Genomic DNA, 144,179 nt, shown 5'->3' on the forward strand with positions numbered 1-144,179 from the left:
CAGCTCCCGAATCCAAAAGTGCGTGACAGTCGTGAGAATGAGTGGACCACCGTAGTTTCACCGGGAGGAGCGTAGATGTCGATGAGGTCTTCATGGAGGAGATCCCGCCCGATAGTAGCCTCAGATTTACTATCGGGCTTGGTCTTTTACCGGGCACTGATGGATCTGGTGCCCGGCTTTACCGCAGTATAAGCACAATCCAAGGGACCTCCGCCGGAGCTTCTCCTCCCGGGAAAACCGAGCTCGACCCACCTGCATGGGCTCGAGATCGTTGGAGGGGCTGACCGCACCGCTCTGGCTGGTCTGGAGATGATCCAGTCTTACGGGTAACGGCGTGGTAGCTCTCCGGCGTGCTGCTTGGCTGAGTCGGGCGTCGACCCTTATGGCCAGGTCGATGAGAGCATTCAGGGACGTGGGTAGATCCACCACATGGATCTCTTGTTGGATGCGGTCAGCCAGCCCATGCAGGAAATGATCCCACTGCGCTTCTTCGTTCCACCTACACTCCGCCGCCAGGGTGCGAAACTCGATCGCGTAGTCAGAGACGGTCTTGTCCTCCTGACGGAGCTCTGAGAGGCGTCTCGCGGCTTCCTTCCCGGCGACGGAGCGATCAAAAACCCTCTTCATTTCATCAGATAGGGCGGAGAACGAAGAACAGCAGTCGTCACGGTTCTCCCACACCGCCGTCCCCCAGAGGGCAACCTTCCCAGTCAGGAGAGAGAGCACGAACGCCACCTTGGTTTGTTCGTTGGAAAAAGTCCTGGGTTGTAAAGCAAAATGGAGAGAGCAGTGAGACAAAAATGTGCGGCAAAAACTCGGCTCACCCGCGTATTTGTCCGGAATGGGAAGTTTGGGCTCCGACTGAGAGGCGCCCTCTGGTGAAGAAGATGTAGCTGGGGGTGTGGGAGGCGCAGTGGGAGGTAGTTGTTGTTGTTGTTGTTGTAGGGTCAGCTCGGACACCTTCGTCACCATTACTTGGACTGCTCGACCCATCTCCTCTATAACTTTATCCTGACGGTCCATCCTCTGAACCGCCCGCTGGAGAAACTCCTCGAGAGGAGATGGGGAGTGATTTCCCGCTGCTTCCATTTCTGGTCAGATCCTTCTGTAACGATAGAACAAGCTGGAAGCAGATGCAGGAAAATAACACAGGTTTATTTCAAGATGTAGACAAACACAGGGACATAAACAAACACAATGTCCGGATGATGGTAATGGTGCTCGAAGGACTACGGTGGTAAAGCGGGTGATGGTGGTTGTGAAGGTCGTTGGTGGTGTAGGTCTGAAGTGGAGTAAAACCCAGGAACAGAGACCGGAACATCCAACACGAAGACGACACGATACAATCCACCTACGCAGTACAAACAATCCAGAGAGACACGGAGGCCAAACAAAGAGTGAGGATCTGACGAGGAACAGAGAGCAGAGTGAGTTTATATGGAGAGTCTGTAATGATGAGCAGCTGGAGTGAGACAATCAACACAGGTGAAGGGAATCGGGATAACGAGCACATGACATCACAGGTGAGTAAACACCATACACGAGACACAGAGAGAGCAGTGTATTTACCCACCGTGACACTTTTATCTGGAGAAAAAATATAAACTGCTTACCTGGCAGCCATCTTGAGTGTCACAGTCAATTATGTCCCTTACAACAATTTAAAAAAAAATGCTAGTTCCTTGAGGGCTTAAACAATGATTTAAATTGTTGCGAAGGATGAGAAAATTGGTATTGGTCTGGGATTATATATTTATCAACCCTGGCAACCACCGAGCCCCACTTTCAAAAATGTAAAAACAAAGTTGCTGTAATCATGCTGATCTCTCTACACGTGACATTTGGAGAAGATGCATTGTGCAAGTGATCATTGATTTTTGTTTACGGTAGATAAATCATCTGTCCTTCCTTTTGTGGAGTCCAGATGGTGCTATGGGTCTATTTCATTGTGGCTAGGTGAGCCTCTTAGGGGCTCGGGGAGTTAAAATGTAATCTAGATGTAATTTGGAGTATGAGAAATGAAATTGTTCAATGCTCTAGGGACCTTTTGGAGCCAGTTAGACTTGATTCACACAGAGAGAGAGAGAGAGAGAGAGAGACATGTAGCCTGTTTAAAATGGGAAACATCTTCTCTACATAGCAAAAGCATCCCCTGAAACGTCAATGGTGGGGGTATAACACCAGAGAGGACTGTATAATTGCACTTCAGTGCATTATCAAATATTAATCAAATCTTGGCATCTCGTTCACGATTGTTATCTACATTCAAATCAGATGAACTTACTTGAGGAACGTCGGACCGCGGATGATAATCTGTTCATCATTTGCGGCACACTTGGGACGAGGAGTCGCTGATTGCTGCTTTCGGAGACAATGTCACAATGTCCCCTGTCTTATTCATAACATTAAAAACTTTTGAAGTGTAGAAAGAGGAGGGTTAGTGTCGAAGAAAAGGACACAAATTAGTAAGCAGTCAGAAGCCAGTTAATCAAACTGTCATTGGAGAGATTAAATTCAAATGTATGAAACTGTACAGAGACATTCAATACAGGGCGGTTTAAGGTTATCATTGGGATTAATTGAGACAGTCAGTAGCGAGAATTCATTGACATTGTGATCTGATAGATGTCAAAAATACATTGTTATAATTCTATAGCTCAACCTTTCTCTTTATCTGAAGTCTAATTGTAGAGATGTCAAACCAAAGCTTTTGAACTGCCCTTCAAGGAATGAACAAAGTGTTTGCATGAAGCTGTTGTGGTCCGAGTTAAAACATGAATTTCCAAGACATTATTTTAACCAACACTTGCATTTGGTTTAATCTTTAAGGATTACACATACTGATAAAATGGATACTTTGAATTCACTGTAAGTCACTTTGGATAAAAGCATTTGCCAAATGTATAAATTTAAGTGTGTGTGGCTCATTGTGTGGAAAAATGCATTTGTTGCGTTGTGTGCGTGGCTCATCGTGTGGAAAAATGCATTTGTAGTGTCGTGTGTGTGGCTCGTTGTGTGGAAAAATTAATTTGTCGCGTCGTGTGCGTGGCTTGTCGTGTGGAAAAATGCATTTGTCGCGTCGTGTGTGTGGCTCATTGTGTGGAAAAATGCATTTGTCTCGTCGTGTGCGTGGCTTGTCGTGTGGAAAAATGCATTTGTCACGTGCTGTGCATGGCGCGTCGTGTGGAAATATGCGTTTATCGCGTCGTGTGCATGGCTCGTCATGTGGAAAAATGCTTTTTTGCATCGTGTCAAAATATGCGTTTGCCCCGTTGTGTGCAAGGCTCGTTGTGTCGAAATATGCATTTGTCGCGTCGTGTGCGTGGCTTGTCGTGTGGAAAAATGCATTTGTTGTGTCGTGTGTGTGTGGCTCGTCGTGTGGAAAAATGCATTTGTCGCGTGCTGTGCGTGGCGCGTCGTGTGGAAAAATGCATTTGTAGTGTCGTTTGTGTGGCTCGTTGTGTGGAAAAATTAATTTGTCGCGTCGTGTGCGTGGCTTGTCGTGTGGAAAAATGCATTTGTCGCGTCGTGTGTGTGGCTCATTGTGTGGAAAAATTTATTTGTCGTGTCGTGTGCGTGGCGCGTCGTGTGGAAAAATGCGTTTCTGCATCGTGTGCATGGCTCGTCATGTGGAAAAATGCTTTTTTGCATCTTGTCAAAATATGCGTTTGCCCCGTTGTGTGCAAGGCTCGTTGTGTCGAAATATGCATTTGTCGCGTCGTGTGCGTGGCTCGTCATGTGGAAAAATGCATTTGTCGTGTCGTGTGTGTGGCTCGTCGTGTGGAAAAATGCATTTGTCTCGTCGTGTGCGTGGCTTGTCGTGTGGAAAAATGCATTTGTCACGTGCTGTGCATGGCGCGTCGTGTGGAAATATGCGTTTATCGCGTCGTGTGCATGGCTCGTCATGTGGAAAAATGCTTTTTTGCATCGTGTCAAAATATGCGTTTGCCCCGTTGTGTGCAAGGCTCGTTGTGTCGAAATATGCATTTGTCGCGTCGTGTGCGTGGCTTGTCGTGTGGAAAAATGCATTTGTTGTGTCGTGTGTGTGTGGCTCGTCGTGTGGAAAAATGCATTTGTCGCGTGCTGTGCGTGGCGCGTCGTGTGGAAATATGCGTTTATCGCGTCGTGTGCATGGCTCGTCATGTGGAAAAATGCTTTTTTTGCATCGTGTCGAAATATACGTTTGTCGCGTCGTGTGCGTGGCTTGTCTTGTGGAAAAATGCATTTGTCACGTGCTGTGCGTGGCGCGTCGTGTGGAAATATGCGTTTATCGCGTTGTGTGCATGGCTCGTCATGTGGAAAAATGCTTTTTTTTGCATCTTGTCGAAATATACGTTTGTCGCGTCGTGTGCGTGGCTTGTCTTGTGGAAAAATGCATTTGTCGTGTCGTGTGTGTGGCTCGTTGTGTGGAAAAATGCATTTGTCGCGTCGTGTGTGTGGCTCGTCGTGTGGAAAAATGCATTTGTTGTGTCGTGTGTGTGGCTCGTCGTGTGGAAAAATGCATTTGTCGCGTCGTTTGCGTGGCTCATCGTGTGAAAAAATGCATTTGTCGTGTCGTGTGTGTGGCTTGTCGTGTGGAAAAATGCGTTTATCGCGTCGTGTGCATGGCTTGTCATGTGGAAAAATGCTTTTTTTGCATCGTGTCGAAATATACATTTGCCCTGTCGTGTGCAAAGCTCGTTGTGTCGAAATATGCATTTGTCACGTCGTGTGTGTGGCTCGTTGTGTGGAAAAATGAATTTTTCGTGTCGTGTGTGTGGCTCATCGTGTGGAAAAATGCGTTTATCGCGTCGTGTCCATGGCTTATATCATATATTTAAAATTTTTTTTTTGCTGTATGGGACACATGACACGCCAAACACATAAATTTGCACCTCTCGGAAAAGAAGTCACCAGCCGCCACTGCTTCAGGCATAGCCTCGGTAAAGACGTGAACCTAAAAGCGTAGCTTGATGCGCACCTCTCCAAAAACGTAACAATGTGTCAAGTTTTATTGGTTTGTTAAACCCCTCCGTCAGGTCCAAAAAAATCGATCTAGGAGCTATATTTAAAAACTCAAGCTGCATCTGTGAAAAATGCCTCAGCTTTAGATGTGAAAGCAAAACAATGAACAGGATTCCTTTTGTCATGAAATTATCATCACACAAGCGGTGTGCATAAAATATGATCCTTTCCGTGCCTCAGGATGAGACGTCTCAGATGTACTGTATATAGCTCACACAAAGAGTACACGAAAATAAAGTCTTTTATTGCATGAGAGATCAGATGTTAACCCCAGATGATTCTCTTCACCCATGTTAGTAAGAGCAAATAACCATTTACAGACACCAGTGAACCAGTTAAGTCCTGAGCATCAGGCCCTTAAACCTAAAGGCAAGAAGAGCTCATGTTCATCTTGACATGAGCAACACAGCCAACAACTCTTCATCCAAGCGTTAGGAACTGCATGAATGAGTATTCTGAAATCCTCTGAAGGGTTTTTATTTCAGCTTCAAATATGGGACAAAAGCACATAATGTGACATTTAATTTTTCACCTGTTTTAACAAACATAATTTATCAACTCAGTGGATTAACATGTTTATATTTTAGGGCTTTTAAATGATTAATCGCGACTAATCGAATACAAAATAAAAGTTTGCAATGTTTGCATAATATGTGCACATGTGTGCTGTATGTAATTATTATGTATAAATACACACACATTCATGTATGTATTTAAGAAATGTTTATACAGTGAAAAAAAATGATTCATTCAATTTACTCAATTTTTTAGGGTAAGTGGTTGCAATCAATTTATTTAAGCTACATTTAAACAAAAGTTTTTTATTTTATTTTACTTTACTAATGTTTTTTGTAAATGTAGTTTAAATAAATTGATTGCAACCACTTACCTTAAAAAATTTGAGAAAATTGAATGAATCATTTTTTGCATTGTATGTGTATATACATTTATTTGTTAATAAAAATGAACACTCTGCACTTTTGCCTCATAGTCATTTTACAATTTTTTTTGTTTTCTCAGCAAACTGAGCAATTTTGTCTCAATACTTATGAAAGGCACTGCATGTGTATTTTGGGATTTTTTCCTAATTATGCCCAATGAGGCTTGTTAGTTCATTGATGAACATATGCCGTTCATTAAATCCATGCTGTTTGGATTTTTTGATTTTATTTCCACAAAGACCTCTGGGTCACATTTGCCAACATGTTTTTGTTACAATTTAAGTATACTGTAATATTCAACGATGAATTTTATTTTTTTTAAAGTCACCCCATTGCAGATCTCCTCTTTTAGGATTTTTTTTCTTCTCCATGAGGTATTTAGCCAATTCATAAAACTCAATGGAGCATCATGCACAGCCAATAAACTGTGGACACTGCACGCTATTGTCAATGATGTTCTGTAATGATTTGTTGATTGTGCTCATAAATTTTCATTCATTGCAAGCTTGAAATCTGATGATGGATGGCGTGCAGGGCTTGTATGCCCTTAAAGGTACAATTTGTAAGATATTTTCAGTAGAATATCCAAAAATCACTAGGCCAGTGTTATATATTTTGTCCAGCTGATTACTAACAAAATCCTTGTCGCACATTCGTCGTTTGAACCATGTTGGTTTAACAACATAGTTGATGATGTCACGTGGGAGGTGAAGTACTAATTAATCTGTGCAAATCGATTTAATGTCAGATTATTGCTGTTAATAACATATATTGCTTCGGAAGACTTTGTTATCGTGATTTAGTTATCTATTGTTTATTTTCAAGATATTTAATTCACGTGCAAGTTCCCTCTTACGTCACTCCTTCAATGGATACCCCAGGGTCTTAAAGCTCGTAGGCTGCACACATGTGCAGTTTTCAAATGCAGCGCTTTCATTCTGTTTACAAATTTAAAGACAAAATAAAATTGTAATATATTTAGAATGATGGATATAGATTGGACTACATGTTTTGTGCTTATTTTGTTCAAAAGCATGATCAACGTAAGTCTACATATGATAATAACAAGGAACGATGCTTCTAGCGACAGGTCAAGAGCTGTCGTTCCAACGACACAAGTTAGCGATGCAGTTTGCGAATGTTCGTTTGAACAATGGTTTCGCGAAACACCAAATCGTTGAACGATGTTAGTAACGATGGAACTTACGATGTTCGTTGGTTAACGATGCTTTTGGGAAACGCACCCCAGATCTCGATGGACAAATTCAAATCCAGCCCTGGCTTATTATAATTCAGAAATATATTTCATTTCACTCGGATTTACGTCACCGCGGAGAAAATAATGCTATATTGCTACTTCGTTTTCATGGTGACTTTAAGTGAAAAAAAATCACCATACATTTTTCCACTTTTTTAAGTTTTACCAACTGAAGTAATATTTTTGAGTAGATCCAACTTTTATTTTTTACAGTAACCCTAACCCTAAGTAAGTAACCCTAAACATTTAAAAGGTTGTGTAGCCTATGTATTTAACCAGCCTGATCTCACGGGAAGGATGTACTTCCATAGTAGGAAAAAATATTTTGAAAGTATTGTGATAAATGATGAAGAAGTGATGGAAAGCACAGTTGACAGTTCCCTTTAACCCTTTCACCGCCAGCGTTTTTAAAAAAAGTTGCCAGCCAGCGCCAGCGTTTTTCATGATTTTCACTAAAGTTTAATGCCTTCCAGAAAATGTTCTTCTTTAAATATATAAACATAGATTTAGAACAGACCCTCTGCTTTGAAACAAAAAAAAAAAAACCGTTTCATCCTACCTTTAGGGGTTCTTTTGCAATCAGCTTTTGAATATGGGTAGGTTTCTGCAAAAACACCACATTTTAAGCAAAAAGCAGAGATAATTCAATTTTTGTGACGGACTTTTCATAGAGATCCCATTCAGAGCGATCTTTAAAACAGACACAGACATGCAGCCGCTTGCCATAGGGCAATTCTTCCGGGTTTAAAAAGTTGCGGAAGGACCACCTGGTGGATAATAGCGGTATTGCGGAAAGACGGAAAATCTCGTCATTGGCGGGGAAGCGTTTTCGCTTAATTGACGAGATATCTCGTCAATGCCGGTGAAAGAGTAAAATTCCATCATATTTTTTATTCCTACTATGGAAGTCATACATACCATACTGCCATCATTTCTCAAAATATCTTCTTTTGTTTTTTATCAGAAAAAAGAAATTCATACAGGTTTAAAACAACATGAGGATGAGTAAATGATAACAGAATTTTCATTTTTGTGTGAACTATCCCTTTAACCTTGTGTTTTTCCAGAAGCTTCATAACATTGAAGAATATTATAAATATCGGTTTCTATACATACTTTGGTGTATAGTGATCCTGTTATATTTCCTTTGAACTGTTGTCTTTCTCTGTTTCCGGTTTATCCCTGTCCTATTTTCCAATCATTACATGCTACCGCTTCTCCGTCTTTTTTCGTTTGCCAAGTGTTCCTCATGAGAACGTGGATTTGCTGCTTGTTTTTACCTTTCTCTCCAGCTTTTACACATGTGTCCTACCGAAACTGAAGTATTCCCAATTTGATGTTCCTGACATTAAGTTTGTTTACCTCTCCTGGTGTTTGGATAGAGGAAACACTTCTGATGTCTCTTGAATTTTAAGAATAGAAAATTATCTATTATTCTGCTTATTCTCCATTAATGCATCCGAATATGTCGCTGTGACCTTGTAACCCAGTCTCACCCCATGTCGTCAATATTTGACGACACTTGACCATTCGTCAATATGTGACGCGGAGGGTATACCTTTCGCGTCATTTTTTGACGAACTGGGGACTTCAATACTATTACGTCCGTTGCATTCTCTTCTCCTATTTTCTTACCAATTTCGCGTCGGTTTAGGGTTAGATTTACATAATGACATCCCTACCCAAACCTAACTCTAACCCCAACGCCAGGTGACAACTGTTTCTAACCCCAACGCCAGGTGACAACTGTTTAATTTCGCGTACACTGTTTAATTTTGCGTAATCTAACCCTAAACCGACGCGAAAGTGGTAAGAAAATAGGAGAAGAGAATGCAACGGACGTAATAGTATTGAAGTCCCCAGTTCGTCAAAAAATGACGCGAAAGGTATACCCTCCGCGTCACATATTGACGAATGGTCAAGTGTCGTCAAATATTGACGACATGGGGTGAGACTGTGCAGCGGATCCGCTTGCTGTTTACCCTGAGGATCTATCTTCTTAGACAAAATACATTTTCTAGTATCTACTTTCAACTAAATCTTAATACAGTCTCTCTCTACATTATTTTGGTGAAGGATTCAAGTCACAGACGGTTGCTTCGGTTTCTTTCCATTACTTTACTGTCCTGCAGACAGCCACATCTCTTATTGATTGATGTAATATAAAGTAATAATATACTGTAAACAATAAGCCCCTCTTGTTAGATTCATTCTTCTCCTGTCACACACTGATATTCACACTGCAGAGAGCATCGCAAAGCTCATTTTTATTCTTCACGCTAACTTGGCTCCCTTTTCATTTATTTCCATTTTAATGATTTCAAATTATTCGTTTTTTATTGTGTCGTTTGTCTGGCGAACCTTGGCTTAGGAGCTGTAAAGAAAAAAACTATGAAATACATTCAAAGCATTGACAATCTGTTTACAGGGTTGCAACTTCTGACCTTTTAAGTTGAACTCAGTTCAACTTTAGGATTTGAAAATGCATTTTAGGGGCCATGCCATCAATTTGTTATTTTATTTAATTTTCCTTTGGTCCACTTATAATGCTAGTCAAGGTGTCTTGCACCAAAAACAGTCTGAATTTAGATTTTCATAACCATTTTCATCTTCTCTCTGACCTTTAAATGTGAGCTTAGGCTACTGTCAGACAGAAATGGTCTCTTACTGTCACAGGGGCAGTACCCTTTCGAAAAGTACACATCTGCACCTAAACAGTTCATATTAGTAGCTCAAAGGTACATATTGGTACCAAAAAGTGCATAATTAGTACCTTAACTCTTTACCCGCCATTGAAGAGTTATCTCGTCAATAAGGAGAAAACGTTTCTAGATCCAACCCCTCCAACTTTATATTCTTTGTTCCTCCAAATGAACCAGTATATTTGCGTTGCAGCCCGCAATTAGTTTCAACCTGTCGTCGCCAACGTTTGCTCTTATCAGTTTAAGTCTACGTTTGATTAATAATATAGTCGAGAAAGATTCATAATTTAGAAAGTATGACAGGTGTAAGGGGAGGTAAGGGACACGTTCCCGACAGCGTGATATCACTGAAGGGATTTATTTGCGACCCGCTTGGCTGTACATTATCCAACTTATTACGCGGCTATTCCTATATGACTAAATATAAAATCACAAATTTATTTGATATCTTTTATTAGCACATTTAAAAAAAAAGTAAACATCTACGAGGTAAACCTGTTTCCTAATGGCTGTAAGCAATGATGCGTTAAAACAAGTTCAGAGTCCATACAAGATAAACATTCAATTTATTAATTTCTAAATAACATGCCATATGTATGTTAATACCATTCATAGGTATTAAACTGCATGTGGTAAGATTACTCGTAGTACCCGAAATGTTTTACTCTAAAACATTATAGCAAAAAAAAAACTTACATTTCATAACTTACATTCATTTATAAAAATAGTGCCTTTAAAGGAATATTCCATTTTCTTAAAAGAAAAATCCAGATAATTTACTCACCACCATGTCATCCAAAATGTTGATGTCTTTCTTTTTTCAGTCGAGAAAAAATTATGTTTTTTGAGGAAAACATTGCAGGATTTTTCTCATTTTAATGGACTTTAATAGAGCCCAACATTCATTACTTAACTCAACACTTAACAGTTTTTTTCAAAGTTTCAAAGGACTCTAAATGATCCCAAACGAGGCATTAGGGTCTTATCTAGCAAAACGATTGTCATTTTGGACAAGAAAAATAAAAAATATGCACTTTTAAAGCACAACTTTTCGTTTAGGTCCGGTCCAGCGTGACCTAACGTAAATGCGTAGTGACGTAGGGAGGTCACGTGTTACATATATAAAACGCACATTTGCGGACCATTGTAAACAATAAACTGACACAAAGACATTAATTAGTATCAGTTGACATACAACAACGTAGGAACGGTCCTCGTTCTCAACACTTGTAAACACTGGGGCGGAGTTTCGCGTTCGTCCTCTGTGACCTCTTGACGTCATGACGTATTGCGTGAGGTCACGCTGACGCATCACGACCGGATCTAGACGAGAAGTTGTGCTTTAAAAGTGCATATTTTTTATTTTTCTTGTCAAAAATGACAATCGTTTTGCTAGATAAGACCCTTATGCCACGTTTGGGATCGTTTATAGTCCTTTGAAACTCCGTTGAAAAAAACTGTTAAGTGTTGAGTTAAGTGTTAAGTGTTGGGCTCTATTAAAGTCCATTAAAATGAGAAAAATCCTGCAATGTTTTCCTCAAAAAACATAATTTCTTCTCGACTGAACAAAGAAAGACATAAACATTTTGGATGACATGGTGGTGAGTAAATTATCTGGATTTTTCTTTTAAGAAAATGGACTATTCCTTTAAAGGCACTATTTTTATAGCAGTCATAAGTAAAGTTTGCTTTTCTGTCAAAAATAACTTAATTTAGTTACGACTCGATGCGTATGGTAACGCAACACCATGACGTGTCTTGTGGTAAAACTGCCGACCAATCAAAATGCAGTGAGAAGAGATCTCTGGATCCGCCTCTGCATGTGAATGCAACCCCGCCCCCTGGATGTTGTGTTCTACAGTGAGGCGCTACTGCAAAATTTGGTATGTTTGAAAAAACCTACCCATATTTAAGAGGTTATAAAAACAGAACAAATGTAGATAGGGTGAAGCTTTTTCCCCATTTTGTTTGCTTGTTTCAAAGCAGAGGGTCTGTTCTTTTATTTGATATATTTGTATGTTTATTGAAGAAAATTTTCCTGCAAGGCTTTTGTGAAAATCACAAGAAATGCTGGCTGGTAACTTAAAAAAATAAAAAGGCTGGCAGGGAATGAGTAAGGGAACCTGTGGTGTATGAAGTTAAAACAGCTCAATCTAAGTTAATAAAAAAATACAGTTCATTATCTTTATACACCACTAATAATATAATTATAATAGTCTATATTATATTGCATTTCTGTCAAGATATCATTTTAAAAGTTACACAATGCACCTTTAAAAGTACATATCAGTACATCAGTACAGATTCGTACCTTAAAGGTACATATTGATACCAAATTCATGCATTTCTGTACCTTAATTAGGACCTTTTCAAAGTCCTTGTGAAATCAATGTTACATTTTTTTCTTAACACATTGTAAATGTTAGAAATGTTTTGCTGAACCACGCCAAAAAGATTGTGAACTACTGTAGTAGCCTACTGAATTGCAGAGTTAGATCTTTAAAACTTTTTTACACTGCAAAAAATGACTTTCTTACTTAGTATTTTTGTCTTGTTTTCAGTAGAAATATCTGAAAATTCTTAAATAAAGATGTATAGCAAAATGACCTTAGAAAATAATACTAGTTTTTAGACAAAATATATACAATTTAAGTGAATTTGTGCTTAAAACAAGCAAAAATATCTGCCAATGGGGTGAGAAAATTTTACTTGAATTAAGTGTTTAAGAAAAAAGAAATTTTATTTCACAAATATTTTTCTAACCCCATTGGCAGATAATTTTGCTTGTTTTAAGAACAATTTCACTTAAATTGTATATTATTTGTCTTATAACTAGACTTATTCACTTGGGTCGTTTTGCTCATCAAGAAAAAGCATCTTAATTTAAGAATTTTTTGATATTTCTACTGAAAACAAGACAAAAATATTAAGTAAGTCATTTTTTGCAGTGTACCATTACTGGGTTAAAGATTATTTGGACGGGGATAAAACCGTGGCTTGATGATGCACTGGAGCCACCGCACATGGCCCCGCCCCTAACACAGTTGCGAGCATTCGGGTTGTAGCGGTATTTGAAAGTTGAGAGAGATTGGGCGTGGTTTTTATAGCCGACAGTGGACTTGCCCCAAATGCTTGAGAACGCTGCATACTTTTTCAAGATTTTAATAACTTATTTTATTTACTTGCTGTTTTTCCATCATTCAAATTTTGGTTGGTGGTTAATAACAATTTTTTTAGAACACATTTAATATCTAACTTTACATGAACTTTAAAGGCTACTGCCCCAGTGACCATTTTTTGACCATTTTTTCTGACAGTGCAGGTCTGCAGGTTCATCCACAAAAAAATCATATATAAAGACACAAAAGAGCTAGACACAAATACAACATTTGCTCTTTACAATAAAGATAGATGTCACAGAACCTTTATTTTTAGGTGAGGTTAAAACAGATTTCTATTTCACTGACAGATGCCAAAAAAATCATTGTGGGAAATGGCAACATGCCCACCATAGCAGATAGTCCTGTATAAGCCCACCATAGCCTGAGGGACAATGTGTAACACAACACAACACCAGCATGTCAATAAGCAGCACCAATGGAGATGATCCTATCCTACTTTAATGAATGATTCATTACTCCAACAATATGCTACAATATATATATAGCAAACCTATTTTATTTCATTTTAACCTTTTCCTGTTTATTTTCTGCTTCACTCTTTCTAGAACTGTGCAGTTTTGTTAATGTTTAAAGTGTTTTTGGCCTGATCACATTAAACTTTTCTAAATCCCTCCATGATAATCTGGCAAATGCTGTTGGGTTTCTCACCTGATTAAATTTGGAAACCTGAAGTCTGGAATCACACTGAGGGATTAAAACTCTCCTGTATCTAACTTTTAAGTTGATAAAACCCAGATATATCAAAAACAACATCTACCAGTAAATAAGATTATGTAAAGTCTTTCAGATTTGCCCTGAAGCTGCATGATTTGATTTCTCATGATGCTTTTGTCTCTCATATGCTTTAGAAATAAACTGGCAGCTCAGGTGCTTTGCTGGAAGAACACCTGGAACTGCCAGAAAACAAACAATCAAACCTATATTAAATAAGACGTGATACATCACGATACAGTGTGAGAAGCGTTCACCTGCTGTTTATCCCATAATGTGTGGTGTCTTGTGAATATCTGTCCAGTATTAAAAAAGCATTGGCGTTAATATTTCTGAGAACCTTTGCTGTTTAGCGTTTCAAGAAAAGTCAATTTCTGAATAAGAACATTTCCTCCCAAAGATAATGGCATTGCTCTTTCCTAAAACTAGATAAAGCAAAATTGAAACAGTAAATCAACTTATAAAACACCAAAAACTGACCTATCAGTCTTCTTGTAGAGTTAAACACACTTTAAACAATCAAAAAAATTGACTTTCACTTTTGTCAATTTACTTAATCCTTTTATGTTGAGATTACTTAAAAAAATCAATTAAACAATGTAAACTTAATTTAAATGAGTTAGTTTAACAAAAGTGTCAAATAAGTAAAAAGCTAACCCAAAAAAGATCAGAGTGTTTCTAGAAATGTGAATAGGATTAAACACTTAAACACTTGCTTATTATGACCAGATTCCAATAGGATTTGTTTCCAAAAAATTGATATAGACTGACAGTGTGAACATAAGTGCACGGAAAAAGAATTGGATGAACGATGCCGCGTGAACATCGGATTTCAAATGTCAAGCTGCAAGAGTTTTTTTTTATCCGGTTAAAGGAGGTTTGCCCTATATAGTAGTAGGACATTGACCGAATTTTTGAGCTCTTGATATTTATTCAGAAAGGACAGTGATGAGTGATTTTATAAGGACAGATAAGAGTTTTTGCCAAAAATGCAAAAGGTTTACAGCGACAGTCAAGTTTGTTAACTCTTTCCCTGCCATTGACGAGTTATCTCGTCAATTAAGAGAAAACATTTGCATGAAAAAAATGTGTTCCTGATGAGTTTTTATAGTTATCTCAATTTATAAAAAACTGAAGCAAAACATTATTTATTAATTTTACACTCCGTGTATGTTTTGACAATCGTTCTGAATCTGATCTCTAATAAAATTCCTTTACAAAAATGCAATTATTTCAGCTTTTTGCTACCCATATCTAAGAGTTTATAAGCAGCTAAAAAAATATACATAGGATGAAAGTTTTTTCCCCGTTTTGTTTGTTTGTTTGTTTGTTTGAAAGCAGAGGGTCTGTTCTTTCATTTGATATATTTATATGTTTATATATATTTAGAAGGAAATTTTCCTGAAAAGCATTATGTGAAATTTTTGTGAAAATTACAAAAAATGCTGGCAGGCAACTTTTCAAAAAAGACGGGGACAGCAGTGGCGAAAGCATTTTTGAAAGATAATGTTTTTAGACAAAGATATAAAAAAAATTTTTTTTAAATATATATTTTTTATATTTTTTAAAATATATCTTTGTCTAAAAACATTATCTTTCAAAAATGCTTTCGCCACTGCTGTCCCCGTCAATAACTCACATCACAGCTGGGATGAAAGTAGCACGTGTGGGTCAAAAGTAACACAACAGAACAAGATAGATTTTTGTGTTACACTTGTTTTTAGTAAATATACATGACTGTGACCTCGTTAATGTGTAACTGAAAACATATTTAGTCATTTATATTTGCAAAAAATAATCAAATTCAGTGCTCGAAATTGCGACCGAAATTTAATCTGTGCGATCCTTAAAATATACTTGGGAGCATTTTTGCGACTGCCTATTTTGTTGTGGTGTGACTTGATTTAGGCTGTTTCTCAATTCTAAGAACGCAAAGAACGGACTTGCGTTCTGGTGGAGACTGGTCTTGCCAGGCGACCTTGGAAGAATGAACTCAGAAGGTCGCGAGAACACAGAACCCACTTGTGAGAATTGAGATGTGTGCGATCTTCCTGTTGGTCACGTGACCTTCCCAGATTTCAACGCGCAAGTCTGCACTCGATGCATCCTCGATATCAAGAACACATCCGGGTATTTTCACGCATCCTCTGTACTTGCGTTCTTGAGAATTGGAATTGAACTTCGACTGTTAATGATGACCTAGAGCCAGGCCCGGATTAAGAGGACTTTGGGCCCTGGGGCTATAGCAAACACCAAAGGCCCCCCTTCATCTGATTGCCAAGCCAGTCTTCTACCGCAATAGCCTACATATTTTTTATTGTTATTAATCAATGTATTTAATTAGTGTTTTTCTTTAACATTATTTATTATTATTTTTGCACACTAAAGAGTTCAGGCTATTTAACACAGTAACCCTCAACTGCACAGATTTTGGGAACATTTTATTGATAAAACATTTGTACCCTATGTAGTGCATTTACTCCAGATATGAACTCAAAAACATAAAGGTTGCCAAAAATCAGCAAAAACATTACTCCTACTTCAGTCATACTTCCTCAATAAGTACTTAACCATGAATAATTTAGGGATAGTTCAAAAACATCACCCTCATGTTGATAGCATGAGGGTTATTAATAGCCTATATTAACACTGCATTTACAATTACATAAATGCTATGATTGTTATTTTAGAAGAGTTTTTTAAAGAGCTGATATACAAGGTGATTTTGGCGACACTACCTCTCAAGCATTGCAGAGCTTTAGGCTACTGATGCTCTTCTCATCTTGTTGTGTTTATGAGCGCTTTTAATTTTAAATGCAAGTGATAGTTGGATTGTAGATCGCGTATGGCGAAGACAATTCGGCGCAAATTCAAAAATATGAGAGAATACACTGTTACACAGAACTACAGCACATGCGCGCATAACGCACCGCACCATAGGGAAGGAGAGAGCTAGCACACAGAGAACCGGTGTGTGTGTGGGAAAACACTACTAACCTTTCGTTAAGTTATGATAAAGTCTGTCAGCCGTCTTCTCTGTCAGTAACATCTGTTGACGTTTACGTGAAAATACAAGTACATTGAAAAATGACATGAAAACACCGCCAACTTTTAATTCTTTCACTCAGTGTCATGTGAGAGATGCACTGTCGAGGTGCCGCACACAGCATGAGACAGAGAGAGCGCGTGCGCACGAGCAATAGTGAATGAAGCCGTTTTAAATATTAAAATAAAAATGTAAATGGTAATCATGAAAAATCTATTCGTGGCGCCCAGTGTTGATTCTGTGGCGGCGCGCCACAAATAATGTATGGGAAACACTGCGATTATCATCCAAATAGTGCTTAAGGCTGCAGTCACACCAAAAGCGCTTTAAACGCTTGCAAACGCAAGGCGCGACGCACTGCCTTTTTTTAAAAAAGAGCAGTGCGACGCGGCTTTTCATATTGCTAAGCAACCACCGAGTCAGCTGTCTTGTCAATCAAATATTGAAGCGTGAGCGCTCTTTTGCTGTTAACTGTCATATCAGCAGAAACTTTAAAAAGAGGACGCTTGCTCTGACCTTGTTTGAGGATGAGAGGTGCACAAACACGCAGGAGAAAGTGAGCGAGTGGAGTCCGGTTCTTCAAAGCAACTGTAAACTTCCCTGACCACAACGTAAGGCCCGCCTCTCCCCTCATTCGATTGGACAATGGAAAGACACGAATGACGTCGGGCGCTTCTCCGCTCTCAGCGCTCCTTCAAAAACGCGTGCGCGGCAGGCGGCAAAACACCGCAAGGCGCTCGGCGCGCATAAACAGCGCGCAAACGCGCCCTGCCCATAGAATATCATTCAAAAAAGGCGCCTGCAACTGCCATAAACGCTATTGGTGTGACTGGCCCCTAACTCATTAACTTCAGCTGCTTGCTTACCCTTTTCGACATATAAAACACGCGGATCGGGGACATATAAAACCACTATCACTTTTTTCATCATTTTTGAACTCCAGCGGAGATGGGTCTGTCTGCAAGAGAGGGGCGTAACTATTGCTCCAGCGAGCGTTTTATAGAGACAGAGCGCCGCGCGTCATAACCTGAAAACCACGCCCACCGGGGGGGAAAACAATCCAACCGTCTCCATTGACTTTGTATTGCGAGAGGCTGCCTCCTTGTCATTTCTGGCTTGTAACAAAAAACTGAATAATGCCTATAAGCTGCTGTGTGACAATATGTACAGCTAACAAGCCAAAGAACCCAGAAATAAGTTTTTATAAGCTGTCGAGCCGTAAAACCCTGTCTTTAAGGAGAATAAAGTGGATCGCTGACTACGTTTCCCCCTATTGGACGCAGTTCTACTAATAGTATTACTATGAAAAGTTGCCTGTATCCATTTCTGGGTCTTTAAACGCTCGTTTTTTGGGGTCGACAGCTTATAAAAACTTATTTACAGATTAAACTTAAAAACAGATTAATACCTAAAAGCTTCTGTGTGACAAGGTGTACATCTAACAACCCCAAAAAAACAAATACGTTTTTATAAGCTTTCAACTCCAAAAAAACGAGCGTTTAAAGACACAGAAATGGAAACAGGCAACTTTTCATAGTACTCCTATTAGTAAAACTGCGTCCAATAGGGGGAAACGTAGTCGGCGATCCACTTTATTCTCCTTAAAAGCTGGGTTTTACGGCTCGACAGCTTATAAAAACGTATTTCTGGGTTCTTTGGCTTGTTAGCTGTACATATTGTCACACAGCAGCTTTTAGGCATTATTCAGTTTTTTGTTACAAGCCAGAAATGACAAGGAGGCAGCCTCTCGCAATACAAAGTCAATGGAGACGGTTGGATTGTTTTCCCCCCCGGTGGGCGTGGTTTTCAAATTTGCATATCGGCGCTCTGTCTCTATAGCGCTACAATGTTCATGAAAGCATAACGAAAAGAGGCGTTTCCTAACGTCATGGCGCAAATTGTGGAGTTAATTTGATTGGGCGGTGAATTATATCATTCAAGTCACATTTTCCAATAACGTCTTGTTATTTTATTATACACAAATCAACCACCTATGATTTGACAATCTCATTTCCTCCAGCCAATCACGGGCCCCCAAATCCCGCGGGCCCTGGGGCTTCAGCCCCACCTAGCCCTTATGTTAATCCGGCCCTGCCTAGAGCGAGGACACAAGGACACAAGATCGCTGAAGAACGCATATTGAGTAAACAGCCTTAGATTGTGTATGCTGTGTGCTGTTCCAGGTTCAGCATTCTCTCCAACCAGTGTTGCCAACTATTTTCAATGGAAAGTAACTAAAGCTTGCTTGGAAAGTCGCTAAATGTCGCTAGATTACGTCATTGCGTCATTTGCATAACAGTGACGTCATCACGTCGCATTTGCATTCTTACTACATTGGCTTACTACATTATTTCACATTTCTCTTTCTCTCTGAAATGTCAAAAATGTTATTTTAATACACATGAATGCTTGAAAATGTTTTCTCGTTTGTTTATCTGCTTATGTTCTCATAAAACGAAATGTGTGTATGTTCATGTTTATAAAAACAGTAAACATACACTGATAAATGATGGGAAACGTTGTTTTGTAGGTAAATAGCCCATTAACGTGTCAGCTCCATACAGTTTGTCTGTTCTAAATGTGCTGCTGCTCAGCTCCCTCAAGTACATTTATTTTATGTACAGTGATTCATTTTATTCAAAGACCATTTTACATTTACATCTCGCCATTAATGTAAGCCATCGCGGGATCAGCCTGCTCCGGCTTCCCGCATGCACGATTATGCCCTCTGGACGCGGATAGATAACCACTTCTCCTGCCCTGACTGCAGCTGGGAGAGACTCTGCTCTGCTGCGCGAGGACTAGACCGCCTGTGAATGCTTTGGGACAGGGGTGGAGCCCACAGAAGCAGCGGTAGCTGCTCATTGAGAAGAGTAAATGTCACGTAAAAAGTCTCCAACAACGCCAGAAAAAGTGGCTAGATTTGTCGCTAGTTGCTTTTTTGAAATTAATTCGCTAAAGGGGTCTGAAAAGTCGCAAAATCTAGTGACAAAGTCGCCAAGTTGGCAACACTGTCTCCAACATTACATAACCAATCAAATTTCACCATTAAGTTCTTGCGTTTAATGAAGAGCGCAGATTGGCTAATATAAATGTCAATCATTCCTTGTTGCCGTGCTACGTTGGTACGCAAAGCGTGAAAATGTGAAAAAAACTAACCGCGAGCATGAAGAGAACGAGCCGACTACAGCCAATGTTACAACTGTATTAATTCATAACGATGGTCCGGATTTAAATGCAGCTTAACCACCGGAAAATAAGGCTTAAAGTTAAACCTTTCGGAGAGAGTGGCTTAAAGATTACGAGTGGCTCCGCTATGAAAATGACTCGATGTTACTGTGTTTACTGTAAATACTGTGAAACGGAGGTTGCAGGTAAAACGGCGTTGGTGGCGGAATCCACACATTTTAAGCGCAAGACCTTTCTTAAACATGGCGAAAGTGCCAAAAACACAAGAAGTGTCGTGACAAATAGGTTCATTATTGATGGAGACACCGACCTGTCTATCAAATAGTGTTTGATGATCTATGTGCGCATCCTGCTTGAGGGACATCCGACAAACATCCTTGTATTCCATGTTGAGGTGGAACACGACAATGCTTATGGAATGTTTTTAAAAACATTGCCTATTAGTAGTAATATCATCCTGGTAATGCAGTTATCAATACCAATATATATATAAGCCTTCTATATTAGGGTCACTTTTGTAATGTCACTATTAATCAGTGTTTTACGTGTTTGCTAGATTTTCTATTGTAATCATAATTATGTTACCTGTATTGTTAAATTATTTATAGCTGCTATACTATTTAAACAGCTTTTGGGTATTATTTTAGGAATCTATGCAGCAAAAAAGACCACATTTCAAATCCTGGCCATAGGATGTGTAAAGCCCAGTTGTGGTGTTTAATTTTTAATAAAATAAATCTATTAACTTATACATTGTAGTTGTGGTGCTTCATAATTTTTGGATGGGTGCGCCTAAATTTTTGCTGGTGCTCCTAACTCTTTAAAGTTGGGAGCACCAGTGCTACCAAATAAAAAAGTTAATTTTGAGCCCTGAAATTACATTTTCAATTTCAGTTTCATTTTAAAAATCAACCAGACAGTACACAGGGATTTGTTGAGAATTATTTTTCAATAGTATGAACAAATTAAATTAAATCAAATTAGAATAATATAATATTTTAACATAGTACAACAGCAGCGGGACAAAAGTAACAAGTGGTTTAAACCCTTAACTCGATTTACTTTTATTTTGAAAAACTCTGAGAAGGCAAACTTTAGGATGTGTTAGAGCACTAAATAACCTGTAGATTGATCAGTACATGAAATGAGAAACAAAACGCATTATAGGAAAAATTTTTATGCCTTAGCAATTTACTTATCATGCTTGAAAACAGCTTTCTGGACCTACACATGCAAAACAATGATGAAATAATACTATATTTGTCAGCTCTGTCAAGGGTTACGTGCTTGGGATGCTGTCATAGTTTGAAATGCAAATGTTATCAGGGTTCTGAGTAAATCATTTTGTTACTTTTTTCCTGCGTTACTTTCACCCTGGTTCTCCCCTACCAATGAAATGACTAAAGTGACAATTGTGAAAATAACTGACTAATAACCTTTTCCCTGCACTTAGAGGGTTTTGCATCTGAACTTGTCATATATACACCATACATTGTTTTCGGGTTAGGCATTGTGTCTAATCACAAGATGGATTATGAGCATCACGGGGGCTTTTGATTACTATTTAGCCCCCAAACCCTTCAAGATAACATTGATTTATGTTACAGAGTAGTGCTTTCTATAGCCTGCAGAAGAGAAATGAGACAAGAAAGGAGACTCCGTGGAGGATTCATATCATTTTTACACTAGTTTGCCCCAGTCTCTAATCTGAAATCTAACAGCGGGTGGAAAAAGCACCAGACATGAATGGATCCTCGCTAGCCTACAGTAATAAAAGCAGGCACCCGTGATATTAAATCCCATCAGGGTTATTTATTTACAGTATTGTACAGATTCAATAGCTCATGGTGGAGGTGATGGTTTCCTCTCAGTAAGAATGAACGAATACCCTGAGTGAATGATGCTCTAGTTAGCACCTGCAAGGCAACTTTATAGAAAGATTTTTACCCAGAATGCAACAGGTCTGTTCTGGTTTGCAGAGAATATTGCATGAGATATTTCCAAGTTTCTTTCACTTATAATGTGCACAATGGTCTAACAAAGATATATTGCTAGCATCGGGAAGATTTTATCATCAGAAACTTGGACAGTGTTGAGTGTCCTTCCATCGATATTGATTTTTAAAAACGTATAGTTGTAATCCCAAGCTCTCTCATCACAGGCAGAAATGGGAGCCGTATTAAAATTCTGTCTGCACTGAAAGTGCGTCCCAGTTCTTGGGGTCAGAACACACCAATCCATATTGCATATAGCTATTGCACTGAAGTCGAATCTCTCTGGTATTGTATTATTGTATTTTTATTGTAACTCATTTGTTAAACTGCAAGATCATAAGCATTCGTATGACACAGTATAGTATGTCCATCAACAAAGAAATCCAACAAACACATGAACAGAAATATATTCATTTTGTGGTGTTTAATAAACGAGTGCTATTTTATGTCGTGTGTAATGTTGCTGTTTCAGAATCAAATCTACCCACAACACCCTACACTGTAAAAATAACTTATTATACTTTAATTAACTTAATTTACAATTAATTTCAACTTTCTTGACTAGTCAGGAGTTAAGCTATAAATTATAAAAATAAAGTAAAATTAGCTTAAGTTATTCCAGCTTGGTATTTAACTCTTTCCCTGCCATTGACGAGTGAACGCGTCAAATAAAAGAGAAAACGCTTCCATGCCAATGCCGAGTTTTTCTGGCAATTTGTATTTCTGCTATTATCCACCAGGGGCGTTCTTACCCAACTTATAAAACCTGGAAGTAACCCATTAGGGCAAACAGTTCAAACTCCGTGTATGTTTTGATCATCGCTCTGAATCTGATCTCTATCAAAAGTCTTTGATGCTCAAGCTTTTTGCTAAAAATGTTGTATTTTTGAAGAAACTTACCCATTTTTGAGAGGCGATAAAAAGAGAACAAATTAATGTAGGATGAAAACTTTTTTGGTTTGAAAGCAGAGGGTCTGTTCTTTCATTTGCTATATTGTATGTTTATATATTTAAAGAAGAAAATTTTCTGGAAAGCATTAAACTTTTGTGAAAATCATAAAAAAACAGCGCGGACTGGCAATAAAAAAAATGCTGGCGGGGAAGTGGTTCCCAACCTTTTTAGATCCCACAGCCCTATCAGTAAGGCTCAAGTACCCCTTCATCGAAACTAAACCAAAGTTGTGTTTTAAAGACAAATAATTAGTAATATCAATCAATTAATTAATTTTAAACATTAATGTAAAAATCACTGACTGATGAAGCATGTTTATTTCAACAAATCACCATTATTGCATCCGTGTTTGCATTTTATCAGCTCATTTGCATTTTAAAAGACACACCCAAAAACTGCAAATTTTTGCTCAGGCCTACAAAATGGCAATTTTGACATGCTATAATTAATTATCTGTAGGGTGTTTTGAGATAAAATTTCACATACGGACTCTGGGAACGCCAAAGACTTATTTTACAAATTAAAAAATTTCATCATATGACCCCTTTAAGGGCTAACAGCTTGCCCAAAAAATCATTTTGGCGTTAAATAACGACTGAACTTACTAAAGACACGCAGTAGATATTTGGCTCTGAAAAGGTATTATTTTTGCGACCTTATTGCATATGCATTTGTAGAAGTTTTCCTTTTAGAAGCAACATTAATGGGAGGAGAGTACAGTATTAAATTTTGCCATACAAACATACTTTTTTTTAAATATAGTTTGCCAAGCCATGCTATATTTAATTTGCTGGAGAAAAGAGGAGGAGAAGTCAAATCAGGTGTTTTAAAACTTCTTTTACCCTTCTTCTTTCGTCCTCCGGTTCTTCTTAGTGTACTTTTACTTTGTTAGCTTGAATTCCACACTCCGCAGTCGCATTTTCATTGCGATTTCCTGCCGAGGTCTCTTATTTGCGACCCTGTACCAATTTGCGCTGCTCTTAGTAGATTGCAATGGTCATTATGGAAATGTGCTTATGTCATTATTGTGCCTGTGTATTTTATTTGCACCTTTGTAGTAAATCACACGCAAATTTTCCACTCTGGCGCTTGTTAGGAATTTAGCTCTCACATACATTTTTATAAATTACTAAAATCTCAATTTAAGTTACTGATAATTAAATAACTTAAATTGTTCTGTTCAAATATAAAGAGAAGCAAAATGTGTTAAGACATCCACTATAAATACAAAAGACATCATACGGGACAAAATATGTTAGCCAAAAACGATGCAAATTTTTGCGTCATTTGAAAATGCAATGGCAGCGGGAATGAATATCATTATTTGAACATTATTTATAGTTGATAAACTTTGTGTCTTTAGAAACGATTCAGGTTAATTGAAAATAGTAAGATCTTTCTTGAGTTGAACATGGCTATTGCATTTTGGAGCATGCAGCGCATTTACTCATGACGGCTAATAATATTAATGATAAGATAAAAATTACATTTAAAGTAGTCCTTTTTACAATGCTTTTCTCACAAAAATCAATCTTAGGTCAATGACTGGACAAACGAAAGACATTTTTATTAAAAGTGAATGAGATCAAAGCATCTAAATCTTTTCGCGTACCCCCTGGAAACTCTTCACGTACCACCTGGGGTACGCATACCCCCGGTTGGGAATTACTGATTTATAGTAAACTATGTTTAGTTTAATTCACTACATATTTTTTTTAATCTACACTGTAAAAAAAATCCGTAGAAATTGCAGCTGGGTTGCCGGTAATTTACCGTAGATTTAAATTTATGTTATTTACTGGCAACATTTTGTTCAAAGTTGAATGAACATTTAACATTTACAAGTCTTTATCTTTACAGAGTAAAACTAAAAAAACAGCATCAAGCAAAACATTTTGGGACCAAAATCTGAAGCAAAAAACAGAAAAAGGTTGATGATGATTTCTGGTTCCCAGAATGCTTTGCATGAGGCTGTTATTGTATAGTTTTATTCTGTAAAGATAAAGACTTGTTAATATAAAAAATGTATTTAACTTTGAACAAACTCTTGCCAGTAAATAACATAAATTTAAATCTACGGTAAATTACCGGCAACCCAGCTGCAATAACATTGTAATTTCTACGGATTTTTTTTACAGTGTAATTGATTAAACTTAAAAAGTAACTTGCTTTACTTTTTTGAAAAAGTTAATTAAATATGAATGTGTACATTTTAAAAAGTAATGCGTTACTTACTCATTACTTCAGAAAAGTAATCACTGTAAAAAAATTGCTGTAATTAGCAGCTGGTTCCCAGTAACTTACTGTAGAAGATAAAGACTGAAAATGTTTCATGTTCATTTAACTTTGAACAAACTGTTGCCAGTAAATAACATGAATGTAAAATCTACAGTAAGTTACTGGCAGCTAGTTGCCAGTAATACCCAGTAATACTGTAATTTCTACAGAATTTTTTTTGCAGTGTACGTAATGCATGTTACTTGCAATGTGTTACCCCCAACATTGCTAACTAGTCAAGAGAGTTGAATTTAACTGTAATTTCTAATTGGTTTAACTTAAAAATGTAAGTGCAACAAGGATTTTTTACAGATGTGAGTTTTGCATACAAAACTGTCACGTTTTCTTTAATAAATGTAAGACTCCAGCTTGACTACAGTATGTGATTCTTGCATGAAAGCATTTAGAAAGTTTCCACCCTTGAGAATGACAACAAGAAAACAATAATGAAAAGAGACTGTTTTACTATATATATATATATATATATATATATATATATATATATATATATATATATATATATATATATATATATATATATATATATATATATATATATATATATATATATATATATTGATGCTTCTATTCATTCGCTGTTTATCACAATGGACAGCAAGATTGATCCAGGAGCTGCAATAAAGCACTAAAGCTTTATTTAAATGAAGCATGTTAATTGGTCCACTGCTATCTAAACAACTCACTTGTTGGATGTAAACCTTACTCGGTGTAAAGTCATTGGCAGCTTAATTTGTCAGCCCTTTCTTTTCATTGTCTGTTCTCTATAGTTTACAACCGATCAGATGTTCTACGTTTGTGTGTTCTATCAGAAATCTCCTTTATTCTTACAAGAAGGGAAACAAACTCAAAACACATCAGAAGTCTTGCAAGGCAGTAAAGAATTTAGTTTGAAATGATATAATGTATAATTATGTATAATAGTCTATAAATGTATCATTTCTAGGAATCATTGCAGCAAAAACATTTCTTGCATAAAATACAGCTTAAAGTTTTTAGTGCCAAATGCCAATTCAGGCGCCTGGATTATAATGGTGAAGGGATGCTGTAATGTAGAGTCACAGTAAAATATGCCAAATTGTGTGATCCTTCACCATTAGCAAGGGGAATTGTGCCGTGAAAATTGCACTGATTTGCATGATTGCTTTATTTAATCAGTTTGTGATGCTGCAGTGTTGCCGTTAAAATATACTATTCTAGGTCAGCCAAAAGCGTTTATTAATAAAAAAGATTGCGTGTGTGCACGCTTGTGCGTGTGTCCCTGGACCCTGAGATTTATATGTCATCTCAAAGCTTGAATAAATAAGTTTTCCATTGATGTATGGTTTGTTAAGATAGGACAAGTCTTTAGCAACACATATTACTAATGATACATTTTTAAGAAGTTTACAATATTCATGGAACATGATCTTTACTTAATATCTTATGATTTTTGGAATAAAAATACAATAATTTTGACCCATACAATATATTATTGACTATCACTACAAATATGTGACTTTTGACTTTTGTGGTCCACAGTCACATATAAAAATACATAACAAAATAAATTATTTGCAAAAGCAGCAAAAAAGTACACATTCATATTTGATAATTGATGATAATTGCATAATTTATTTATACTTACAGATATTCTGATCTGCCTAAAATTTGTTTGAGTACATAGCTAACTAGATTTGCGCCAAACTTTAGCATTATTTTCTAAATGTCGACAAAAGACTATTGCGAATTGACGTGTTTCACTTAACCAATAATATATGACTGAAACTTTTTCCTCTCGCGATAAGTCACCACTAGGCATTATTTTCGTAAGAGTATTATCCAAACATTAATGCCAAAGAAAGCTCCAGTATAAGTGTTTCTTGGAGATAAAAGTACATTATTTTAAATCAAAAGAGATGTAGAAGTGTTATCCAAACATTATTGGCAAAGCTTTTTATACTTTGAAGCAGACACGTATTGAGTTGTTTCTGGGGGGTTTTAGTTCATACCCCTTCATCTTCAAATAATAATTATTTGACTTGCATCAGGTGACCTGAAAATGCGAATAAACTTTTCCATTGCAGTTTTGCGAAATTCACCTTTTTCTGAATTGCCTGAAAACCACCTCATCCGAGCGTAGAAACGACATACACTATAAAAATTATTCATTCAATTTACTAAATTTTTTTAAGATAAGTGGTTGCAATCAATTTATTTAAGCTATATTTAAACAAAAGCTTTTTTTGTTTAAATGTAGCTTAAATAAATTGATTGCAACCACTTACCTTAAAAAAAATTAGTAAATTGAATGAATCATTGATTTCAGTGCATAACCTGCTGGTGAATTATTATATTAATGGAGTTCTGCTAAGTAAAAAAGCAGGCTTTTAATTGCTTTAAATGTATGGCTATCCAATATCTTCAAAAAATAAGTATGTAAGAAAAGGTTTGTACTCTAAAAATACTTTATTACGTCTAGATTAAATCTAAAAGAGACTGAAACTTTTGGTGAAGTCGCCGATGTCTCAGATACTTCTCCTGAGACCCGGAAATCTCACAAATGTCTCCATCAGAAATTTAGAAAAGCTCTTGTGTCACAATCTAATCGCATTTGCTAAGTCTGCAATTTACTCATGCCCCGCCAATTTTTTTTTGTGATTTTCACAAAAGTTTCACAAAATGCCTTCCAGGAAAAATTTCTTCTAAAAATATATAAACATAAAAATATATCAAATGAAAGAACAGACCCTCTGCTTTCAAACAAACAATAAATAAACAAACAAAATGGCAAAAAAAAAAAGTTTCATCCAATCTATATATTTTTTTCTCTGCTTATAAACTCTTAAATATGAGTATTTTTCTTAAAAATATATATATATTTTAAGTAAAAAACTAAAATAATTGCATTTTTGTGAAGGAATTTTGTTAGAGATCAGATTCAGACTGATGTGCAAAACATACACAGAGTTTAATTTTAGTAAATACAGTTTTTTTTATAAAAAAATGCAAATGCAAATTTGCATGCAAATGTTTTCTCTTGATTGATGTGATAACTTGTCAATGGCAGGGAAAGAGTTTCAGAAATGTAATGCATTTTAACATTTGTTTAATTTGTTTTTACAACCCCAAATCAGAAAAAGTTGGGACACTGTAGAAATTGTGAGTAAAAAAGGAATGGAATAATTTACTAATCTCATAAACTTATAATTTATTCACAATAGAATATAGATAACATATCAAATGTAGAAAGTTAGAAATTTTGAAATGTCGTGCCAAATATGGCTCATTTTGGATTTCATGAGAGCTACACATTCCAAAAAAAATTGGGACAGGTAGCAATAAGAGGCCGGAAAAGTTAAATGTACATATAAGGAACAGCTGGAGGAGGACCAATGTTTAGGAATAGGAATGTTGTCCCATTCTTGTCTAAAACAGGCTTCTAGTTGCTGTCAGGGCTGGACTGGGACAAAAATTCGGCCCTGGCATTTTGGCCCAAACCGGCCCACACTACATACACTGCAAAAATTGATTTTCAAGAAAACACTTTCTTAGTATTTTTGTCTTGTTTTCAGTAAAAATATCTAAAAATTCAAAAATTAAGATGCTTCGTCTTGATGAACAAAACGACCCAAGAAAATAAGTCTAGTTTTTAGACCAAAAATATCAAATTTAAGTGATTTTGTGCATAAAACAAGCAAAAAAATCTGCCAATGGGGTACAGTAAGCAAAAATTTCTTGAACATTTTTTTTTTTACACTAAATGCAAGAAAAATGTGCATACCCGATTGGCAGATTTTTTTTTTTTGCTTTTTTTTATGCACAAAATCACTTAAATTTTAGGTCTAAAAACTTATTTTCTAAAACTTATCTAAAGACTTATTTTCTTGGGTCGTTTTGTTCATCAAGAAAAACCATCTTAATTTTTGAATGTTTAGATATTTTTACTGAAAACAAGACAAAAATACTAAGATTTTTTTTCTTGAAAATAATTTTTTGCAGTGTATAATTACAAATACCACCCATCTTTAAATATGTATAGCAATAGTAACTCCACTTCCACAAAAGCACTAAACCCAATTAATAGAGGTAGAAAAGAGTGAGAGTTGACACAACAAACAATGCTAGAACGTGTTATTTATTAATGCAATAAAACTGTATAATCCACACTTATGAATCCTAAAACAAGCTTCATGCAATTGGCAAAATTTGCCATTGGATTGCTGACTTTTTACAAAATAAAAGTGCTGCTTACATTAATATTGAAAACTGATCATTACTTCCAGTACTTACAGAAAAGTATTCACTACATTCACTGAACTAAACTAGTGTGATTACAGTAATAGAGATTTTTAACATTATCTGTCAAGTGTGTTGTTATACAATAAACATATCTTTTTCTGTAAGCAGATCTCCTCGATTGTTTGATTTTGCTTGAAGAGAAATGATACGTTTTGAAACAGACAATCAACGAAAAATCTACGAATCAGATACACTCGTAGCGACAGAGCAAAGAGTGCAATTATTTTATTGCAGCTTTATCACTATATTTTGTGTTTTTGACTTAGTTTTATCAAGGGGTATCCATCTAAACTTGTGTTTTGAAAGCAGTTCTGCTTACCGCAGTAACTACACTCACTTCTCCCTCGTCTCTCTCCCTCTCCTCACTACCACTTTGCGTGCTGGTGCTGCCAGTGCCACCGCCGCCACCATCATCATCACCAGCGACGCGAGTTGAAGGTCCTGCTGCCGCAGAAAACATTCGTGTTTTTTAACACATTTTGCAGCGTCTGCCTGAAGAGCTTGCTTCTTTTTGTCGCGCAGTTTCTCTGCCCCTCCCTTGCGTTTTCTCTCTCTCTCTCTCTCTGTTTTGACACGTGAACTGACCGACGATGCACGCTCACTTGCACAGAGACCAAAGCGGTGATTGGGCCAGCTTAATGTCATTCAAATAAAATAACCAATGGGCTGCTGCTTAAATGTGAGTGGGCCGGTCTATCTAGACTGTGCTGGTCAGTCATTGGGCCAGCTTCATGTCGTTTAAAAAAAAAAGAACCAATGGGCTGCTGCTTAAATGTCAGTGGGCCGGTTTGTCTAGAAAAAAAGACGCTAACTGGGCTGCTCAGCTGCTCAGACAAATATAGTATGAGATGTATCGGCCCAAAAAGTACGTCGGCCCACCGGGAAACTGCCCGGTTTGCCAGATGGCCAGTCCGCCCCTGGTTGCTGTCTTAGGTCTTCTTTGTCGCATCTTCCCCTTTATGATGCGCCAAATGTTTTCTGTGGGTGACAAATCTGGACTGTAGGCTGGCCATTTCAGTACTCAGATCCTTCTTCTATGCAGTCTTGATGTTGTAATTGATGCAGTATGTGGTCTGGCATTGTCATGTTGGAAAATGCAAGGTCTTCCCTGAAAGAGATGACGTCTGAATGGGAGCATATGTTGCTCTAAAACTTGGATAAACCTTTCAGCATTGATGGTGCCTTTCCAGATGTGTAAGCTGGCCATGCCACACGCACTCATGCAACCCCAAACCATCAGAGATGCAGGTTTCTGAAATGAGCGCTAATAACAACTTGGGTTGTCATTGTCCTCTTTAGTCCGGATGAAATGGCGTCCCAGTTTTGCAAAAAGACCTTAAAATTTTGATTCGTCTGACCACAGAACAGTTTTCCACTTTGCCAAAGTCCATTTTAAATGAGCCTTGCCCAGGGAAAATGCCTGTGCTTCTGGGTCATGTTTAGATATGGCTTCTTGTTTGACCTATAGAGTTTTAGCAGGCAGCGGCGAATGACACGGTGGATTGTGTTCACCGACAGTGTTTTCTGGAAGTATTCCAGAGCCCATGTTTGATTTCCATTACAGTAGCATTCCTATATGTGATGCAGTGCCGTCTAAGAGCCTGAAGATCACGGGCATCAAGTATGGTTTTCCAGCCTTGACCCTTAGGCACAGAGATTGTTCCAGATTCTCTGAATCTTTAGATGATATTATGCACTGTAGATGATGATAACTTCAAACTCTTTGCAATTTTTATCTGAGAAACTCAGAAAACTATTTTTCGCCGCAGCATTGGGGGAATTGGTGATTCTCTGCCCATCTTGACTTCTGACAGACACTGCCACTTTGACAGGCTTTTTTATACCCAATCATGTTGCCAATTGACCTAATAAGTTGCAAATTAGTCCTTAAGCTTTTCCTTATATGTACATTAAAATTTTCTGGCCTTTTATTGCTACCTGTCCAAACTTTTTTTGGAATGTGTAGCTCTCATGAAATCTAAAATGAGCCAATATTTGGCATGACATTTCAAAATATCTCACTTTCAACATTTGATATGTTATTTATATTCTATTGTAAATAAAATATAAGTTTATGAGATTAGTAAATTATTTCATTCCTTTTTTACTCACAATTTCTACAGTGTCCCAACTTTTTCTGATTTGGGGTTGTATTTTAATTTCTCCGAAACAATTTAAGGGGAAGGTTGATGCTTAAATGAAACAACAGAGAGCTCCATTAGAACTCAAGAGCTATAAGAGCAACATTTGAGTAGTATTTTTTTCTGAAAGAGGGAGGGAGAAATTGAAATAAAAATGATACAAGGTTTATGACTCCTGGTTTGAAGTATATCACTAGAATTACGACACTAATAGTGTTATATATCTGGGCTCTTTCTCTTTCTTTCTATATCGGTATACAGACAGGTTTTTCACAGAGATAAAGGGATTTCCATAGAAAAAATAGATACTTTACACTTTGTATTTCTATTCAATAATTCATGTTGTCACATGACAACATGATCTTATCAATATAATGTATGTATTGCATGGGCTTCTTTCATGGTGCTTTTACTGCTTTTATCCATTTTGAAGCTTGGTGTTTGGTCTCTTTGAATGTTGCATTAAAGCACCCCTATTATGCAAAATCCACGTTTGGGCATAAATGTGTGTTGGCATTGTGTCAAGTGTCAACACAACCACCCTGAAAAAAATCCACCCACTCCTTTTTAATACCTTTTAAATCAAAACCGTTGTTAATATGACATCACACTAATAAATCCCCGCCCACGGCCACTGACTGACAGTCCTGCCTTACCGTATTTAACATTTACCAAGTACATTAAAGGCAAAAGATTTTTGCATTAAAATATCCAAAAACTACTAGCACAATGTAATCCCAAATATTTTCAATAATGTTTGAATCCAGAGAATTTGCAGTTCCTCCCATCTTCATAGACTTGACAGCTTGTCAATGCCGTCATGTCTGGGTTATCCTCGATTTTCACTTTGGCTGCCATAGAGTCCTAAAATGTGTTTGATTTCATGCGACACTGCACAAATTCATCGGCGTATGACATCAAGAGTTTTATTTTCGAATAAAACTGAGACCAAGACCTATCTACTTGAATGAGGAAAGACTGATATCTTTCTAATTGCTCACTAAGGTCCCAATAAAACAACATATTTACCTGACATTAACTGTACCATAAATATGATTGATGATTGGCTTTTTTTACCTTGAAGGTGGGACATACATGCGTGATTCTCACGAAATCCAGACTTAGAAGGTGCCCAGCATCCGATTTTTTAAAAAGCCCTACTATAACCATTATTTTTAGAGGATTTAAAAAATATTTCCTATATAATTATTTACATTTTTTAGATTATCATTATCAAAAATTATCATTACCGCAACATAATATTACATTAAATATATGCATTTACAAACTCATGTTTCGATAATGAGAACTGAAAAGTTGTCTATGTACTATGACAAACAAAATTTCAATTTTTATCTGGAGAGAAAAAATAAGAACTGCTTACCTGGCGGCCATCTTGAGTCAATTATGTCCCTTCCAACTCATTTTAAATGTTAGTTCCTTGAGGGCTTAAACAATGATTGAAAATTGTTGCAGAGGATGAGAAAATTGGTCTTGACACATTTATATTCCTTATTATTGTCTCTACATTTACCAATGATCCCCAAATACCACAGGTTTCTTTACTGTAAATGTTTATAGTATAACATGCACTGAAGCTTTTTATTTTTTAGATTTTTTAATTATAAATATTTCAATGTCAAAGAAACCAAATCCAGTCATGGACACGTTTCGGTAATGAAAATTTTCCCCTTAAATGTGGAAAAAACAAAATTGGTTCATATGATGTTATTTGAAATCATGTGCACAATAGTACATGAAGAGATTTTTGTAACTGTATGCTTCTTATTTTGATAGCATTTACATTTTATCAAAATGTTTCATGACACCTCATAAGTCTAACTTCGCGAGAATCACCTACAGTACATGGCGGTGCACTTTTCCTAATTTACAGTAATAGATCCCATTAAATTGTTAAAGTCTAAAATCTTTAATTCAAATTCTTTTAATTATTCTCCATAAGTAGTTTGGTATTATCTTTATTCATCTGAAACACAATACAATGTCACTGAAGGATACATACATACATACATTTTGTGCACTCGGTAAAACACAGTTTACAAGAAATGAAATGAATGTGTAACCTTCCATTTACTCTCCTCTGGTGTGATAAACTTATGTATGGCACATTGATTATTCACATTCAAAAATGTTTGATCCCAAACAGAAGTTTATATTCACACCTGGATCGTATTATCATAGAAATGTCAGCACTGTAAACAATATTATCATGATTGTTTAAAAAAAAACTGTAAGGCAAAGTAATAAATGTCACAGGACAACATTTAACACACATCCAGTCGCAAGTGTTCGAACGGGCCGAATACTCCCTTACAGAAACATACTGTAAAGTGCGAGCAAACATTGTGTGCACATCTTTACGAAAATGCACAAAAATGCAGCTCACATCTGTAATATGTTAGATATTGCCATCTTTTTAACAAAAATAATAATGCTCTACATGTTCAGTCTTACAAACATAAACATCTTAATAATTCATGTCGTACAAAAAAATCTGGCTATAATAAATATGATTTGAATGTGAAATTATAAAAAATCTCAGATAGTTTTTTTAAAGTGCTCTACGAATAATAAACTACTGTCTCTATGAAAAACGAAAAAATTATTAATAAAATCCACAGTTATATACTTAGCATTTGTCAACAACTCGGATTTTCTATTCACGTTGTGTATTGCTTTAATGTATACGCAATATTACCTCCATAAGAAAGGTGATGCAAACAACAAACCTCATACAAAATGTATGTTTTTGTTCAGAAACCCCTTTTCATGTTGCCAAATAGACATTCAAACATCTATAATTTATATGAACGTATGTTTCAATTAAAAAACGGGGCTTTACATTCATATATTGGTGTCCCCAAGTTACAAGCATTTATGCGTACACATCATTCACATTTTCATATAATGAAATAAAATATATACATGCTGTGGTGACATCATGCAAGGCAACATCAAGAAGGCATCACTGTTTGCATTTATTGTCTTGTTTCGATTACCAGCGCCTTAAAAGAAACCAGTATTTTCAAAAACGTGTATGCACATTTTTGCAAAAACTCCAAACCGAAAACTTTACCAATGCTCGGTTCCAGTTTTATTTATTTATATCTATACATACAGTAAAAGTGGATGAATTACACTTATAAAACTATACTTTATGTTTAAACATAATGTGCTACGTTTTTCATGTTTGGTGTTTAACTCTTTGACCTTCAAGTGCTTTGGGAACGCATTATTTAATTTCCCATTTATATTAATAAGGAATTATGCCTGTGCAATGGGGGAAACCTGTACTTGGTTGTCCTGTGACTCCTCTTGGACCGATCCATTGATCATAGTGTATGAGACAGGTGCTGTTTCCATCCATTGCATATTTTATTTATAACCTAGAGTTACAATTATATAAGAGTTGAATAGTGCCGTAACCAACGGCTAAATCAATTCAGGCCCTGGGCAGAGTTTAAAATGGATGATATCCTGTTATACAACGTTTAACAGAAAGACACACCTTATTTTTATATTATTCACAGTTTTATGCTCTGTCTGTAATCATCAAGTCAAACTACTATATGTTTATCGGGAGTAGGAACATTTAGAAAATTGGGAGGGAACTTCTGAGCTCATGAATATTAATTAGGTCATTTAAAATTCGTACAGTAGTCTTTGCTGAAAAGCAGGTAAATTGGTACTACCGTAAACTACTTAACTCAGTTCACTGATGTAGTGAACGAATTGCATCCGCATCTGCTTGGTATTAACATTGTTAATTTATGATTTAAATTTTTCTTCGCACAGTGTCCAAACCTACGCAGCCCCTAAGGGGACATGGAGGAAAAATTAAATAAAGTTTAGTTTCGCGTGCGCACGAGAAAGTTTTACGTGCGCACGCAAAACTAAACTTAAAAAAAAAGTTCTGCACATGAAGGTTTTGCGTGAGCACATAAAAGTTCCACGTGACCACGCAAAAGTTTCACGTGAGCACGTGAAACTTTCACGTGAGCACATGAAACTAAACTTTAGATTTTTTTTACTCCAATGGCACGTTAGGGGCTGGGTACAAACCTTTTATAAAATACGCTGATTATTTACCCAAAAATGAGAGGGGGTGTGAATTTCTATAAGTGTCCCCCTGCCATCTAATAGTTACTACGCCCCGTATGTTTCCCCAGAAAATTCACTATAAACATCTTCCCAAATGAAACATTCGTTATGAAAATATTATTTTAAACAGTAGTGTAACATTGATGTAGCACAGTATTTGCTTGCATGTTATAGAAATACGCATGTTCACTTAAACATGATTCCTGAAACATAATTAACATATTTTTATGTTTGGCTATTTACGTAAACGAACATTGATTTGGTTTGAAAATAACCATTAAAGCTAAAGTAAGAAATTTTGTCTGATAAAATCAGTTCGTTCCATTCCAGATTAATTTACATGTACGGTGTTCAAAGGGTGACATCTGCGAAAATTGCGACATTCAAAACATTGCACATTGCAACAGGACAACATAACATCAGCCCATGGCACATATTAAGCTTAGGATGGGGTTATTTTGTCGCTAATTTAATTTTGTTCAGTAAAAGCAGTGAATTTGAAATTACGCACTTTGGGCCAGATGTACTAACTCAAGCTTGATTTATACTGTATCAAATTCCTGCGTTTGATTTACTGACAAGGCCACATTAAAGAAAACAACATCTCATTTCCATAATGACCAACGCAAGACATGTTTTTGTCCGTTAAATAATGGAGCAAATATCAGTAAAGCGCAAATGTTAGTAAATCACATTGCGTGATTCATTTAAATTTTCTCCTGCCATAAATTTTGCATCTGAAAGGTAAACTCTTACAAATGCATACGCAATAAGGTCAGTCAGAAAAAATTTTCACTGTGTCTCTATACAATGTAATAAATTATTTGTTGGTTTAACTTAAAAAAGTAAGTTATCTAGTTAATAGCACCTATGGTCCGATTCACGTTTTTACATTTCCTTTTGTGTGTAAATGTGTTTTAGTCAATGTTAATGATATGCAAAAGGTACAAACCCCAAAGTAAACGATGACGGGAGTCTCCAAATGTAAATCTACAAGAATTGTAGGCAACAGTAGGCAACTTAGACAAGGCGGACATTATCATAATTTCTCACAGCCGATAAGTTAACTCCTGTTAGTATTGCATTGTGCTCGAATCTTTCAAACATGGTAAGGAGCGTCACATTTCCGGCTGATGTCAGAGGTATTCAGACCAAACGTACAGATTAGCTGGCCAATCTGAGACACAGTGCTTTACAAATCCTTGCATTTCAGGAAGAAAGTGAAATCTGGAGCTACAAAAATGAACGGTATGTGGAAAATAATTTGTTTTTAACCATAAACCATGCCAACACATTATATTATACCAAATAGCAATGAAATAGGTGCTCTTTAAAATTTTGAGTTCATTCAACTTAAAAATATCAATTGACTCAAAAAATTGTTGTGTCAACTAATATTTATAAGTTGACCTCAAAATTTTACTTTTTTTAAGTTGAACCAACTTTTTTTACAGTGTAGTAAATCCTGACAGTAGTTTTTGCTGATGCAACCTGTTAGTAAATCTGGCCCTTTAGCTTTAAATAATTTCCTAATGAGTCAAAAATCAAATATTTTAATGAAGTTACAATATAAATTGGTATAATTTTATGCCAGTCATGTCATTTAAATTTAAAAGCTGCTGATTATCATCTGTATACAGTAACTACAGTGCAAATGTTTGCGAAACAGTTACTGGACGATTGCACGGCAAGCTTCATTCGAGAGTGACCCTGAAAATGCATATTTCAGGTGAACAGTGTGGTTTTAATTCACATAAAAATCTCTATATTTTACAAGTGGTCAAACATAGTTGTTCATCAGGCATTTGCAACAGGTAAGAACCCACGATAACTCGACAACACAAGACAACGTGACATGAGCATGCTCTAAACAGCCCTTAAACTCATGCAAAGGGGTCGATATATCCCGGATGAAAAGACGCCTCCTCTTCTCATCCAACTCTTCATATGTGTTTGGTTTGAATATACTATAAAGGTGAACCCGATGCGTTCAGACAACTGTAAACCCATGCATCGTCATGCACTGAAGAGCAGGATCCTGGGCTGGAGAAGTCCATGCGTCTAAATTCGCTCAAAACTTGAAGGGGACATTAATATTTTTCCAGGTCAAGTGTTGCAATGACTTGAAACTTCTCTCCTTTTCCCTTTTTTCTTTTTTTGGTCAGTAAGAGTAAGTAAGTGATGTATGTGCGTATCCGTGCGCTTTACATTTTAAAGCTGGAGTCTTAAAAAAAAGTTTGAAGCTGTATTCCATCTCCAAAATGTCCAAGTCTCATCGCTTGGATTTCACGTCAATAAAAATGAACTGTTCCACTGTTACAGTTTATGTATGCATGTCTGTTGTTATTATTTTTACCCCCTTTTTTGCCATTTCTGTAAATGCTGTCAATTTCTTGTGTATGCTTGTAGCAATTTATGTGTGTGATTGGTCCGTTCGATTACTTCATCCCACTGCGAAGCACCTGATTGGCTGCGATGAGCATGACGCTGATGATGAAAGCAATTGCAAAGGCGCAGATCAGACTTTTCCGTACGCACGTCTGCTTCACCTGCTGGGTCGGACTCTCGGCTAAAACAACAGAGAGAAAAAAGTGAGTAGATCAGAATATGTAATTTGATCGTCCGGGTGTGTTTTCGTGAGAAAAACGAGTTTTCCGCCTTTCGTCTTTACTTCATTTCGAATAGAAAGAAGAGGTATATTACTTGTTCAGATAAATTTTTTTTCAGATGTATGGCTTTAAGACTTTACCTCTAAAACATATAAACGTATAAGCCTAATGCCCGATCCGTGCAGAGTATCGTGGCAAAGCACAATGCATGAACAGAAAATTACTCTGCAAAACAAAGATGGCTTCAGAGAGGCAAAAGTTACATAATGCAGCTTTAATGACCAAGCAGGCATCAAATCTTGTGCAGTGTGTGTAAAAAGATTTAGGTTGTCCTTGTTGACCACTTCAACTGTGTTGTACCATACTGTATGCGCTTTATTTCAGCTTGTGAAACAAAAGTAAGCATTTACGTACTGTCGATGTCAACTTGGCAGTCCTCAGGATTTTCGATATGGTTCTCCTCAGTCATAATGATATTCTCAATGTCTTTCATAGACAGATGGTCACAGAAAGTGTCGTATAACAGCCTCTTCAGCTCTTCGACCGTCAGTTTCTGCATGTCACACTAAAGAAAGCATACAAAAATGTATTAAAGCTTTTAGAAATGCTTCAGCCGAACACACGCATAACATGCACCAATAATCGAGCTTAACATAAGGTGGCCAGATTTTATAAAATGAAAACCAGGGACATTTTCTAGTTAAATGGTAAAAATATCATTAAAATCTCATTTGTTGTTTTCTATTGTTGATTTCTATTGTTTCTATCTATTTCTATTGTTGATCTTTTTGTCTGTTTATTGTTCTGGGTTCACTACAAAAAATGACTTTCTTACTTAGTATTTTTGTCTTGTTTTCAGTACAAATCTCTAAAACTTCTTAAATCAAGATGTATTTAGTATTTTCTTAATCTACAAAATGTATTTTCAAGAAAAAAATCTTAGTATTTCTTTCTTGTTTTCAGTAAATCAAATTTTTCTTGAATTTATCTTGAATTTAGTTTTTAAGAAACATTTTCACGATTTTTTGCTTGTTTTATGCGCACAATCACTTACATTTGATATTTTTGGTCTAAAAACTAGACTTATTTTCTTGGGTCGTTTTGCTCATCAAAAAAGCATTTTTTTATTTTTTTACTGAAAACAAGACACAAATACTAAAAACATTTTTTCTTGAAAATGATTTTTTTGCAGTGTGGCAGATATTTTTTGCTTGTTGAATTTTTGGCTTTTGACTTATTTACATTTTTTTTTTTAATTTAACTGAAAACAAGACAAAAATATAAGTAAGAAAGTCATTTTTTGCACACTGCAAAAAATCCCAAAATTCACTTAAATTTGATGCATTTTGTCTAAAAACTAGACTTCTATTCTTAGGTCATTTTGCTCATCAAGAAAAAACATCTTGATTTAAGAATTTTTAGATTTTTTTACTGAAAAAAAAAAGACAAAAATACTAAGTAAAAAAGTCATTTTTTGCAGTGCAGTGTTTCTAATTCAATGGAACAACACTGCAAAAACTGATTTTCAAGAAAATAATTCTTAGTATTCTTGTCTTTGTAGAACCCTGCACAAATGTGTATATTAAGTATTTTGGATTCATGTGAATAAGAAAGAAGAGAGTTGCATTATTGGTATGTAAGTTTAAAAAGGCTGATCTTGTGTTTTTTTATATATAATACCTGTACTTACCAGATTTGTAAAATGTATATATGTTGGGAAAAATATGCCATGATTATTGGATGGTGTTTTCAGTATAACCAATAAGAACTGTGTATTTTGACCTTTGGGAGTTGAAGGGGAGGGGCGAGAGAATTCAAGGAAGAGAGCGCCACGTTTTTTGGTGTGTGGGAAAGAGACGGAAAAAAAAATGTGTTGAACGTGTCGTGAATAGAAATTGCTGCAGTTACGTTCATAGACATTACCGGTGGCAGCTGAAATTGTAGAGAGTTGACTGTAAGTTTGCTTTATTGGAGAAACGAGTGAAACATCAGTTTTCTTTTGCTGCAAGAGATCGCTTGGAAAGAAAGCAGAGCGGCACTCACACACACACACCTGAATCACACGTGAGTTGCGAGACGAGAGACTTCGCACTAGGACTCCACGTGAGATTGTGCTGTTTGTGATCGTTATGTTTATTTGTTTATTAGCCTAAGATATAGAAATCGTTCCGGAAGAATAATACTCGCGTTTATTTTCTTACGCCTAGTATTATAGTTAAGGAGTATTTGTTTGCAACCCGGAAGACTATACACGCGTGTTTATTTCATTATTGCACTGAATATAGTACAGGTTAGTGTGCTTAAGAGCTACCGTGAATGCTTGTGGTTTTAACAACACGGAGAGATCGTCAACAAGTTCTGTGTGGATCTTCGCGGATTCATCTGTCCATCTCGGAGAGGAAGGAGTTAATCGGAGTGCATTCAACGGAATCGTAGGATGTTTCCCGGATACTGTTGTCATCTCGCGTGCAAGTGATGAGTATTGATTTCCATTTTGCAAGTGTTTCTCTTGTGCATTGAAAGAGCTCCAACTAGCGCGCCAACTGTGTACTGAAAATCCCAGCTGGGTAATTTGAAATTTGCTTAAAGGTTCGGTTGTTGTTTTGTTGTGGTATTGTGATTGTTGTGGTTTATCTGTTAATCTGATCTGTTAATCCACATATTTTTTTGGGTTACTAAAAGAAAGAAAGAAAGAAAGAAGGAAACAAGAAATCATACAAACAAAAGAGTTGGAGAAATAAATAAATGTTTATTTGATTTATATATATATTTCTTTGAGTTTTCTTCTCTGAGATTTGTTATTTTCAATTTAAGGGTGACAGAATAATATACTGTATATTACCAAATAGAAAACATAAATCTGACACAATTAAGTGAAGGTCTGAGATCTGGGTTTTGTGTTTTAATGTTAAAGTTTAACATTAGGAAATTGTGGCCTAACTAAAGTGGTTTTGACTACTTACCAGGTGGGAGGGCTACATTTTGTGGGGGCTCGTCCAAGGGATCACTCAGATTATTCAGATTTTGTTTTCAGAAATTGTGACCCTGTATGTTCTAAAAAAATTTTTTACATAGAATTCTTGAAAAAACAATGTCTAAACAAAGTTAATGATTAACAGCATTGCCTCTTTTTTGTTTGTTTGTTGATCAAATATTGTTAATGACACACAAGTGAGACAAAATGGATGTTAATAAGATTGTTGCATGGTGCACAGAGAAATATGTTGAGCTTGACAGAGTTCTTATTCTGAACAATGTTCCTGCAGATTGTGACGACAAAACAGTCTATAGGGTGCTTGATGCTGTACTGGGAATTGGAAAATGCAAAGTGAGGGATCAGCTTTTGGATAAGACTAAGCAACACAAGTCTGTTTTGGTAGAAACAGCTGATATTGTTTCCAAGACGTCTATCCCTGCAGAGCTTGGAGGCCCTGAAGTAGGCTCCTGGTACACACAAGTTGTTCATGTTGCTGCTGAGGCACCCAAACAGAACAGAGAAGATGAGTTTCAGTTTAAGCTGATGTCTTTTCTCCAAAAAGAGGGTAAATCACTAGCTGACATTCCAAGTTCTGTTCCCTCTGCACCTGATCTTAACACTAAGCTCGTTGATGCAATAAACTCTCTTGTTCAAACATGTCACGTGGCTTCATCTGAGGAGAGAGTCGCATATAGAAAGTTGCGTCCTTTCTCAGGGTCTATCCCAACTCCTCCTGGAGAAGATGAATATGAGGTTTGGGTAGAGCAGACTACCCACATTTTGGAAGAATGGCAGTGCATTGAGCATGTGAAGAAACAGAGGCTAGTGGAGTGTCTTAGAGGTCCTGCTGCGGACATTGTAAGATTTGAGAAAACTGGTAACCCATTTGCTACATTCAGTGACTATCTTAGTGCACTAGAATCTGCGTTTGGCACTACTGAGGATGCTGCAGATTTGATGTTAAAGTTTCGCAGCACTTACCAGAACGAAGGAGAGAAGCTCTCGGCCTACATACTGAGATTGGACAGGATGTTGCATAGTATGCTGAGGAAGAAAGGCATTGAATATTCTGACATGAATCACCTTCGAATGCAACAAATAGTCAGAGGTGCCCTTTCCAGTGATCTAGTTGCTATGCGCTTGAGAATGACTCACAAGTTGTCTCCTCCTCCCCCTTTTAACAAGTTAATGAAAGAGGTGAGAGAGGAAGAAACTCTTTTACAAGAGAGGAATTCAGCACAGTCCAATGCAGCTGTCTCTGTGGTGTCCCTTTCGAGAGATGGGTCGTCTGTTAACACTAACTTGGGTGAGTCAGAAGTAGAAAAGCTGAAGAAAGAGATAAGGGGACTTAAAAATGAAGTGTCTCGTCTGACCGCTGCTGTAAAAGAACCTATAACCCAAGATCATCCTGCTGTGCACAGTCTACCTGCGGCTGCAGAGAGCACAATTTCTAGACCAGTGAACAAAGCTAATATCTTCTGTTACAGATGCGGAGAAGATGGGCATATGAAGCGTGATTGTACAGGCGAGGAAAATCTCAGGAAAGTGAACCAACGACTCATAAAAATGAGACAGCCATCGGGAAACTTTTCCGGGGCTCGGTAAAGGAACGGACCGAAGCTCCGGGAGGAACACGTTCCACCAAGTGCAAGAGAGTCAAAGTAAAGCCAGCAGTTCTGCCTAGTGGGCTAGTGGGACCTAGCTCTATTTTTCCTATTAAAGTGGAAGGGGTCTCTGCTAAGGCTTTGTTAGACAGTGGATCGCAGGTAACTCTGCTATACAGATCTTTCTATGAGAAACACTTAAAGCATCTGCCTTTGACGCCCATAGAAAATTTGGAGCTATGGGGACTGAGCACACAGCGATACCCATATGATGGCTGTATGTCTTTGAGGCTGGAGTTTCCAGGGTCTGTGGCAGGAGTGTCAGAATCCATAGATGCACTTGTGTTGGTCTGTCCCGATCCTGTCAAAAACGGAGATGTTAACATTCTAGTGGGAACAAACACTTCAATGGTAAAGAGGCTGGTAGAAGTATGCAGAGACAAGGTTGGAAATGATTTCCTTCACACTTTGACTGTTCACCCTGAGATCAGAAACGCTTATGAACGAGTAATTGCACGTGAAAAGTGTGATGATGATGATGACCGCAGGGGGACTGTTTGGTATCTTCGCCCAAAACCAGTGAAATTGCCTCCAGGGGAAAGTGCTAGGGTTTATGGGACCCTGAAATATCCTAAGGGTCTGTTCGATAAAGCCATGTTAGTAGATAAGCCTGAGGAACTTCGATTTCCTGATGAGCTGCTAGTAACGGCTGAAGTGCAGTCTGCCACCGTTGTCCAGTCACACAGGATTGGAGTTACAGTCAGAAATGTCTCTTCTCACCCAGTGATGATTACAAGAGGAATGCCAATTGCTCATGTGTTTCCAGTAGATGTGGTGTCTACAGCCTCCAAGTCACAAGAGAACAGAGGACAGGATGGATTGAATCAGTATTCCTTTTCCTTTGGAGATTCCCCTCTGACTGAAGAATGGAAACAGCGGCTGACTAAAAAGATGTTGGAGAGGAAAGCTGTTTTTTCTTGTGATGAATCTGATGTGGGATGTTCGAAAAGTACACAACATCACATTCGACTGACTGAAAATAAGCCTTTTCGAGAGCGATCACGACGGCTTCCTCCAGCTGATTTGGAAGATGTCAGGCAACATCTGGAGAAGTTGAAAGAGGCAGGGGTCATAACCGAGTCCAGGAGTCCCTATGCATCTCCGATTGTTGTCGTCCGTAAAAAGAATTGTCAGATTAGGATGTGTGTGGATTATAGAACTTTGAATCGGCGTACAGTACCCGACCAATATACCGTTCCACGAATAGAAGATGCCTTGGCTTGCCTGAATGGGAGCAAGTGGTTCAGTGTATTGGACCTTAGGAGCGGGTACTACCAGATTCCCATGAGTGAAGCTGACCAAGAAAAAACAGCTTTCATTTCCCGGTGGGATTTTATCAGTTCCAGAGGATGCCACAGGGAATTTCTGGAGCTCCGTCGACTTTTCAAAGAGTCATGGAAAAGACGGTAGGCGACATGAATCTCCTAGAGGTGTTGGTTTACTTGGACGACCTCATTATGTTTGGAAGGACTTTAGAGGAGCATGAGGAGAGGTTAATGAAGGTGTTGGACCGGTTACAGAGTGAAGGATTAAAGCTTTCTTTGGACAAGTGTACCTTTTGTCAGACTTCTGTCAGCTATGTCGGACACATTGTGTCTCAAGATGGTGTTTCCACAGATCCCGCAAAGATCGAAGCTGTGAAAACTTGGCCTCGACCGCAGAATGTGTCAGAGCTCCGTTCGTTTTTGGGTTTCTGTGGATATTACAGAAGATTTGTAAAAGACTATTCAAAGGTGTCCTACCCTCTAAATCAGCTGTTGCAAGGTTGCTTGCCTGTAGTCAGCTTGAAGAAGATAAAAGCAGGATCCTGCCCAGAACGAGTGGTGTACAAAGCCTCGGATCCATTTGGTAATAGATGGACTGACACCTGTGAAACAGCATTTAATGAGTTAAAGGTGAGACTTACACAAGCTCCTCTGTTGGTTTTCGCCAATCCTCAGCTCCCGTACGTCCTACATGTTGATGCCTGTTGTGAAGGTTTGGGTGGCGTCCTGTACCAAGATCAAGGACAAGGGTTAAGGCCTGTGGCTTTTGTCAGCCGAAGTTTAACACCTTCTGAGAAGAACTACCCAGTCCATAAACTTGAGTTCTTGGCATTAAAGTGGGCAGTTGTTGACAAGCTACATGATTATTTGTATGGAGCTAAATTTGAGGTTCAAACTGACAACAATCCACTCACCTACATCTTGACAACGGCTAAGCTAGATGCAGTGGGACATCGGTGGTTGGCGGCCCTCTCAGCATATGATTTCAGTCTCAAGTACAGGCCTGGCAGACAAAATGTTGATGCTGACGCATTGTCTCGGCGGCCCCATAGGCGAGTGAAGGAGCAGGAGTGGACGAATATCCCATCCTCTGGTGTGAGATCTTTGTGTCAGCTATCAGGAGCAGACCAGTCAAATGGTTTTGCAAGTGCCAATAGGATTGTTGCTTCTCTAGGAGGGTCTCCTAAGGCAGTTCCCAGAGCCTACTGTAATTTAGCTAAGCTAGATGCCTTTAAGATTTCCAATCTGAGTTCTGAGGATTTGTCGCAGGCTCAGAAGGATGATACATGTCTTGGAGAGATTTGGAAAGCTTTGAAAGGAGGAGATCAGACTATGGTCCAAAAAGAAGCTCATAAGGACATCCCTTTGATCTTAAGAGAGTGGGGGCGTTTAGTATTGGAAAATGGATTGATGTATCGGTGCACTCAAGTCCAAGGTCGACCTCGTCGTAAGCAGTTGTGTCTCCCAGAAAAGTTCCATGACGATGTTCTCAAATCCCTTCATGATGATTCTGGACATTTAGGGTTTGACAAGACTTACGGGTTTGTGAAAGAGAGGTTTTATTGGCCCAGGATGAAGGCCTGTGTGGAGAAATATTGTCAGACGTGTGCCAGATGCGTTCAAAGGAAGACTTTGCCAAAGGTAGCTGCGCCTTTGTCACATCTGTCTAGTTCTGGGCCAATGGATCTTGTATGTATGGATTTTCTATCCATAGAACCGGACTCAAGAAACATCTGTAATGTCCTTGTTATCACTGATCACTACACCCGGTATGCACAGGCATTCCCAACTAAGGACCAGAAGGCGTCCACTGTTGCAAAAGTCCTCTGGGAGAGATATTTTGTTCACTATGGACTACCTAAACGTATGCACTCCGACCAGGGACGGGATTTTGAGAGCAAGCTTATCCATGAGTTGTTTGATCTTTTAGGAGTGGAAAAATCCCGTACAACACCGTACCATCCCCAGGGTGATCCGCAACCTGAACGGTTCAACCGAACACTCTTGGACATGTTGGGGACCTTGGATGTGAGGCAGAAAACACATTGGAGCCGGCACATTGGACATCTTGTGCATGTGTATAATTGTAGCCTAAACGAAGCCACATGATACTCTCCCTACTTTCTTATGTTTGGAAGAGAGGCTAGATTGCCGATCGACCTGAGCTTTGGTGTGTCAAGTGATGGTACGTCTACAAAGTCTTACAGGCGTTTTGTGAAGATCATGCAACAAGAGCTTAAGTCCGCTTATGAGCTAGCCGAGGAAAGTGCTGGGAAGAAAAATGCAGGAAACAAGAGAAGATATGATCAGAGATTGCATTATTGTCACTTGGTACCTGGCAATCGAGTTCTGATCAGAAATCTTGGCCTGCAAGGGAAACACAAGTTGGCTGATCGATGGAGTACTGAGCTTTACATTGTACAGAGCCAAATGCCTCACTTACCTGTGTTCCGTCTAAAGCCTGAGAGTGGAAATGGACCTGTCAAAATTTTGCATAGGAATCACATTCTTCCTATTGGACAAGAGTTGAGACAGCGGCAAGTTCCTGACAGTGTATTGACACCCAAGAGGAGGACTCTGAGACGACGAAAGAATGCAGAACACGGTCAAATTCCAGGACAGGAATTGAAGGATGCTCCGGAAATACAAGAGGCAGAAAGAGTTGATCTAAATGATAATGAGAGTTCTGACAGTGAGACTGAAATGTACAGAGTGTGTTTTCCAAAACCTCAAGCCCGGCAGTTAACACCTGCAGAAATAGAAACAACTTCAGATTCAGTGGTTTTCGAACCTGTCCATGATAATGTGGAACGCTTTGATGAAGAGATTGGTGTTTTGCAAAGAGCAGAGACAGATGAATTTGTAGAATCAAGTTCAAGACTGCTATTAGAGAACATCTCTGACAATTTGCTAAATGTGAACCAAGAAACAAATGCTGCCAGTTCTGTACAAGATCAGTTGTGTATAGATCAGAGTGAGGGACATAATACTATCTCTGATAATGTACTTGAAATGGGAAAAAGGCCTCAGAGAGACAAAGTTGTGCCTAAGAGGTTTACATATGATACTCTAGGTGTTCCAAAATGGGAGCCAGTGCATGCTCGAGCAAAAGTTGTGAATCCTGTTAGATATTGTTCTACAGTTTATTTGTTGATGAATGTTCCCTCCAAATTGAGTGCTTATACAGTCAAGTTAAAGTAGAGCCTGTAAATTGAAGCATTCAGTCATTATGGTTCAAAGGTGTATTTGTAATAGTCTTTTACTTGGTTACCTGAGTAAATGTGCCATCTATACGAAAATTGTAAGAGACTTTACTTGATACTGTGTGAGTGATAGTTTCTATGATGTACATTTCATCATTGTGCAAAAGCAAATATTTTCCCTTTTATTTTTCTTCGTTATGAGGACATAACGATTCTTGGTAAGGGGAGAATGTAGAACCCTGCACAAATGTGTATATTAAGTATTTTGGATTCATGTGAATAAGAAAGAAGAGAGTTGCATTATTGGTATGTAAGTTTAAAAAGGCTGATCTTGTGTTTTTTTATATATAATACCTGTACTTACCAGATTTGTAAAATGTATATATGTTGGGAAAAATATGCCGTGATTATTGGATGGTGTTTTCAGTATAACCAATAAGAACTGTGTATTTTGACCTTTGGGAGTTGAAGGGGAGGGGCGAGAGAATTCAAGGAAGAGAGCGCCACGTTTTTTGGTGTGTGGGAAAGAGACGGAAAAAAAAATGTGTTGAACGTGTCGTGAATAGAAATTGCTGCAGTTACGTTCATAGACATTACCGGTGGCAGCTGAAATTGTAGAGAGTTGACTGTAAGTTTGCTTTATTGGAGAAACGAGTGAAACATCAGTTTTCTTTTGCTGCAAGAGATCGCTTGGAAAGAAAGCAGAGCGGCACTCACACACACACACCTGAATCACACGTGAGTTGCGAGACGAGAGACTTCGCACTAGGACTCCACGTGAGATTGTGCTGTTTGTGATCGTTATGTTTATTTGTTTATTAGCCTAAGATATAGAAATCGTTCCGGAAGAATAATACTCGCGTTTATTTTCTTACGCCTAGTATTATAGTTAAGGAGTATTTGTTTGCAACCCGGAAGACTATACACGCGTGTTTATTTCATTATTGCACTGAATATAGTACAGGTTAGTGTGCTTAAGAGCTACCGTGAATGCTTGTGGTTTTAACAACACGGAGAGATCGTCAACAAGTTCTGTGTGGATCTTCACGGATTCATCTGTCCATCTCGGAGAGGAAGGAGTTAATCGGAGTGCATTCAACGGAATCGTAGGATGTTTCCCGGATACTGTTGTCATCTCGCGTGCAAGTGATGAGTATTGATTTCCATTTTGCAAGTGTTTCTCTTGTGCATTGAAAGAGCTCCAACTAGCGCGCCAACTGTGTACTGAAAATCCCAGCTGGGTAATTTGAAATTTGCTTAAAGGTTCGGTTGTTGTTTTGTTGTGGTATTGTGATTGTTGTGGTTTATCTGTTAATCTGATCTGTTAATCCACATATTTTTTTGGGTTACTAAAAGAAAGAAAGAAAGAAAGAAGGAAACAAGAAATCATACAAACAAAAGAGTTGGAGAAATAAATAAATGTTTATTTGATTTATATATATATTTCTTTGAGTTTTCTTCTCTGAGATTTGTTATTTTCAATTTAAGGGTGACAGAATAATATACTGTATATTACCAAATAGAAAACATAAATCTGACACAATTAAGTGAAGGTCTGAGATCTGGGTTTTGTGTTTTAATGTTAAAGTTTAACATTAGAAAATTGTGGCCTAACTAAAGTGGTTTTGACTACTTACCAGGTGGGAGGGTTACATCTTGTTTTCAGTTAAAAATATCTAAAAATTCTTAAATTAAGATGCCTTTTCTTGATGAGCAAAACGACCCAAGAAAAATAAGTCTAGTTTTTAGACCAAAAATATCAAATTTAAGTGATTTTGTGCATTAAACAAGCAAAAAAAATCTGCCAGTAGGGTAAGAAAATTTAGTGTTGCACTGCAAAAAAAATTTTTCAAGAAAAAAAATTCTTAGTATTTTTTGTCTTGTTTTCAGTAAATCAAATGTTTCTTGAATTTAGTGTTTAACAAAAAATTTCACAATTTTTTTTCACAATTATTACACGGCTACTTGCCACATAAGAAAAAAAAACTGGACATGAATATAAATTTGAAACATTTTATTGGCATATTTGTTTTAAATTAAAATTTTTATCCTTCCGCGAAACTTTGCACAGATGCATAAAATGATCGTAATACCTTATTAAGATCCTCTGCTTCATACTTGTCTGTCTCAATTTTTTTCTGTTTTAGCCAGACTTTGAGAAGTTTTAATGCCCATTCTGTATTTTTTTGTGTATTGGCTTCGTAGCCGTCATGCTCTATTTTGTCAAGTTCAGTCTCAGTAAGCTCTCTGTGTCTTGTCGTTGTTCGTTTTCTATCCACTGTTTAAATGTTTTGTTTTTCCCGTACATGTTAAAATTATGGTTGTCCAGTGTTTGTCACAAGATGGCGCCAAACAGCTAGTAATCTTTATTGGCACGGAGCGATTTTAATCGTACAAGTAGTACCGGCTATGCGTTATTACTTTGGAGCGGTTATTATTTGAAAAGAACGAACCTCCAAATGTTTCAACTGACCAATCAGAATCAAGCATTCCAGAGAGCCGTGTAATAACTTGAAGTAATCAGTGTAGCTCGCGGCCCCCTCTGCTGGTGAAAACAATCATTACATGATTGCTCCGGTCTGGTACGCCAAGGCTAAATGTTGAACGTGTTTTTCAGTGTATTTGCTGGTTTGTTTTGGATGTGCTGTAAAACGGGACATTTCTGCGGACAGAACACCAAAAAACGTGACTGTCCCCGGAAAACAGGGACGTCTGGTCACCTTATCTTAACAAGACAAGGAGCGTGTGTTAAGAAAGTAAACGGTCAACTTTAATGGCATGTTGACATTAAATAAACACACAATTGCATAAACATCAGTGACTGTGAAGTGATAAAGTAATTTGTTATATGTTTAAGTTAGAGATCCCTGTGGCTGTTTGGGGTCAAGTGTACGACTCAAAGCCTCACACCAGCAGTGAGCTGTGATTAGAGAAGCAAACCCTTTGGGGAAATCACCATATGGCTCTTACAAATGATATTCAGTTCAGAGACCTGACTCATAAAAATATATTAATGAAGCTTGCATCTAAAAACAATTCGCATTATTGCTTTCAATTAAACATTTAGTGTGATTACAAAATAGCATGAACACATTAAATTCTGCTACCATGTGCATTGCATACAGACCAATAATCTGTGACAACCTCACAAGCTCAAATGAATGGATTGCTAAGACTTAAACACAGTTATGTTCAATAAACCAAACAAAATGTATTGACCTCAAAATCCACTACGTCTTGCACAGTGATTCCTGAATTAAATACATCTACTTTCTTTTCAAATATCAGTCTATTATATTTGGATTAAATCTTTATTTATTATCAGCCTTAATTCAAACAAGACAATGGAGACCCTGCTGAGGATATAAAAGGAGCTCCTTAAGGCGTTTTTCAGGGTTTTCTGCTAATGAATATCTGCTTCTAATCCAGATTTAGTCTTTGTGCGCCACAGGGACAGACAGAATCGACATATGCTGCACCTCTCGTCATTTGGAATAAGACAGAAGTGGCTAATAATCACCTTCCAGAACACGGAGTCAAAATCCGTTCCGTTGAATTTGTCAGGCATTCCGGAAGCGGTGAGTTTGGGTCCCAGGAGGGTGACGAATTCCTCGAAATCCACCAGGCCGTCTCCTAAAAAACCCACAGTGAAGTATTAGAGGAATTCTAGCATCTGTTTCAATTGAAGAGCTCAGAAGCAAAACCATTAGCAGACTCTTAATGGATTCTGTAAACAAACGGTTCTTTCTGAATGACCTGAGGTCAGGATTAAGTGAATTGGAAGCAGAAGTATTTGATGAATGCATTGTACACATATGGGCATGTAGCGGCTTTTGAGATTCTCATTCTCCAAATTGGCTTTGGTATATAAAATATGCATCCATTCCCAGTTTCAGAAGAAATGTTATCCAAATGATTAAAATACACCCATAATACTGTAATTATATTGAAATAAAAAAATGATATCAGTGTGTAAGGTTTGAATTCAATAAATATATTTTTAGTATTATTACAGTATTATTATGATCATAGGTATTTCCAAAACCATTTAATCAAAGTTTAAAATACCACCAATAAAAGGTTTGTTTGTTTGTTTTTTATTATGCATGCAGTATTTAACCAGCTTAATTATATTTAATCAACTTTATGCACAACATTGGAAGTTCGCTTCAAAGTCCACAATACCAAAAATACATAAAATATCAACTTATGTCCTATTTTTACTGAAAGTTAGGTCTATTTTATCTACACTGAAAAAAAATACTTTGCTGCCTTCAAATTTTTTGTTGAATCAACTTGGATTTACAAGTCATTTCAACTTACTATTATTTATCTTGACTAGAGAGGAGTTGTTATAACTACAGGTGAGTTGTTATAACTTATACATTTAAGTTGACTTTTCTCAACTATATTTTATAAGTTGTGACAACTCATCTCTTTTGCCATGACTTGTAAATCTGAGTTGATTTAACAAAACATTTAAGGCATTTTTTACGGCATTTATTATTTAGCAATTTAATTCAAAGCAATTTATAAAAGTGAGGAAAACAATAAAGCGATTCATCTTACACTGTTGTAGTTATTAAGCTGTTTGCCAGTAACTTACTGTAGATTGAAATTTATGTTATTTACTGGCAACAGTTTGTTCAAAGTTAAATGAATAAACATTAAAAAAGTCTTTATCTTTACAGAATAAAACATAAAAATAACAGCCTCATGCAAAGCAATCTGGGAACCAGAATTGTTTTCCTTCAGATTTTGGTTCCCAGAATGCTTTGCATGAGGTTGTTATTTTTGTTTTGTACTGTAAAGTTAAAAACTGTTGCCAGGAAATAACATAAATTTAGATCTACAGCAAGTTACTGGCAAACTGCTGCCAGTAATACTGTCAATTCTACAGAGATTTTCAACAATGTAGGGATGTAATAGGATAAGAAGGTGGTGCTAAAATTGGCCATGATATAAAATAAAAATTTTCTTTTAAATTAAGTTTATTTTATAAATGAATTAAATATTGCATTTCAATAAAGATACTTCAACACTACAAATGAAATGCTTATTCCCTGTAACCTGAGTATTATCAGGTTAATAAACGCACCGTTTATTATACATTTTTAGACTGTATCCCTTTAAAATGCACTTACATCTTACTCTGAATTTGCTTAATAAACTGATAACGTGTAAGACCATGTAAACACATATGTAAATGCATAAAAAGTTTTTTTTAATCTGAAAAATCTCACAAACGCATTCAGCTAAATCTGATCGGCACCGGTAGATTTCTACCCATTACCCCGATTTTGTGTTCATGGAAACACCTAAACCGACCTTTTCAGTTTTCTTCATACATGTCTCCGTAAAACATAAATGTCACAAACGTAAGTAAGCGTAAAGTAATGCAATTCTGCTCTCGATTCATGCAGCTGATAGGAAGATTTTATTTTGCTTGTTTTTTTCTCTTGGGTCGTTTTGCTCATCAAGAAAAAGCATCTTAATTTAAGAATGTTTAGATATTTTTACTGAAAACCAGACAAAAATAATAAGAATTTATTTTTTATTTTTTTCAGTGTGCCATGGGTTCTGAAAATGACTTTCTTTCTTAGTATTTTTGTTTTGTTTTCAGTAAAAATATCTAAAAAATCTTATATTAAGATGTATTTTCTTGATGAGAAAAATGACCTAGGAAAATAAGCCTAGTTTTTAGACCAAAAATATAAACTTTAAGTAAATTAGTGCTTAAAACAAGCAAAAAAAATCTGCAAATGAATAAAAAAAAATTCTTGAAATAAGTTAACTTTTTTCATAAACACTTAATTTAAGAATTTTTTTCTCACCCCATTGGCAGATTTGTTTGCTTATTTTTGCTTATTTTAACCAAAATTCACTTAGATTGTAACTTTTCTTAGGTAATTTTGCTTATCAAGAAAATACATCTTGATTTAAGAAATGTTAGATATTTGTACTAAAAACAAGATAAAAATACTAATTACGAAAGTCGTTTTTTGCAGTGTGCAGACAACAGAGACACAAATGTATAGTTTTTGAAGATTTCCCTTTCCCTTTAATTTTAAATGATTATGCAATCCATAAGCGGTGACATTACTGCGAGTAACCTGACAAATCTATGTATAGTCGCTTTATTGATTTGCTTGTAAACGCATGAAAGCAAGTTTCAATAACAAGCTGATTTTGACAGAGATTTCTTATTTTATGCATTTTAACACATTCATTATGATAACAGATTGCAACCATTTTAACTTTAATAGGGAAATACGACAGAGCCACTGGTATGTTTGCTTGTGTTTGCTTTCTCACCGTCCATGTCGAGTCTTTGAATGATGACCTCTAGCTCGACCTCATTGGGCATGTACCCTAGGGAACGCATGGCCATGCCAAGCTCCTGCTTTGAGATGAATCCGTTTCCATCTCTGTCAAACACCTTAAACGCCTCCCGAATTTCTAAGGAAGAAAAAAACATTCAGTAAAAATGTCAGATTTTGGAGGTGTAAACTGTGATATATATTGTGGTGCTTAATGTGATTTATATAGCCCAATATTAAAACCTTGTAAGAAATAATAACTGTAAGAGACACGTGTTAAAATCATTACAAGTGTATATAGATTTTTTTCCATAATAATTTGCTTCTTAAATACTTGGCACAGCAGCCTCATTTTACTCCTGGATTGATTTAAAGTGAAGATTTTTTTGCAAGCATCCACATAAGGTCTTGTTACAAGACATTCAAATGCTGTACGCAGGGCAGGACTTACCAGGGTGGAGGCCCCTGGGCTTGAATAAATTTTGGGCCCTACACTCTCAGAACAAAAGGTACAAAAGCTGTCACTAGGATGGTACTCTTTAAATGGGTCCTAATATTTACTATTTAGGTACAGATATATACATTTGTTCCCATTACATGCACTCTTTAGGTACAAAGGTGTACTATTTGAAAGGGTACCACCCCAGTGACAGCTTGTGTAAATTATCTTCTGAGAGTGCACACATACAGTAAACAACCTAAAATAAAAATATATCATAGAACTATATTTTAGGGAAGTTTCCCGACATGGTTTAGATTAATCCAGCACTAGGCCTATTGCTATAGGTTATTATTAGGGCATTCAAGTAGTTTTTACAAACAAACCTTACAAAAAACATTACTGGTGTGCGTCTTGAGACAATGTTAAGATATATCAGTGCAAGATGTGTTTAAATTAAGACAGATCAAACATGCATTTTAGTCTGGGACTAGGATAAGACCTGACTACTGTAGGAAACTGCCCCTATATCTCTAAAGCAGAACATAAGCCCAGTCTAAAATTAAATCATGTATTTTTAGGGCTGTCACACATTCAAATTAATCATGCACATTAAAAAATACCCCATAACAACATTTAAAATCATTGTGTAAGACTTAGCTTAAGAAAATAATAATAGTCTTGATAAACATTCACCTTATTACACACCATATAATGTTATAAACATAATCAACAAGTGTATTTTTTTGCAAATAGCGTACAAGGGGTGCAGTGTTTAAGAATGAAAAAGTAAAGATTTTAGGATGTTATTTAATAATATTGACAAGACCATCATGTTATATTAGACACCAAAAACCAAAGTAGAGAAGATGATCATTAATTTTTGCGTCTGATATGAACGTAATACATTAAAACCTTGAACGTAGATATAAAAATGAACACTTTTCAGAAGTTTAAACTGTGATTCTGTTAGCAAACATGCTGAAAGAGAAACTACAGGAAAGTTAGGCTAGCTAGTGGATTATATCAAAAACCATCAGGACATCAACATGGCCATAATTTAGTGAATCCTCACCTCCAGATGAAGTAATAAACTGGACTGATGATTTAAATGTTGACATAATCATGTGCGTTGTTAACTCTCCGGATTTTGTTATGTTTCGTAGCTCTGCTTCACTCGTTTATTTCTCCACAGAAACTGTTTGTCGCGTGAACTGCAGACTGCGAACAGATTGGATTTCATTTGGCGCTACGCAGACCGCTTGGTGATGTCAAAGAAGTACCGCGAGAGCGATTAGAAAGCAGACTTCTCTGTGTGATTTCTCGAATCGCTCTCGCGGTACTCTGATGTAATTGGTTTTGCTGTTGTTGAACCACTAGAAAACACCCGTCTGCTTTACAATCACTTTTGCGCCGTGATAATTTGATTTCATATGATGATCGGATCGCGCAGTGCCGCATGAAGTCAAATGCATTAAATACCAAATAGCCGACTGTATATGAGGTTAAACCCGCCAAAGTAGCAAGTGCAGCATGCGAATGGTGAGTGATTCAGATGTCAATTTCTGAATGAAAGTGTCAAAGGTTTGTCACACACTGTTAAGTATCCTCACGCTTTTTTAAATGGGTATACGGAAATCCTTGACCATTACTAGTGGATATACTGCGTATACCTGCGTATCACGTAAGATTACAAACAAACAAGAAAAAAACTGAGTTACAAGACCATAGCCTACTCTAGTAATCTTTTTCATACTGAGCGCTTCATTTTCGCGTTGCTCTTTCTCATTATCTGTAAAGCTCATTCATGACTCCCATTTCGCGTATTCGCTATTGTACTAGCATCTATGGGTTTCAAAAGCAGTAAACGCAGCGCGTCATATTCAGCACCAAGATGACTGACATAATATATTAACGAATTAAATGCAGCACCAAACAATTCTGCACCAACCAATAGGCTGTAAAATAAAAAATGAAAACGACTGAACAAATCAAACGAACGCAAGCAAGCACGGAGGCCCCTATTGGCCGAGGCCCCTGGGCTCAAGCCCAATCAAGCCCAATGGTAAGTCCGGCCATGGCTGTACGGTATACTATATGGCTGGTTAAAAATCTCATATTACCATATAGACATATACATCATAATTGTGTCATTTGCAATTTTCCACTTGTCATTCCATAATGTCATATTCATAATTATGAAATATGAGGCGCTCTTGGTTGCCAGATATTACTATAAATCCAGATAATATATTCAGTATTGTGTATAAACAGAAGTATTTGTGCCTTGCTTACTGTGCTGTAGGTTTGATGAATGGCTATTTGGACGTAGAGACCAAACAAAAACAACACATTGGATCTATTGCTCCCCCGAGTAAAGGAAATGAGTGAGATAATGTGAGAAAAATACAAGAAATGACGGCTCTACTGTCCAAATATGCCAACGACAACAGATGGTAAAAGCGACTTTATTGTCTGTGCTAAGGAAGTAAGCAGGTTTCAAGTGAAAATATGGTGTGTTGTCTAATTTGCTCATTTCCAAGTCAAACCATTCAGCTGCTCACAGCACATTTTGAAATAAAACTGAGTTTTAAACAAAGGTAAGATGGTACAGAGATGCTCTGCAAGTATATGTGGATGTTAAGTGGCATATTTTCAAAAAAAAAGAGAAATCAGGTATTTAAGCTTTTATATATATATATATATATATATATATATATATATATATATATATATATATATATATATATATATATATATATATATGATTGTCATGAGTTCATTCGTGATTAATCTAAACTTAATCACAAATTTTTACCTTAGTTTAACACTTTTCAAGTTTTTAAAAATCTAATCAACATGGGTGTGGACAAATATGGATAATTTATGCAAATGTATATTTATTATTAGTGAAAGAGTCAGCAAAGTAAATTTTGAGAAAAATCCTGTTAAAGATTTTTTTTACGTTCACAAACAAAATCATCCATACCTCACAGGTAAAACTAATAGATTTGGCACACACAAAGTCAAAAACAATATCTATACATGTTACATTTCTTTTTTCTTTTATGGTTATTGATTGACATTGAGACAGACACTTTTAATATCTACTGTAATGCAAGGATCTAATATAGTGATACACTTCAGATATTTTTTCCCAGCAGTTGATCAAACATTTACTTTAGACATAACAGATTATATCTGCGTGAATTCTTGTCAAAACAGATATTTCACAACTGAAATTTTGTGTGTGCATATATCTGGGTCACGCACCTGTGTGCATGCTTCAGATGTGTCAGTCAACGCAAGGAAGATCGTTTTCGAGTCGCTCTTAATTACTCTTTAAACATCAATCAGTTCTTGATCTTTATCTCTCTTAGGGGCGGGACACACCAAAGCTTTTTAACGTGGCTGAAAACGCCCGGAGGACTCCGAATGCCAGCTGTTTTTTAGCTGAGTGCTTTGGTAGCTGTGATACATACATGAGCTGTGAGCTGGTTAGTTGTTGTTATTCTTGTCCAGCCCCTCCTCCACTGTGATTGGACGGCCATGTGAGAACTGACATTGACGAGCGGAGCTTTTCACCCAAAGTTGAATCTCTTTCAACTCTCGACGCTCAGCGCAGAGATGCGACGGCCGGTGGCATAAAACCTTTGGTGTGCATGCGCCCTAACTCTTGACAATCAGCGCTGAGCGTGGAAAAAACGCAGAGCACCGGGTTTCAGCGCAGAAAAAAAACGCAAGCTGCTGGCTTATTTGAAAAATGCTGAGCTTACATTGGAAACAATTGAAAACATGCGACGACCGGTGGCGTAAAACATTTGGTGTGCACGCCCCCTAACTCTCAACACTCAGCGCTAAGTGTGGAAAAACCACAGAGCGCCGGGTTTCAGCGCTGAAAAAAAAACGCTAGCTGCTGGCTTATTTGAAAAACGCAGAGCTTCCATTGGAAATAATTGAAAACATGCGCCGGCCGCGGACATAAAAGCTTTGGTGTGCACGCCCCTAAACTCTTTTAACATCAAGCAAGTCCTGCACTTTATTTTTTCTAATTCTAAAACAGCACCAAAATTTATTCGAGATGTAATGGTTTATGACATATACTGCACCCAGCTAACAGGGGGCGATCGAAATGTTTTGTCTTTACTTTTTAGGATGGTTTGAACCCATCTAACAAATTTGGAATAAATATTGTATAACTTGTAATTGTAAAAGCATTTTATAAAAAAAAAATATTTTAAGTGTATTGAGACATTATGAATAATTGAATCAAAGTTTGAATATTGTGGTTCCTCTGGTAAAAATCAATTTGATTGAAAAGAAAATGAATCTTGCGGGTTTTAATCTAATAACAATGTCTATCAGGTACTGCCAGACCACAAAAATAGTCAAACAATTCTCCTGTCTAAATATATCCTGTATTGATTGACAACCCTGGTAATTACTGCAATGCAAAGGTGATCATTTGTCAATTTCTGTGGCCTCCTACCATTCAGATACAAGACCTACAAATCCTTACTGACCACCAGCATGTGTTACAAATATAAAAAGATGGAAAAACATTATTCACAGTGATGTTTGGCATACATATTAAACGTATAATACATTAAGCTTAATGTGAGAATTTCAAAATCACTTTAATATAAGTACATGAATGAATGATGCATCAAGGTCTTGTTTGGTACAGGCACCGTGCATGCATAAGTTATTTTGTGGCTGTCAGTCAAACACTAAAACATCTCTGAGGTCAGTTATAGAACAGGATGGAAATGAATAATAATGATGAGAAATGTGGGAAACTACTAATGCAATGTTCCTTGTGTCTCTGCATTGGGGAAACCACCTTTGCCTGTTGCTAGGCAACTGAACAACTGTTCCAGCCCTGTATTGTATGGGATGCGATTAGACTACAGCCCATCCTGCACGAGAGCGGTTGCTATTCACTGTATTTTTAAAAGTTATGACCCATTAAAAAAATAGCACGTCCTGTCAAATATAATTGATAGGACTTCTATAAATGACTCATTAAAGCAAATGTTTTATGGTTTCCAAAATTATTAAGCACATTGCAAAGCTGCAACTGTGTATCTGCGAGTCTGATTATAAAAGATTAAAAAATATTCATTATTCAACTCCGTCAACCAGGTAATTCTGAACAATGAATGTTTTATTTAGTGTTTTGTTCACATTGAGCTGAAAAGCAACATGCCTTGACCCACCTGCGGTATAATTTACATAATTATGACTTTCAGCCCAGAGCTCATAAAATGTTCATAAAAATACAATTATGCTTTCTTTTGTCTTTGAAATGACGTGAAAGATGTTTAGACTGTAGACTGTTTTTGTTTTATTTGTTCTTTCCAGTCTGATCTCTTGGGAGTTCGTGTACATAAATCCCACCCTTAACTCTATAAGAGGGGCAAAAACAAATCGTACAAAAACTAATGTGGTTGTACGGATTACTACGAATTAACCACCTTGTAAAATTTGTGCGAATTGCAATGAGATGGTGTTGGTTCCTTCCTACTAGCGATGTTCTGATCGATCGGCCACAGATCGGTATCGGTTGATCATCGCATTAAATGACTCAAACAGTACTCGATAAATTTGCAGATCTAATAACCCTATCTTTCTGTCAATGCGGCCACAATTGGAGACAATTTTTACGCAGTGCGTGCGACCTGCAAATTTTAATTTCTTTTTTCTGCCTTTATAGAGATAACGTTACTGTACGTGTATTTTCTATGAAGACAAGCTCCGGTCCTAACAGCGCGATGCGTCTTTACATCCCCATCAAACAGCGTTTACAGCACATATCAATTGCAGACATTACACCTTCATGCGGAAAGTTTATTGTCTGCATGCGTTTTAAAGTTTTGACAGTTTAAACTTTCCTTTTACTTGACGCAAAAGCACACAGACAGTAAAGCTACAGCTACGTCTTAAAGCTACAGTAACCTAATTCATCTCTCAATAAAATCACTCTCTGCATTTGCCTGAAGAACTGTTGTACTTTATACGAATGCATGTTTATTTAATTCATACGCTGAAGACTGTACAGTGTTTTATTTTTATTACTTTTTAAAAAAAATAAGCCTTTTATACGCATATAAAATTTCTCTTTGTAGAAGGAATTTTTGTTGTGCTTATTGATTTGATTCTCTATTAAAAAAAAAAACAATAATTTAGGCCACCTTATTACTGCAAGTAATATAACAAAGACAACATCTGTGATATTACTTTATTTAGAAAAAATGTTAACATAGCTTAAAATGTTAAGAGCTTGCATATCAGCTTGAATAATTGGTATCGTGCATTGGTATTGGCTGATCACAAAGACAACAAATCGGTACTCGGTATCACCGGCAAAATCCTGATCGGGGCATCCCTACTTTCGGCTCTCCTGATTTTGCCAAGTGGTTGATGTCCTCAGGCAAACATTATGTTGACCCTGGGACAATATTTCAATCAACCAATCAGATTTCAGAAATAAGATTGTTTGTTTTAAGTTTAAGCTTACAACCAGGATTAGCTGTTTCTAGATCATTGTTTTTACTTATCATGTCCCTCTGATTTTAGGGTTTGGTTATGGTTGGGGTTTGGGGTAGGTTTAGGTTTTATTTAGAAAAATGTTGTCCTTGGGTCAACACAATATGTTGCCCTGAGGACATCAACCACTTGGAAAAATCAGTTCGAGCCCCTACTTTCTTCCTTTGTCAAGTTGGTGGTATGAGACAACAAAAACAATAAAGAGTTTAAGTAAAGCTTTATATATATATATATATATATATATATATATATATATATATATATATATATATATATATAGTTTGAGGTGTCAAATTTGTGTCTACCGTGCGTAGTTGTACGCTTGAACATTTTGAGTATTTTCGCTTCATTCGAGCGTGAAAGCTTTTCGTGAAATTGTAGTCATCGAGACATTCGCGTTATGGGAGGGGCTTCTGCAACCCGCTCGCTTCCTGTGATCACGTCACTACTAGAGCATAGTCCTGTTGGTTAACGTGAAAGAAGTTACCTGTAGACTGTTTTGTTTAATTTGTTCTTTCCAGTCTGATCTCATGGGATTTCGTACGTGTACAAGTAAATTAATCCCACCCTTAACTCTATAACGTCACGGGAAAAAGCAAATCGTACAAAACCGATAAGGTTGTACGGATTACCACGAATTAACCACATTGTAAAATTTGTATGAATTGCAACAAGATGGTGTTGGTTCCTTCCTACTAGGGATGCTCCGATCGATCAGCCACAGATCAGTTTTGGTTGATCATCGCATAAATGACTCAAACAGTACTTGCTAAATTTGCCGCAGTGCATTTACCCTCCAAAGTTCAGATTTTTGAACTTGTGTGTTTACTGCAGTGACGCTCTAAATGTGCTAATGAGGCGGAATCGCATACCGTGCCGCGCTAAACGGCTCATTCACGCCGCGAGACCTCTAGACCCACGTCAACCGTCTTTACATTGACTTAACATTGATATCACTCGCGCTTGACGCCTCTACTCTAAATGTACACAAGTTGTCACTTTGATGGTACCTTTTAAAAGGTTGTAATATGTACCATTTTGGTACCAATGTGTACATGTGAGGTACCAATATGCACCTTTTAGGAACATGACAACTTTTGTACCTTCTTGTACCATTTTTTCTGAGAGTGTGAAAACAGATTTAAGAAATTGAGTTTACTTTTAAAGGAATTGCAAGACATTTTTAGGAAGTTAAAAACACAACCATGACTTTAGACGTTTTAGTAAATGAGTAAAAGTAAAAGTTTGAGTAAAATTCTGAGGTTTGTGAGTTTGTTTGTTTTTTACTGCAAACTTATTTTTATAAGCTATAGATTAAAATGCAGCCAAGCATATTTGTTTTACAGTTTTTCTGATGTGTTAAAACACTAAACCCAGTCCTCTGAACCAAAAACCCAGTAGCCTAAACCCATTTGTCAAATAATAAATTCTTTTGGATAAACCTTTAATGAGCATAGGTAGTTAGACGCTGTTTGTAAAACTCATGCACTCTTTCTGCAAAACTCTAAACACCAACTTCTCCCTAAAACACATTAAACACTGCAATGCGTTTGCTTTGCAAAATGCTAAACATAGGCAGTTGAACACAACTACAACACAGATATCATCAAGTAAGGAAAAAGTCTAAGAAAAAGAGAAAAAAAACTGCTGAAAAAACTACTTGCAGTAGACAGGAGCGGGGCACAACCTAACGCTTTTTAGTTTTGGCTCAATCATTAAAAATGTTTTGAGTTTGATTTAATTTTATTTTTACACAAGCAACACACACATCTCTGCTACAAATGAACATTTGAAGTTTGTTTCTAGTACTTACCATTCTTGGACAATTACACCAAACGTGACAGAAGTGCAAACGTTACAACTTACCCCATAGGTGGGGTTAATTGTAACAGGCAGGGGGTTAGTTGTAACGCTTGCTAAAAATTAAGTTTGCAGACAAATATTTCAATACTAATACTTTATTCTTGAAGTGGATATTGATTATATACAGTATCTATCTATAATAAACACATTTTATTTTAAAAAATTAGTGCTGGTTTTGAGAAATGTGTTTTAGCAATTTAGAAAAAATCTCAAACCACACGCATTTATTGGGACTCTCTAAGGACCTCCAGAAAAAGGCCTTGCTCGCTGTTTGAGTGTGACAGCTTTTGATGTAGTTTGCCTCTGAATGTGCTTTAGTTAGTTTTTTGCAAAATATTAAATAAATAAAATGAGCAATGTTTGGCAATGTTCTGATATAACAGTCAAAACACAGTTTTCGCTAAGAGGAACAGATGCATATATCACAGTCCAAGATGACAAAGAACTACAAAGACAGAGATGAATTAAAAGTTTTCAAAGAGAGCTAATTAATCCTTTTTCACTATTAACTTTTTTGTGAGATTAAGCAGGGAGAGAGAGCGAGCGAGAGAGAGAGAGAAAGAGAGAGAGAGAGAGAGAGAGAGAGATGCCTCTCACTTGTCCGTCTCGAGCTTCATATCTGATGATCATATGCCCCCGGGTTTGCTATTACAGTAACTGTTATTACATTAGACATGATTACATTGTAATTCTAGAGTTTAATTTTAGCGCTTCATTATTACAGATCCTATAGTTGTGTGAATATTTCACCAGCATTCGTTTTTACCATGCACATGATTTTTCTTTGACTGGGGGAACACAGAAGTAGAGGAAGTATACAGAAAAATATTAATTCTGCTTATACAAACATGACGGGTGCTGCCAATCTTAAAAAAAATAGCAACAAACACCTGTACCAGTGGCGAGGTTACATAAGGGCCAGGGTGGCACTGGCCCACGGAGATTGACTGCTGGCCCACCCAGTCAGAACAAGAGACACAAATATTTTTTTGGAAAAGCAGAAGAAATCATGCATAAATTATAATCTCTTTAATAATAATCGCTCAAATACGCATCATTCAGAAATAAATAACTTTAGAAAGTTTAAGTTTATTTGTATGTGTTTCCAAACCTTTCTAAACCATTCAAGCCATTTTAGCAATTTAAAGGAAAACACCACTGTTTTTCAATATTTTGCTATATTCTTACCTCAGCTTAGACGAATTAATACATACCTATCTTTTTTCAATGCGTGCACTTTTAATCATTGAACAGCGCCTTGTGAATGTGTTAGCATTTAGCCTAGCCCCATTCATTCCTTAGGATCCAAACAGGGATGAATTTAGAAGCCACCAAACACTTCCATGTTTTCCATATTTAAAGACTGTTACATGAGTAAGTATGTTGGCACAAAATAAAACTTTTGTTTGGATACTAAGGAATGAATGGGGCTAGGCTAAATGCTAACACGTTTAAGAAGCGCTGTACAAAGATTAAAAGTGCACGCATTGATTAATCCATAGTTGAGTAAGAACATAGTAAAATATAAAAAAAAACGGTGGTGTTTTCCTTTAAGCGCAAGATGATGTTGAAGTGAGCTGTTTTCTGTGTTTTGTGTGCACACAGATGCACACACATACTCAAATACACACACATGCAGAATCTCTATGTGCTTGACAGGACAAATACACGCAAAATTATCTGGAAATACCACAAGTATTCTCAAAAGAAAGTTATGTCTTAAAGTGAACACAAACATTTCAGAAAGATATCAGATGTGTGTCAGTATATGGATCAGTGCTTTTTAGGGACGCACCGAAATGAAAATTCTTGGCCGAAAACAGCAGAAACCAAGGCCGAAAACCGAAACACCGAAAAATTATTATGCCAATTATAAGTACCATTGAATTTATGGCTATCACTGTGTACTAACTTTACTAGGGGTGTGATGGATCCCCAAACTCACGGTTCGGATCACATTACAGTTTTTGAGGCAGGGATTGAATTATTTTTTGGATCAGCAAAAAGGGGGTGGGAAAAATCTAAAAAAACAGCATCAAGCAAAACATTCTGGGAAATAAAATCTGAAGCAAAAAACAGAAAAAGGTTGATGATGATTTCTGATTCCCAGAATGCTTTGCATGAGGCTGTTATTGTATAGTTTTATTCTGTGAAGATAAAGACTTGTTAATATTTAAAATTTATTTAACTTTAAACAAACTCTTGCCAGTAAATAACATAAATGTAAATCTACGGTAAATTACCGGCAACCCAGCTGCAATAACATTGAAATTTCTACGGAATTTTTTTACAGTGTGGCTTAAAAAGCATTCGTAATAGGGTGACCAGATTTTTAAAATGAAAAACAGGGACATTTCCTAGTTCCCATAGTTTCCATAGTTTATCAGCATTTATTAAGCTTTGTTCATGCCAATAAAATAGTTTATGTTTGTGCATAACCTCATATATTAACATATTAGTAAATGCTAAACGTAGCATGAAGATGAATAAATGCTGTAGAAGTATCTCTCATTGTTAGCTAATGCATTAACTACTGTTAACAGATACAACGTTATTACAAAGTGTCAATGATGAATTCATACTCGCTCAATCTACCGATAATTATTATGACATCACAAAGTGCTCGAATGGAGTTCTGCAATCCTTCTCAAATCCCCACTGCTGTCTCTTTGTTGTTGTGGGACAGATACGGAAGCTCTGCGTTTAATCCCGGTGTCCCTTTAAAAGTCCTGAGAGCTTGAAAGCGCTTGCAGGATCTCTATCATCTGAAGCCCGGGTGCTTCTAATACACACTGAAGCCTGTTTGATGTATGAAGGTGCAGTTGCACTTCAAAGCTGTAATGTGGTTCACGGTTCTCATGGACACGCTATCGAGAGAGGAAGACATGAAAGTGCATGTGTGAGGTTAAAGAACTGCTGTTACCCTTCAACACAAACAACTTTGCTTTTATTAATGCACTTAAAAACGAACAAATGACAGCCATAATGCATTGTGTTTGAATGTATTATGAGACAGACAGACAGACGGATAAAGAGATAAATAATTTCATTATCAAATTTAATCTACTCAAAATATGAAGTTCTTAAAAAAACAATACAGTGTATGTATTAATTCCCAGCAAGGCTTTTAATGACTCCTGTCCCTCATTCATGTCAGCTCTATCCCATAATCTTTCTTTTTCCTTGTGTTGATCTGTCAGTCACGTTCAGCCCCGTCCACAACAGGCTTCCCGTCTTTTTAAATCAATTTCTAAAGAGACAGTCTCAAACTTTGTGCATTGACAATGAGCGTCTATCTTCATGTGTTTGTGTCTGTGTGCTATGGACTATTTTTAAACATCTATGGCAGGCTAATCCATCTTGTGTGGTAAGAAGACCCAGCAGATCTGAATATTACAGTAACCATATTTTAACAAGACTCTGGAGTATTCACGCAAGCATTTAATACATGACCAGACTGCTGTGTTGTACTTGCTTAACATTCTTATGCTACAAACCTCAAGAGGAGGATAAATCACACAGGTTTTAAAAGTTGAGCAAAAGTGGAAGCATTTGCCTTGTAATTACCTGAATAAAGGCTTAAGCATGTGTTTATAGTTAACTACATATTGTATTTTTGTTTTCTTTTTATCAAGCTGCAATCCGTAACTTTTTTAAGTAAAAAATAAATAAAAATCAGTTAAGTAAATACATCAAATGTCTGTGTTCAAAACCATCTCCTTGCGTTACACGGATTCGCAGCGGTACACTGTAAAAATGAGCTGTAATTATGCAGCAGGTTGCCAGTAACTTACTGTAGAAGATAAAGACTGAAAATGTTTCATGTTCATTTAACTTTGAACTTTACAAATGTTGGCCCATATTGATAGGATAGCATCTTGCAGTTGATGGAGATTTGTGGGATGCACATCCAGGGTACGAAGCTCCTGTTCCACCACATTCAAAGATGCTCTATTGGGTTGAGATCTGGTGACTGTGGGGCCATTTTAGTACAGTGAACGCATTGTCATGTTCAAGAAACCAATTAAAAATGATTCGAGCTTTGTGACATGGTGCATTATCCTGCTGGAAGTAGCCATCGGAGGATGGGTACATGGTGGTCATAAAGGGATGGACATGGTCAGAAACAATGCTCAGGTAGGCTGTGGCATTTAATTGATGCCCAATTGGCATTAAGGGGCATAAACCGTGCAAAAAAAAACATCCCCCACACCATTACACCACCAGCACAGTGATGATAAGGGATGATGGATCCATGTTCTCATTCTGTTTACGCCAAATTCTGACTCTGAATTTTGAGACTCATCAGACCAGGCAACATTTTTTCTGTCTTCAACTGTCCAATTTTGGTGAGCTCGTGAAATCGTAGCCTCTTTTTCCTATTTGTAGTGGAGATGAGTGGTACCCGGTGGGGTCCTCTGCTGTTGTAGCCATCCGCGTTAAGGTTGTGCGTGTTGTGGCTTCACAAATGCTTTGCTGCATACCTCAGTTGTAACGAGTGTTTATTTCAGTCAAAGTTGCTCTTTTATCAGCTTGAATCAGTCGGCCCATTCTCCTCTGACCTCCAGCATCAACAAGGCATTTTCGCCCACAGGACTGCCGCATACTGGATGTTTTTCCATTCTTTGTAAACCCTAGAAATGGTTGTGCGTGAAAATCCCAGTAACTTAGCTGATTGTGAAATACTAAGACCGGCCCGTCTGGCACCAACAACCATGCCACGCTCAAAATTGCTTAAATCACCTTTCTTTCCCATTCTGACATTCAGTTTGGAGTTCAGGAGATTGTCTTGACCAGGACCACATCTCTTAATGCATTGAAGCAACTGCCATGTGATTGATTTATTATGAGAAATTGAACAGCTGTTCCTAATAATCCTTAAGGTGAGTGTATATGCACAATATAGCACTGCCTCTCATCACAGCATAAATGTACACTAAGAAATAAGTCATATTATTAAAACTGATTTCAGGACATTGAGATCACCCCACATTCAGCTGCATGTGTTTATAGGAACATGAAAAATGTGACACTGAATCAGTTAAATAAAACACGATCGCATTTGTTCGTTCTCTCCCTGATAACTGCGATATGATGGAAGTTTGACTAGTGGTGCAAAGCAGATGTCAGCAGTCATTGTCAAACATTCACAAAGGATTGCTGAGCTGCTGTCGAAGAAATTGCTCCTAAAATCTGTCATGGGATTTGAGAGAGAAGGAGAGAGATAAAAGTTTCAAGACTCTCCTGCTTTTTTGACATCTACTGCTTCCGTGTACTGCCAGCCCCCAAACGTCCTACATTGTTAAACCTCACATTCCTCGCAGTTTTTACCAAAACGTGATTTGATCTAGCTGTTTGTGACCTGTATGAACTTACGCCCTCATAACGCCCACAGTCAGCGTTAAGCCCTACCTTACAAAACCAAACGTGATTCACAAGCGCATGCAGATGAAGCGTTCCTCCGGATAAGTCCCTCAAGCACCAATTGGGCTGTCAGTCAGGATTTCGACTGATGTTCTGCCTAATCCTTATAAACATAAACATTACAACTTGACATGCCACACAACAATATGGACGCTCTTGCTTATGGCTTTGGGTAGCATCTATAAAAGTCTTCTTATGAAGTCTGAAACTAAGTATTTACAATATTATAATGTATAAATCATTCACATTAAATAATTTAGCAGGATGCTTTTCTATAAAGCTCTTGCAAAATATGAGCATAAGTAATTTATACAAGAGGCGTTAAAGTTGTACAGTTTCTAAAGAGAAGCTAATGGTGTATCATACACAAGGGCTTCCGGTTATTGTAAGCTTTCCATATGGTAATATTGCATGTACTGTATGTTGTAATGTATATTTTAGTCTCACAGCTGTTTGTGCTATAGTCTGATTGATTCATCTTTATGGACACGATTTTACTTTGCATGACTTTCAATGTAATGTTTTTCAATAGGAAGTCTCTTTATGCCTGAATCACGTTTTTCTTTCTGCCATTCAGGATGCTCTATTTTTTTTCATTTGTTATTCATTTAAAACAACATTGCATCTTAATTTTTACAATAGGTTAGGGTGTCTCAAATCTGATGGGGCATACACACCAAACGCGAGTTCAATGATTTGCGCGAGTAGATTTAAAGTCAATGCAAAGATGCGATCAGACGCGTCTTTGCGCGGGCCGATGCGATTGACGCTATTCGCCTCAAACGCATGAGCGAAAAATTTGCATGACACGAAGTTAAATCTTGCGAGTAATCTAGAGCGAGTGATGCGATGCCTCGCATTTGGTGTTTACATAGCATAATAGTACCAACGAGCCATTTCCACCATTACTATGGCGAACACACCAGCTCAAACTATCCCGTCAACTAAGTGGCATCATAAAATGAGAAATTCGTGTCCATGAATACAACAGATACGACAGATTTAAATTTCATGACTATAGCTGCGTTTCTATTAAAGATTTGCGCACAATTTTTGTGTCATTTTCTAAATGTCGACAATAACTATTTTGAAATGACAGCGTTTCTATTAACCCTTGTATTGTGTTCGATTTTTGTGTCAGGCCACATGAAGTCGACCACACCTCTTCTATCTTGTCCTCCAACCAAACATATCGCGCCATATTTAAAGAAAATCATGTGACTTTTACGATCTGAAAATGCAAAAAAAAATTCCATTGTAGTTTGGCGATGTGATCGTTTTTGTAATTGTCTTAAAAACCACCTCACCAAAACTTTTTTGCCAAATATGGTAGTTAATGTAAAATTGCTGTGTTTCCATTTTCAATTTGCTATTTCAATTGCTGCAAAACATCTGTGTTTAGTGTATTTTAAGATCACTATATCTTTATAGTTTTGCCTTCTGTTTACTTTAACACTGTGTAAAAAGCTCATTCTCATTGTGGTCTTCAACACATTAACACGCAAACCACTGATGTATTTGTGATGTTATCTGAAATAAACAAGCCTGCAACGGTACTGATGTTGTTAGTATCTCATTAGCAATTTCATGAATGCGTAAATAGCTTTCAAACCTCAAATTAAAATAGCAAGTTTAATCTTGATCAACCGTCGACTAGACTGTCTGGACATGTAGACTGTAATCCGTATTTCACCAGTCCCAATAGAGTTAAAACAACCTATATAGGAAGCCACTCATCTCTTAACAATAGTCTACTGTCTGTACTCTACCTTCAATATAAAAATTCATCTGTGGAAAAAATGCTACAAGTGCGCTATCTGCACATAAATGTCAAGCCTCTTGTTTTGATGTTTGAGTATGATGGCTAATTTTTGTTATACTGTAGGTCAGTGACAGGTTTTGAACTTACATTCTGTCATGAAGGGGGAATCAGGACTACACCCAGTGTGATCTCATTATCTGGTATTTAATGTTTTTATTTCCATTATTTGCAGAAAACTGAAACCCGATCTTTTCAGATCTTGAATACGGCAAAGAAAACAAGTTTATATTCATTTTAAAGGGGACATTTCACAAGACTTTTTTAAAATGCCCAAAAAGAGTACATATGTGAAGTTCTACTCAAAATACCATATAGATCATTTATTATAACATGTTAAAATTGCCACTTTGGTGTGAGCAAAAATGTGCCGGTTTTGGGTCTTTGCATGCAAATGAGTTGATCCCTGCACTAAATGGCAGTGCAGTGGTTGGATAGTGCAGATTAAGGGGCGGTATTATCCCCTTCTGACATCACAAGGGGAGCCACATTTCAGTGACCTATTTTTTCACTTGCTTGCAGAGAATGGTATACTTGCAAGTTACTGGGTTGATCTTTTACGCATTTTATGGGTTGATACAAGCACTGGGGACCCAATTATAGCACTTAAACATGGAAAAGTCATATTTTTGTGATATGTCCCCTTTAAAGAACACATTAATAATGTTCTAAAATGAATTTTTGATTGGCAAGTTTATGTCACTCCCAAGGTTTGCTTTTGTTAAAATTCAAAAGAAACTAGGCTGAATTGGCCACAGTACAGTATAAATGATTATTAAAGGCAAAACAGCATATGTATATTTTTTACTTTTAAGCTAAAACTGATATTGTACAAATAAGAGTTCATCCAAATATTAAAAGGCAGTGTGCTAGAACAGCACTTCATGAACTGATAGCTATGAATACTAATACGATCACACTGTCCAATAAGAGTCTATTCAAATGATCCTGTCTGTTGCAGTCCAAATATATTGTTTTGATCTCCACGCTACAAATGCCGTTAATAAAATGGCATTCTGTTTGAAAAATGGGGGTCTGGAAGACCATTTTGGAAAAGCGCTGGAGCAGAACCTCCTCTACTCCTCACCAGTGGGTATGAGGATAATTGAAAATCAGACTCTGTGTGTGTGTGTGTGTGTGTGTGTGTGTGTGCGTGCGTGCGTGCGTGCGTGCGTGCGTGCGTGTGCGTGCGTGTGTAAATTGTCCCTCCTGTACTACACATACAATACTCCATGAAACAACTTGCCCTTACAGAGCAAGCATGAGCAACTTTCAATGCATTAAGGACAGAGATGCTGATAAGTTTAAAACATGACAAGAAACATAAAAACATGACAAGAAAAATAGTAGGGTAAAAAAAAAAGATTTACAGTAATTTGTCAGAATTTATTGCAACTCTCTAAATTAATAACTCTTGCTTTTAAAAAATGTGACCCGGTCTGTAAAAACCCAGCTCAAGTCATTTTTGTGCTTTACTGTTTGTCTACACAAAATCAACATGCAAAAAAACATCCTGTGAAAATATAACCTTGATAACTTTAAAGGGCACCTTTTTCATTGCAAAAAAAACTGTTATTTTGTGTATTTGGTATAATACAATGTATTAAACATTATTTTCCACATACCAAACATTTTTGTAGTCTTCCTGAAATGCACAGATTTTGTACAAAGCGCATCGATCTGAAAAGCGCTGTGTCCCTGATTGGCCAGCTAATCTGTATGTTGTGATTGGCCTGAATACCTCGGACGTCAAATAACTAAAAAAACGAAAATAACTAGCTTCCGGTAACACCACTTGAAATGTGTTAGTCTGAAAAATCATGGACATATGCATCTCGGACGGCTTGGGGGGAGTAAATCATGGGTTTACAGTTTTTCTCAGTTGCTAAAACACTAAACCCTATTGTCTGAACCAAATGCTCAGTTGCCTGAACCCACTGATTGAATCAATCACTCTTTTGGCAAAACCATAAGCACTTTTCACCTGTTTAGACACAACTTGCCAACACATTGTCATTGTGATGCACCCGTGCTGCAAAATGGTGAGCACAGATGACAAAAGTCAAACACAATTACAGCACAAGTGTCAGAGCTACTGTAATTGACCATGTTCTGCACAAGATTTCTGTTTTGTCTTTTTGTACAAGTGATAAATACAGTTTTATTTTTTGTTTGATGCTGCCACGCCCTCATGTCACGTCAGGTCAGTTTGCAAAGCTTTTGTAGTGTAAACTCACATGTGGTTAAATGTGTTAAAACTATCCACCTATTTATCTGATCTGAGGTACTGAACACAATGTTTTAAGTTTTTTTCTGAATTCTGGCGCAAACACACGGTGTACAGGGCTATTTTTAGCCTTTCATTGATAAAACTAAAGCAGCCGATCTCTGCAGTTTCATTTTGCAAGCGTGCGAAGGTTGCATGATCTTATTTCATCAATTGCGCTGAAAATTCAGAGAAAGCTTTGACATACACATATACAAAACACTGTGCAGCATGTTTACTTACAACACAAGCAGACTCTGATATAATATTAGTTTGCGTCCATATAAACTCATAATTACTCCCGCTCGCATTTAAATGACAAGGTGCAAAGTAGTTTCTTCTTATTAAAGAAGACAGGAATGTTCATCTGACAGCGAGTTTCATTTTATCAGGTATATGCGTGTACCATATTTTTCCACTGGCAGCACAACTTACATGGCAGGGCATCTTCGGGTTCAAGGTCAGATATTATATTTCATAAAAGTCTAGTCTAAAAATGGCATAGCATTTTTTTGTGCTTTCAAAAAAATTAAAAAGGTAAAAATCGAGAATTGAATCAAATCGTGACCTTAGAATCGAATCGAGGATTTGGAGAATCGTGACACCCCTAGTATGCATTCATACGATTTAGCGAACTCGTAAAATGTACAAATTGTCGTGAGATCAGGCTGAATGTTAGATTCAATATTTTGATGATCTCTCTTAATATCAGATTTTATCTTACGTGAAAAGCTTACTGGTCAGTTAACTTCTCTACCAGCCAAGAGAAAATACAGGGTAAGAGAAAATAATATGACAAAATAATAAGTCTACCTTTGTTGGATTTTGCTTTTCTCAGCTTCATCTGATCATAAAGGATTCAACAAGTGTTGTTATTAAAAAACATATGAATAGAAATGTACTGCTTATCTGTTCTGCACACTTCGAAATGGAGACAACTATCCACTTTAAATCGGAGACGATACCTCACACAGCATAAAGTACAACATATACTAAACTCTCAAAGTCTTCACGCTGACTCACACGAACCTACTCATAACAACCTGTTCACAAAACTAAGATGTGATATGAAAAATATCAATGATGAAAGATAAAAGTTGTTATGCGAAACATCAATACAGCTCTCGACTCCATCTCCACTCGTTTCTGAACCAGTGAGTTTGTGGGAAGGGAAATATGATGGAGGGAGAGAAAAAAGAAAGCTGAAGTCGGCTGGTTGAATGTTTGTTTGCTCTGCTGTTTGTCTGTCAGTGAGACACCTTCGAGTGAATCACTCTTCTGTTTGTGTGTCTATTTCTAAACACCTCTGCATGCCAAACAGCTGTTTGATCTCTCTTTACCAACACACAGAGAGGAAAACATTTCACTACATGCAGAATTTAACCAAACCATGATGCTGCTCTTGCAGGTAAACAACAGAATAAACGTGTTTTATTTCACTCGGACCATTCATCATCGTGACTGAAAGGAACAGCTCACCCGAAAACTATTTACTCACACTGTATTTACTCCAAACCTGTATGACCGTCTTTATTCAAAGGAACAAAAATGGAAAGTTCATGAATTTCTATGCAGTGTAATGAACAGAACTGGAGCTTTCAGAAATCTTTAAAAAGGACACTGAACTGAAACACCATATATAACCATATTTACAGTCTTGTGAAGTCAAAATCGTGACATCCACTGACTCTTATTGACACAATGAATGTTCATTAAAAAAGGAGTGGTGATGTCTATATTTCTAAATGAATCATTTGATTCAGTTCATAAAATTGGTTTGACTATGTTACTGATGAACTGGATTAAAAATCGAAGTATTCGAAAATAAGAAGTCCGTAGCCTGGTTTCCATTACAGATCTGCTTTCGCAAAATTTTCAAATGTCAAAAAATGATTACAGAATTATGGTGTTTCCGTTATTCTGTGTTATGCGACTAAACCATAATTTTCCCTCTCGCAATCAATCATTCCAAAATTCATGCTAACTGATTGGGAAGATTACTTATCACAGTGTTTAATCGAAGGAGACACAGGCATGTTATCCAAGCGACAATGGCAAGAAAGACCATTTTATCTAGGGGGTAGCCACGTACAAGGCATCAGGTGTGTTCGAGATCATCCGGCGCTGCGCAGACCGATTTGTGAGGTTTGCCGCTTGTAGTCAGGGGGGGAACTGAAGACGGAGCCATCAAGCCGGACACCTGCTGCTTGCCGTAGCCGTGCGCCGTTTTTCCTTGTTTTTAATCGCAAATGAAGTGAATTAGATGCTGAATTTGATAAAAACAAACATTTTAATAAAAAGTTCCAACCAGAAACATTTTATTTCAAATATTTTAATTGCTGATTATACTGTATACCGGAAAATAACGGGAAACAAGCCTATATTATTAAAATACCAATAGAGTTATTTTCATTTTTATTTTATTACACGACACAATACAACATATTTAAGCATATTAAAGTGTTTTTTTCCTGTTTTAAAACATGAATTTATAATGTTTATTAGTGGAACTAAAGGTTGGATTAAACTTGAAACGCAGGTGATCGTTGTCATCAGTGAGGCGACCAATCACGTAAAGCTGTTACGTCATCACAACTCCATGCAGCCGCTCTGGAGAAGCTGCACCGGCTGAGCTAGCCGGCTACCCTCGAAACGCTCTCGCGGTTCTTAAAAACCATATGACACAGTCACGTGCCTGCAGCGCCAGCTTAAGTCGGACAAAGTTACTAACCGGAATGCACTGCTTCAAGTCAGCCGCTGATCGGTCTGCGCAGCGCTGCATGAAGTCGAACACACCTATCTTTAAAGAAGGATCATGTGACCTCTACGCACATCAGGTGACCTTTAAATGGGTCATTCTACAGAAACGTCCACTTTTGGTATGGCAAGATGTCTTAAAATGTATTTCTTTTTTGTCACTGGTGTTACCTTACTTCTTCAGCAATATTAAAGGTGAAATATTATATTATAAAAAAATTAGCTTTAAAGCTTCATTCTTAAGTGTAGCAGAATCCAAAAAATTTAAATGTCTCATCATGTCACATGTAAAAGATTGTATTTAATGTGAAAGAAAAAAAACAGAGTAACACCAGTGACACAACAAATCACCAGTGACTGGTGTTACTGATCTTCACTGCTGTTACCCATAAGGAAGGTAACACCAATGACAGTAACACCAGTGACAATTTTCATGAAAACTGCATTTTACAAAATTTCTGCTGCAAAGTATCAAACCACATGTTGTCAATCATTGTATATTCACTAAATTAAGTAGTTTGATCCATTTGTATTCTAGTTTTTGCAATTCCCAAACAATAAGGGAGGTCATACCAGTGACTTAAACTAAAAGCTTCGTATGAAATCATGAGATAAATGAGAAGATTTCTGATAACTGAAAAGAGACAGTGGATTTATATGGGCGTCTCTTCATAGATCTCCAGGAAATTGAAAGAAGGAAGTCAAGTGATGTCATCAGTGTGATTTTGATTTAAAAATAAGAGCTTTTTGGTTAAACGGTAACACCATTGACACAACTCCAGGGGACCACTACTTTCATTATATATTTTATAATATTTATTTAGCATTTTGTCTTTTAATGTAATTTGCATCATATATGTGATGGTTATGGACTCTAATTGTATTTTAAATGGAAGAAAACACTGTTTTTGATCTCAAAATAAAGCATTTTCCCTCTGTACATCAGCTGTGTCGTCATCAGCCGCTCGGAGCCATCCCGGTTGTTCGCAAATCGCTTTTGCGGGACTTTAATGACATACGTCACATGCCGTCGTTGCCAGCTCAAGTCAGACAAAATTTCTAACCGGCATGCACTGCTTCAAGCCAGCCACCGATCGGTCTGCTCAGCGCCGTATGAAGCTGAACACACCTTATTTGTGTTGCAGTTTTGCAATATATTCCTTTTTTAATCCACCTCATAAATAAAAACTTTTTTGCGATATATATGGGAGTTTTGGCGTTTTTCCACTGGGCGTATTTTCAATTTGAAGGGTAATGGAAATGCTATTACTGACTAAATGTGCTAACTAGAGGAAAAGATTATTAATGAGTGACAATTGTAACTTTAGACCAGTGGTTCTCAAACTTTTGGGCATGCATTCTTTTATGGCCCCCCCAAAAAATGTATGACATAAAACATTCAAAAAATAAAATTTTAATTAAACAAACATATGTGGTGCTTTTGGTTAGTTGGTTTAATTACACAGAGTTTATGATAAATTAATGTATTTTATAAAATATCATTTAACTGGGGCGTCCCAGGCCCCATCTCAGGCCCCCAGTTTGAGAACCACTACCCTAGACCACAAATCTAGACCAACGCTTGGTCATTTGTTTTTTCAAAACTATGCATAAGCCCTTTGTCATAATAATGTACATGCTGGTTTGGAAAACAGGCACTGTATCATAAGATAACAAATAGCATTCTTATAAGCATAATTTGCAACATTTATCAGGAAACCCAGCCTGTAAAATTTTACAGCGTAATAAACCAATTTTCAAAAGGCAAAGAAGGGAAATTTGAGCATGGCTTTCTAAATAAGAAAAACTTGTGTAAATTATTCTCTTGGACATTAAATAAATAATGATTTTTACACATACCACAACAGAAATGCACTTTCAAAACCCTGCAGACTTCTACTATGATCCCAAGCTGTCACTGAGGCAATACCCTTAAAAAAGTCATAAATATTCAATCATATTTTGTCCTAATACATATCTTTTGGTATCAATATGTACCTCTGAGCTACTATTATGAACTCTTTAGGCACAAAGGTGTACTTTTTAAAATGGTAGTGCCCCAGTGACAGCTAAGGACCTATTTACCATTGTTTTCTGACAGTGAATTGTGTCAACACAACTTTGCTTGTTTTTATTTAATATTAATTTAAGCTATATGAGAAATGCTGTACAGCCTTTAGTAAAACATCAGTGCATCGGTCCAGGATGGGCTGTCGGGGCGCCCTTGATCAAGAGGAGCTGTCGTGCTCTCGCAGACAGCAAATATCAGCCACACTTTCCCGTGACAATGAGCTCACTGATGAAATCCATCCACAGCACCAAATCTAATCACTGCTTTATTTCCTCCTGCCAACCCATTTTAATGATGAACCAAACAAGCCTGGTGTTTGAATGTCAAGCAGTGGCACAGATCGTGTGGCGCGCGGTCTCAAGGGCAGTTGGCATCTGGATAATTCCCTCTGCGTGACGCTTCTGTAGCCCAGTCGGTAAAGCATTGCATTAGCAGTGCAAAAGGCTGTAGGTTCGATTCCAGGAAACATACGTACTGATACAATTAATAACCAAATTGCATATTAACTCAATTTCACTTGAGCTTTAAAGGTTTTTACTGAATGCATCTTGGATAAAAAAACATCACAGATGTTTATTAGTAATAGGGATAGAGTATGAACGCTGAACAGTAGCTCAGTTGGTAGAGCATTGCATAATGTATTTAAATTAGAGATATAGTTCACCCAAACATAAAAATTCGGTCATAATTTACTCACTCGCATCTTGTTACAAACCTGTATAAATGTCTTTTTTCTGATGAACACAAAGGAAGATATTTTGAGGAATGTTTGTAACCAAACCCTTCGTGAGCCCCATTCACTTTCATAGTATCATGATAAAACTATGTTTATACTCGACACGTCCGCATGGGCGCCTTGGTGCGCATGGGAAAAATGACATCAACGTGGAGTGGGCGGTCGTGCCCGTTTGGGCGCAAGACTGCAATTTTTGTAACCGCGCGCGGCAACCCAGTCTCACCCCATGGCGTCAATATTTGACGACACTTGACCATGCGTCAATATGTTGACGCGGAGGGTATACCTTTCGCGTCATTTTTTGACGAACTGGGGACTTCAATACTATTACGTCCGTTGCATTCTCTTTCCTATTTCTTACCATTTTCGCGTCGGTTTAGGGTTAGATTTGCATAATGACATCCCTACCCAAACCTAACTCTAACCCCAACGCCAGGTGACAACTGTTTAATTTCGCGTACCTAACTCTAACCCCAACGCCAGGTGACAACTGTTTAATTTCGCGTACACTGTTTAATTTTGCGTAATCTAACCCTAAACCGACGCGAAAATGGTAAGAAAATAGGAAAGAGAATGCAACGGACATAATAGTATTGAAGTCCCCAGTTCGTCAAAAAATGACGCGAAAGGTATACCCTCCGCGTCAACATATTGACGCATGGTCAAGTGTCGTCAAATATTGACGCCATGGGGTGAGACTGTGTTACGCGCGGCTCCGCATCCGAAAAGCACCTTTATGTTTGTTTTTGACTTGATTGCTCGTGTCGCCCCCTGGTGGTTCAACGAATAGTGCAACAGTGAGTGCGTCAACTATAAACGCCTCGTCTGTTTTTTGAAACAGCAGAGGCTCGCGTTGCAGACCAAAGCGCGAATATAAACAAAACTTTAGTTTGGATATGAACATTTTTCAAAATATCTTCGTTTGTGTTCATCGGAACAAAGAAATATATACAGGTGTGTTACAACCTGCAAGTGAGAAAATTATGACAAAATTTTCATTTTTGGGTGAACTATCCCTTTAAGTCACTAAAAGGACAAAAGCATTTGCCAAATGCATACATGTAATGTAAATGAACAGTGTAAATGTATATGGATTGGTTTATAGTGGAAACAAAAAGTCCAACTCTAGAGTTTGATTCGTGGTGCATGATTGGTTATAACTAAGTAATTATTAAATGGAATGAAACTTTGTTGTGTTACAACAGCCGGTTAAGATGTTGAGTGTCTGAGCATGCGATCATGAGATAATGTCTTTAGATTAGCCAGACCTCAAGTGTTCTTGAACTTGAGCCTGATAATGAATTCCTTGATCTTCGCTTGGGCTGTAATCCACCGTCTTCATTCTTAATACGCTTGAACTTATGACTAACTAAAAATTGCCAATAAGGACGCATGAATCCAGATCCCAAATTGCGTCTCGGTTTCTGCCCCCAGCGTGTTACACACATCAGCAAGATCAAAGTAAAATGCGGCTATGATTCAAGATTCATTAATAAACAACTAAACATCCTTAGGACGAGAATAAACTTGGCCTATTTTATCAGCGTGAGGCAACTGTATTGTTTCTCTGTCTAATAAGAGCAATTTAATGGGTGAAGTATGCTTATTTTAGTCTGGTTTTGAGCAAATATGCGCAAAGGCAGAAATGGTGCAGGGATAAAACCTGATGCCTGATATTTTACAGTAGCTTTGCCGCATCATATATATCCTCTCGGTGAGGGTGGTATATTACACATACAGTACTATGATTTCTTTTCGGATGTGTAGCTGCATTCACATCTAAATGTGACCTTTCAATCCTTATTTCTTGTGATAAAGTTTATTAAGACTGAGCATCATGGTAAGGTTTTTATATGGTTGAAGGCACATGGGTCTTTTGTTTGACTAGATTTGCAGTGACTTCAAAAAGAAAACATCCCCTCTAAAAAAACTGGACTCAATTCTGAACGGATAAAACACTGATCGCAATCAGTCCAAATGTAATAGAAAGTAACTTTAATGGATCATATCAAACGTAAATGTTCCCATCTAAAGTTTGGCATTCACAATACAGATCCACACTGTATGAAATTGTGACTAGGACCACAAATGATATTTATATGACAGTTTATCAAGGTAAATTGAGGGATACAAGATCATCTATGCATTACACATATAAAAGTAAAACTGTATGGCAAAGACTTTTTACAGTACATCAAGGATAAAGTTGCATCACTAATCAAAATTAGAGTCTAAATTGCTGCGTAATATGAAAATATTTTCATTCTGATATATAATAAACCCACTTTCCATAAAACACATGTCTTACGTGTGCATTGTTATACATCATAGTGATACGAAGACGCATAACACGAGACGTTTAAAGTAGACTTTTCTTTTCATACTGCTAAATCCTGCTTTATGAAAAGAACATCTATATAAAACAAAACATTTCTATCAAGTTCAACATATCTTGCTCCTTATATCTGGGTCATTAAGACATCAAACAGGTGCGCAAAACATCTACCGTCTATTTCGGAACAGACCCAAGAATTCAGTGTTCATTTACTTGACGTACACATTTATCTGAAAACCAATAGATGTTCACATACCACCAGGACTTTTTCACTCACCTTCAACCTCATCCTCGGGAAGGTTGACCGGTGCCCGATATGAAAGGATATCTGGAATGGTGCAGATTCCCCGGTACATCAAAGTGGAAGTCACCGGATGCATAGGCATTTCTGCGGTCTGTGTTGGACAGCACTCGTGTATCGATCCTCATATATGATTTGCAGTACAGCAGAACTTTTTCACTTTTTAGAGTGGCTGCAAAAGCCTTCGTTCATCAGATCAGACTAAAACCCTCACTGAAGAAGCGTAGAGAAAAGACTGTGATCCTAGAAGAGAGAGAGAAATCCATGGAAAGGTCCGATGGTACTCTCGCAGCGTGCGCTATTGCGCAGCGCTCTCCAAAAGACCAGGTGTGAGAATGAACAAGTATTCGCAGGTTACGGCTGTTCTAGATGCCAGAGCTTAAATTCGAGCAAAGAAGAAATCTTGAAGCTATATGTAAGCCAGCGGGGGGAAACAACTGCGGCGGCTCCATCCAACAAGCAGACGCGCACGCATTGTACAAACGCGCGTTTTATTACTGCGACAAAGTATGTGCGCGTTGGTAAGTGATCCGTTTGGTGAATAGATCGATTCGAAACCAGTTCTTTAGGCAGACGTCTCCATCTGAGTGTTTGCTGCGTAAAACGCTTCTTGAGACGCAGTCGAGCTTCGCGTATGCACTTGTTGGATCCAGTGCCCGCCACTGGTAATTCCTACTGTATGTAGGAACCATGCGTTTTCGAAATGCGCGTGTAGATGTTTGATATTACCATATGTTTCTCTTGAAATTAAATGGAAACATACAGAAGAATGGCAAAATTCGTTAAAACTGCGATGTATAGGTTTGAGATGCAAAAGAATAAGCTATCCAACTTCACACGAAAATAAGGATGTGAGGAACGTCCGGATTCCCTTGAGATTGATCTATATTTAGGCTGAGCTGCTCTCTACACGCGGTATTTCCCACAGATTGCCGCGTCCGCGCGCGCTTTGCAGGTGTTGGGGGCGTTAACACACGACGCGTTTTTTAGCATTCAGAATTGTTTGACGGTGCATAATGAACTTAAACTTTGAAAATATAGAGTTCGGTTTTTTAAGTGTTTAAATTGACGCGCCTGTTTAGAAACGTGCATCTGACGCGTTACAAAAACGCAGCATGCACACAAGAACGTGTCTCTTTGAATGCCCCTTTAAAACCGCAAAATATGGCGTAATGTAATAGACGAGAGTGCACCAATACATCAAAGTATCTATAGAAGGTAAAGCTAAAAGGAAATGTTGACATGAACTTTGACTTTTTTGGTCTTTTTTTCTAGTTCGCATACCTGTATGTCCTAAAAGTACTGTTTTGGTGTTGGGAAAGTGCTGTGTGGGGCAAAAGAGTATACAAGTAGTGGCTCAGAAACACCCTGTCCTGTCCAATATGTCTTTCCAAGTTTAAGTTTTTCTTTTTTTATATAAAATCACAAGTGCCTACCAATGAATGTTTATAACGTTTAAATGCCCCCCTCATGTGCGCCATCTCTCTCTCTCTCTCTCTCTCTCTCTCTCTCTCTCTCTCTCTCTCTCTCTCTCTCTCTCTCTCTCTCTCTCTCTCTCTCTCTCTGGTCATTTTCATTAATTTCAATGCTCATCTTTGTCCTCGGGCTACAGTGATAGACGTGTTTCCAGGCCCCCACTGAAACTAGAGGAGATTTGATTAATGCGTTTCTGGGTAGGGACAGATCTTTCCCCTTTGGCATTTCCTTAATGGAAACATGTCTTTCGAGAAGCCACACAGAGTTTGGTATCAGAGTATATGCTGTTCTTAAACTCAACGTCATTTTAGGTTTGTCCAAAAAAGAGAGAATGCATAGTGTGCAATAGGACAGCTATTTTTAAGATAAAGCCACTTGATTAAAAGGTACTTGGTATTGCATACACAGATGTCATCCATTGCACAATAATCTATTTCGGTGTAGCCGGCTTATCTTCTTATTTTAATTTCTGTATTTGTGACATGTTTGCAAGCAGGTGTTGGATTTATTCTTAAACCGCCCTTAGTCAAAACATACACATTTTGAGCTGTCTTATTATGGTTTATCTGGTGCCGTGATGGATTTGGGAGGATTAATGACACTATTGTTTCTTCCAGCTGTGGACCGGAGCTCCTGCGAGAGGACCCAGGTGCACACATCCCGACCTGATGGCCTATTATGACCAGAGACTCTGACACTTCTATACCCAGACTCTCAGAAAAGGTATTTTCAACATCATCCGTTTCTCCAAGTAGAGACAGGTGTCCTGTGTTGATGCATAAACTTTTCACAGTGTCATTCCACAACGTCAACATTGAGTGACAAGCAGAGAAAGGGGTTCATCAATCTCTCCTCGCCAACAGTGGGTGGTCTCTCTTCACTGCTTTTCGGGCTCTCTCGGGTCCGTCGAGCTCTTTGACAGTGAAAAACTCTTTCAAGAGGTTTGTATAATATTTTAGATCAGGCCCGTAGATTGAAGACATCAGCTTGAGGCTTAATGTCAGAAGTTAAGGTATTACCCATGATGCATCGCTCTTTCTTGTGCGTGATTGATGCTGATAAGATTGGTATACATGATGTATTGCCTTATCTTGAGAATTTAAAGCTTGGCTTTGAAAACCTAATAACATCTTGTTCACTCCAGTACACAAACAGATTTCGTTATCTCTTTTTTGCATGCTTAAGTAAATACTACAGCTGACTGGGTATACAGTGGAGTGAATGCATCTACATAAATATATAGACTTGCATGTTATGTTATCGTGAGATTCATGATGATGGGGATGATAATATAACTTTATTTTCAGACAAAGTCTTGAATTGCTACAGGTTCACTCACTATTAACTCACAAAATTAACAAATAGAGGAGAGTAGGGCACAACAATGTTTTATATCATATATTTTCTTTGGGAGGTGCGTGAAGGGATGCGCCGTACACAAGGGGGGCCGCAAGCCGAATATATGATGCCGGCATAGTCTTATGAGGATTTGTGATATTTGGAAGTTGATCTTGACTTAATAATGTTTGTTCGAGTAAGGTCACAATACCTTCAGGGAGAGCCGGGTTGGCCACCGCATGGGTTCCCTTTTACTTCCGTCCGTATTGATCTCTCTATTGGCTGCGGTGCCCACTAGGAAAATAACACAAAGCAAACGCCACTTCTTAGTCAACTTCCCTTCCATTTAGGCATTGTACAAAAGTCAGTGTGGGGGCCATCCAAAAGGTCACTCGATAGCTTCCGCTGCAGTTTATTGGAACACATACTGATCTGTCTGTGGTTCAGAGAATATGTTTCATTCATGTGTATTGTATAGACTGAAACAGCTCTCCTGAGGGTCTGTCTGGGAATGTGTCCAGCTCATCCTACTGTTAGTTCATATGTCCGTCTCTAGAGGGCAACGTCGGGTGTCAGTGGTCCCATTGGAGGTCCCCTGCAGAGGTAGACATTGAGTACTGGCTTCTTTTGAATGCCAAAACAAATCAGAACACAGCATAAAGTGTCCATTCACATGTTTTATTCATCACCCCATGTTAAAGTCTCGGTTTTTATGCTAAAAACCCTTGAGGATTACACACACCTAAAGGATTATTAGGAACACCATACTAATACTGTGTTTGACCTCCTTTCAACTGCCTTAATTCTATGTGGCATTGATTCAACAAGGTGCTGAAAGCATTCTTTAGAAATGTTGTCCCATATTGATAGGATAGCATCTTGCAGTTGATGGAGATTTGTGGGATGCACATCCAGGGCATGAAGCTCCCATTCCACCACATCCCAAAGATGCTCTATTGGGTTGAGATCTGGTGACTGTGGGGGCCATTTTAGTAGTGAACTCATTGTCATATTCAAGAAACCACTTTGAAATGATTCGAGCTTTGTGACATGGTACATTATCCTGCTGGAAGGGATGGACATGGTCAGAAACAATGCTCAGGTAGGCCGTGGCATTTAAACGATGCCCAATTGGCACTAAGGGGCCTATAGTGTGCCAAGAAAACATCCCCACACCATTACACCACCACCAGCAGCCTGCACAGTGGTAACAAGGCATGATGGATCCATGTTCTCATTCTGTTTACGCCAAATTCTGACTCTACCATCTGAATGTCTCAACAGAAATCGAGACTCATCAGACCAAGCAACATTTTTCCAGTCTTCAACTGTCCAATTTTGGTGAGCTTGTGCAAATTGTAGCCTCTTTTTCCTATTTGTAGTGGAGATGAGTGGTACCCGGTGGGGTCTTCTGCTGTTGTAGCCCATCGGCCTCAAGGTTGTGCGTGTTGTGGCTTCACAAATGCTTTGCTGCATACCTCGGTTGTAACGAGTGGTTATTTCAGTCAAAGTTGCTCTTCTATCAGCTTGAATCAGTCGGCCCATTCTCCTATGACATCTAGCATCAACAAGGCATTTTCACCCACAGGACTGCCGCATACTGGATGTTTTTCCCTTTTTTTACACCATTCTTTGTAAACCCTAGAAATGGTTGTGCGTGAAAATTCCAGTAACTGATCAGATTGTGAAATACTCAGACCGGCCGTCTGGCACCAACAACCATGCCACGCTCAAAATTGCTTAAATCACCTTTCCCATTCTGACATTCAGTTTGGAGTTCAGGAGATTGTCTTGACCAGGACAACACCCCTAAATGCATTTGCATTAATGAGAAATTGAACAGGTGTTCCTAATAATCCTTTAGGTGAGTGTATATTAGTAATTTATTTAGCATTTACCAGAATATATAAGGTAAGAATGGAGACAAACATTCTGAGGCCTGCTTAAGCGTTTAAAAGCAATAAAATATGAACCTTTGAGAATTAAATAAGTTATTAAAAATAATATTAATTCATAATGGTCATTTATTACATTGCATGAAAAAACAACCAAACCTGTTTTGTTGGCAGCGCCACTGTTGAGGTTCATACGCAGTGACCTACTCAACAAGATTTAGATTAAGCTGCCAAACCACTCAGATGTGAACTAAAGGTCGAAGATAAAGTTTACAGAAGCTGAAATAACCTTTGTGTGTTTTTGAAACAAAGAGAGGGATAACTTATTGTCTGAGATCAATAGACAGTAGAACAAAGCACATACACGGGACAAGGTTGTGTCCTTGAGGCTTCCTTTACAAAACTTTAAAACAGCTACGCTTGTTTTAGCAGACCGTAAAAATCTATTCCCTGCACCTCCTACATCCAGGCCTCGCCGTGAGCGGGCACAGGCAGATGACTTTTTGATGACGGACGCGGAGAGATGAAACGCATTAAAACGTGGCCGAAGAAGACATGCAGGGCTGCCAAGCGATTCTCAACCGGGCTGAGAGCCCACGTACCCCCACAGATCCCTTCCAAACATCCTCTTTATTTTAACATGGTCTTACCCCCCTTCCTGAGAGAAACAGGGTGCTGTCGGCTGGCATTTTTAAAGCGTAGCTTGGCTGCGGTGAGACCTCCACAGCGGAAGTAAAGGAGGAAGGAAGATTAAAACGGACAGAAAAACCAAATAAATGAGAAATTTCAGCCTGGTAGGGAATAAAAGAAGCCTAAGATCGTTGTAAAAGAGCAGAAAAGGCAACGATCACAAGGAAAGTCCCTTGTGAAGATGAATCGATCTGTCGATCTATGATGAAGCTGTGCTTCTTTTTTGTTCTTTAAAGCGACTTAGACTTTACAATGAGATGAACCCGGGCTCTTTTCGTGTCTCAGTCATTAACACTGACACTGTAAAATCTATTGCACATTTCTTTGTAAAACTTGTATATATGGCACGGTAACATCAGCTAATGCAACTGACAGCTGACATAACAATGAATAATACTTTAAAAGCATTGGTTCATCTAAAGCCTGATTTATACTTCTGCGTTGTAGCTACGCTATAGGCCGCATCAATTCTGTGATTGGTCTGCTGGAACCCATCCCTTAGATAACCACATTATTGCTTGCGACAGTAAAAACAAAAAAGGAGAAAGTTGAGAAGCAATTATTAACAAAAAAGTTGCTGTTTATTTACTGACATCTGCTGATGCTTTTCCAACAACGTATACAAGGTGCTGCTTCTTTTTTTTGCTTTGATACACTGCCAACTCGCTAGGCCTGTTGACATAACTGCTTTTTCACCGATAAGTGCACTTTTTTTATATTTATTTTTATTTATTTACCCTTTATTTTACCAGGTGATGTCCCATTGAGATTTTCAAATCTCTTTTGCAAGGGAGCCCTTTATTGCCATGGTGCTACGTTTGCATAAAACGTACGTCGTCAGAAAAGTGCACGCGCAGCTCAGGATCCACATGTGCATCCGCATCTCCGACGTGAATGAGACGTTAAGGAAATTACCGTAAACGCATGTCTACTCTTTTAAAAACAGAGGCAATGAAAAGAGCTATACAATTAAAAAGTCATCTGAAACATAACCATAACATCTAACGTGTTTAGATTTGAGGTGTTCTTCATTAGCTTTTACTCACAGATGCAGAGTGACACTCGTCTAAAGCAATAAACCTTGGGAAGCTGGGATTTACACTAAACAATGACTGTTAGCTGTTCAAAATTTAAATGCATATTTTATAAAATATATTTATGTTGTAAATATTTAGATTTTTTTCGTAGATTCCCATACTAATATTTCATATTAATATTTCAGATTTTTCATCTGAATAGAGTTTTGTTATTAAAAAGGATGTAATTGCATTAATATGCAATTTTATTGTCATATTTTTCAGACTATAAGCCTGTCTATAAGACATCTATTCAGCCTGCTGTTCTGTGCTATTGTTTAGATAAATAACTTGACTTTCCATTTGAAATGTCTGTTCTACTGCTTGGATTTTGTGAAATAATTTTCGGAATAAATGCGACGAATAATCCACTGTGCCTTTTTTCTGCTGAATGACGCCTTTTTGAATGATGCGACTTATACTCCGGAGCGACTTGCAGTCCGGAGCGACTTATAGTCCGGAAAATAACTTTTTTCAGCTTTTGCAGCTTTACAATGATGTTCACGTCACATAATCACGTCACTTCATAAAGTTCCCATGGCAACAGGGGACATGGCTGCGCTTGTGTGAGGTAAATGCAAAATTTTTCAACTTTCTGCTAAGATATATGCGATTTTTGCTACACAAATGCTGGGATTATAAAATCATGCAAGCCCTGCATATTTTGCGCACAAAAATTAGCAATTTATGCTGCGAAAGTGCGGCGTATTTGAAAAAATGCATCCCCCGCATAAATATGTGAACTTTGGCTGATTATGCGTTAAACCATGCGATCGCATTATCACGTTTTTCTGGAGGGACTGAAAATGACTAAAAAATAAAATAATATTTACCATATATCGCCATTATTTCTGGGGAAATTAACTGACTTATGAAAAATAGGATAAGACGTAGGCGTAGGATAAGACGACAAAAACATACAAAATATACAAAGAACAATTCCCTTGCCTGATGAAGATCAGTTGATCGAAACGTTGCAACGCAACTTTCATTTAAAAAAATTCAGCAAGCAGATAGTGTGCGGGAATTGTTCTTTGTACATTTTAATTTGTAAAAATAAACATTAAATTACACTATTTCATAGTATTTTAAAATTTTAATTAATCTAAATTAATAAATGCTGGACATTTTTTTTCCATTGTTAGTTAATGATACTCATTTACTACACTGTAAAAAGTAAAAGTTGGATCAATTTAAAGTTTACTTCAGTTGGTTATGCCTAACCAACAATTTTTCATCATTTTCACAAAAGTTTATGCAGAAAATGATGAATATTTTTTCTTTAAATATATAAAATATCAAATGAAAGAACAGACCCTCCGCGTTTAAAAAAAAATTTTCATCCTACCTTGATAATTTCCTATCTTATCAACTCTCAAATATGGGTAGGTTTCTTCAAAAACACAAACTTTGAGCAAAAAGCTGAGATAATTAAATTTTTTGAAGGACTTTGATAGAGATCAGATTCAGACGATCCTCAAAACATACACAGAGTTTTTACTCTTTCACTTGAGGCATTGCTTCCGGGTTGTATTAGTTGTGTAGCCACCTGGTGGATAATGGCGGTATTGCGGATTGCCGTAAATACTCGTCATTGGCAGGGAAGCGTTTTCTCGTCAATGGTGGGGAAAGAATTAACTTACACTTTCTCACTTTAAGTTTAAATTTTTTAAATATTTTAGGTGTTACCAATTAAAAGTAATTATTGTTTTGTTTGTTTTGTTTTATCACCTAAAAATTTTCTGTTTAAGTGATACAATTTTAATTTACAAAGCTTAACTTTTTTAAGGTGTTACCAAATTAAGTAAGTTTTTTAAATAGAGCAGCTTTCACTTTTTACAGTGTAATGATACAAAATTGATGCTCATTTCAAGTTTTATAATTCATTGTAGCTCTGGCATCTATATTGTTTATTGAAGTCTCATTTATTCATCTTTAAAATGTTTTATAACTTTATAAAGCTGTGACAGTGCATGTTAAGTAACATAGTATAAAACATAATCGGTTGTCTGAAGTTTTAAATCACAGCCAAACTTTTACCTCACGAGTTGAAACTACAAATACTTCCAGCAAAATAATCAGGATGAATGCCATGCAGAGCTCTCATTAGGTACGAGCGGTTTTATTCTCATCATAAATCTATGCACAGTGTATGAACCCATAAACCTGTCATCCAGCCAATGACCAATAATTGAGTGTGAAATCAAGGCTTCGTGGCCCTAATGGGATTCTGATACTGGAGATCAATCTCGCTCTCTCTTCCCACAGCTCATTAATGCTCATCCTTTCACATTTGGAATGCAGTCAGTGTCCCCTTTCACCTGCAGGCCATTTCAAGACTCGCCTCTGTATCTATCAGTCCATCGTTGAGATACGACATGCTCCACAACAGCAGCGCTCCTGTGTTATGCGCACCCTCGCCGCGTAATTATGAAGACAAGCTGTGCGCTTTCAAAAATATATTACAATCTGTCCTGGGGATCCCCCTCTGGTAGGGAACACCAGAATGACCATTACTCTGGCAGCTGGCTCTCAAGGCTCGAATGGAGAGCCAGGTTGCTTATTGCGCCATAGCGCGAAGTTTGCCTCGGGATACAAAACCCATTTTCTTCTTTTTGCAAGTGCACGATGCATAAAATATGAAAATAAAAGGGTGACTTGGAATAAACAAATTAAATAAAAGCTTTTACTTGATCACAAGAACTCTAAATGTAATCTTGCATTAAAAGCAACATTTACTGTAGTCCCAAGCCGACCGAGTAAGAGCTTTAAATTGCAACCCTGTTACCCGCACTGGCATATCTATTTCAGGTTTATTTTTCTTGCCAGAGAATTGCAACTCACAGAGTTTTCAACTATATTTAGAAAAATAGTTAAAAAAAAAGTCCAAACTCAACTCATGATCAAATTATTTATTTATTGTTTATTAAAAATAAATAATTTAGGCCCTACACTTTTTAAAATGATGGGTTATTTTTAACCAACGGGTAGTTTCAACTCATTGTTGGGTCAAATATAAATATTTTCTGGGTTGATTTAACCCAGTGGCTGACCTCTTTTTGACCAAATAATGTATTTTGTATCCAGTACCTCAACACTTTTTAACATTTCTTTTACAATAGAAGATCCAAGTGCTTCACTGTTATTCAGATACAGAAGAGATGACATAAAAAGCTAAAAAGAATAAGAAAAAGTGGAACACAGAGCGATGTGTGTTTGTAAATATAACCTCTATATCTGACTTCTGGGCATCGGCAGCAGCGAGATGTGTTCACTCCAGAATATTAATAAAGAAAGAAAAAAATTCCTTCACATCAAAGTGAGAGCGGAAATAAGAAGAGAGGAATACTGTATGTCATGCACTTATCTCTCTCTTTCTCTCTTTCTCCTAGTAGAAAAACCTCATGGGAGAAACCCTTGGGAGATATATATCGACTGTATATTGGATGTAAACGGTATGTAAACAGATAAGATTAAACGGGTTCCGTCTGTGGTCGTTGGTCAGACATCGGCTGGGCATTACGTTGAAGGACGACCAGTAGATCAGCTGGAACTGGGTCTGTTTGTCTCAATGTCCTCGGGTTGAGGACGAGACAGGAAGAGAAACAAAATCCTATTAACATAGGGGCCGTTCGCATGTAATGCAAGTGCCACAGTGTTGTGATTTTATATCCGCTCGGTTCCAGACAGGCTAGCTATTGCGGCATAAGTATATTACCCAGACGAGTTATTGAGAGATAAGTACATTTACTAGACAAATTATGCTTTGTTAAAGAGAAAAGTCTTAAGTTTTACATTTAAAGTGATCGACTTTTTGTCTAAATGGGAGGTTTATATGTAAAACTATATGCAAAACTACATAGAGTACACTGGAAGCATGCAACTGTTGAGAAAATACGACTGCCAGTTTCCTTCGAAAATTTAGAAAGCATGTCCAAAGCCTGCTGAATTTAAGCCAATTTTCCCCCTTACAACTACCCTGATCATCTTGGTTGTGCCGATTATCTTATTACATTTTTCTGTGTGTTAAAAGTGATTGAATCTAATTGGAGGCACATCAGGGCCGCTCCCATTGCAAATCATAAATATTCAACATGTTGAAATCCTGTTGTGTTTGGGAACCCGAGGACAAATGTGCATGTACGCCCTAGACTATCATGTGTAACGAAACCATACCCAATCAGAAATCGAGTTATTGAAAGACAAAGCATGGCAGTCTTGCCACAGTCCAAAATGAAATGGACAACAGAGAGCAATCATATACTCGTAGAATTAATGCCATTTCTTTATGCCCACACTCCACCTTGTTTGTTTATGACTAGTAACTGAGCAACATGATCTCATTCATTTAAATGGTAGCTTGGTGACTTACGGTTAAAGTTAAAGGTAAAAGTAAACAATATATAAAAGGTAAAAGTTTGGCCCGCATCATATTTCAAATTTTAAAATCTGGCCCCCAAAGAGTAGTTGATGACCCCTAAACATGCCAGATTAAAAAACACTCTAAACTGTTTTGTTATGGTTACAGCTTTACAAAACAACTAGAATTGATTAATGAATAGATTAATAGATGTACATTCTTGACTTTATAGATTTAGTCAGGTTGCCTCAGATGAGGTTTAGTAGCCAAAAGGTTTCTTTAGGTTAGCCAGATCATTTAGTCATCAGAACTCATCAATTATCAAATCACGCCAATGACAAAATGTGATTGACCAGTATTGTGCCACATAGTACAAAAGAGCTTCTTATTTGTGAAGAACACAGACAGGAGCGTGTGGTGTCATTACAGTGCAGTATGTGAAGATGAGTAATAGATAATAAGGACAAGATGTACTACAGGAACCAGCAAGAAACATAATAGGATCTGCTGGTCAAGATCCATCTGGGTTTTGTTGTATTTGGCACTCACAAGGAACAATCATCACCTCTGCTCAGAGCAAAGATTTCAGGGAAAGTAATGTTCTCAAAAGTTTTTAAGTTACTTCGGTTAAGTTTGGTAACCTAATGATGTTATATAGGTGACATGACACCTTCATAATCATGACATGACACTTATCTTGAACATTAAGAAGATTTTATGACAGTCATTAAGTGTCATTTGTTCAATTATGATGCAATTTTTGATGCAAAGATGACATTGTTTGAAATGTCTTTGTTATGACAACTAACTGACTAAGCTTGTTGCAATGCATCATGGGATTGTTGTCGTGAAGCATATAACTTACAAAATAAATTAAATGAGGGATCACGTGAGGGTGCATAATTGCACTCCCCATCCTTCATATCAGAAGCACACAGGATGCCTTAAAATTTCACAAAGCTACAAGGTCAAAAATGGCACTTTAATAGGGGGAACAGACAGATACTGGTTTTCAATTTGCCATGGTAGTCATGTTCTGTAAATGTGATGAGACTTGCTGATGTTTGTCTAATCGATGCATCTGTTTGTGTTAGCGGATGAACACCATCGGGGATTGACCTCGAGCAATGATCTGTGATGTAGCCAGCTGGAGAGAAACCGCGATCTAATCTTTTCTGTTCACTGAGTCACTTACTGTAAGAAGCTCAGTTTTATTTGTTTCTATGCCATGTTAAAACCATACTGTAGGTCTGCATTTGTGTTTCATTCATATTATGCTATTACTAGTGCTTCCAAAATTAACATTTGTTAACATTAGTTAATGCACAATGAACTTACATGTACTGGCATTAACAAACAATAAATAAAAATTAATAAATGCTCAAAAAATAGATTGCTCATTGTTAGCAAATGTTATGTTAACAAATGCAACCTTATTGTAAAGTGTTACCAAACAATAGCAAAATAAGTCATGGTATTTGCACACACACTTATAACTACACTGTAAAAAATTTCTGTAAAAATTACAGTATTAATGGGTATTACTGGCAAATAGCTGCCAGTAACTTACTGTAGATTTTACATTTATGTTATTTACTTGGAACAGTTTGTTTAAAGTTAAATGAACATAAAACAGTCTTTATCTTCTACAGTAAGTTACTGGCAACCAGCTGCATAATTACAGCAATTTTTTTACAGTGTACTTATAAGAAAAACTTAATGATGGATGTATTTACTCTTCCAAAAATTCAATAATATCCAGAATTTTTATAAAAGTTAAATCTGAGTAATTTTCAACCTAGAGTTGGGTCAAAAAGGCACAAACCTCTCGGGGTTTTTTTTATCCTGTGTAGGGTTGTTTTAACCTATAATCCTGTTTTTTTACCCATTGTTGGGTCAAATATAAAAATTTTCTGGGTTTATTTAACCCAAAAGCTGGGTTTGTACCTTTCTGACCCCAAAGCTGGGTTAAAAAAATAAGAGTGTATAAAGAGTTTGGTTTCAAAACGCGCTAAACGTCATTTAAAAAAAAATCGTTACAGCCAAAATCAGTATTGTATCAGGTCAGTATTAAAAGGGCAATTCTTAATTTTACGCAAAATCCTATATCCCCCGTGTTATTCTGTCATCTTTTCTCCCTTTTTTCCAAACTGTGACAAACGGCAGTCCTCCTTGTCTGCAGAATGCAATAAATGCGCTCAACCAATAACAGCGCACCATCCACGCATTTTAAACGATGATGGTAGTCGCGTTGAATACACACGAAATCCTAGTTTACACTACTTTGTACTTCGTGATCAAGAAAGAAACTAAAATAAAATAGTAATTTTGATGGCATTGATAAACAGTGGTTTTCTGTGGCGGGAAAGAAACGTAAGCCCTCAAAATTAAATAGTTTTATGTGAAAGGGTATCGGGTGAATGAAAATGCTGGCTTTTGCTTGTTCTTAAACGATAGCATCAAGCTTCTGTCATGCTAACACATTGACCCCAGGGGATCTTATGGAAAACTTTCCATTATTTTACTCAAAGTCAACGAAAATCGAGCAGGACCAAAACATTTTACAGCTGATCGCTGTCAAAAAAGTTTAGCGACAACTTCCCAAGGATGACAGCAGCAATGACAGTGTTCTTAATATGACAAATAAGTAAGTGTTTTGATTAATGCCATTAATGTTTATTTTATTAATCAGTGTAAACCAGTAGTCAACTAAATATATATAACATGGCAAAGATGAATGCACTTTTATATATTGATTCAATAGATTTATAGCATTTTAACGATCTGAAACGCACGTGCGAAGCGCAACGCGCAAGTGAGTTTGTGGGCGGATCTTGGGCGCTGTTGCTATTTTCCCGGCGTGAGAAATAACTCTTGCGCCGGGCGCAAATCAAAAAGGGGTTGGTCTGAAGTAGGTTCATTATTCATAGGTGTGGTTTGGGCGTAACGTCAAATAAACCAATCAGAACGCTATCCAACATTCCCTTTAAGCGCAAGGGCGCAAGTTCCATGGCGGGTTGCTATTATTATGACGGATTTACCAGGCGTACGCCAGGAGCGGTTCACAGCTGAGGAGACCCATGACAAAGACAGAGAAGTTGTTTTGTATGGGGATAGGAGAAACCCGCCCAAATCAGCGTAGGTTAAACAGGCGTGAGAGGAAATAGCCACAATTGTTTCATCAGCTGGCATCCCCATCGTTGCGCCCAATGCGCCAGCAGAGGACATCGCTGCGTCCACCCTCACCGCTGAAAGGGTTTGGGGGCTTTGAAATCGGACCCAAGAAACGCAAGCAAGGTCCAACCCCAAAGTACTCTTACAAATCAAGTTAATATACATTAAGGTTTCTTATGAAAACATTTTAATTATTATTTACATAACATAAACGTAATACAGCCACACAACAAACTTATGAAAATATTTTAATCGTTATTTGCATGAGAATAAATAAAAACTATCACCACAATGCTCACCACAATGATTTCCCTTATCTCGTGTATTAATATTTTTAAGTGTAACAATTTATGATATGCAAAAATAACTGTTGCATCTGTGTAGATAAGATGCAAAGTGCGCGTTGTGCACGCTATACATTATGGTCAAGCATGCGCCCTTAAAATAGCATAATGAGCAACGCGCAACGCGCCACTGACTTTAAACTTTTTTTTTCTGGTCAGTGGCGCAATTGTTTTTTGAAACTGCAAAATAGCATCAGGGATGGTTTGCGCCGGAACAAGCCTCTTTTTTTGCGCTGAACCGCCCAGGGAGCGCAAGTTCATTCCCTAGTTTGCCGACGTGCTTCTGTGGAGGGAAAAACCCGCTGTGCGCCGGTGCAAAATACGAATGATACATGCGTCACTGACAAAGTCAATTGCGCTGGGTGCAAGATAGGGCCCAATCAGTTTTTATAATAAATCTTTGAAAATCATGAATTATGGATTTAAATTTGTTATGTTTTTATAACCTAAAGATGCTGTGAAATTTTGTAATAGAAAGGTTTTCATCTTGTCACTTTCTTGGTATAGAAAACACATTTTTACCCAAATTAGTCAAAATGGATTTATTGCATTTTGGAACCAAACTCTTTATACTGTCTAACACAATCTCAGTGCTGTCAAAGGCAATAATCCACCACAGTTTGAAAAAAGTACATTTAATTCAGAAAGAAGTAAATTTACTAGCATATTTTAACTATTGCATAAATTATTGCATAAATCAACTGTAACAAACTAACTATGAATATAAATTGAGTGAAGGTTTCCAAAGGAAAAAGTATTTTCCAAAAAAGTAACTTACTTAAATTTGTATTCTCAGAAAATAATTCATACTGAATTATTTTATGAAATTTTGCTTAATCATTAAATTTTATTTGTTTTGAAGATATTTTGATATTTTTATCTGATTTAAGAGCCATAAAAAGCATATATAACAAATAATTTATTCGATTTATTCACTCACTTATCTTTGTTATTATCTGCCCATCACATATTTCAACCTATGAGAGGATGTTGCTGCACTTGGTTGAAGTTTAGCTTGAATTAAACTCAGCGAAGCAAGAAAAGAGAGAGAGAAGTGGTAGAGCGAGCATGAGGCAGAGATTAAGTGAGAGAATCTCGCAGTTGTGTCTGTACAGACTTAAACACTTTTCCATCCATCAGTAGTGTGTACAACAATATATTTGTATGTACACACACACACACACACACACACACACACACAACAACAATGAAAAGTCTGTGAAAGCTTTCTGAATACAAATGCCCCAAACACACGCTTTTCAATTGCTATAAAATTGAAGAGCTGGATTTTAAATCTGTCTGCGGTGTATACAATCATGAGATCACTGTCTGTACAAATTGACTTCTTGGTCAAGTATTTCAATCTCATCTGTGGGTTAAACGTATAAATATATTGAAAATACAATCGTATTAAATAATAAAGTATGATCCATGGTGCCCTAGACTGCATGCTGAAGAATGGGAATTATTGTCACTAAAAAACAATTGTAAGTGCCTTACATGGGCCAACATTGTTCAATTTGTTATATTATTTCTCCCTAAAGTCCACTTGCTGTAAAATTATATTCAAGGTCTGCTGCACCAGAAATTAGCAGTCATGATTTAGTTTTACATTTAATTTCCCTCTTTTCGCTGATCATTAGAATTAAACAGGCTATTGTTCCTCACGTTTAAGATTTGTATATTTAAATGACTTTTGTTTTGATTGGCTTATTACAGCATAGAGGCGTGGCTGAAACTGTCATTGGGCCAGGCTGCAAATAATGTATTTGTAAATCTGGTTGGTGATATTTTAACATGCTCATTACATTCTGTCAACATCGAACTCTTCTTCTACACAACCTGCTCCAAATCTCAGATTCACCGCATCTGCCAAAGCATTTTCATTCCCATCGATAAATCAAATCTATAGTACATTTACATCAACACACAAGTGCACAGGTGGCTGTCAACATCTCTTTCAATACACACAACTAATGGTGTCCGTGCGAGATCGCCAGTCAATGGTGCTAATCTTTCAGGAGCTGAATTACGACAGGAGGATGGAGATGTACATTAGGTGAAGGGGTGGATAATACTTAACATGATTTATTGTTATTCCCCAGCAGATGGGAGGCGGCCGATGAAATGAACTAGGATGAATGATTTCCGAAAGGTTATAAGAAACAGATTTTTTCCTGTTAAACTAATTCTGCCTCCAGGTCATGTCAAAACGACCGTGTTTATGAGATGAATGCCGACGCATTGTGGGATGCTCTGAATTTTATTTGAGTTCGACTTGCACACATAAATCACAGGAGAGGTTAAAGGCACGTTATTTCACGGCTTGTCGGAATGCTCGATTCTGATTGGTCAGTCGCGACATTTGCAAGTTTGTTATTCCCAGACCACTCAAAACTAAAAACACACAGTGACCCGGACGTTGCAAACAATTTAGGTGCAGTTTAATATTAAACAAAAAAATAAAAATAAATGACACGCCTTGTCTTATCTTAAAAAAAGGTTTTCCTCGCGGAACGTCGGCATTCATAAAAAATGAGCAAGTTATATATTTCAAATCAATATTTAACTCTTTCCCCGCCAGAGTTTTTAAATAAAGTTGCCAGCCAGCGCAACCTTTTTTATGATTTTCACAAAAGTTGAAAAAATTTTGTCGTCAGATCGACGCTGGGTTTTGTTGCCATTATGATTTTGGGTTTTGACGTCAGATTGATGTTGGGCTTTGAAGTCCACGAGAAAACTGAAGATAGCACAGATATTACATCATTGATAGGCAACAATGACAAGGACGAGCGATTATTTAAATGAACTTTCTCTGGATTCACGTTGGGTTTTGACGTCAGATCGACATTGGGTTTTGTTGTCTTTATGATTTGGGGTTTTGACATCAGGTCGACGTTGGGTTTTAAATTCCAAGAGAAAACTGAAGATAGCACAGATATTACGTCATTGATAGGCAACAATGACAAGGACGAGCGATTATTTAAATTAACTTTCTCTGGATTCACATTGAATTTTGACGTCAGATCGAAGCTGGGTTTTGTTGTCATTATGATTTTGGGTTTTGACGTCAGATTGATGTTGGGCTTTGAAGTCCATGAGAAAACTGAAGATAGCACAGATATTACATCATTGATTGGCAACAATGAATAGAACGAGCGATTATTTAAATGAACTTTCTCTGGATTCAGGTTTGAATTTTACGTCAGATCGACGTTGGGTTTTGTTGTCATTATGATATTGGGTTTTGACGTCAGGTCGACATTGGGTTTTGACGTCAGGTCGACATTGGGTTTTGAAGTCCAAGAGAAAACTGAGGGAAGTACAGATATTACGTCATTGACAGGCTACAATGACAAGGACGAGCCATTATTTAAATTTACTTTCTCTGGATGCACATTGGATTTTGACGTCAGATCAACGTTGGGTTTTGTTGTCATTATGAATTTGGATTTTGACATCAGATCGATGTGGGTTTTTTTGTCAGGTCAACAAGAGAAAACTGAAGATAGCACAGATATTACGTCATTGATAGGCTACAAGGACGAGGATTATTTATGGACTTTCTCTGGATTCCCAGGATTTTTAAGTCTTTGGAAACTTTTGGGATAATGTAAATAATAATTGCATAAAATATCACACTGCGCAAATGGCTTTGGGATATTAACCCCATTGAAAAAAACAGTTAAAACTAGCCTAAGGTTGGTTGGTTTTAGTTGGTCTCCCACCCTGGTTTAAACTGGTTAAGATTGTGTAACAGGCTGGCTTTACATGGGTTTTGGACACTTTTTAGCTGGTCAAACAGTTTGGGAGACCAGTAGAGATCCATGAGCTAAAATGAGCTGACCCACCAGCTTGACCAGGCTGGAAGACTAGCTTGATCTGCTTAACCAGGTTTGCCAGGCTGGAAGGACTAGTTTAAACCACCTGCTTCCATATTAAACGAGCCAGCCAGCTTAGCCAAGGTGACCAAGCCAGCCTGGTCAAGCTAGTTGGGAGACCAGCAGATCCATGAGCTAAAACCAGCTGAACCAGGCTGGGAGACTAGCTTTAACCGGTCAAACGGCTTAAGTTCAGCGTGGCTGTAAAAAAATCTTGTGGCTTTAACTGCTATTGGTTGTAATTAAGTTAAGTAGATAATTAATAATAAAGTATTGACTCGCTTTTTATGACCTGTCAATGAAGAACAGCAATAAAGAAAAAACATAAAGCTATAAAAAGCGACAATAACACTCAGACATCAAATGCTCTTGTATTGTACTTGAGAATTTCCAAGTGAAATGAAACGCATTACAATTATAAAATTGACTATGAATAACCTTTAAATGTTTAAAAAAAAGACTGAAGGGTTTTCAACTGCTCGAAAAGTAAAGAGATTTATAGGGACAAATAAACGCAGTCAATGTGAAAGTAGCATAACGTACTGCTGTAGGTTAAATGAAGGTGCACCAGTACACGGCTCATTTCTCTGACCGGGACAAATGAGCTGTCTAAAGTAAACGGATAAAAAGAACACAACTTAATCACAGATTCACTTTGATGGAAGTCATGTTAGAGGAAAGTGGATTTGTGTGTGTGTGTGTGTGTGTGTGTTGAAGGGCACCCAGACAGACAGACAGATTCGAAGCCAAAAACTCTACGACCCTCCATCCACATTGTTTTTCTAGGCTCCTGTTTCTCAAATACAAGTCCACTAATTAATACGAGCTATGATCTTCCTGTCCTGATCTTAATCTATTGAACTAACTGCCTGCCAGCCATCTCTGAAGTTTGGGTTGGAGTCTGGATCTGTTATAAGCCTTCGGGGAGCACAGAGCGGACAAATACATCGTTCTGCTTTTAGGATCTCGGTTTGATTTTAAGAGTCGGGTCAAAATGTAGCTGGCCATTTTTCAGGCTGGATGAGCAAATTGCAGGTACAATAGGTGCCACTTAAGCCCACAGAGCTCACGAGGGAATTACAGGCGGTATTCGAAACGAAAATGCTTTTTCTAGGAATTACGATGGTTTGGTAATGAAAGTACAGAGAAGATGAAACCAGGAATACAGCATTTCAATGAGGCTTTGGAGGTTGTATCTTTTACCTTAATTTGACCTAACATTTGCACATAAATTGGATGAGGCTGTGGGTCTAAAAACCAACTGTAGAGAATGCACTTCTCTATTGTTGTTCATCAACACAAAATTTTTAAAAAACTTGGTAACTTTGTTCTATTTGAGAGAGTTTTGTGAGGCACCTACACCTTATCTCATAGAAAGATTTACCTATTGTACATGTTGCTGATTTTGTATAAAGCTAAGACCAAGCCAGCTATAAAGGTGGCCAAAACCCCTCTAAAACCAGCCTGATGTACAAGGTAAAATCGGCCTTGAGGACTAGCTAAAACCAGCCTGCTATATGAACTAAAACCAACCTAGGAGACCAGCAAAAAACAGTCTGAGAGACCAGCTAAACCAGCCTACCATACGAGCTAAAACCAGCCTGCCATATGAGCTCAAACCAGTCTGGGAGACCAGCTAAAACCAGCCTTGGACACCAGCTAAAACAAGCCTACTATACGAGCTAAAACCAGTCTGGAAGACCAGTTAAATCCAGCCTGTTACACCAGCTAAAACAAGCTTGCGGTATGAGCTAAAACCAGTCTAGCAGACCAGCTTAAACCAACCTGTTACACAAGTTAAAACCAGCGTGGGATACCAAACAAGCCTGCTAAATGAGCTAAAACCAGTCTGGTAGACCAGCTAAAACCAGTCTGGGAGACCAGCTAAAACCAGCATGCTATATGAGCTAAAACCAGCCTGGGATACCAGCTAAAACCAGCTTGCTATACAGGCTAAAACCAGCCTGCGAGACCGGCTAAAACCAGCCTGTTATATGAGCTAAAACCAGTCTGGGAGACCAGCTAAAACCAGCTTGCTATACAGGCTAAAACCAGCCTGCGAGACCGGCTAAAACCAGCCTGTTATATGAGCTAAAACCAGTCCGGGAGACCAGCTAAAACCAGCCTGGAATACCTGCTTAAACCAGCCTGCCATATGAGCTAAAACCAGCATGGGATATGAGCTAAAACCAGCCTGGGATACCAGCTAAAACCTGCCTGCTATATGAGCTACAACCAGTCTGGAATAACTGCTTAAACCAGCCTGCTATATGAGCTAAAACCATTCCGGGAGACCAGCTAAAACCAGTCTGGCAGACTGTAAAAAAATTTCCGTAAAATTTACAGTAAATTGCTGCCAACAATTAGCCAGTAAGTTACTGTGAATACTTTTTACAGTTGGGGTACTGTACTTCCATTGACAGTATTTTATGTATGCACTGTGAAATCAAAAACATTTAAAAACTGTGATTTTACTTGCATTTACAGTATTTTATGCATGCACTGTGAAATCAAAAACATTTAAATACTGTGTATAACCAGCCTGCTATACGAGCTACAACCAGCCTGGGATAGCAGCTAAAACCTGCCTGCTATGAGCTAAAACCAGTCCGGGAGACCAGCTAAAACCAGCCTGGAATACCTGCTTAAACCAAACCTGCTTAAAAAAAACTGTGATTTTACTTGCATTTACAGTATTTTATGCATGCACTGTGAAATCAAAAACATTTAAATACTGTGTATAACCAGCCTGCTATACGAGCTACAACCAGCCTGGGATAGCAGCTAAAACCTGCCTGCTATGAGCTAAAACCAGCCTGGGATACCAGCTAAAACTTGCCTGCTATATGAGCTACAACCAGTCTGGAATACCTGCTTAAACCAGCCTGCTATATGAGCTAAAACCATTCCGGGAGACCAGCTAAAACCAATCTGGGAGACCAAATAAAAAACAGTCTGGAAGACAAGCTACACTGTAAAAAATTTACCGTAAAATGTACAGTAACTTACTGGCAACAATTAGCCAGTAAGTTACTGTGAATACTTTTTACAGTTGGGGTACTGTACTTCCATTGACAGTATTTTATGTATACACTGTGAAATCAAAAACATTTAAAAACTGTAATTTTACTTGCATTTACAGTATTTTATGTATGCACTGTGAAATCAAAAACATTTAAATACTGTGTATAACCAGCCTGCTATACGAGTTACAACCAGCCTGGGATAGCAGCTAAAACCTGCCTGCTATGAGCTAAAACCAGTCTGGGAGACCAGCTAAAACCAGCTTGCTATACAGGCTAAAACCAGCCTCCGAGACTGGCTAAAACCAGCCTGTTATATGAACTAAAACCAGTCCGGGAGACCAGCTAAAACCAGCCTGGAATACCTGCTTAAACCAGCCTGCCATATGAGCTAAAACCAGCCTGGGATACCAGCTAAAACCTGCCTGCTATATGAGCTACAGCCAGTCTGGAATACCTGCTTAAACCAGCCAGCTATATGAGCTAAAACCATTCCGAGAGACCAGCTAAAACCAATCTGGGAGACCAAATAAAAACCAGTCTGGGAGACAAGCTACACTGTAAAAAATGTACAGTAAAATGTACAGTAACTTACTGCCAACAATTAGCCAGTAAATTACTTTGAATACTTTTTACAGTTGGGGTACTGTACTTCCATTGACAGTATTTTATGTATGCACTGTGAAATCAAAAACATTTAAATACTGTGATTTTAGTTGCATTTACAGTATTTTATGCATGCACTGTGAACTCAAAAACATTTAAATAATGTGATTTTAAATACTGTGATTTTATTTGCATTTACAGTATTTTATGTATGCACTGTGAACTCAAAAACATTTAAATACTGTGATTTTAAAAACTGTGATTTTAAATACTGTGATTTTAAATACTGTGATTTTAGTTGCATTTACAGTATTTTATATATGCACTGTGAACTCAAAAACATTTAAATACTGTGATTTTAAATACTGTGATTTTAAATACTGTGATTTTAAATACTGTGATTTTAGTTGCATTTACAGTATTTTATATATGCACTGTGAACTCAAAAACATTTAAATACTGTGATTTTAAATACTGTGATTTTAAATACTGTGATTTTAAATACTGTGATTTTAGTTGCATTGACAGTATTTTATGTATGCACTGTGAAATCAAAAACATTTAAATACTGTGATTTTACTTGCATTTACAGTATTTTATATATGCACTGTGAACTCAAAAACATTTAAATACTGTGATTTTACTTGCATTTACAGTATTTTATGCATGCACTGTGAACTCAAAAACATTTAAATACTGTGATTTTAAATACTGTGATTTTAGTTGCATTGACAGTATTTTATGTATGCACTGTGAAATCAAAAACATTTAAATACTGTGTCTTACCAGTCTGCTATACGAGCTAAAACCAGCCTGGGATAGCAGCTAAAACCTGCCTGCTATATGAGATAAAACCAGTCTGGGAGACCAGTTAAAACCAGCCTGCTTTATGAGCTAAAACCAGCCTGCTTTATGAGTTAAAACCAGTCTGCGAGACCAGCTAAAACCAGCCTGCTATATGAGCTAAAACCAGCCTGGGATAGCAGCTAAAACCTGCCTGCTATATGAGATAAAACCAGTCTGGGAGACCAGCTAAAACCAGCCTGCGAGACCGGCTAAAACCAGCCTGTTATATGAGCTAAAACCAGTCCAGAAGACCAGCTAAAACCAGTCTGGGAGACCAACTAAAACCAGCCTGGAATACCTGCTTAAACCTGCCTGCTATATGAGCTAAAACCAGTCTGGGAGACCAGCTGAAACCAGCCTGCTGTAAAACCAGTCTAGGAGACCAACTAAAACCAGCCTGCTTTACCAGCTCAAATCAACCAACCAGCTTAGTCTGGTTTTAGATGTTTTTCAGTAGGGTTCCTATTATTTCATCCCATAATTTCCTGTTTTGTTGTTTCCTATAAAATGACAAAAAAAATCCCCATGATCAAACATGATCAAATACACAATCAATACCAGAGATGCTTACAGTGAATAAATCTAAAACACAACGAACCAGAAAATAAATGCAATCCAACCTTCAAACTTCCTTTTCAAAGCCTCTTGTCTTCATCTTCTCTGTTGATCTCGGTGACAGATTGAAACAGCGTCCGTCAGTGACTCACCGTTGCTCCGTCTCAGATGTGGGTGTAGGGTTAAGTTGTCCTTGTAGTCCAAGCCTTATCTCTGTCTGCTTTGCTTCGGCCTAACAGATAAGAGGAAGACAGCTGAGATACATATACAAGCAAGGTTACAAAATGATGGACAGTTCTAGGCGTATCTGATGAAGGCATTAACACGCTCGGCTTCAGTAATCTGGGAAATAATTGGTGTTTTTTATGAAATCACTGCATTGCACTGGGATGCCTACAGTAACTTATTACCAGTCATTACTTTATATAACAGAAAAATCAATTGTGATCATTAATGTGTAATATTGCGATAATGACAATCAAGATCAAAAAGAAAGTGGAATTTTATGCCATGAGCTCAATCACTGGTTTGCATCTGCTGAATGGATCAGATTTACCAACAGCTAGTACCAGGGCAAACTTCTCTTTTGTCGTTATAAAAACTACTTTTCAAGATATACTAAAGACACGCAGTGAAAAATTAGCACTGGCACAGTTGTCATAACGATTGACCTTATTGCATATGCATTGTAGGAGTTTTCCATTCAGATGCAAAATTTATAAAAGGAGATGTATCTAAATGATTCACACAACGTGATTTGCTAAGGTTATCGCTTGTCAAGTCAATTTATGCCATTATTTAACGGCTTTAATTTTTTATTTTCTTTTGAACGCAGAAATATTTCGAGAGATATATGAAAGTTTTTTGTAGTAGCTCTCAAATTAAATGAAGCATCCATTTTGCAGATGAAACACTAGTGAAATGTAACTCGCATGATTGCAGACTTGCAATAAACACAAATTTGACTTAAGATGTACATTAGAGGTTTAATGACTTTTACTATTTTACGATGTGGCTTATTTGAATGAATTCATGTGATCAAATTCATATGTTTTTGTGCGATTTGCCTTCGCCCCTATGACGTTGGGTTTGGAGGCAGGGTTAAGGGTGGGTTTTCATTATGGTTTTATACTAACAATCATGTGTTTTTGTACGATGCACTTAGCCCACTCAAAAAAAAAAAAAAATACAGACAAATTTCTGTGACATCAGGTCGGCCTGCTATACAAGCTAGAAACAGTTTAAGAGACCAGCTAAAACCAGTCTGGGAGACCAGCCTGGGAGACCAGGTAAAACCATTCCATCCAGCCTGCTATACCAGCTAAAACCACCCTGCTGTTCCAGCTAAAACCAGTCTGTGAGACCAGCTAAAAATAGCCTGTTATACCAGCTAAAACAAGCTAAAACCAGTCTGGGAGATCATCTAAAACCACTCTGGGAGACCAGCTAAAACCAGCCTGCTACACCAGCTAAACCCAGCCTGGGAAACCAGCTAAAAAAACCTGCTATACAAGTAAAACCAGCATGCTATACAAGCTAAAACCAGTTTGGGAGACCAGCTAAAACCAGCCATGCTATTCGAGCCAAACCCAGCCTGCTGTACCAGCTAAAACCAGTCGTGGAGACCTGCTAAAACCAGCCTGCTATACGAGCTAAAACCAGCCTGATATACAAGCTAAAACCAGCCTGGGAGACCAGCTAAACCAGCCTGCTATTCCAGCTAAAACCAGCTTGCTATACAAGCTAAAACCAGTCTGGGAGACCAGCTAAAGCAGCCTGCTATACCAGCCTAAACCAGCCTGCTATATGAGCTAAAAACAGTCTGGGAGACCAGCTAAACCAGTCTGCTATACCAGCTAAACCAGCCTGCTATATGAGCTAAAACCAGCCTGGGAGACCTGCTTAACCAGCCTGCTATACCAGTTAAAAACAGCCTGGGAGACCAACTAAAACCAGCCTGCTATACGAGATACGAGCTAAAACCAGTCTGGGAGACCACTTAAACCAGGCTGCTATATGAGCTAGAACCAGTCTGGGTCTGGGAGACCTGCTAAAGCCAGCCTGCAATACCAGCTAAAATCAGCCTGGGAGACCAGCTAAAACCAATCTGTGTGGCTAATTAACTGTATATATGTAATATACAGACAGTGTGAATCGAAATGCTTAAATAGTTAATCTTAATAAAAAAAAAAAAATCATATTTTTGTCACGTTTGCCCTGTTACAAAAGGACGTCTTTTCGGCCTCTGAAGAAAACAACCAAGGATGAATCATAAAGTAAAATATTGACTACAGAAACAAGAATCATCTCCTGACAGAAGTCACTGAATAAAAATCACAAATTCAAGAGCAGTGACATCCTGAAGCGAAGCCTGGAGCTCGCCGCACGCCCGGTGATGAGCCAAACCAAACAGCAATCCGTCTCATTAACTTCCAACTATCCTGACCTCATCAATGCTTAGCTAATTACCTCTATTTAACACCAAAATGCAGAAGTTCAGGACCACTGCTGTATTGTTGTTTATGGTAATGATGCTGTAATGATGCTGATGATTCCTTTAAGCTTTAAACATTTAATGAGCTGTGAATTGTGGAAATAAACTCTAGGTTTTGGGTAATGCATGCAGGAAGTTAAGGTGGCACCACCATTAAGCTTGATTTAGTAGAAAGTTTGGGGGGGGGGTATTTTCTATTAGCGAAGATATAAAAGACATTTTCATTCTGACAATGAAGAGTCAGATACAGAACTTCTGGATGAGGATCACCAGAAGAATTTACAGTGAAATTACTGTGTGCTGCACGGATGATATCGGAAAACCTTAAAGCCATAAAATCTGAATTAATACTCCTTTAAAGTAGTCTAGAGAACTAATGTGCTTCTAAATCTTAAAAGGTGCCATAGATTGGAAAATTGTATTTACCTAGGCATATATAAATAATAAATGCTCTGTACATGGTAATGACACAACGTGAGCCTCAAACACAATTGTTTCCTCCTTCTTATTTAAAAGACTGCTGGAAAACAGGCCAATCTCAACATAACATCACAGACAAGATGTACACCCCAATACTAAATCACGCATTAAATGACAAAGTTGTTACAATGCTAAAAACAAAATTGTGACTGCTGTGTTAGCGCTATATGCTAGTTAATGCTATATGCTAACGTTAAGGCTAAAGTTCTACTATTGACGTTTTGCAGGTCCATACTGAAGAAAACACAAACTTGTCCATTAACAGTCTCTGAATAATTGATTGTTCCACAAATTCTGTATCTTCATCTGATAGAGGCTCAAACATATAAGGCTCTGTCTTACACCCGGCGCAATGCAGCGCAATGTGCGACGCAAGTGTCTTTTGCTAGTTTCAACCCGGCGCAATTATCATTTTCACGTTTAGCGCCACGTTGTTTAAATAGCAAATGCATTTGCGCCCAATTTTGCACCCATGGGCGTTCTGGTCTGAAAACGAGGTGTGTTCAGGCACATTGTTGGTGAGTTACTATTTTGAGGCAAATAAAACAGACTACGCCATTAACCAACAAAAACCTAGTCTAAAGTTTATGGCGCAAAAGTGTTTTTGATATTTAATGAGCGCGTTAGTTATAAGCGCCTATAAACGGAACAACAACGCGGGTTTGCTTATCACACACTTGGATGTGCAGCAGCACAAAAATACTTTTAAATACGAAAAATTTAAGTCTCTTGGACATAATTGAGCACTGATTATGAGATGTTAGAAGGCACTGCTTCAACTGTAGCCTGGTAAGTAAATAAATGCTTTGCTGTAAACAAATGCATCTACTTTTAAATGTTTTTTTTAAATGCTACCACACAGATTTATTGCATATGATGACTTTGTACCTGTGTGGATAACTGGTTAACATAAACTAATAATGAACTGCAATTACACAGCATTTATTCACCTTTGTTAATGTTAATTTCAACAATTACTAATACTTTATTAAAATCTTGTTAATTTTTGTTAATGCACTGTGAACTAACATGAACAAACAATTAAAAGCTTTATTTCTATTAACTAACATTAACAATGATTAATAAATACTGTCACACAAGTATTGCTCATGGTTTGTTCATGTTAGTTAATTCATTAACTAATGAACCTTATTGTAAAGTGTTACCACAAAATGTATATTGAATGCACCATATGTCGCATTGTAGAATAGCATCTGACAAATGCATATAAACATACATTTACATTTCTTCATTTAGTAAACACTTTTATCCAAAGTGACCCACAAATGAAGTAGAATTGAACATTTTATCTAGGAGCCAACGATAAACAGTTATCAGAGTCACGTTTACAAGAGGGAATGGTAATAAAGCTAGGAGTAAACAAAGGAGAGGTATTTTAAAGATACCACAATAATAGATTATGGAGCAGTTTCCCGGACATGGTTAAGATTAATCCAGGACTAAGTTATGTTAGGACATTTAAGTAGTTTTTACAAACAAACCTTACAAAAAACATTACTGGGTGCATCTTGAGATAAATGGCACTGATATATGTTAAGATATACGTCAGTGCAAGATGTTTGGAAGACTATACAACATCAGTGGCTAATATTGCTGTGTTTGGACTTAAAAATGTATAAATATTACTCCTCTCTTTAGAAATTAAAGTAAACTTATAAAATCATGCACAACTTTGAACCAAAATCCTGAGGGATATTGTTTTGTGAAGTGCTTTCATGACGACCAGGCATTAGATATTTCATTTTACAAGTTTGAACTCCGATTTTCCTTTTCATAACTCATGACACAAATCAAAGCATTGCTGTCACTATAAGATTTTCTAAATAAAATAAAGGTCAAATACAAATGCTGGAGCCTAACCATGGGTTCACACCAGCCGCGCTTAAGGCGTCAAATTCGCGTCTATCGCGTCTAGTTTGCCACTTGAACATTTTGAGGTTACTCGCTTCATTCGCGTGTGAAATTCTAATCATCGAGACATTCACATGGAAATTTGCGTCATGGGAGGGGCTTCTGTGACTCCGCTCACTTCCTGTAATCACGTCACTACAAGAGCAAGCTCCTGATTGGTGAACGCGGCACGTTTTTCCACCAAAGTTAAAATTTTTAAAATTGTGCATTTGGCGCGCGAAAGAGGCAGAATTGAGTTTACAGTCCTAAACGCCTCATTCGCGCTGCGAGACCTCCAGAGGCGCGTCAAAGCGTCTTTACATTGACTTAACATTGCAATCACAAGCACTTTATGCCTCTACCGCGGCTGGTGTGAACGCAGCAGCATTAGACCTTTTTAATAATGTATTGTTGGTTATGTTAAGTTAAATCTTTTACATTAAATAAGTAAACAATAACGATCAGCTACATTCCCTAGGATCGCCCATGATGTTTGACCTGTAATTGGTTAAATGAAGGCAGCTCAAACATGCATTTTAGTCTGGGACTATGATAAATCCTGTCTGGGAATCCACCCCTTAAACTAAATAAAAACTCAAAATATTCTAAAAAAGAAACTGAGAAATTATAATAACTGCGTATAAACTTTGTGATATATGTCAAAACAGATTATTACACAGACCAAAAACATTTCTGTCTGTGTGAATATCTACACTGTTTTGCTCACACAGTTCAAGGCGTCTCAAACAAACAGCTGAATATTTTTATATTCATGAGAATAGAAGCCACAAACCTGCTACATCCATTGATCTTTAAAACTATTTTGTTTTCTGTTCCCGTACACTCCTGGAAGTTGTTTTCAGTAACACGTCTGGTGTTCAGTACACATTAATATGTTGAAGAATGGACTGTGAATGGTTCTTTGGTGGGCTGCCTCAAGATGAGACTACGAAAAATTGTAGAGAATAAAAAGCATATTCTTTGTTTATAACAGTTCTTACTATTACTTTGTGCTGGGCGGTATATCGAGTTTTGGTAATATAGCAGTATATTTTTCCCAGCGGGATACAGAAATGACCCTTATTTCTTTGCAACAGAAACTCAGAAATGTATACTGAGATCACACATAAGAGCTTTCATACTGTATCAGCTCACATGTTGTGCAGATGTATACTTTAAAACAGGGAGGAAAACACTGAATTTTATTTTCATCACAATCTCAATAGCACTGAAAATAATATTGCATTGTATTAAAGGAGCTTTACCGTAAATAGAGGGAAGAAAAGTATGGAAAAGGTACATAATTATATGGTATTATTGCAAAATACAAGTCCGACCTTTATATTCATAGCGCTATAAAATAAGTTTGTGTATCAGTTTTTTGTATGTCTGTAAGATTGTTTACAGACATTTTGTTTAAAACAACACCATCAATCAGATGTCTGACTTGAATCGAATCATGCATTTAATTGGTGACAATGACTTTCTTACACTGACATTTATTGCTGCGTTGGCTGTCTTTAATTTCGATTGATTGCTTCTGCCGCAGACTTTTAGAGTCAGCTCAAGGTAACCTTTATCTTGTCAGCGTCTAATGGATTTGTTTCTGCTCTCAACAATAGGAACTTATGTTTATGGTTTTGCTGGAGCATTTATATCTGTCCTGTGTCTAATACATTTAAGTTCTGTTCCAAAACCTTCTCTGCCGCAAACCCAGGCAGCATTTTAAGATAACATTGGCACACTGCAAATGTAAAAAATAAAAACGTATAGACATATGAACCGAATAAACAAAGACTTTATTGAAATTACAAATTGATTGAAACATAAAAACTAGGTGAGCCGTAAAAGAAATACAATTCAAAGGTTGAATTTCATGCTCTTACGTTTAATAAAAAAGAGATATGTTGGCAAACGCTTTCTTTTTTATTAATGTGCATCAATGAATTATTCACAAAAAGACCAGAAATGTGTATTGAGAAGTCAAACAGGAAATCTATTTGGATTTCATGTTAAATTAAATATTGAAATTTGTCGCAATATAGTGTTGTAGTTGAGACCACTAAACTGAGACAAGACCAAGACTTTGAGGGGTTGAGACAAGACCGAAACCAAAGACAGTCAAGACTGAGACAAGACCAAGACTTTGAGGGGCCAAGACAAGGCTAAGACCAAAGACAGTTGAGACCAAGACCAAAGACAGTCGAGACCGAGACAAGACCAAGACTTTGAGGGGCCGAGACCAAGACAAGACTGAGACCAAAGACAATCGAGACAAGAACAAGACTTTGAGGGGCCGAGACCAAGACAAGAATGAGACCAAAGACAGTCGAGACTGAGACAAGACCAAGACTTTGAGGGGCCGAGATCAAGACAAGAATGAGACCAAAGACAGTCGAGACTAGACCAAGGCAGGGACGGACTGGGGCTAAAAAACAGCCCTGGACTTTTTCCCAAATAGGCCCATGATCCGGCCATTCGCCCCTAGCCATGCGCAACAGACACAAGGATGTCCTGATACTATGCCACAATACTGTCAGACTATTAGACAAGGATATTTAATATTTTGTCCATGTCATATTAAACTTTGATGTATAATAAGGCTGTGAAATAATGAAAATAGCTAGGCCTATTAATTTTGTCTGTACAGCTTTCACAAACAACCACCAGGTCTCTGCCAATTCCACAATACTAAACACAAATATGAAAGACAAGGAAAAACTGCACTCTGATGGAAGACAGACAGAAAGTGCAAGCTAGGATTTTTTTTGGTTAAACTAATATTTGGTCAATTATTTAGCCCCCTTTCTTATTAGCACGTTTAGAGTGGTTGCAATGCATGCCTGATATTTACCCGTTTAATTCAATACCTTAGTCTTAATTGTAGCAGAAAATGTGAGCTCACTACAACCTCTCATATACAATAAAGTCAATGAAAGAAATAAAAACCAATGCAATACGATGAATGTCCACCCACAGACTGTTTTTAAACGGGGTTGGATAAATATTTTTTGCTTTGATGTGTTTGATTTTGGTTAGATGACAGTTGTAGGTTACAGTTTGACAAGAGTTTACAGTTTGACAAAAGCAAAATGTTTTGTTTTATTGCGACTGTATACAAATATACTGTAAGCAAACACTTTGCTGTTTGAATTATGTCCCATATGAACAAAATGACAGAGTATGTATTGTTTTTATGTTTCCACTGTTCAATCGCGCCCGCGCCTCTCTCTCACACACACACACGCGCCTGCGCACACACTCACATCACGTCTTTCTCTAACACTAGTTGCGCATTACGTTAATTTACACGCGAGTTTTATTTATTTTTATATCGTGTATATTATATTATAATGTCACGTGTCCTGCTACTACTGGCACTTAGCTCTTGCTGATGTGAAGTTAACTTGTCTGTCCCTCATCATGACCAGGCTGTGGATGCTCAGGCTCGCAAACATTAGGTGTGTTCGACTTCATGCGGCGCTGCGCAGACCGATCGGCGGCTGACTTGAAGCAGTGCATTCCGGTTAGTATTTCTCTCCGACTTAAGCTGGCGCTGCAGGCACGTGACTGTGTCATATGGTTTTTAAGTACCGCGAGAGCGGTTCGAGATCAGCCGCCTGAGTTAGCCAGCGCAGTTCCCGAAGAGGAGCTGCACGGGCTGTAATGACGACACAGCTGTTTCAAGATTGGTCGGATTCACCACATGACAACAATCACGTGTGTTTCGTGTGTATTTTCACGCCCTCAGTTCCACAAATGCTCACAAATCTGTATTTTTATAACAGTTAAAGCTCTTTTCATGTAGTCGCGATGTTATATTGTGTCATCTTCATCAAAATAAAATGGATACAAAAACGTAGACCCCACTACATTGGTATTTAAATAATTTATGCTTCTGTTAAACTTTATTCTTGTAAAAACAGATGCTGTAAGCCTCTTCAGTTCCACTCATGCTCATACACGGACATTCAAAACAGTATAATTCACTTTTTATGTAGTTTACATCTTACAAATCATGTTTAATGCGATTAAGCAAGCAAACGGCACGTGATCAGCCATGCCTGACGTAAATGCAGCAAACTACGGGAACCACAGCGCGTCCGACTTCACGTCTCCGTTTTCAGCTCCTCCGCGCCTGCACGCGGCTAATCTCGCCGATCGGTTACATCCAGCCACAGCCGATGTCGAACACACCTATAGACGCTCGCGAATTCCGGGAATCCGTGGACCAATCACGGCTAGTAGGCCGACTCTTCTTCCTTGTTTTTTTTACACGTAGCAGCATATAAGTGATCGTATTAGTGCCTCTGCTGTTGGCTGTTCATATTGCGTTATTAGACTTTTTTTGCCATCGGCCGGCCGACGGCCCTCCGTTGAACGGCCGTTCTGGACTTTTCCAGAACGCACAGATTGCCAATCCGTCCCTGGACCAAGGCTTTGAGCAGCCGAGACCAAGACAAGACTGAGACCAAAGACAATCGAGACAAGACCAAGACTTTGAGGGGCCAAGACCAAGACAAGAATTAGACCAAAGACAGTCGAGACTGAGACAAGACCAAGACTTTGAGGGTACGAGACCAAGACAAGAATGAGACCAAAGACAGTCGAGACTGAGACTGAGACAAGACCAAGACTTTGAGGGGCCGAGATCAAGACAAGAATGAGACCAAAGACAGTGGGGACAAGACCAAGACTTTGAGGGGCCAAGACCAAGACAAGAATGAGACCAAAGACAATCAAGACAAGACCAAGACTTTGAGGGGCCGAGACCAAGACAAGACTGAGACCAAAGACAATCGAGACAAGGCTAAGACTTTGAGGGGGCGAGACCAAGACAAGACTGAGACCAAAGACAATCGAGACAAGACCAAGACTTTGAGGGGCCGAGACCAAGACAAGACTGAGACCAAAGACAATCGAGACAAGGCTAAGACTTTGAGGGGCCGAGACCAAGACAAGAATTAGACCAAAGACAGTCCAGACTGAGACAAGACCAAGACTTTGAGGGTATGAGACCAAGACAAGAATGAGACCAAAGACAGTCGAGACAAGACCAAGACTTTGAGGGGCCGAGATAAAGACAAGACTGAGACCAAAGACAATCGAGACAAGACCAAGACTTTGAGGGGCCGAGATCAAGATAAGAATGAAACCAAAGACAGTCGAGACTGAGACAAGACCAAGACTTTGAGGGGCCGAGATCAAGACAAGAATGAGACCCAAGACAATCGAGACAAGACCAAGACTTTGAGGGACCAAGACAAGAATGAGACCAAAGACAGTCGAGACTGATCCAAGACCAAGACAAGAATTAGACCAAAGACAGTCGAGACAAGACCAAGTCTTTGAGGGGCCGAGACCAAGACAAGAATGAGACCAAAGACAGTCGAGCCTGAGACAAAACCAAGACTTTAAGGGGCCGGGACCAAGACAAGAATAAGACCAAAGACAATCGAGACAAGACCAAGACTTTGAGGGGCCGAGACCAAGACAAGAATGAGACCAAAGACAGTCGAGACTGAAACAAAACCAAGACTTTGAGGGGCCAAGACCAAGACAAGGCCAGGACCAAGGACAGTTGAGACCCAGACAAGACCAAGACTTTGAGGGGACGAGACCAAGACAAGACCATCAAAAAATTGATGGAATTACATCTTGGATATTGTAGGCTTTTGTATTAATTTGTTGACAGATTTCTTTTTGGACAATCCCTCATTCATCTCTTACCGGCTTAACATCCAATCACATTAATGATGTTAACACATAAATCAGACAATGCACCAAGCAATTTAGTGTAATTCCCGCAGCTGTGGTCTTGGCAGATCTTGAAATAAAATCCTGAGACCATTAAGTCTGAGACCAAGACAAAACTCAGACCAAAGACAACACCAAGATCTTCAAAAATGGTCTCGAGACCAAGACTTGTCTTGGGTACTACAACACTCACATATATATATTACATCTACACATCTGGCAGACACTTTTATCCAAAGCGACTTACAGTGCATTCAACCTATACAGTATGTGTGTTTCCTGGGAATCAAGCCTATGACTTTTGTGTTGCTGACCCCGGATTTCCACTGACTGCGGAACGGCTGCGGATCCGCTGCGGAACAGATAGAGCATAAATAAATGTTTTAGCAGCCTTCTTATTTTTTGAATTTTGGATGGGTTTGATGTACTGCTCTGTCTACGCGAGATCTCGTGTTGTGATCTAGACTGGTTTGTAAAAACGTTATAATTCAACGGCATAATGGGCAGAGACTAGGGATGGGCATGATTAATCGACGATCGATAATTGATCGTTAAGAATTTAGTCGATGACGTTAATTTGTTATTGATTAATCGAATCCTTTTTTTATCTAATGCAGGTTGCGTTGCCTAGCGTAGCATGTGTCTTGAAGCAGTTTGACCTTCCGTTTTGATTTCAAAAAAATAATCATGAAGAGGTCATGATTTTTTGGAACAAATTAAGTCTCCGTTTAAGAATGCGGCTCGCAGCTGCAGGTTCCGCTGCTTAAGAGCACCGCATATTCAAGCGCATATGTCTTTTTTCTATTTTTGTATTCAACATTTTTGAATTATAAAAGTTAAATAATTATTTTTTATGATAAAAATATTAATGATTAATCGATAGTCGATCGTTAATTCTCCCGACGATCGACTAAAAAAATGTAATCGAATGCCCATCCCTAGCAGAGACAGAACTAGGTATCGCGCGATCATCACGTTAATTTGCGAGACCTCATGGGTCCTCGTCACTTCAGCACGCAGCCGCTCTGCAACAAATACGGATCTGGTGGGTATTGGCGGACGGCGGAGTGCGGAGCCGTAACGCAGCGGAGCTGATCTGCAGCCGCTCCGCAGTCGGTGGAAATCCGGGGTAATGCAATGCTCTATCAATCTATAGAAACAGATGTGTACCACAATGTCATACAGTATTTAAAGATGAAACCTACTACCCAATAGTTAGACAAGAATGAATGTCATTTTATCTGTTCCAGTTGCAGTCCAAAAAGAATAATTGTACCTATAAATGACACTAAACGTTTTCATTTATCACCTCACACAACTCTGTGCTGAAAAAACATCTATTATCTGCTTGCTATTTCACTAATATCTTACTATTTTTACACCCACGACATGATCCTAGGTAAATGGCCAGAGAGTTTGTGATTACACTCACACAGAAATTAATGTGATTATAACTCAATATAGTGAAGTGATTTATTGTTGAAATTCTAATGTTCCTATTACTCAAGAAGAAACTGGAAGACAATATACAACTATACATCATCTATATATATATATATATATATATATATATATATATATATATATATATATATATATATATATATGATCATTTCATTTCTTTAGATTTCACAAATTTAAAGCATTATCATATTGCATACAGAAGAAACATAAAGTGATCAAGGGCTGACAGGGTCTAAAAGAACAAATGAACACTATAAAGTTGTCAAAAATGCCTTCAGATAAAAGAAAGTCACATAGAAACTAAGACAGACCTATCTTGAGGTGAAAAAATCATTCAATTATTAAAGAAGGCTGTACAGATCCCCAGAAAATTAAAACCCAGGGGACCATAAAGAGAAATAAAGTACAGTACACTGTCAGATAGAAATTGTACCCTTTAAAGGGGTCCTAATATAGTACCATTTAGTTATAGATATGCATACATTTCGTACTAATACAGTATGTACAGTACATTTGAGCTCATATATCCCATCTGTAGGTACAAAGGAGTACTTTTCGAAAGGGTTCTGCGCAAGAGACAGCTTTTTAGTCTCATACCCTAGTATCTGTTTCACACTGCCCACAAATATTTTAAAGTTAGTAGGCTAAATGGGTATGTTTGAGGCTGAAATCAGAACATACATTTCATCGTTGCACCAGGTTACAAAAAGACACACAATGAAACCTTTAACACCGTCCTTATCTCAAAGTTTTTTGGGGAGAAACAGATACAAAATACATCAATCGTAGTGAGCTATTATTGTTATTAAAGAGCAAACGGGAGAGATACGCAGATATAACCAAATGGTCTGTTTATTTGTTAAAGTGTCACGATTGTGTGCATTTAAAGACAAAAAAGTACAGAGGACCGTCAGAAGAAATGTGAGTAGCCTTTGATGTGCATCTTTTCTTTAGCTCATTCTCACGCTGCACTTACAAAAGCATTATTTTCCCAGCGTCCCCTGAGATGTCCGTATAACTGAAAGCTAAATCTGCTGTCATATTCAAACCCTACAGGCCCATCTCATCCACAGCAAACCGCAGTACACCACAAACCGATTGTAAAGATTTCAGCAGACTCTCACAAAATCTCATCATCTAGCGCAATCTCTGAATATTCCCCTGTGTGTTTGACTACCTGGAGGTGAGCATTTCTTCTTAGATCAATTTTAAAACAATTCACCTCATCAAATAGCCGTAGATTAGCATTTTTATGAAGAGCACACTTTTCAAAGGGACACACCTGACTCCCTTAAAAGTTCATATTAAAAAGTTGTGTCAGGGTTATGTCTATTTGCTTCTTATAATCTCTTTTGTTCAGCTAGGAGAAATGACTTAAATCTTTATGATTGCCTCCAAATTTCTTCATTGTGCTCTTTAAACGGTTTCAGTTGCAGCAACATAAACAAGCGGCTTTGGTGGAACAAACGTAACTTTAAGTAAACTTCTGCAAAGAATCAATAACAACAAAGTCCTTTCAGAGTTTATTTCTATAACAAGTAAAAAACAACAACAAGTAGATTACCTTCGAATCATAGCTAAAGCGCATCAAAAACTACACTGAGCTAACGTATTGGGTAAAATTATTGTATACAATAGTCCCTTTCACACATACAGTCTTCTTTAACTGTTACTGGTAATTTACTGGTAAATTGCAGTTAACATGTCATGTGTGAACAGAACCTTTCCGGTAAATCAGTGCTCCCAATTTACCAGTAATTTACCGGTAAGCGGCGCTATGTGTGAACGAAAAATATAGGATTACCGGCATTTAGAACGGACGACGTCAGACCGCGCTGACAGCTTCGGGCCAATCATAATGTTTTAAAACAGATGACGCGTTTACGCCCAGACTGTTTACGGACGTTTCCACACATGCGGTGTTTGAAAGTCGAGCACACCTGAAGTTTACGTCCACATTTCTTCACCAAAGTTGTTTAAAACATCTTACCACAGACTTGCCGAATTGCCGACGTCCTTAGCACGCCCTATGTGAAGCCTAATGTGCAAAAAGTACTGTTGTTTAAAACGCCATCGGTTTGACGTCGCCTCATGCAATGTTGTTTGGTCATGAGCAACTTCGCGACTGTCAGAGTTTACCACAGACGTGAAAACAACAAAATACGGACCGTGGATATGAACGACGTCGATTGTTTACAAATACAACACTGAGCTCGCCGCGCGCCACAGGTACTTCCGCTTTTTCTCAACGAATTTACCGGTAATTTGATACTGATGTGTGAATGATGTCTTACTGGTAAAAAGACGGAATGTCACTGCGTGTGTGAACAGCACATTTTTGTATTTACTGGTAAATTCATTCTGGTAAATTCATGGTAATTTACCAGTATTACTGTGTGAAAGAGGCTAATGTTAACTACAGATCAGCTGCCAAACCTCCCTTGACATAACCTCCCATTTTCAAGGACGCTTCATTCGGACCCAGCCTTCGAATTGGGTCGGAGCTATTGCCAGAGAGATGTGCTGCTGTAATTGCTGGGAAGGTGGATATATCAAATATTAAAACTGAAAGTAGATAAAAACATGACTCACTTCATTTGATGTTTGTTGTGCTCAGAGCAACCATCATTATGAAACAAAATCATGTTTTGGAGGCAAATGAAAAGTTAATAGTTTCAGATCTGTCAGGTGTTCTAAAAGACATTAACCGATATTATATCGGCACATGTGAGTTTTAGTTACAGTTTAATCTCAATCTCTGTTTGGTGTGCAATTTCCTGACTTTAAAAAAGGCATCAAGGTTATTTAGTTTTCTTCGGTCAAAAGTTCACTGGATTATTATTTCATTATTTGCTGTCCGTAACACCTTTATTTTCATCTGAAATCAATACCATACAAAGCAAACAGACTCAATTACATTTAATGTGCAAACTATCTGTGATATTTCTGTACTATTTCATAATCCTAGCCCTTATGGTACAATGAGGAGATATCTAATACATAAGCAGTTCCTAACCTGCTCTATTTTCTTCTCAAGCTTGACCAGCTCTGCTTTTTGTCTTTAATCTGTGAAGAATCCTGATGTATCAGACCCAAGCCCTCATTAGTAAAGTGTCTTATCCTTTCTGCAACATAGCAGGAATACAAAGAGCTTTTAGATAGCAATGAATACTTAATTCAGCCCCAAACAACATCCTAAACCCTTCACATTGATCTCCAAAACACAGAGAACCAGATAGACTCATCCAACGGGTTGCCGTGGGGTGTTCAGGTGCGGTCAGATCTACACAGAGGTCTGTGCATCACCGATCTGTTATCTGTGAGAAATCCAACAGCCTGATACAAAACCGAATCCCCTGCTAAGCCGACAAAAGCTTGTTTTTACATTTCTAACCTGAAGGAAACAAACAGTATGAGGGGAGAGGGATTGGTGGTGTGGCTCGGTGCCGGGCGAATGACGGGCAGCATTTTGACCCGACGCTAATGAGATGCTTCACGGGGCAACAGAAGCAGCACTCCTGATGAGATGGAGGTGTCGGGGTGATTCGTCCGACAGGTGCAGCGCCTAATCATTAACAGGTGTTTGGGATATATGATGCAGATGTCCGCATGACTTTGAGGAGTTGGCTAGTAAAGAAGTAAGAGGAGGTGTAAATGTGAGAAAGGACACAGCAAAAATGAACACGGCTGAGTGTGTATATCGTCCCAATCTTAGGTTTCAATCTAGGTTTGAAACCTAAAATTGCATTTAACTTATTGTAGAGTTATTTTCTTAACTTAAGTTTAGGTGTTGGCTTTAATTTAATTTAAAGTCACCATTATGGTGATCAATGTTTGTTTTAGTTGTTTTTGTTTTAATTTAGTTTAGTATCTCAAAAGTACACTGGTAACAAATATATACATATCTGCACCTACACTCATCTAAAGGATTATTAGGAACACCATACTAATACTGTGTTTTACCCGCTTTCGCCTTCAGAACTGCTTTAATTCTATGTGGTATTGGTTCAACAAGGTGCTGAAAGCATTCTTTAGAAATGTTGGCCCATATCGATAGGATAGCATCTTGCAGTTGATGGAGATTTATGGGATGCACATCCAGGGCACGAAGCTCCCGTTCCACCACATCCCAAAGATGCTCTATTGGGTTGAGAACTAGTGACTGTGGGAGCCATTTTAGGACAGTGAACTCATTGTCATGTTCAAGAAACCAATTTGAAATGATTCAAGCTTTGTGACATGGTGAATGGTGGGGTCCTCTGCTGTTGAAGCCCATCCGCTCATCAAGGTTGTGCGTGTTGTGGCTTCACAAATGCTTTGCTGCATACCTCGGTTGTACCTGAAAATCCCAGTAACTGAGCAGATTGTGAAATACTCAAACCGGCCCGTCTGGCACCAACAAACATGCCACGCTCCAAATTGCTTAAATCCCCTTTCATTCCCATTCTGACATTCAGTTTGGAGTTCAGGAGATTGTCTTGACCAGAACCAAGACAATCTCCTGCCCTAAATGCTTTGTAGCAACTGCCATGTGATTGGTTGATTAGATAATTGCATTAATGAGAAATTGAACAGGTGTTCCTAATAATCCTTTAGGTGAGTGTATATAGTACATATTGAGGCATTTTCCCGGACAGGGCTTATCCCAGTCCCAGACTAAGGAAGTTTGAGCTGCCTGAATATAAAAACACCTTGTAATGTCATATCTTAACATATATCGGTGCCATTGTTTTGTTTCATGATGAACACCAGTATTGTTTTTTGTAAGGCTTGTTTGTGAAACTTCTTAAATGTCCTTATATAAAAAGGCCTCGTCCTGGATTAATCTAAACCCTGTCCAGGAAACCGCCCCATTAGGGCACTGATTCGGTGACAACTTGGGAGCGCTTTTTTTACATTTATTCCACAACTTCTTGCAAACAAAAACTTTAATACGTAGCCTACTGCAGAAACATTCTGCATGAAAAGTAAAATAACAGATTACATTCTGCTACAAGACTTCAAGAAAAAGTTAAGTTAAAATGTCACTAGGCTCACTATAAAAGATGAAGCATCATGAGACTTGGACTGCACAGTAGAATACAGCAGAAATCATGATGTACCCGATGTACTACAGTTTATTAAGACACAAATCTAGATGAAAATAAATTAGACACATACTGCATACTGTAATGCAACGGTGTCTGACATTACCTTTAATGAATTGTCGCAATGTTTTACTAAAGCAATTCACCTCCCCGCTTTGCACAATGCAATGCATATCCAGAATTAAATGTCTCATATAAAATATCATTCACGTTGTGATCCGTAAAGTTTCTAACTGTAATACCGAGAGAAATCACTTCTATAGAAGTTCTTAATTCAATTCAAAGCACAGGCTGTAGCCGCACTCCATCGGGACTCTATAGGAAATGTGATTTGAATAGCGATTTTTCTAAAATCCACCCTGCAAAATCTGTGAACTGAATCGCTTTGACAGTCTGCACTGCTGTTCCACAAGACAATTTAGCCACTGTCACATTTAATGTGGTGCAGAGGTCCTGAACACATTGTTTGTGAAAGTCACAGGACCAAAGTAAGTGAAAGGAATCACTATGGTTTAGATCTTATCAAGTGATGTACTGACCAAACAAGTTCTGCGCCCATAGCATCTCTATTTGGCCGCGTACTGTAAAATTAGCAAAAGATGAGAACGACCTCCATTAACCCTGAGAATATCTTGTAAAATATTAAAGTCTCGGTGGAAATCGTTCCTCATCATATTTCTGACTTTCATCCTTTATAGACGTTTGAAGAAAATCCATCTATCATGATTTATTCATATTGTATTTTTTTTAGGTTTTAAACAATGTGCAAGTGACAAATGACTGTATTTTATTGTATTATTGTATGTGTCTAAATGTATTTTATTTTAATGCCATCTGTTGCTGGCCTTTTTTGAGGGGGTTATTGAGTGAAAATCAATATTTAAAGGGATAGTTCACCCAAAAATGAAAATTCCCATAAGGCAAAAAATATATTTTCAAATATAATTTTAAAAATATTTCTAAATATACAAAAAATGCCCAAAATATATGTGCTGAAATGAAATATGTTAACAAAAATGAATTTTTCACCAATATATTTTTAGGATTTTTTTGTGTGTGTATATATATATATATTTTTTATGAATATATTTTAAAGCATTGATATAGACGGTTTCAGCAGTAACAACATAAACAAGCGGCTGTCGTGGTCCGCACGTAACTTCCGGTTAACTCCGCTAAGAATAAATAACAACAAGGTTCTTTAAACGTAGTTTATTTATATAACAAGCAAAAAAACAACACATAGATTACCTCAGAGACCAAAACATTTGCATTTGTTAAAGAGATCAGTAGTCGGACCATTAAAAAAAACGAAACCGGAAGTAAAGTTCAGATCCAGATGTGTATTGCGTCAGCGCATGTGCGTCCGATGAAACTGTCTATACACAGAAGTAAAAATTTGTATGTTACAATCCTATAAACATAAAGGTTTGAAAAGGTTCAAATTAACTCTTTCCCCACTAGTATTTAAAAAAAAAGTCTAAAAAGAGACAGGGCCAGCATTTTTATGATCTTTTTTATTACCTCTTAAATATTGGTAGGATTTTAAAAAATAAAAAAATTTGAGCAAAAAGCTGAGATAATTGCAATTGACATTTGTTAGAGATCAGATTCAGAGGGATGATCAAAACATACATGGAGTTTGCCCCAAGGGAATACTTATAATTGCGAAAATACGGATTGATGGAAAAATTTGTCATTGGCAGGAAAGCATTCTCATTATTGACTCTTTATTAATTAACTCGTCAATGGCAGGGAAAGAGTTAAATATATTTTTAACTGCAAAAATATACTTATAATTTTACATTTATACATACAGGAAAATATATTTTTTTACCATATAGTTTGTAAAATTAGAAATGTATTTGTTGCCCCTGATGTAAATATATGATGGTTAAAACTAAATATATTTTTAAATCCAAAAATATATTCAATTAAGCTTTACTTTCTACAAAATGTATTTAGCATATATTTAAAACAATATTTTGGCCAGAGAATAAATTTTTGGTATGCCGGCGGTCACCATATGTTTTCAAGTGTTACCAATGGAAGCGCCGCATTTTTGAAAAACTGCAGCATCTGGAGGTTGTTTTTTTGCACCCAGCCCTGAGCGCAGATAGTTAAAAATGTGCAACATTGGGTGAAATGCTCAGCTCATCAGTGTTACTTTTCACTCTGCCATTTAATCACAGTGGAGTAGGGGTGATACAAATATCACAACAACCAACAAGCGCCTCAATAAACAAAGCAGAATATCATAGCAACCAAAGCGCTCGCATGAAAAAAAGCTGACAAGCGCCTACTGTACAGTTAACGTTCAGCTGGCGTTTTCAGCCGCATTTAAACACTTTGGTGTAGATGCCCCCTTACTCACCCAAGATCCTAAGATCCCAAACTGAATGTGTTTCGTGGCATATAACATTTATGAATGATAGGAGTTTAGTACGGTAAATCTGTTTTAGCAATGGTCACAACTGACGTGCTACGCCTTCAGATTAGTCTCGGTTTGCTGCAGATTTCATTTTCATCCAGTTATTTAATTGCTAGAAACAACACCAGGCTGATGCACAGTTTGGTACGACCATAGCGTCCGTCACATCTCAGGTTTTCCCCTTCTCATTTCCATCTGCCTTCTGCAAATATTTGGACACAATTGGACTGTTCAGCGTTTCAGTCGATGCAATTTTGCTCAAGGGATGTATTCGCAAACATAAACAGGGTGATACGCACAAACTTCCCCCAGAATACAATGAATATTTTATCAGGTATAACACCTGTCATTTATGCCTTGAAACATTTTGAATGACAAATGTAATTTAATCTAAACAAAAATAAAGTCTTGCCCTCTGGGTTTTGTACGACACAACACGCTTGTCAATCAACGACGTTGAAATCAATGTTCAAAGATGTTTATGTTTATTCACCCCGCGGCCATTTCATCCGAGCTGTTATCTCTTGCGCAGGCAGATTTATGTGCTTTGTATCTGTGCATGCAGCCATTGCATAGACTGGAATGTATTTACGCCTTTATGTCTGCTGTTTACGAGGTGCTCCCCTGGTTGTAATTTGAGAGTGATTTTTCGGCGGGTGTGTTTGTGTTGCCCCTTGTGTCAGGCGGCTCTCACAGGGGTTCAGTGGAAAATCCCTGCGATGGAGCCGCAGTCGCATTAACATTCATCACCACGGGCAGCCCAAGAATTCGCCCAGCTGCAGTCGCAGGAGAATTTCTTTAGCGCTATCACTGTAGCTCTGCTTTTTTCTCACCGTGTCTTTGTCAAACTGTCCATCTTGCATCTTCTCTCTCTTTCTAAGACCTGCGGTTCACCGCCAGGCACATTTAATAGTCTTGGACACAAACCAATCAAGAGTAAACAGCATCATGCACTCGTCGTGTATCTACATAGAAATAAGATGTGATACTTGCACAAATGGACCAGGGACAGATTATGTTCTATTATTTAAAGAAGTACACACTGGGTTATATTAAACTCAGCGTTGGGTCAAAAAGGACAAACCCACCAGTTAAAGTCTGTGTAAAATGATATTTAATGTGCTTTCAATTTGTCACACCACAGAAAAATCAACCACCCAGGTACATCTGAATAATAAAAAACGGCAAGTAAATAAAATAAGTTAACAACATTTTGGAAAACCGTTCTGATTCACTGGTCTCAAATGCTTGGGAGGTGTTTGTTGTCGGCACTGAAACCACACCAACTTGCGGGAAAGCTGCAGTCTCTTTAAACTTTTAAATACCGCTGCAACCTGAATGGATGCTCGCGATTGTATTAGGGGTGGGGCAATGCTAGGAGGCTCCAGTGTGTCACCGAGCCACCATTTTAGCCCCGCCCAGAAAATCCTGAACATAGAAATGAGGAAAACTGTTTAACGATGCAACTCCACAATTCAGTTATAGTCTTCATAGTTTAGTCTTTTAAACGTGTTTCAGCAAAACATTTACAACATTTATGTGTTTATAAACAATTCTCTGAAATGACTTTACACAAAGTTAACTTAAATTAGAAAATTTTTATATTCGACCCAACAATCGATTAACAGCACAAAATACAGGTAGGTTAAATTATAACCCAATGGGTTGGGTTTGTACCTTTTTACCCAATGCTGGGTTGAAGTGTAGTTCATTTATAAATAAAAACAGTATCATGATTTACTCACCCATTCATGTTTTTAAACTCCTGCGACTTTTCTTTATTGGTGGAACACAAAATGGTGGTTTTTAAAGGAAACGGACACTCTTTTTCATGTACTGGATGTGAATGGGGACTGGGGCTGTCAAACTTAAAAATGACAAAACATGCAATTAAAACATCATAAAAGTAGCTTATATAACAAATTTACATAAAACAATCATTAAACAGATGCTTTTATCCAAATCAACTTCCAAAAAGAAACATCACAAGCCATTTACAATTCCAGAGCTTCAAAGTTTGAAGCATAACACTATAAAGAAAGTTGAAAGGGTGGCCTAGAGTAGAACATACTGTAAAAAAATTGGTTAAAAATGGTCCCAAGCTGTCACTGGGACAATGCCCTTTAAAAAGCTCCTAATATGTACTATTAAGGTACAGATATGTATACATTTGGTACCTCGTAATCCTGAAAATCGTTTGACCTGAAGGCGTTTGCTAAAATGTTTGAATACCCAATTCAGGGACGTGCACAGGATTTTTTAGGGGCAGTTGCTCTGACCTATATAAAGACCCCCCCCCCCCCCTACATTTTTTTTTTAACTCACGGCCTATATGAAAGGACTGAGAATAACAGGGTCTTTATTAAAATCAGCAAACATGTTTGCCTAATGCCTACCAAAAAAATTGTAGCCTAGGCTGCTTGTCTTCAAGCTATGATAGCTAGCTGCTATCTGTCTGATTATTTAGGCTTAAACGAGGCAAACTCAGCCTAGATTCATGAAGATTTTAACAGAGGTGGAAAGAGTAGCCAAAAACTTTTCTCAAGTAAAAGTACAAGTGAGGAAAGAAATAATTACTCAAGTAGAAGTAAAAAGTATGCAATGAAAATAATACTCAAGTAGCGAGTTACTAGTTACTCATGAAAAAATTAATCTAGATATACACGCGCAAACACACACACGCACTCACAAAAAGAAGTCTATTCTGTGTAAAAAAGAATACAAACACAGAATAGACAAGCATTTCAAATTAACAAATTAACTCTAGTCTCAATGTTGATGTAGCTTATAGCTGAAATATCAGACAAGTAAACTGACAACAGTTTTGCATATGTATAAAGTTAGAAATCTCCTAAGATGGTCTGAGGACATTGACAGTTTACACTTAGATAAAAATGATTTTAGACAAAACTCATGTTTTCTTACGTTGTCATGTCACGTGTGTTTTGTGAGAATCACTTACATCATACAGTACAGTATACAGCGAATCAGATGTCAATCATTGATGGATTTTCTTCAATCTGTGCTACAATGCTTCTGGAGGTTGCACGCGTTTAACTGGGTCTGATGACGAACAGGTCGCGTGTATGTAATGGCGCTTACATGTGTGAAGTTTTGCTTTTAGTTATAAGATTGGTAAATTAATTTCCACGTCACCCAACACTGGTTATATTCTGCGTGTTTCTACATACGTTACGAGTAAAACAGCTTCGGACGATTCCGTTTTTGCAGCGATCTGAACAATTCATACAAACTGATTCGCGAACCAATTTAAAACATTTGGCCCATTCGCTTTGTAAAGAATCGACTCAAAAGACTCATTTATTTTCAACACTTTGTAAGGAATCGACTCAAACGAGTCATTAATTCGTGAATGCGCCAGAAACACAAGATAGCAATTTAAAACTAAAATACAAATTTCGTAATTAATTAAAATACAGTAACGAAGGAACGCTGCATAGTGTAAACGAAGTAAAAGTACAATTTATTTTTTTCCACCTCGGAAGGGCAACTTGAGTCGAGAAGGGCATATGGGCAGTTGCCCGGGCAACCTGAGCAACCCCCCTGTGCACGTCCCTGAAAATTAGATCAAATCAACGTAAAAATTCATATATTTCATTACAAAACTAAAATTGTATATTTAAAAAAAAATTGAAATGCATTACTCGGCCTAAATAAAGAAGAAAAAGCAGGCAAATAGAGACCAGAATACATGTGAACTAGTTTTTTTGCTTGATGAAATGACAAGAGATCGTTTTTACAAATTTTAGGCTACACTGAAAATGCTGAAAAATAAAACACAGCTATGACATATTTTAATATATTTTTCCGCCCGTTGGCACAGCATCACGCAACACTTAGGTTGCTTAGCAACGGCAGACGCTACGGGAACACCCAAGCACTTTGAATTGCCCCTTATTCAACATATTTAACAAATCATTGAAGATTTCAACTCCCGAGATCCACCAGTTCCAAAAGCATTTTTGATTAAATTTAATTAAGCATATCTGCCATTTTTCCACGTGTGCTCAGCCATTTCTGTGTGTGCTCGAGGCCTGGAGAACCCATGGGATCGGCGTATGCAAGTGACCTTACAATTTGAAATGCTATACACACATACAAACAGTGCCGTGGATAGTGCAGATTAAGAGGCGGTATTTTCCCCTTCTGACATCACAAGGGGAGCCAAATTTGAATGAACTATATTGAGAATGATTTACCAAAACTAAGCTACTGGGTTGATCTTTTTCACATTTATTAGGTTAATAGAAACACTGGGGACCCAACTATAGCACTTAAACATGGGAAGAGTTAGATTTTTTATGATATTTCCCCTTTAAAACATTTCATGATGCTGAATAATCTTTGAGACAAACATGCCGGTGCTGTAATAAATGTGCTAAGCACTGTATATGACTTTTTTAATCTCTCCTTTCTGACCTTTCTGGCTTTCCTACTGTACTTTAACTTTAAGAACTTTATGTAAACACACTCTTCACAGCAACTATTTACCACCAGATCCTATTGAATGATTTCTTCTTATAGTTATTTTGATGTATGCGACTCTGGAGGATATATTCGCACTATCTGAGGGATCAAAAAGTAATTCTGAAGTGCACCACAGCATCAAAAAGCACATCATGTGTGATGTTCAGCTACTGAGCTACGTGCTTCTAAAGCTAAATCATGCTTTTAAACAGGACTACACCGAATCTGTCTGCAATTTGTGAATTCCCAAATACAGTATTGTTCGAAATAATAGCAGTACAATGTGACTAACCAGAATAATCAAGGTTTTTAGTATATTTTTTATTGCTACGTGGCAAACAAGTTACCAGTAGGTTCAGTAGATTCTCAGAAAACAAACAAGACCCAGCATTCATGATATGCACGCTCTTAAGGCTGTGCAATTGGGCAATTAGTTGAAAGGGGTGTGTTCAAAAAAATAGCAGTGTCCACCTTTGACTGTACAAACTCAAAACTATTGTGTTCAAACTTTTTTTTTCTGGGATTTAGCAATCCTGTGAATCACTAAACTAATATTTAGTTGTATGACCACAGTTTTTTAAAACTGCTTGACATCTGTGTGGCATGGAGTCAACCAACTTGTGGCACCTCTCAGCTGTTATTCCACTCCATGATTCTTTAACAACATTCCACAATTCATTCACATTTCTTGGTTTTGCTTCAGAAACAGCATTTTTGATATCACCCCACAAGTTCTCAATTGGATTAAGGTCTGGAGATTGGGCTGGCCACTCCATAACATTAATTTTGTTGGTTTGGAACCAAGACTTTGCCCTTTTACTAGTGTGTTTTGGGTCATTGTCTTGTTGAAACAACCATTTCAAGGGCATGTCCTCTTCAGCATAGGGCAACATGACCTCTTCAAGTATTTTAACATATGCAAACTGATCCATGATCCCTGGTATGCGATAAATAGGCCCAACACCATAGTAGGAGAAACATGCCCATATCATGATGCTTGCACCTCCATGCTTCACTGTGTACTGTGGCTTGAATTCAGAGTTTGGGGGTCGTCTCACAAACTGCCTGTGGCCCTTGGACCCAAAAAGAACAATTTTACTCTCATCAGTCCACAAAATGTTCCTCCATTTCTCTTTAGGCCAGTTGATGTGTTCTTTGGCAAATTGTAACCTCTTCTGCACATGCCTTTTTTTTAACAGAGGGACTTTGCGGGGGATTCTTGAAAATAGATTAGCTTCACACAGACGTCTTCTAACTGTCACAGTACTTACAGGTAACTCCAGACTGTCTTTGATCATCCTGGAGGTGATCATTGGCTGAGCCTTTGCCATTCTGGTTATTCTTCTATCCATTTTGATGGTTGTCTTCCGTTTTCTTCCACGTCTCTCTGGTTTTGCTCTCCATTTTAAGGCATTGGAGATCATTTTAGTTGAACAGCCTATCATTTTTTGCACCTCTTTATAGGTTTTCCCCTCTCCAATCAACTTTTTAATCAAAGTACGTTGTTCTTCTGAACAATGTCTTGAACGACCCATTTTCCTCAGCTTTCAAATGCATGTTCAACAAGTGTTGGCTTCATCCTTAAATAGGGGCCACCTGATTCACACCTGTTTCTTCACAAAATTGATGACCTCAGTGATTGAATGCCACACTGCTATTTTTTTGAACACACCCCTTTCAACTAATTCAACTACTTGCCCAATTGCACAGCCTTAAGAGCGTGCATATCATGAATGCTGGGTCTCATTTGTTTTCTGAGAATCTACTGAACCTACTGGTAACTTGTTTGCCACGTAGCAATAAAAAAATATACTAAAAACCTTGATTATTCTGGTTAGTCACATTGTACTGCTATTATTTTGAACAAGACTGTACATGGATGATAAAGCTGCATTTTGTACCTTTTTTGTTTGAAAAAAATCAAGTTGGAAAAATATCTATTTGTTATGATTATTAGGAATTATTAGGATTATTAGGAACACCTGTTCAATTTCTCATTAATGCAATTATCTAATCAACCAATCACATGGCAGTTGCTTCAATGCATTTAGGGGTGTGGTGCTGGTCAAGACAATCTCCTGAACTTCAAACTGAATGTCAGAATGGAAAGAAAGGTGATTTAAATTTTGAGCACAGCATGGTTGTTGGTGCCAGACGGGCCGGTCTGAGTATTTCACAATCTACTCAGTTACAGAGATTTTCACGCACAACCATTTCTAGGGTTTACAAAGAATGGTGTGAAAAAAGAAAAACATCCAGTATGTGGCAGTCCTGTGGGCGAAAATGCCTTGTTGATGCTGGAGGTCAGAGGAGAATGGGCCGACTGATTCAAGCTGATAGAAGAGCAACTTTGACTGAAATAACCACTCGTTACAACCGAGGTATGCAGCAAAGCATTTGTGAAGCCACAACACGCACAACCTTGAGGCGGATGGGCTACAACAGCAGGAGACCCCACGGGGTACCACTAATCTCCACTACAAATAGGAAAAAGAGGCTACAATTTGCACAAGCTCACCAAAATTGGACAGTTGAAGACAGAAAAAATGTTGCCTGGTCTGATGAGTGTCGATTTCTGTTGAGACATTCAGATGGTAGAGTCAAAATTTGGCATAAACAGAATGAGAACATGGATCCATCATGCCTTGTTACCACTGTGCAGGCTGGTTGTGGTGGTGTAATGGTGTGTGGGATGTTTTCTTGGCACACTTTAGGCCCCTTAGTGCCAAATGGGCATTGTTTAAATGCCACGGCCAACCTGAGCATTGTTTCTGACCATGTCCATCCCTTTATGACCACCATGTACCCATCCTCTGATGGCTACTTCCAGCAGGATAATGCACCATGTCACAAAGCTCGAATCATTTTAAATTGGTTTCTTGAACATGACAATGAGTTCACTGTACTAAAATGGCCCCCACAGTCACCAGATCTCAACCCAATAGAGCATCTTTGGGATGTGGTGGAACGGGAGCTTCGTGCTCTGGATGTGCATCCCACAAATCTCCATTAACTGCAAGATGCTATCCTATCAATATGTGCCAACATTTCTAAAGAATGCTTTCAGCATCTTGTTGAATCAATGCCACGTAGAATCAAGGCAGTTTTGAAGGTAAAAGGGGGTCAAACACAGTATTAGTATGGTGTTCCTAATAATCCTGTAGGTGAGTGTATAAGGGGCAAATAATAAGCAGCTGGTTGCCAACTTAATGTAGATTTATGTTCTTTACTGGCAACAGTTTGTTCAAAGTTAAATGAACATTAAACATTTAACAACTCTTTGTCTTTACAGAATAAAACTAAAATAACAGCCTCATGCAAAGCATCATAGGAACCAGAAATCCTCATCAACCTTTTTCTGTTTTTTACCTTCAGATTTTGATTCCCAGAATGCTTTTCATGAGGCTGTTAATTTAGTTTTATTCTTTAAAGATAAAGACTTGTTAATGTTAATGTTCATTTAACTTTAAACAAACTGTTGCCAGTAAATAATATACATTTAAATCTACAGTAAGTACTTTAATTTTTTACAGTGTATAGTAGACAGATTGTATTGTAATTTTTTTTATTATATTTGTTCGAAATAAATAAACATGAACAAATGAATAAAAGTGTTCAAAATTGTCTCCTTACCGTACCACGAAAACAATGATTTATAAGTTGACCTGCAAGTTCATATTTTGCGGGAAATGTCTGTTGTTTTTTGAAAGCAAATTATAAATCATTATTACAATATCATCGCTGCGGACTCAATAATAGATTTTTATAAATTTTTTACATAATAAAGCTATGAAGTGGAGCTTTTATTACATATTTGGCATCATCTGATCATGCTTTTTACAGAAAGAGTGCAGTACTGTTAACTCAGCTTTTACATATTTGGCCATGCATAGAAAAGCCTCAGATTTTTCTGTTCGGCAAGTGAGACAAGGAACCGTTTTGATAAATTGTTTCTCATGTTTCTTTCAGTCCTGCTATGTTTCTCCAGGATAAAGTCATCTGATTTTACAGAGCTGACCTTTAGACTGTGACAGTTTTCTGCATTGTGCATTGCAATTTCTGTTTATAATGCTGGAGGAGGAAACTAAAGAATTTGATAGGCAGCCCTAAAACTCCTAAACACGTTGATGCGTTTTACAGCAGAACGCTAATATATCAACATGACCTGAATGAAACTGTCAGGGATATCCTCACCATCTCTTCCATATCCATCAACATCCTCGGACAAATACATTCACCAGGTTTCCGGATCATTTAGCCGCGCACAAACCGAAAATGACAGCATGTTTGTGACATAACTCACGATTCACACCAGGCTCCATCCTTGACATAATATACAACTCTTCCCAAACCCTAACCAAAATCTCTTCCTGTTCTCCCCCCACCTATGCATTCATTAGAAATACGGCTAAATTATGGACGAGAGGTCATACGTTTGAAGAGTGCTTGAGATGAAATTGTATTGCTTACCTGGACTTCATTGCATTCATGTGGGATGCGCCAGGTCTCCTGTTGATGGATCATTCAGGGGTTAATGCAGTTCAGGCCAGCTGTGTTTAACAGAGATCGGCTTCAGATCTACAGGATACAGATCACCCACATAGCATTACATGAACTGGTATCGATTTTCATAAAGTGTCAATTAGCCTCTTTTTTCGGATACTAAAAACACAAATTTATGTCAGCTTGCATAATATCCTATCTCAACCATTAAAGCCCACTTGATTTTGTGGTTTTAACCGTTTCAATGTAATTACATAATTGGTCATTTGCATAATATTATGTTCCCACTATCTCTTCTTCGTTCAATATTACAGAATTTATCGACCTTTCTTTTTGATGGATGAAGTTTCATTTATGTTTTGACTTGTCTTTATTTACAACAGTGATTACATTATAAACTAAAATTTAACATTTGACACTATTTACGTTTTAGTGTGGGAGTCACGTCAAGACAACAAAATATCATATAGATCTTAGACTTTAGCTTGTAAGCAACCACCTGAAAAACACTTAAATGTACTCATTTGTGTTGTTATACATTCATAACATTTCAATGCCTTTGTAGCTTCCCAGCAAGTAATTTTCACTAAAACGATGTCTAATAGCTGTCCAAACACAGCCCAGATGTCTAAACCAAAACAAGGCAAAATTTGGGCTGGCATGCAGTAATAGATGCAGATGTCGAAATAAATAAATGAAACCAAACACCTTGTAATCACTGTTTTCTTTTGCTTACCTAACAGAATATCAAACAGCTCACAAAAAGATAAAATGACATATAACCAAATTCAAGTTTATTTGGCTAGAAGTGGGTTACTCATAGCCGGACTATATTGGGTCTACACTGCAAAAAAATGATTTAAGATTTTTTTTTATTATTATTTTTGTCTTGTTTTCAGTAAAAATATAAAAATAAAATCTTAAATTAAGATGCTTTTTCTTGATGAGCAAAATGACCCAAGAAAATAAGTCTAGTGTTTAAACCAAAAATATCACATTTAAGTGATTTTGTGCATAAAACAAGCAGAAAAAAAAATGGGCAATGGGTTATGCAAAAAAATCTTGAAAATTTTTTTAAACACTAAATTCAAGAAAAATTTGCTTACCACATTGGCAGATTTTTTTGCTTGTTTTATGCACAAAATCACTTAAATTTGATATTTTTGGTCTAAAAAAACTAAACTTATTTTCCTGGGTCGTTTTGCTCATCAAGAGAAAGCATCTTAATTTAAGAATTTTTAGATATTTTTTATAATTTTTTTTTCTTTAAAATAATTTTTTGAATTTGCAACAAATTGTTCAATTCAATTCAATTCAATTTTATTTATATAGCGCTTTTCACAATTGTTAATTGTTGCAAAGCAGCTTTACATGAGTAGATGTAGAGGAGAACATTGAAAATCAATACATAGTATAAGAAGTAGAATATAGCGGCTAAGGATAAAAAACCGTGTAAGCGAGCATATTAATAATGTAACGTATACAGTAAAGTGCTAAGTTAAGCCAAAGTTGGCTGACTCTCCCTGGGACTAAAAAACCCCCTAGGAGAAAACCCAATGGGAAAAAATCCTAGAAGGACAAAAAACCCTAGGGAGAGATTAATATTTATATTTATAATATATAGACACGGTAGGGATAGGAAGCGTGTAACCGGATTAAACTGGTTCAGCCGGTGGCCGTTGGTCGCGCATCGGTTGGGCGTCACGTTGAAGGACAGCCAGTTGATTAGTGGTGCGATGACCTTCACAGCAACAGGAACTGGGTCTGTTTGTCTCATTGTCCTCAGAGTCGAGGACGAGACAGGGAGACAAAAACAGAATTCTATTAGCGTAGGGGCCGTTCGCATGTAATGCAAGTGTCATACATTATAGTGGTTTAATTCAGCTCGGTTCCAGACAGGCTAACTATTGCGGCAAGAGTAAATTACCCATATGAGGTATGTGAGTGCTTTGTTCTAGACAAAATAACTACTGCGGGAAAAGTACATTTACTGGACATTCTATGTGAATGCTTTGTTAAAGAAGAATGTCTTAAGTTTAGATTTAAATTGATCGACTGTGTCTGATACTCGAACATTATTTGGTAAATCATTCCAGAGCTTAGGGGCTAAATAGGAAAAGGATCTACCACCTTTAGACACTTTTGATATTCTAGGGATAATTAAGTAACCCGAATTTTGTGATCGCAGTTTACGTGGTGGATTGTATTCTGATAGTAGTTCTTTTATATACGAGGGCGCTAGGCCATTTAAGGCTTTGTAGGTGATTAGTAATATTTTAAATTGTATGCGATATTTAACTGGTAGCCAGTGTAAAGATGCCAGAATTGGACTAATGTGGTCATACTTTTTAGATCGAGTAAGCACTCTTGCGGCGGCGTTTTGAACCAGCTGTAGCTTGTTTACCTGATTTGCATGGCATCCCCCGAGTAACGAGTTACAATAGTCTAATCTAGAGGTCATAAAAGCATGGATAAGCTTTTCTGCATCTGATGCAGACAGCATATGGCGTATTTTTGAGATATTTCTAAGATGGAAAAATGCTGTGCGGCAGACGTTGGAGATATGACTATCGAAAGATAGATTGCTGTCAAACATTACGCCTAAATTCTTAACCGTGGAAGATGGCACCACCGTGCAGCCATCTATGGGCAACTTGTAATCTGACATATTATGTTTGGAGCGATTTGGTTCAATAATAAGTATCTCTGTCTTATTGGAGTTTAGCATAAGAAAGTTATGTGCCATCCAGTCCCTAATATCACTAATGCAGTCTGTTAGCTTAGCAAACTGGTGGGTTTCGCTAGGATGTGACGAGATGTAAAGCTGGGTATCATCCGCATAGCAGTGAAAACTTATGTTATGTTTCCTGATAATGTCTCCTAGAGGTAACATATATAACGAGAATAGGATAGGGCCTAGAACTGATCCCTGAGGTACGCCGTATTTAACGGGGGAGTGATGTGACTCTTCCTCATTTACATAAACAAAGTGATATCGATTGGTTAGATACGATCTAAACCAGGCTAACGCCTGACCACTGATGCCAACATAGTTTTCTAGTCTATTGAGTAGGATTCTGTGATCTATTGTGTCAAAGGCTGCACTAAGGTCTAGTAATATAAGGATTGAGATTTCACCACGATCGGATGTTAATAGGAGGTCATTTGTAACTCTAAGCAGCGCTGTCTCTGTGCTATGGTGGGGCCTGAATCCTGATTGGAACTTTTCATATGTATTATTATTCGCTATGAATGTGCGTAGCTGGCTTGCCACTATTTTTTCTAATATTTTAGAAAGAAAAGGTAGATTTGAGATTGGTCTAAAGTTATTAAGATCTCCCTGGTCAAGGTTTGGTTTTTTAATGAGCGGTCTAATAACTGCTAGTTTGAAAGCTGTTGGAACGTATCCTAATTCTAGCGATGAGTTAAAGATATTTAGTACCGAGTCGGACACTACATGAAATACCTCTTTTAGTAATTTTGTGGGAATGGGGTCTAATATACAGGACGATGATTTAGATGACGTTACTAATTTAGAGAGCTCTTCTATTGTAGTAGGTTTAAATGACTCAAGATGTTCGTATGATAATCTAGTGGTAAATGTACTATTGGGTTTAGTGGTGGCTGCTTGCGTAGTTTCTATGTTTTCCCTAATAGAAATAATTTTGTTAGTAAAGAAGTTCATGAAGTCGTTACTATTGTGTTGGAATTTACTATTGGTTTCTGTTTGTTCTTTGTTTCTAGTCAGTTTCGCAACTGTGTTAAAGAGGAAACGAGGGTTGTTATGATTTTCTTTAATAAGCGTACTGAGATAGGTAGATCTGGCGGTTTTAATAGCCTGTCTGTAGTGTTGAACACTCTCTTTCCATGCTGAACGCCATACTTCTAACTTTGTGTTTCGGTAGTTTCTTTCCATTTTTCTAGCTACTTTTTTAAGGGCTGCAGTATGATGGTCATACCATGGAGCTGGCGTTTTTCCTTTGATTCTCTTTTTTCGTATGGGAGCAACGGCATCCATCGTGCTAGAGCAAACGTTGTTCAGGTTTTCTATTATAATATACAGATCTTCACGGTTATCTGCTACATGTTTCATTTGAGACAGGTCTGGGAGAGTGCTAATAAAGCTATCTTTAGTGGTGGAAATTATTGTTCTGGCTAATCTGTAGCATGTTGTAGACTGAGCGGTCCTATCTAGAAGTATTGTGTATGACACAAGGCAATGGTCTGAAACGGCATCGCTCTGGGGTGATATTTCGATGTCATTAATATTGAGTCCGAGTGACAGAATTAAGTCTAATGTGTGCTTACGAGTATGCGTGGGTCCAGACACGTTTTGTTTAATACCGAGAGAATTTAGAACATCCATAAACGCACGTCCTAATGCATCTTTTGAGTTATCCACATGGATGTTAAAATCACCAACGATAAGAGCTTTGTCTACAGTGACTGTAAGCTCAGATAGGAAGTCTGCTATTTCTTTAAGAAAATCTGTGTGGTGGCCCGGAGGCCTATATATGGTAGCTAAAATGAACGAAAGCTGTTTGTTGTTACGATCAGTTATTTCCATGTTTAACAGTATTATTTCAAACGAATTAAATTTTAGTTCTGATTTATGGTTTACTTTGAACATTTTGTTGTATATTGTAGCTACACCACCCCCTCTCCCTTTTAGGCGAGGAACGTGTTTATAATAATAGTCTTGTGGGGTGGATTCGTTTAAACTGATGTAATCGTCTGCTTTAAGCCAGGTCTCTGTTAAACAGAGTGCATCTAAGTTTTGGTCAGTAATTATTTCATTGATAATAGGTTCTTTATTGGTAAGCGATCTAATGTTAAGAAGGCCGAATTTTAACATTTGAGTTTCATCTTTTAGTGTATTGTGTTCTAATTTTATGTTAATAAGATTTGTACGAGACGAGGTAGACGGTGCTCTGTATTTATTTGTTCGAGGAACAGACACAGTCGAGATGTGTTGGTACTCTGGTAAAAAAGGCTCTATGTGCTGGGATATATGTGATCTTGACATGTCAAGGCAGCTAACAGACTGATGGGTAAGCCGATCTGTCTGTTTCCTGACCTGGGCCCTGGATAGTCAGACTATATCAAAAGTAAGACTATTGGTCAGATTTCTAGAGAGTATAGCACTACCTTCCGGAGACGGATGGAGGCCATCTCTCTTTAGCAGGTCAGGTCTTCCCCGGAAATGCTTCCAATTGTCTATAAACCCTACGTTATGCTGAGGGCACCACTTTGACATCCAGCCATGAAGAGACACTAATCTACTGTAAGTTTCATCTCCCCGGTAGGCGGGGAGGGGACCAGAGCAAATTACATTGTCTGACATTGTTTTTGCAATTTCACACACCTCTTTAATAGTATCTTTGGTGATCTCCGACTGGCGGAGTCTGGTGTCATTCGTGCCGGCGTGAATAACAATCTTAGAAAACTTACGTTTAGCATTAGCCAGCACTTTTAATTTGGATCTAATGTCAGACGCTCTGGCTCCCGGTATACAATCGACTATGGTGGCTGGTGCCTCAATGTCAACGTTCCTGAGTATAGAATCTCCAATAACCAGGGCACTTTTAACAGACGTCTCAGCCGGTGTATTGCTGAGTGGAGAAAATCTGTTTGATATTAAAACAGGAGCGTGATTTGGGTGCCGAATGTGACTATGCCGCCTGACAGTCACCCAGTTAGTCAGCCGCCTTGACTCTGAAGTCGGAACCGAGCCATGTGTATTACGCTTAACACTAGGCGCACCCGAAACAGTGTTTGTAACAATAACATTAGCGGTCTTACTGTCCTCAACTAGCGTTCGGATGCGCGCTTCTAGTTCAGCAACCTTCTCCGTCAGCCTTACTACTTCAATACACTTAGCACATGTAAACCCCTCTATGCTGACGGAAGAAGCTAAACTGTACATGTGGCAAGTAGTGCAGGTTACAATGACAAGCGGAGTCTTACCGTGTTCATGCTGGGCGATGGCGTCTCCGTTCGCCTGAACGCGGTCCGTGAAGCTGCATCGAGACGGGTGCTGGCTCGCAGTACGCCTCGGCCGCCTACGAGTGTCTGTGGTCAGGGTGATGTGAGGCACGCTGACTCTGCGAAGGCCGGGCAGCACCTCCTTCACAGCTTCCCGATCTGGTGTGGACAGATCAGAAAAGCATACCTCGGATGAATCCGCCATTAGATCGCCAAAGAAGGCAGGTTTAAGTAAACAGACGGTAAGAAATGCTAGAGGGCTATATGCTAAAACTGGGTGTTACAAGTGATAAAATCGTTTCGCTTAGTAATACAATTCAGTAATCGTCAAGGTAAAGTATTCCTAAGATAAACTAATAAGTTATATTATATAGATAGGAATAAGATAGTGAAAAAATAGGATTTAGCTGATAAGCTCAACGGAGCTTCGGGCTTGCGACTCCTCTCTTCGTCTTTCTCTCAGCGTCTCTCTCTGATGACGTTGCGTCTCTCTCTGAGGAGTCTTTTTCAACAAATTGTTTGCGCTATACGCGATATACAATAAAACTACCACTCGTATTTCAAATAAAAAAGCGCTCATAACACAACAACACTGATGAGAAGAGCAACATCAGTACAGCCTCAATGTAAACGTATGATGATTTTTTCAGACAATGTCGCGTTTTTAGCAGCAGTTAAAGAAAGAGCTGATTGGACTCAACAAAGAGTTACTGAGTCGTGGGTCGTTACTGGGTCCTGTTTAGTCACTATTTTATAGACAACAGAACAGAAACTATGTAAAAATAGCATTCAGTTGTGTTAAAATGCAATATAATGTGACGGATCAAAGAGTAAAACACGACACAATGACGTCACATATATGCTAATCAGCGTGTGATGTCATCACCGCCACAGTATCTCAAAATCCTGTGGGAAACACTGCATTTAAAAGGACACACCCAAAAACAGCACATTTTTGCTCACACCTACAAAGTGTCAATTTTAACATGCTATAATAAATTATCTTTATGCTCTTTTGAGCTAAAACTTCACATATGTGCTCTGGGGACACCAAGGATTTATTTTAAATCTTAAAAAAAGTATTGTGAAATATCCCCTTTAAAAAATGCTACCGTATTGTAAAGTTGTACTTCTCTTGAGTGTTTCTGTACCTCAATTTGTAGAGCATTGCTTCAGCAACAAATACTGATAAAATGTAATGCACTGTAAGTCGCTTTGGATAAAAGTGTCTGCCAAAATAATAAATGTGAAATTACGCAAAGAAAATATCAAATGAATTACATAATAAAGTACATTTTGTGCGCAGAGGAATAAGCTTTAGGTCAGGTCTACGGACCAAATGGCAGAGGAAAACCTGTCTACAAGCGCTAGAAACATTAAAGGTAATATATTCCTATTAGCATGGGAGGACCTTTAACTAGGTTACATTTGCATTTGGTTATGTGCCTACATTCGTGGATAATGCATGTGTGTGTGTTTTCACGAAATAAAGCCACAGAAACTGCAGATAAGAACATAAATGAAGTGCTTTGAATAACCATTTACAGTTTCATTGAGGAACACTTGAATGCATTCAGTCTTGTTGAATTAAATATTGCATTTTGGAAAGCTGAATATCCAGTCTGAATGACTCCAAGCTCAACAAGATTTGTAAAGGAAGGAAACAGAGCATTTTACAAACTCGAAATGCCTTGTGATTCTGTTTTATTAGTTTTCTTTCTCCAAGAACCGCAAGTTTGCGCTCTACAGCTACAGCACATGAGCTTGAAGTATCACAAATACAATATTTCTCGGTTCTTAGCTACAATACATAGGCTGATATTCAAATAACAAGCTTTTCACGCCCCGTCATCTGCTGCTGTGTGAAAGACAAGCTGTAATATCTAAGAGCTAGCAGTGCTTAGGATTGTAATTCAGAATCACAGCAGTTTGATTGCAGGTTTAAAGCACAAACTCTATCGCTTCTGTGCCGCGTGATTAAGTTTCAATTGAATTACAGCCATGATTGCAAACCACACCGAAGTTTTACATAGCAGGCCAAAGGCTAGACAGCATGAAATGTGTTTTTTTAAGTTGTGTAAAGGCACCACCTGGTTGATAAAAGCGGAAATATGGATTGCCGTAAAAATTCGTCATTGGCAGGGAAGCGTTTTTTCTTAATTGATGAGGTAACTCATCAATGGCGGGGAAAGAGTTAACACAGTTAAACAGTTGGACATGCTAAACATGGGCAAAAAAACATTCGAACGTATGACAAAAGTATTTCTGTGCCGAATGTATGTGGTTTGTACAAATTTCGAAAAGTTTTCTTTCGACTACTTTATCTGTTGTGTAAGCATTGCAGGAAGTACAGTGGAAGTCCTTATATGGGCATTTCAACAGCGCAGGCACAAACCAACCAAGAGCTGAGACGAAATCAAAGTCACCAAAGAAGTGTGTTGTGTTTGTGAGGGAAATTTAGGTTGTTCAGCTTCCCAAAGAACCCAGCATTGTGGGAACAATGGATAAAGTTTCTTTATCCGAGTGTAGCAGCGGAGTTGTGCAAGTGTGTTTGTTTAACGCTGGCTTTTGTTGAAACAGGGCCATCCCAGTGATAAAACAACAAGGAAATACCATCATATAAACAGTGTCAACTGTGATTTACAGAGTGTTCGGTTTCATTTATTGATTTTACTTTAGATCTGGTGACTGTGGGGTCCATTTTAGTACAGTGAACTCATTGTCATGTTTAAGAAACCAATTTGAAATGATTCAAGCTTTGTGACATGGTGCATTATCCTGCTGAAGGTAGCCATCAGAGGATGGGTACATGGTGGTCATAAAGGGATGGACATGGTCAGAAACAATGCTCAGGTAGGCCGTGGCATTTAAACGACGCCTTATTGGCACTAAGGGGCCTAAAGTGTGCCAAGAAAATATCCCCCACACCATTACACCACCACCACCAGTCTGCACAGTGGTAACAAGGAATGATGGATCCATGTTCTCATTCTGTTTATGCCACATTCTGACTCTACCATCTGAATGTCTCAACAGAAATCGAGACTCATCAGACCAGGCAACATTTTTCCAGTCTTAAACTGTCCAATTTTGTTGAGCTCGTGCAAATTCTAGCCTCTATTTGTAGTGGAGATAATTAGTACCCGGTGGGGTCTCCTGCTGTTGTAGCCCATCTGCCTCAAGGGTGTGCGTGTTGTGGCTTCACAGATGCTTTGCTGCATACCTCAGTATTAACGAGTGGTTATTTCAGTCAAAGTTGCTCTTTTATCAGCTTGAATCAGTCGGCCCATTCTCCTCTGACCTCTAGCATCAACAAGGCATTTTCACCCACAGGACTGCCACATACTGGATGTTTTTCCCTTCTCACACCATTCTTTGTAAACCCTAGAAATGGTTGTGCGTGAAAAAGACAGACAGAAACATAGACTGACAAACACATACACGGACAGACAGACACCAGACACATAGACAGACAGGCAAGCAGACAAACAAATAGATGTACAGAAAGACACATAGACAGAAACGCAGACTCGTAGACTGACAAACACATAGACGGACAGACAGACACATAGACAGACAGGTAAGCAGACAAACACATAGACAGAAACACAGACTCATAGACTGACAAACACATAGATGTACAGACAGACACATAGACAGAAACGCAGACTCGTAGACAGACAGGCAAGCAGACAAACATATAGATGGACAGACAGACACTTAGACAGAAAGACAGACTCATAGACAGACAGGCAAGCAGACAAACATATAGACAGACAGACAGACACATAGAAAGAAAGACATACTCATAGACAGATGGACAGACAGACACATAGACAGACAGACACATAGACAGAAAGACAGACTCATAGACAGATGGACAGACAGACACATAGACAGACAGACACATAGACAGAAAGACATACTCATAGACAGATGGACAGACAGACACACACATAGACAGAAAGACAGACTCATAGACAGATGGACAGACAGACACATAGACAGACAGACACATAGACAGAAAGACAGACTCATAGACAGATGGACTGCCACATACTGGATGTTTTTCCCTTCTCACACCATTCTTTGTAAACCCTAGAAATGGTTGTGCGTGAAAATCCCAGTAACTGAGCAGATTGTGAAATACTCAGACCGGCCTGTCTCAAAATGGCTTAAATCACCTTTCGTTCCCATTCTGACATTCAGTTTGGAGTTCAGGAGATTGTCTTGACCAAGACCACACCCCTAAATGCATTGAAGCAACTGCCATGTGATTGATTGGGAAATTGAACAGGTGTTCCTAATAATCCTTTAAAAATGTAAATCTGATGCAAACTGGGAAATCTCTGCAGAACCAGTAGACCATCTGGGTATTTCTTAAATACTGTTTTTGAAGACAGAGGTTATTTATTTAACATTTAGATATTTTTTCATACTGTAAAGTATGGATACAAGGAATGTAAAATTTTATGCAAATGAAAATCGTGTTGCGGGAGGAAGACAGAGGTACCATCTGTTTAGTAGGTTGTTCTGCTACTGTATACCTTAAACATTAAAAATGTACAGTCGATAAACATAATTCCAAAAACTTGCAATACTAAACTTCAAAAAACACAGACTGTGAACATCTTACATCATCTAAAAAAAAAGTAAAACATACACCACTGTACTGAACATACTGTGCATCTATTTATCACAGCCTCATTTACATTTGTGCCTAAGTAATGCATGGACTTATAATCTCTTCAGCTGTGTTCATATATGAAGAGATAATAAAAAATGTTGCCGGTATGCTAAAAATGCCTATGGTTTGACTTCACTAATGAAAGCGTGTTCATAATGCTTCAAACTTAGAACAGCCGTGCCACTGATAGGCCCTGATGAACCGCTTTTATAATTAAAAGCACTCATGTGTTTAAAATAAATGTCGGCCTGTATCCCTTGTCGGGGCACAGACACCAATGGGAGTAATGCAAATTACAGTCAATATTTCTAATTTCCACTAAGCCGGTGCGGAAGAGTAGATTTCTCGATGACTCCCAATAGAGTTTTGGTAAAATTAAATGTATTCACACACAAACACGTCATAGAGACTATTGGGCAACGAATGGGCTACAACCAACAACTTATCAAGCATTCATTATCATTATAATAATAAAACTTTACCGTACATTTAGCTCCGTTGTCCAACGATTTTAAATGTACCTGAACTCCATCAGTACAACTACAGACTTAACAGGAATCAATGAAAAGCAAAAAATAATGATTAAGAAATATTGCAACAGGTAAGATTATAAACATGTTGTGTTATTTAAAATGCAGATAAACAAGCTGAATCAGGGCTAACAAGAAAATCCCCTGCGCCATGATCATGTAATTATTTTTTCGGTCATGATGATGAGAAGCTACATTACTGCATACTTTTGCATATTCTCATCATCCCTGGTCTCTGTGGAGGATGTACTGTGAAGATGCAGAGAATGTAGGTGAATTATGAAATCATTTGCCTTTCATCTGTTTATTCAATATTAAATGCTGGGGTTTTATTCATTTTCTCAATGGATACAGCGCCGTTAATAAAACAAGAGCCTAGACACATGCAGACACAATGAGAGAGCGAGTGAGAGATTGTGTGTGATGATAATGTGAATCGTGAAAGTGTTACAGATGGCTCTTGTACAGAATCCAGGTCAAAAACTGCAGAGTTCTCCGACTGGCGCGTGGAAAAGTGGGGCAAACTTAAACTTCACTGGGTTTTTATCCTGTGAGTAAGCGTTATGACTCGCCCGCGGAAAACATCATCACTAATCACACCGAGACCGAAGATTTAAAAGAGAAATAAATAGGAAACGACATTAATGAGGGAAGGAAGGAAAGTAGGAAATCTAAAAGCAAG

General features: G+C 37.7%; 1 protein-coding gene across 1 annotated transcript; it reads right to left on the reverse strand.

The window, feature by feature from the left end:
- Nucleotides 1–33,659: 33,659 nt before the first annotated feature.
- Nucleotides 33,660–81,343, reverse strand: cabp7a (calcium binding protein 7a). The gene is made up of 5 exons (XM_065250942.2): nucleotides 80,393–81,343; nucleotides 53,852–53,995; nucleotides 51,057–51,169; nucleotides 38,842–38,992; nucleotides 33,660–38,387 (listed from the first exon to the last, which is right to left on the reverse strand). Exons 1-5 carry the CDS (start codon nucleotides 80,499–80,501, stop codon nucleotides 38,257–38,259), a joined length of 648 nt encoding a protein of 215 aa, XP_065107014.1. The 5' UTR covers nucleotides 80,502–81,343; the 3' UTR covers nucleotides 33,660–38,256.
- Nucleotides 81,344–144,179: the final 62,836 nt, after the last annotated feature.

Source organism: Paramisgurnus dabryanus, chromosome 5 (assembly GCF_030506205.2).
Source record: "Paramisgurnus dabryanus chromosome 5, PD_genome_1.1, whole genome shotgun sequence".
NCBI lineage: Eukaryota > Metazoa > Chordata > Actinopteri > Cypriniformes > Cobitidae > Paramisgurnus > Paramisgurnus dabryanus.

Bases quoted from the DNA above. Each gene is read 5' to 3' on its own strand.
- cabp7a (XM_065250942.2), bottom strand. From the start codon at position 80,501: ATGCCTATGCATCCGGTGACTTCCACTTTGATGTACCGGGGAATCTGC. The intron at 51,170-53,851 runs GTGAGAAAGCAA...TGGGTTTTTTAG, and splicing joins TCAAAGACTCGACATGGACG to GAGACGGCCTGGTGGATTTC. The intron at 38,993-51,056 runs GTGATTATTAGC...TGCTTTCTTTAG, and splicing joins TTGACTCCGTGTTCTGGAAG to TGTGACATGCAGAAACTGAC.